Here is a 144179-nt window from a genome sequence, read left to right as displayed (position 1 = left end):
GGAGGGGGTGGCACGAGCTGGTCTGGAAGACAGAGGACAGAGGTTATCTAGAGAGGATGTAGGTGTTGAGCATAAGGTGTCGGTGGCAGTGTCAACATCTCGAGATGCAAAGTTGAAGGGAAGAGAGGATGTCACTTTGGAAAAGAGGGTGCTAGGGGAGTGAGAGCGAAGGTTACGTCTGAAATAAACTGGTGGTGGCATAGTTGTAGCGCATGTAGGAAGGAACATTTTGAAAGAGTTGAAGAAGTGGTTAGAAATGTGAAGAGGTGTGACTTTAATGTTGTCTGTGGTGCAGTTATGGGTGTGGATGAGATCAAGTTGGTTTCCTGATGCAAAGGTGAATTTTACATACCCATTAAGCCAGTCTTCAGCGACACATGATGCTGATTTCATAAATTTTGTGCTGCCTAATATTTTGTATGTGTTATAATTTTTTCTTTGAATAACAAAAGTACTATTTGTATTTTTAAACAATAAAATGCAGGCTTGAATGATGATCAATTAAAATTGTAATGTATTCAAACTTTTGACCAGTATTGTATATACTAGGTCAGGGGTCCCCAAACTTTTTTCTGCAAGGGCCACATAATTCTCCCTGTCTTCAACACTCCCTTTCTGCTGGTGGCGCTAAATGCACCAGACGCTGGTTTGCCACCTGTCACCAAATACTACCAGAAGATCGCGATCGGGACGTGTGCAGAGCCTGCACAGTATGGCTAATATCATTAAAAATGACGTTCAGTTTTATGAAAATGTCGAACGATTCCCTTGGTTAAGTAAATAAACAGCAAATCAGAGTTAAAAAAGCAGCAACTTATAGACGATAGCATATTCCTCTGTGTGTAAATAAGACCCAAATAACCTCTGAATATTGTAATAATTCTGCATGGTTATTACAACAACAACAATTAATACTTTTCTCTTTTTAAATAAAAGCAACCGTTTGCTTTTCATTTCCTCCCCATTCTCTGGACATGGATGAGTTAACGCAAGGGCCCCCCCTGCGCACATGCAGCGTCTCTCACATAAGTGCAATGGTTTTAATACGCTCTGTCAAGTTGAAATAATAAAAGAAAATTCGCAGCTCATCAATATCAGTAACACAGCAGTTGACCAATCAGAGGACCCCGAAGGCGGGACAAGTGTTTTAAGCTTTTTTGTTAACAATAGCAACATGGCATATGCAAATTCCTTTTTTTTCTGTGCGAACCACACCTAGATCCTGTGTATTTGGGCATAGGTGCAACACTGTTCTCGTAAAATATGTGATGCCAGGGGCCTTTGAAACGTCTGTGCCCAGGGCACATTAAAGTCATAATCCATCCCTGCCTATGTAGAGGCATCTGTGGGCCCTTCCTCTCTTGTGATGAATCTAATAAAAGCCTCATTAACAGATCCAGAAGAAGAATGTCTTAAGGGGGATGGCTGACCTGCTGTCACTCAAAAGGTCTCTTCACTTTCAATGCACTGACGGACCCCTGTGGGAGGGCCACACACAGTTCATATGAAGAGTGAGCTGACTGTCTAATTACAAGCCGCCTCTGCTTGACTGCAATCTTGGGAAGAAACAAAGCATGGAAAGCAAATCAACACAAATGGGAGAAAATATGAAACACTTTTATAGATGCTTGAGTGACTTTGACCCCCTGCTGAACATGAGTGTTTTTTAGAGAGAAAATACAATTTCTTTGGTTGTGGATAACACAATCTTTATTTTTATATTTCCTTTTAAATTTTTTCAAGTGTTTCTCAAATGGCTAAATATTGGCAGAAACATTAAGTTAACATTAACGGTCAGATCAAGTAGAAATACAGTTGGTTGCTAATGCAGTGTTACTGCTAGTATAACAATACACCTAACTTATAGTTCCATAAAATGCATGTTACAGGGTTCAAATAACAATTTTTTTTGAAAAAGGGTTCTACACACTGCACAACTTAAATTGACAACATTTGTTTGAACTTTCTGTATTTTAAATAAAAAAACATAAAGATGTAACTGAATATGAACATAAAATTAAGACAAGAATTATGAAAGAGAGAGCATTTTATATTGGTAAAAGCTCCCCTCAAAAAATCATATTCTCATTATCCTTCTGAAACCTCGGATGTCAAAATTTGCACAGACTGCTGATCCCAGAAAGTGCAACGCAAATGCATCCTGGATTGATCCGAAAAATGATTCATAACATTAACAGGATCAGTCCAGGAAAGCGCCCTTTGTGAACAATAGGCAGAAATGAGGCCGTAAAAGCTGTGAAGTGATGACACACATCTATAATAAATCGTAAATAATTTGGCTATAAGAACAAATATAGGTAAGCGAGTAATTTGTATTCGTTAGTAAATCGAATAGGCCTACAATTTGTCTTTAGCTAAATCATGAATGAATGTAGGGCTAAAACAATTCCTAGAGTAATTCAAATACAAAAAATAATCCGGCCTCAAAGCTTTGTTTAATCCATTTGACTACAGTACACACGGAGCACTGTGTTTACCCGCGGACCATTATTACTAATGCACAGCCCGCTAAACTCTGTAATTTTGATAAATAAGTGATAGCTTTTTGAAATGGAGAACTGCTATTTTACTTTATTTCTATTTTATGATTGAAACTTCCGGTTGCATTGAGTCCATAAAACTAGATGCGGACAAGTGGATGCCGAATCCTGTTATTTATACATGCCATCTGGCTGTTCTGTGTGAATGAACTGCACAGTTTAACGTGCTACACGCGTGATGCTCATGAATTTGTCTGCGTCTGTGCTGTATGAGGACATGAACACGTGAACTTCACGTTTAAACATGTTCAATTGGCGAGAGAGGAATGAACAAAACAATGGAGGATTGCATCGCAGTCAGGGAGGTAGATGACCACTTAAAGTAGGGAAAACAAAAGGTTGTATTTTCGTAAGTTGTTTACGGACTGTATTTGCGGTGGAATATGTGCCGAGTGGGTCGAGTCAGGTCCAGCCGGGTTAGGGTCCAGTTTTCAAATAATATTCGGGTCAGCGTCTGGTACTGATAGTACATTTATGATTCTTCTCGGTTCTGCAAGGGTCCGGGTCCAACTTTAAAATTATTAGACGGGTCCAGGTCGGACCTGTGTTGCACATTCACAGGTCTTTTTGGGTTCGGGTCCACATTTTTGATCTCTATAAATGATGGAAGAACTTCTGTATACCCTGAACCAGTAGGATTAAACAAATGCACGGAAAAAAAACACACAAGTTTTCTTTCTGTGTGTAGCTCACAGGGACCGAAGCTCAAGTGACCGTTCTCTGTTTAGACTCTCAAATGGTTTGCAGCATTCAGATAAAAGGTCCCAGAAGTTACACACACTGTCTGTTCCGGTAAATGTTGCCTGACGTTAGCGCAGTGTCATATGGAGCGCGTGACCACTGACACTGAAAAATCAAGTCTGTCCTCTGAAATGAAATCTTTTCTCAAGCTCATCTGCAGCGTGCTGGAGGTTTGAAATATGATATGAAGGTCATCAGAACATCGTCCACTTCGGGTGTGTGTGACTCGAGCTGCAAGGTCGAACTCTTAACTGCCATACTTCACTGTCAACACTGCGCATTATACCCCGAGACTGCCACCTATCCCCAAGAGAGAAAGAGAAGGGGAAGGTAAGAAAATAGAAATGTCTAATCGAAGAAGGTCAGAGCTGTCAGCAAATGGGAGCTCTGCTAGCTGTCATGTCTGCTGCATTTTGTTTGGGAGATGAATGGGAATGATGGGCACTGTCCCCCACAGCTCGCCTGTCTGTATGATATATATATATATATATATATATATTATATTACAATAAAGCACAGCCTCTGGGGATATAAGCAATAGGGTACGAATGTATTTATAGTGAAGCTGCTATGCAACAATGCAAAATGATCAAATTATATTGTTGCACGTTCAGCTATAACCCAAGGCCAGTCACCACTGGTAAGCCAGTGTCTATGAACGTCCTGACCCATGTGAGGAAATTTACAACTGTATTGTGCCTTCGTAATGAGTCTTCTTTCTTCGAACAGATTTAAACCGCAAAGTAAGAATTGCGACATGATAAAACGCTCAACATCCAAATCCAAGAATTTGACTGGTTGGGTGAAATATTGAGGTGACATCATCATTAGCAACAAGTCACAGATATAGTAGACATCGGGGGCCATGTATCCTCCTTTAGACATCTTGTGAGAAGCTGTGCCTCGGCAGAGCAGATGTTTGTCTTTTGGCCTCTTCTTTAAATCTCTTTTACGATCGTTTTAGCACATCAGGATATGTGGGAGAGCTCTGTGAATCATCCCACCACAGCACAATGATAGTCACCCACATACTCCCAGTAGGAGAGTTTGTGTGCATTCTGTGTTTGTGTGTCAGTGAAAGGGAATAAGCGAGAAAGGCAGAGAGACAGAGTGAAAACCTCATTCATCTTAGGCCATGAGAGCTGACAGCTGTGAGGAACAGCATGAGAACACCTGCAGATGGAAGAGAGAAAGAGGCAGGGATTCTGAGGATGGGGGCGCTGATGAATTATTATACATTTATGATGGCTGTCATAGACTAGTATTCAGTTTCATTTGTCTCCTGTAGTCTGACTCTTTAGTGGCACAATCTGATATAGTCTTTACTATTTTTAGTTGGTTGATATTGAAAAGTAACACCATTAGACACCATTACACCATTTTTTTGCATCAGGTCTGAACAAAAAATAAAAAATATATTTCTTTAATTATTAGTACCATTGCAGATATGCTTTGTTATCCGTCAGACAGGATTTATTTAATTGGTAATTGAAAGTGTCAGAATATTGAAGGGTTATCGAAAATTAAGTGTCTAGCTGCTCGTGTGATCTCAACATGGCAGCCCAAATGAGCAGCCCAATTTAATGTAAAATAAATCGACTTGTATTACACTACTGATTTGACTGGATTGTTAATCCCATGTGTGTGTGTTCTTGTTTTTGAAAAGTACAATTCATATCTTTGGGGGCAAAACCTTTTTAATGAGGCAAAATTATTGAGTGCCCTTCTAAACTTTTAAAATATTTCATTAAATATGAAATATAAAGGCCGTCAGAAGGGATTAGCACCTAACATCAGAAAACCAGGTTCTGTCAGTACGATTACTGTAAACAGATCATATCAGTCTGACTTTCTGAAGACTTTCAACGCACGGAGTCTTAATTATTTCACCCCTGGGGTTCTGACCGTCGAGACCGTGCCTCTCCATACGTTTATCGTAATAGAAAGCTCAGGCTATGTTGTGTTTGTGGTTAACTTATTTGGCGTTTGCGGTATTGCACACCAGTCTCGGTGGATCTTGAAACATTGCCCCATTTGTCAGGGCTGTCACCATTGGCCCACCTCAGCAAACAGGAGGAAAATGCAGTCTTTCCACGTTCACAAACATTAGCAGGTCTGACTCCACTCATAGAGGTTAGCTGAAGGTTAATAACCAGAAAAAAGATTAAACATGCCGTTGACGTTCTAACTAGTTTTAGTTTACCCCATACTAGGTATGCAATTAATAGAACAAGAGAGAAGCAATAAAGTCATACTCACTGTTTATAGACGTACTTTGTAGTTCCTGGATTAAAATGGTTACATTTCTCTGCTGTTATGCCATTAAGTATTGATGATTAAAACGTTCTCTTAAGCTGACTGTACGATTATGTCATTCAGAATGGATTTTCAACACATATTCATCTCCAGAGCTCATCTATTATGATCCCTTTAAAATGCTTTCTTCTGAGCATTAAAGGGACAGTACATGAAACTTGTGTCATCATTTGTTCCCTTATGTCATTCAGAACCTCTACTGTATGTGACTCTTTCATATGTGAGTCACAAAAGGAAATATTTTGGAAATGTCTCGGTGATATTGTGTATACACAATGGAAGTCAATGGAGCCCCAACGGAATGGGAATCTGCTGGCTTTAAGAAATGAAACCTCACAACTCTCTGCATATTTTTAGAGACACTAGAGGGACTGAAAATCTTACTCCACTTATCATTTCATTAATGATTCTTTTAGTACTTTTTAAGCACCGTTCGTCTGTTGTTATTTCGTGATGTCTGATATTTCTCTCTAATTACATTAATTTCCATACAGTATATAGGCCTATGTTTGTAATTACATGCATGTATTCAAGGTGTACAGTTTTTGTTCAAGCAAGTTCACTCAAGCTCAAACATATTTGAAGAGTTTGCTTGCAAAATGAGATAACTACGTTTTTAATGTTTCCAAAATCATGTTTTTTATTATGTTATTATGTTTTTATTGTGTTTTATCTTCAGAGTTCTTCACAATACAGACAGATTCACTTAAAAAATTTGGTTTGAGCAAGAACATGTTTTTGATTCCTGTAAACTGAGATACGAAATTTTCCTTGTGATCCTGCTTAATGTTTCCCTCAGAGCGGTTACCTTGATGTATTGTCCATTTATTACAGAGCAAAAGCTTAAGTATTACTGTGCAAATACTTCTATTTCAAGTCAGGCTAAAATGTTCAAAAGCGTATTTTCTCTCTCAAAAATGTGTCTGCGGTGCTTTGTTCTGGACTCTTGTGGCTGTGTTCACAGTCTCTGTGAAAGATGGAGGGCACATGTTTGAGTCAGGCTTTTGATCAAAGTTAGACAGCAGATCTATGGTTGAGAACGGCTTCTGCCCTGGGCATGGCCTTCATTCTTTTTACCCTCTACGTGCTCCACAGAACCAGTTCTCTCCATTACACACTGATTTATCCGTGTGAAAACTGACACCTGGCTCAGAGGGCCAGCTTCACACAGCTGGTGATGTGTGCGTGAACCCCTGACAATGCTACTCGGCCTATCAGGTTTCTTTTTAATTGGCTGAAACCCTGATGACCAAGTGAACGTGTGCATCTGTGTGTGATGGGGATGGTATGTGCCTTTCGATGGGGGTTGTTTGGCTTACCGCTCTTTCAGAAATCAAGCAGTATCACAGCATCCATCAACACTCGGGCCATCTCAACCCCCCCCTCCCCCTTAGAAGAGATGTGCTCGCTTTACAATCTTTTGTTGTGTGTAGCTGACCTTAATGCAGAGAGAGTGATGTCAATGCTGAGTAATGTGATGGAACCGATGATGTCATCGTATATGTCATTGTGTTGACACTGGGTCAACAAAAACAGCCTCAACACCACGAAACCTGTGGCACATGACACATACGCATGTCAGCGGAAAATGTTTAGAATGTGAATGACATATAACATTGCTTTTCCTGCCACAGCAGCAGATTTATATGGCAGTTTGAGTTGATAACTTATGTCCTTTATGTGTTTTACAATGTAGTTATGTTTCACGTCAACCTAACCATGAAACAATCTCGTTTTTACCAAAGGTTTTTGCTGTACTAACCGATATCAAGATTTGGTTGTCTAAATACAATGTGATGTCTCTAAAAATAAAACAAATGCTTTTAAAACTTGGTCAGGTAAATGCCATTTTCAGGGTTGTCACATCCATAACGCTACATATTACTCATAAATGGGCACACGGAAATTTAAATAAATGTAACTGTTATAAAAAATAAACTACATGGAAAATAGTATGTCTTATTAGCCACAGATATAATGCTTGATGTAAGTAGATCTCATTTGTAAGTCACTTTGTATAAAAGTGTCTGCTAAATCAATAAATGTAAGTATACCACACAGAAATGTTCCTTATGACCTCATCATCTAATTTATGTTTAATGTTATATGTTAATGGTATGCTTGATTTTACTCTAAAAATATAATTGTGCCAAATTTCTTTCATATTTTTTTCATGAAAACCTTGTAATGATGGAAAACCAGCCAATAAGAGCCCACGTGGAAATTGCTTCAGTATCGTTTGAATCAAAAGTGTCTGATAAAATGCCAAGAGTACAATTTTGCAAAACTTCTGCAAAGGGTTGTTGAAATGCTACAATATAGCAGATTGGATTTATGTTGTATGTTTTTAGTCACAACACAATCCTAAATGTAGTATTGTGTCATTCATAAGTTTAATTGAGTTTACTACAATGTAAAATCTGGAAAATTATAAATAAGTTTCAGAACCTTTAAGTGGTAGTGTATACTGTATGACTAAACAATGTTTTAGACAGCCTCAGTCACCATTCCCTGGCAATGAATGAAAAACAAATGCAAGTGAATGGTGAGTGAGGCTGTTAGTGAAGTCACATAAGTGGCTACACGACCTATTATGGTCATGGTCATTTTATACATCTTTTAGGAAGATAACGAATATAGTAAGTAACAAGGATTTTATTTGTATATATATTTAATGAAAAAGCTCAAAATTTCTCCTTACTCTCATTTATCATCTATCTAGCGTTACTAATTTAATTACAATGTAAACCTGTATAAACAAACACTGCAAACACAGTGATTGCTTTTCTGCAGTCTGATTCAGCTTGTCTAAATGATAAGCCAATTTCTAAACCAGCAATCCACTCAAAAGCTCAGCTGCAAACCAGATCTGATCAGTTTCTTGGCCTCGTTCACACATGGCTTTGGTGAATGTGTGTTTCTGAACCAGACATCATATTGTGTGCATCTTTGCATTGTACATTTTACATCCAAGTTGCAGATGTGGCCATTTGTTAATCAGCTGTATCAGTCCTTAGCACGTGTCATGGACTGGTAAGTATTTAATAAAATATATTAGTGAAAGGTCATGCTGAATATGATTTGGCGTTGAAATAAATTGGCTCTGATTGCACCAGTAATCCCCATCTGTGAACGCCCCCCCGACTCCCTCTGATCTCCTTTTAGATGTCTGTCACTTTTGCTTTTGTGTGTCTTTGTCTTTCGGTCTCTCTCTTTTCTATGGTTGGTTTTAAATGCAACTACATTGGTTATTGGTCAACGTTTGTAATTATTAAATGATGTGTATGTCAGTACTATGTGATTTAATAAGTAAAATTCCTACATTTAGTGTTTTTCCCTACGCGATATGAAACGCGCTAAATGAACATTTAATCATAGTCGATGTAAATTTACATAATCCCAACATGGAAGATCCTCACAAGGTTTGTCTCTGTGTTCTCCTGCTGTCTTTGTACACAGGCGAGATACAGCGGTCTCGCTTTACCTCTTGGGAGGAGGAGGGAGATCATTTTTCCGGGCTTCAGAAGGCTTATCCTGGCGGAGGTTTTGAATGAGCACAGATTTCTGTCACAGGGACAACAGAGGCACCGAAACACTCGCTGCCAGCTTCTGCTCTGCTGTCAAAGTCTTGAGCACTAAATGATACATTAGATGTGCAATTAAACAATGCTCTCATTATAGATGATATTAGCTGAATACGCCTTTCCAAATGGCTCTCATTAGGAGAAAGGGAGACGATTGGGCTCATTATTATTTAATGGCGATGCATGCGGTTGCATGCTTTTTTGTCTCTTTATTGTAAAGATTTTGATTGTTGGGGGGATTTTAAGTTATGTAGTTTTATTATTCACTACCTCAGATTTTTGTTTCTCCGATATTGCTTTTTCTCCGTGCTTTGCACAAGCTTCTGTCAGTCAAACTCTTATTCTGACAGGAAATGGTGTTCTGGGTGTACGTTTAATTAAATACTTGGCTCACTTCCTCCTAATCAGCCTCATAAGCTTTCCTTACTTCTCCATATCTGAGTGGAGGCTCGACCGGTAGAAATTCTCGCAACGGGGCTAATATCCTGTCAACCCTCCCCCCAGAGCTCTTCCAAGGGCTTTGGGAACCAATCAAGCTGGTCGTGCATGCCACCTCAATTTGGGCACTTGCTTTTTAGTGTAGTGTCAACGGAAGTCCCGTGAGAGCTATGAGGATTATGCATCAAAATTCATTTGCATCTCTCTAAATTCTCAGTGCGCAGACCATTTTAATATCAGCTCTGTCTGGAAAAACGTTACGTGTGTTCTGGTGCGCTAATGCGGAAAGCTGCATGTGAATAATTGCACCCTTTATCTGTGTTATAAGTCACATGCTTTTGGTGTGATAAGCAGTACAGGATGCCGGGGCAACCTTGTTTTGTTTATTTTTGTTAGTTTTTTACAGGCAGGTAGATTAGATTTGATCAAAGTCTTATTTGTGTAAACTATATTTTATATTGCACAGTTGCACAGTAATATTGGTTAACTACCATTGAATCAATCATAAAATTTAATAAATGCTGACAATGACAAACTATATTGTTCATTACTAACAGTAACACAGTCAAATCTGTCAAATCTCTCAGTGTCAATTTTTGTATAGATTATATAATAAAGATCATTGAGATGATTAAATAAAGCCACAAAGAAAATTAAGAGACCATTTCAATTTTTTTTCTGAATTTACTATTTATAGGTATGTGTTTAGGTAAAATTGTCATTTTTGTTTCATTCTGTGAACTGACAAAAATTATCTCAAAAAAGCGAGAGAGACAGGTCACAATAACAGAAAGATGCTGTGTATTTTGTTCAGATCTCAAATACTGCAAAGAAAACAATTGCATATCCAGATTTTATGTGATAACCTAGATTTGTATCACAGATTTCATGTCTTGCTGTCATGTCTTTCACATGGCTGCTGGATGACTTTACCACTCCTGCGGTTAAAATGTGTTTTTAAATGTATCAGACACTGACCAGAATGGCCATAATACACCTAGAAATACTGACAGACTAACAGTAAAGAGAGGAGGTACTGGTGCTACCAAGTCATGCAGTTGGTGGCACAAGGCCTCAATTTGGTATCACTAAAGTCTAGAGCCCTGACTGATTTAATATAAATATGGAATGGTTTCTTAATTTTGTTTATATATTGACTGCAATGTGTTTTTTGTTCAATGTGGATGGGGACCTGGGTTTCAATCCTGGTCTGATATATCATTTTTAGAATACTAAACCATGCAAAATGATAACTTGCACAAGGGCAATGACAGCCAGTGATCATCGTGCATTTTTGTTATATGGAAACGAGCGGTTGTGACATTTTGATAATAGCTCCTTTTGTGTTCCGCAGGAAATAAAACAGATTTGAGGTGGAACAATGGAAAGCTTAATGACACTGTAAATTGAAGCAGAACAGTGGCCATAACTAAGATCAATGAGGGAGACATGCGAGTGGGCTCGAAGCTGTTATTCAGCTGTAATGGCTGATTGATTGAGGTCTAACATAGGCCTATGCGGTGTGTCATTTGTTTTATCAACAATGTTTGCCTCAACACATGTGAGAATAATAGAACTGGTTGTCTATCTTACAGCACCACTACATCAATCAGCGCCGTTGACGCGGAATCTGTGGTGTTCAATATAACCCCTTCACCAAAGTCATTCGCAATATCCGCCCGTATTTCTCAGATAACTGGATAAATATGGACCTTATCACTGGTTTCACAAATGTCCCTATAGAGCACTTGACAAGCGTGTCAATCAAACCCCAAAAACTCTAGTAAACCTCTAACCAATGGGATGCAAGGTCAATTGGGGGCGGGGTTTATCACTATACCTGCATTGCAGCTTTGTTATGCTATAAGGCTGTGTTGGGTAAGAATATTTTGCTGAGGACAGCTTTACCGCAGCCTTGCTCTCTTTGACCTGATGTGCACACTGTTTGATTTGGCGTCATCACCGCTGTCCACAGATGTGCCCACACAGAGAACAGCAATGTCACATTTCTGCAAAGTCACATTTAGTTTAGAAAGTGTATTAACAGTGGGTGCCATAATGGCATTTTCTTCCTATAATGTCTGTCTGTCATTTAGAGACCAGAAAGCAGTTCTGTCTGTAAATGAATCCATTGGTATTGCATAATGAGAAATTTTATACAATACGATACAATTTGAAATCAGTCTACGGAGGGCTGTATTTAAAATGTATAGCAAATTGAGTATAGAATTAAGATAAAAAGGTAAAGAAAATGTCAATGTCAGTCTGACTCGTTTAGAATTTAATTATTGTAGATGAGAAGCAGAACATTGAATCGAGCATGTTAACTAACTTCCTAAGTGAATTTAGATCTTTGGTAACGAAACGGGTGTCAAAAAGGCACAGTCTCAGTGGAGTGGTTTGTTTTGAATCCAGACTGCTTGTCATCCAGTTTTATTCTGGGATAGGTAGGAAGACATCTGGTTGAAAACTGCCCTTTAAAGACGTTTCGCAATAAATGGGAGGAGAGAGACAGGTCTGTAACTGTCGGTAGTAGGGGGGTACAATGTGGGTTTCTCAAGTAGGGGCATGACCTGGGCCTGTACGAATGTGGATGGAAAAGTGCCGTTGAGCAGGGATGATCTATGTGAGTGCAAGTGTAAGTGTGCTGGACATGGCTTTCAATAACATCCGCCCAAAGGAATACAGCAAAAAAGGGGCTAGGCCTTCCTTAGAAAAGAGGAAGAGCCGCTGGAATAGTGTTTGGTTATCAGAGATTGTAAACATTTGACTGATCTACGCGCTAAACTACTTTCACTTTCATCACAGTCAGCTGGTAATAAGAATTCAGCTAAACACATTCGGATAACCAACGGTCAAATAACAGCTTCCATGACTTTAATGAGTGTCCTGTTCCTTTAATTCAGCTGATTTCTTGTTATTGTTCTTATTCTTATTGTGACAAGAGCGGTCACACTTCAAGTGTTTGACCAGGTCCAGTGATCCCTTCACCTCAAACCCGTTTGGGGAATTATCAGATAATCAAAAGTGCAGGCTTATATGGATACAGTTACCCCAATGTGATGTGATGCATTCAAGCGTGGCTTAGCCTTTCCCCTCTTCTATCGACAGCGCTGTGCCTTGCCTGATTTTAAAGGGCTTTTGGGGGTGAAAAAAAACATGTGCGTTCAGTCAGGCTTTGGCAAATCTGTTTGACTGAGGTTATGTAACAGCAGAGCCGAGATATGCCCGAAAGAGAGGTAAATCGGGCACGATGCATTTACGCTCGCATTGCCTTTCAATGCAAATGCTTGAAGAAAGGTGCATCAGTGATACACATGGATGCTTTGAGAGCAAAACGCTGAGGTTTGCCTATGTGTGTGTGTGTGTGTGTGTGTGTGTGTGTGTGTGTTGGGGTGGGAGCTTTTACCATGAGGTTTTACAGTAGAGCCTGTTGAAATCTTTCATGTAAATTCTCTTTGACACTACGGATCTGAATCAGCAGGGTCCAAGCCAGATTATATTATACAAATAAAATATAGTGATTGTTTAATGTGTAGTTTATCTGTGGTGTATCATTTCTTGCTTGTTTTTCATTCATATGCATTTCATTCAAACCTCAGTGCAACTTGGGTTGATATGAATTTGGATTCTGGACGAATAGAAATACTGAGTGCATTGACACCATGCTACAGTATATTTAGCCTTTCCACAAAGTAGCTCAAAATATGGATCAATCCTTTTACCGAAAAATGTAAAATGTCAATATATTGATGCTTGTCAACAGAATATCATATTTCAAAAGCCTATATGGCGCCATCTCAGTTTGAAACAGAAATTGCAGGTTACTTCATGTACCTATCTTTGTGTGTTGAAGTCAAATTAAGTCAATCAGACTAATATCTTTTTTGCCACCATAAGAAAGAATATTTACACAGTCTACAATACAAAAAGAAACAAGATAGAGGATATAAATTGTTTTTAGATTCTACTATATACTACACAATATTCACAGCACACCGCTAGACTTCCTTTTCAGAGGTCAAATCTGCGGTAAGCGTTATAAAAGGTACTGTACAGTGTAACACGTTTTCTCAACTTCACACGCCAGTGCTTTTGAAGGACAGATTGAACGGTGGGGGATTTCAGAGCTACCGGGCAGCCCATCAGGACCCACACCTAATTACATCGCTTGTCTCGGGCAAATACTCTTGTATGACATGTTGAATCTCAAGCAGGAAGACAATATGTGTTTGTCCACCGCTGTTCTTGTTGAGCTTAAGGGAGAGCTCAGCAGAGCGGGTTGATCAATTCAAGACACCCTGCTTTGACATGATGCAGAAATAGGGGTTTCCGTTGCCGCAGGCTGCGGTCTGTGCGTCATAGGTTGTGTATATCGTAAGGTAGTGCAATGCACTGATAAATAACTGCAGCCTGACCGGCACTGTGATGTATGCATTTAATAACTCAATCTTGACATAGTGTTTCCTCTGTCTGGGTTATTTACGAGAGGGTGTCGTGCAGAGAGAAACGCATAGCCAGCGAGCCAAGTGTGCCAACATTGTTCTTGATGTGTTTGTGTATTTGTGTAAGATACACTCAGTTCTGTTTTGACCCTACATCTAGACAGACGCACAGACAGTCAGTGAGACAGACAGATAGCCCAGTCCAGCCCACTCATCTTTGACAGACTCATAAATATGGGCTCGGGGAGATGGCAGCAAACTCAATTTGTTTTCAGAGCAAAAACCTTCAAACCACCTCTCATGTCAGAGAAGGATTATGAGTTTTCTTCCTCATTCCCTCCCCTAAAGCCCGGCTCTGTCTTTCTGCTGCCTGCATCCACTCATAAGTGATCAGGGTAGTTTAGCTGGCATTGCTGCCTAAAGCCCCATTTTCCTGTTTCAGTTTGCATTATTTATTTGAATTTATTATACAAAACAAATGCAATGGATGGTGCATTTGAATGTTTAATAACATTTATAAATGAAGTGTTTGGTCAAAAGTTGTTAAATGTGCACGTTTGTGCATGCATGTAAAGGAACAATATATAATTATTTTTGCGTTTAAAAATCCAAAAACCATTGACCACTGTCTTAAATTTTGATCACTTGTTTATATACAATATCATTTACATTTACATTTAGTCATTTAGCAGACGCTTTTATCCAAAGCGACTTACAGATGAGGAAACATTCTATAATAAATATTTTGAGAGAAATTGGCAGTTTTAACCAGTCCCATAGTTCCACGGTCCTTCACGGCATCTATTGTTTTGTGACCTCTATCTTTTTTAAGGAATATTTCACCCAAATTCTCCCATAATGTACTCATGTACCCATATGCCATCCCAGCTATATATCACTTTGATTCTTCACATGAACACACATGATGATACGTTGTATAGCCATTTAAAGTGAAACTTCAGCTTGCAGTGCATACGGATTAGGCCAGAGAGAGTTCATAATGTGCAGGTTTTGAGTTTTCCATGCACGAGAGAACTTGGGATGCGTGCGGCTCGAGGTTTTTCTTCGATCCACAGGCTGGCGATAGAACAATCTGATTATAGCGAATATCACCCAACACCTGCCCCCATTCACTTGCATTGGTTTTGTGTCCATACAATAGAAGTGAATGGGGTCCAGTGCTGTTCGGTAACCAACTTTCGTCAACCTCACAATATCATCTTTTGTGTTCAGCAGTAAAAAGAAAGTCATAAAGGTTTAAAATGACAAGAGGGGGAGTAAATGATGAAAATTTTCTTTTTTTGGGTGAACTATCACTTTAAGCATAAAATGGATCATAAATATGGTGGCACGATAACATCAAATCTCTTATTGGTTCTTGTCTTTAACTAGGAACAAGACACGAAGGATCCAATGAAATTATATTTGTGTTCAACTAAGAAAAGCCAATCATATACTGTACACCCAGGATGGCAAGGGGGTGAGTAACTTAAAACTATTACAATAATGGATATATTTAAAACACTCTTTTAATTCTATTCTGTGAGATTGCTCAAAATGTACAGAACAGGATATTAATCTTGTGAGACAATTGAAACCCTATAGACCAGAACATACACACAGAATTAAGTTTTTGTATAGTGTTGGGGGGTTTTATGATATATGGTCTATGATAAAGACCATATAAAGACTTGACAGGTTAGTCTGTATCGGTTGTCATATGCCAATCGTGACATTGGTCTATTTTATACTCTTTAGTATGTACGGAGATCTGAAAGTGTGTGTAATCTGGATCACGTAACAAGGGGCAAGTGAGATCACAAGACTTAGGTCATTTCTGCGCTCAAGAATGTTTTTCAGCCTTTTCATCCTACAGTTACGCAATCCTTCTGCGAGGAGACAAAAGAAGTTTTTCCCTGGCAGTTAAGTTAAATGTGCTATGAAGTCACAGGGCTGGTTGTTCTTGAAGATGAGGATAGCTGGACATACAGTATATTCATGTTCCTTTTATATTCACTTTCTAATGCCTTCCATCATTTTTGTTCTTAAGTAAATCTATCATGTTTTTAGAATAAAACAAATATATATATGATTAAAAAAATTGCATCATTGGATCTGCTGTAGGCCAAGTGCAGTATTGCATTACAACACACTGTACTCTATCTCATTCTCAACAGAGGGTCCGTCGGACGAAAGTTATTCGCTGATTGAACACACGCTTCAGGCTATTCACCTGTACCGCGATAGCCAGAGTGAATACATAATACCACATAATATCAAACCGCTGTCCATCCACAGAACATCACCTGCAGTCACCGTGGCTTTAGAATAAATGCAAGACAATAAAGAGAGAAATAAAAGGAGGTAACAGGTGCTGGCTTCAAAGCATCCCCCATGGGCTTCTCTAGGGAAATCAGAGTCTAAGTCCCGCAGTGGCCAAAAAAACAGACTGCACGATGTCTGTGCTAAAGATGGATACAGTGTTTCTTGGCAGCGTATGTTTTTTAATGAGGTGCCACAGGGATGACTTCACCCGTGCCCACAGTAAGGAGGGGTCTTCATCACTAAGGTTAAGCACTACCTAGTTAGAAGTCCATTTCTGTGTTAACCTCCTCTCACAGGCGGCTCTTTGATTTGACACCCAGAGGCAAAGAATCACGCGGAGCAGTGCTCAATGGCATGCATGGCATTGCTTTGCGGGCACACTCGGCTCCCGGGGAGTATAAAGTTTGCTTGCAGAGGTGTCGCTTCAGAAGGATGCTAATATAGATGCTAATGTAGGACAGATTCTCCTCACGGGCGTTGAAATAAACTCTTCCTTTGTTGTCTGTTATGGTTGTAATGAAGAGGATATTGCCCTGAAATAAAATGATAAATTATGCAGTGACTGAAAAAGATGTTAATTTGAATGAGTCTCAGTTTTAATGAAGGTCCAATTAAAAAAATTTAAGCAATTGAGAATACAGGATTGTATTGGTCTGTCTTGGACCCCTCAAGTTCTGTTGGACCTTAAGACGTTTGTTTCTCTCAGTACTACTTAACAGAAATCTCCTTATTTCTCTTCTCCAAAAGGTATTGCCTTTAAAATTAGTTGAAGCTGTATAGGGCAGTAGCTATCGATTATTTTAGTAATCAAGTATTCTACCAATTATTCCAGCGATTAATCGAGTATTCGGATAATAAGTACTTTTTCTTTAATAAAGAGCAATAGTAAATATACAAGCGAAAATAAGACCGGTCTCTTAAAGTGAACAATTCATTTATTTCGTTTTAACAAAAATTTAAGTTTCTATTGCCGAAATTGCATACTGTACAATAATATCTGTGAGAACTAAACCCATTTAGTAAATTACATTGCCATATTACATTCAAAATGCAATATAATACAAATATATAAATAAGAAGGATAAATAAAAATAGAAAGAAAACAACTAACTTCAGCTTATGCATAACGCATTTAGTTTATAAATTAGTTTACATTTTTCAAAGTTCTGTTTATAATTTTTGACTATTAAATAGTAATATATTTGTTTTTTCTACTTTTATTTTGGCAGGTCGTTTTAGTGTGTTTTTAATAGCTTCATTGCATATAGCTTCACACAAAATGTTCTGAAATGAACTGTGAGAGCTACTCTGGAGATCAAGCTCATGTGTTCATGTCCTGAATGTTCACGGTGTCGCCATGTATACATATTTTTAAGATCTTCGCATTTGTTGTTTAGTCTTTTCTTAGCTGCAGATACATTATATAGATAATAAAGTGAACAGTTGCGCAGGGTGGTTTTTTGCATTATTAAATGTGTCGATTTGTAGGTTTATTTTGGGCATGTCATTTTTTGCTGTTCTTTTCAACAGATCTGGCAACAGAGTCATTTTACGGCAGGGCTGGTGAGGCTTTCCAAAACGCTTGAAATTGCAAGGATATTTTCATGTGACTATCTTGCACCGCGCTTACAGAAGAGAGAGACATATGATGCATGTTTAAATATGTCATTAAAACAGAAGTTGTTCATTTCGGTTCCATACACATGCGGTGCAGACACATTAGTCTACAAAACGGGATTAAACACATAAAATAAAGCATTACGCACCAATTTCGTTTTGACTTTGACTAAACTGTCCAAACTTCTTATTGGTTACCAATGCAACAAGGGTACAAGCATTATTTAAACAAATATTATTTATACCTCTACATCCTTGCACATAAGGATTTTTATAAGATGCTAGTTTGCACAGCGTCCATAATCGTGCTCATCATTCACTGGAGTATTTATAATTATTCACACAAATCATAAAATTACAGATTTTAAAAGTACAAGTACACAAAAACCTACTCAATACAGTAACGCGGGTAAATGTAATTCGTTACTTTCCATCTCTGCTGTAGTTAAATGGATTAAACGAAGCTTTGTTGCAATATACGTATTGGCCTCAATGATCTTTTGTATTCGAATAACGTCTCGGTTACGTCTGTAACCTCGGTTCCCTGATGGAGGGAACGAGACGTTGTGAGAGACTGACTGGGGTTTGATCTTGAGAACCTACCTTCTCCGAGATAATTAATTATAAAACGCCAATGGGCTTGGCGAATGGCACGCGCACGCCAGTCTCCGCCCCGTGCATACGGGTATAAAGGAAGATGGCAGCGGTCATTCACTCACCCTTTGTACTGAGGAACCTGAGAGGGCACTCCCGTTCACTGCAGTGATTCGGTGCAGCGTTGTGGCATGAAGTCACAACGTCTCGTTCCCTCCATCAGGGAACCGAGGTTACAGACGTAACCGAGACGTTCCCCTTCAGTCGGTCTCTCGACGTTGTGAGAGACTGACTGGGGATCAATCTTAAACGCCACAGCGCTTGCACCGATATCACGACCTCTAGCGGAGCGACCCTGACTGGGCTAGCGAGTCACAAGAGTGCTACCGCGAGACGTAATCTTCCAGTCATATAGTATTGGTCATACTGAGAAGCCTCTACTGACGGCCTCACGGACAGTGGCGTACGCCTCTAGTAGCGAGGAGCTGTCCGGAGCCGAACACTGGGGAAACACTGCTCTCCTCTTAGAAGAGTGTGTTACGGAGGCCACATCCTACCCGGAGGGGAGGTACATGTGGAGACATGACATGGTCTCCCCGGCGGGGAGAACAACATGCGGAAAGGTGTTAGCCCGAATAGGGGACAATCCAGGTGGGATTACCACCGGCGGGGAGGTCACAGATTCACCAATCGGGAAATCCTGAGTGAGGAATTCAACACACGGGACGACCCAGTGGGGAGTCACTACGTATGGGGCACTAGTCCTAATACAGGGGTCTGCCTGAGCAGGGATGACTCTACCTATAACGGACCTGGTTCTAACAGACGGCTCCGCTCAGTCTGTTACCAAGTGCAATGCTTAGTGATGGATGGAATGCCTATACTTCGCCCGAGAGGGGAAAGTAGGTAGGCTACAATAGCGCACTAGTCTCACCTGGTGAGGGGAGAAGGCGCTTTCGCAGGCGTACGCCCAAACCAGGAGCCCACCCTAAACGTTGGCGGCGTTTAAGGGCATGTGCTGCAACTGGTTCCACGTGGATATTGTAAAACCTCGTGAAGGTACTGGGCGTAGCCCAACCCGCAGTTCTACAATGTCTGCCAGAGAGGCGCCCTGACAGTGCCCACGAGTGGAGTGGGCTCTCACTGCCAGCGAGCACGGCGATCCTGGGATTGGTACCCAGTGCGCCACCTCTGTTTGGAGACAGCCCCCCCCGGGTGCTGTCTCCCAGAACAGACAAAGAGCTGCTCAGAGCTTCTGCGGCTCTGTGTGCGGTCCAGACCGAGGCGCAGCGCGCGTACTGGACACAACACTTAAAAAGGTTGGGTCTTCCTCTCCGGAGGGGAGCGCCTGCAGGTTCACCACCTGGTCCCGGAAGGGAGTAGTGGGAAGCTTGGGCACGTCGTCGGGACAGGATCTCAGGACCACGTGAGAATACCGATCCCGAGTTCCAGGCACCTTTGGGACACAGAGAATGCCTGTAGGTCCCCCACCCTCTTGAAGGAGGTGAGCGCCACAAAGAGTGCATCTTTCATCCAACTGAGGAAGATTGGCAATTCTAAGGGGCTCACCAGGGCCGTACCAAGGCCCTGTAGGACCACATTAGGGTCCCAAGAGGGTACGGAGCGCGACCAAGGTGGATCCACCCTTCTCGCGCTCCTGAGGAACCTGGTGACCAGGATGTGCTGACGGGGATACTTACCTGCAGGTCAGCACTGATCCGATCAGGCAACTCCGCGGGTTCTCCTCCCGGGGAGAACACCAGGACAATTTGGCGCCACTAAGCGTATAACCGCCTAGAGGCGGGGCTCTAGCCTGTAAGACAGTCTCCCGGACCGCTAACGGGCAAGCCCTCGTCCCGTCCAGGGGCCAGGCATGGAGGTTCCAGAGGCCTGCATTGGGGTGCCACAACGTGCCCTTCCCCTGCAACGGAAGGTCCTTCGTCAGGGGAATGGGCCAGGGGGGGCCGTCGTCAGATCTACCAGATCCGAGAGCCAGGTCTGGTTGGGGCAGTATGGCGCCACTCACCAGAACCTGATGCCCCTTTTCCCTGACCTTGCACAGGACCTGTGCAAGGAGGCTCACTGGGGGGAAGGCGTACTTCCGCTTGTCCCGCGGCCAGCTGTGTGCTAGGGCATCCGTGCCGAGGGGACCCTCGGTCTGGGAATACCATAGCGGGTAATGGGTGGAGTCCGGGGAGGCAACAGGTCCCCCTGTGCCTGCCGAACCGCTTCCCACATGAGCCGGGCTGCACGGGGATGGAGTCGCCACTCTCCGCGGGGAGTACACTGTCGAGAGAGCGTATCGGCTGTCTGGCTCAGGTTGCCCGGAAGAAACGTGGCCCACAGGGATTTCACCTGCTGACTCCAAAGGAGGAGGCGTCGGGCGAGTTGTGATAACTGCGGTGAGCGTAGGCCGCCTTGCGATTGATGTACGCCACGGCAGTCGTGCTGTCCACCAGGACTAGCACGTGTTTGTCCTGCACGAGGGGCTGGAGCCTCCTCAGTGCCAGAAGGACTGCCAGCAACTCTAGGCAGTTGATATGCCAACGCAGTCGGGGACCCGTCCACCGACCCTATACTGCGTGCCCACTTGCACACCGCACCCCACCCTTGCAGGGAGGCGTCTGCCGTTACCACGGCACGCCTCGAAACCTGTCCGAGCGGAACCCCCGCTCGGAGAAAGGTCAAGTCTGACCAGGGTAAGAGAGTGCGAAGGCACTGAGGCGTTACCGTAATCCGCCTGGTGCAGGCGTGCCACGCTGTCCATGGAACCCGACTCTGTAGCCAGTGCTGAAGCGGCCGCATGTGCATCAACCCGAGAGGGATTACCCCCGTCGAGGACACCATGTGCCCCAGGAGCCTCTGAAAATTATTCAGCGGCGTCAAGGGATTCTGACTGATCAACCTCAGACAGCACTGACTGTACACGCTCGTTGGTGAGACGTGCTGTCATACGGACAGAGTCTAGTTCCATACCGAGGTAAGAGGTGCTCTGCGCGGGGGAGAGCTTGCTCTTCTCCTGGTTGACCCGGAGGCCTAGACGGTCTAGGTGCCGAAGCACAAGGTCCCTGTGCGTGCACAACACATCTCGCGAGTGTGCCAAGATAAGCCAGTCGTCGAGATAGTTTAGCACTCGCACGCCTTGCTCCCTGACAGGAGCTAAGGCAGCCTCCACTAGTTTGGAAAAAACCCGTGGAGACAGGGCCAGACCGAATGGCAGGACCCTGTACTGATTCGCCCTTCCCTCGAACGCGAACCGTAGGAACGGCCGGTGTCGGGGGAGAATAGAGACGTGAAAGTACGCGTCCTTCAGGTCGATTGCCACGAACCAATCCTGGTGACGTACCAAGCCCAGGATGCGTCTCTGCGTCAGCATTCTGAACGGCAGCCTGTGCAGGTGCTTGTTCAGGCGACGCAGATCCAAAATGGGCGCAGCCCCCCGCCCTTTTTGGGCACGATGAAGTACGGGCTGTAAAACCCAGACGACATCTCGGTTATAGGGACGGGTTCGACCGCAACCCTTCGCCAGAAGGGCGGCGACCTCCTGCCGAAGCACGGAAGCATTCTCTCCTCGCACCGAGGTGTACAGAATGCCCCGAAACTTGGGGGGGCGCTTGGCGAATTGGATCGAGTAACCGAGACGGACTGTCCTCTCTATCCAGTGTGACGGGCTGGTGCGCTACCAAGCGCCCAAGAACCGCGACAACGGGACCAGAGGGACAATCTGCTTCACCGTGCCGGGGAAGGCTGGTTCGGTGGCTGACAGTACGGTCATCTCGCACAGGGGGGACCCCCCGGGAGGTTGACGGCTCTGTATGTTTACCTGCTTCAGGCGGCCTGACGCAATGTCCAGGGGAGATTGCGGTCGGCGGCCCGATTCATCCAATACACCGTCTGGACGAGAGTGTTGTGGAGGAAAACCCAGGGGAGATTTGTCTCTTTGAGAGTATGTGGGCGCCGGACCCTGAAAAGGGCCCAGACTCGATGGAACGTGGCAGGCAGCATCCCTCTCCGATCCGGCGTTGGAAAGGCCGGGATTCGGGCCCAGTAAAATCTCCCCCTGGTTCGTCCCGTCAGGGCCGCTTAAAGGACCTCTTGGCGGGCTGCTAACGGGGAACAGATGCCCTCTACCGCGGGGGTCTCTCTGGTGGGTCGTCCTCTGGGAGGTTCCTCAACCGGAGGGCCGCCGCGGGAGGGCAGGGCTGCTGGGAACCAGGCTGTGCCCGAGACCATGCCGACCTGTTGGCGGGCGCGTTGCGGCGTGGCAGGATCTGTTCGATCGCCTCAGTCTGCTTCCAGACCGCGGAGAACTGCCGTCCTCCACGGTATCACCAAGCAGCCCTGCTTGCGAGATGGGCGCATCCAGAACGGGCGTTCTGGGCGCCGCTCACCTGCGCAAGACTAAGCCACAGATGCCTCTCTTGGACCACCATTGTGGACATCGACCGACCCAGGGCACGTGCCGTGGCCTTCGTCGCTCTTAGCGCGAGGTCTGTGGCAGTATGCAGCTCACTCATACGAGTTGGGTCGGACTTCCCGCCGTCCAAATCCTTCAGGACTTTCGCCTGAAAAACCCGGAGGACCGCCATGGCGTGGAGAGCGGAGGCGGTTCGTCCAGCAGCACTGCAAGCCTTCGACACGTGTCGAAGAGAGCTTACATGCTCTGGACGGGAGTCTAGGTCGAGCCCCCCCAAGTGGCAGCTGTCTGCGGGCACAAGTGGCCCGCGACTGTACGCTCCACGCGGGGGACGTGAACATAGCCTCTAGCCGCCCCACCAACCAGGGAAGTCACAGCCACCGAGCCCTCCGGCCTGAAACGCGCCGAAAGGGGCGCATTCCAGGACTTGGCGAGCTCGTCATGCACCTCCGGGAAGAATGGTAACGGAGCGGGGCGTGGCTTTTGACCACGCCCCCGAAACCGCGCATCTAGCCGCGAGCGTTCCGAGGAGGATGTTGTTACACCCTGCAACCCGATGCACGCGGCTGCCCGGGAAAGCATGGCCGACATCTCAGCGTCAGTCTCCTCCGGAGCTCGACTGCCTGACGACAGGAGATCAGAGGAGTCTTCCGTATCCGATGCCAGCAGGCAGCTGTCCGACGTAGCGACAGAGATAGCGTCATCATCCGTATGCGAAATCTTACCACTATGAGACGGCCGTCTGCCGCTCGTAGGGGACGAACCAGGTGAGCGTGAAGGGGTATAGATGGTCCGCGAGCGTGAAACTGACGGAGCAACATCTATCGGCGTCCCTAAATCACCCCCGCCGCTCGCCAAAGCGGTCAACCTCGCCGAAACGGCAGCTGAACACGCCTGGGAAACAGACGGGGTGGTGGCAGCGCTCAAAAGCACGTAGCCACCGTGACCGCAACACCCTGATTGCTATGTCCGCACACACGGGACATACCGCATCAGTGAAACCTGCCTCAGCATGCTTGAGCCCCAAGCAAGTGACACAGGAATCATGGCCGTCAGACTCCGGGATGAGTCTGTCGCACCCAAGGATACAGCTACGAGACATGCTCGTAGCCGGAGGGACTTACCTCTTAAGGTCTGTAGCCTTCTGCCGAAACGCCCAGGGGAAGTCCACCGAAAGGAGAAGTCCGCTGCTCCGCGTCATAAATCCAGCAGGTTAAAAGTTTTCTCGAAGTCGAGTATCGCGTGTAGCATCAGCAAACACACAGGTTCCGAAGAACAAAGGATGAGTGAATGACCACCGCCATCTTCCTTTATACCCGTATGCACGGGGCGGAGACTGGCGTGCGCGTGCCATTCGCCAAGCCCATTGGCGTTTTATAATTAATTATCTCGGAGAAGGTAGGTTCTCAAGATCAAACCCCAGTCAGTCTCTCACAACGTCGAGAGACCGACTGAAGGGGAACTCTAGTTACATATTACTTTGCATTGCACTTCTCATAATATTCCTTCCATCTTAAATTTTTAGTGAATTTTAAGTGTCTGCTAAATGCCTTAACGTAAATCTAAGCTCATTCACACACCACATTCCCACACAGTAGGAAATTGTTCCCACTAGTTAGGTGGGGACACATACAGTATGTCCCATACTCATTTTGATCCAACATCATGGTAGGTCTGTAATTTGACTGGGGAATTTGTTGATGTGGTCTAAAGCATAACCGTCTAATCCCCTCTACAGACTCTGTGATGGTTCCTGCACACCAGCGTTGTTGTCTGATCTAGACCACATTTAAAGGGACAGTTTCTCATGTTTTTTGCCCTGGTCTTTTTCATTGTCATATTTCGAATACCATGACACCTAGTGGAAAGCTTACATCCAAGATGTGCTCACTCAGATGTGTTGTTTTGTTGGACAGGAATACTCTAGCAGGCATACTGAAATGGTGATACTGGTCTTACTGTGTAAGCATGTGAGGATGTGGAATTTGGCGTATATTAATAGTTCTTTGAGTAGTACAAACATAGTCCTGTATTGCTCCATTGATGATTTGGACATGTAATATGCATGTGCATGATATATATAATTTTCACCAATGTGTTTTGTGGCGGTCAGATAGCAAAACAGACACAGTTGGTTGTGTTTCGATCCCGGGAGGGTGATTTATTAGTGAAAACAAGCCGTGCACGGTGAGAGCTGTGGGGGAATTAGCTCGGTGTCTGGCGTGCTTGCCAGTCGTGGGTAATCCCGGGGTGCATGGATGTGTCTTGTGGTGTCCGTTGGCCGCCGGCCTCCGGTCTCCGTAAACAAGCAACAAAATAGCATGGAGTTAGTCGTAGAGAGACTAGGAGAACAAGCTCACCCTTTCCACTTCCCCCGCCACTTTCTATTAAAACACCAAACCATTAGTATGATAATCCATCAATAATCCAATAAAATCCATCACATGCTTGAAACCATTGTAGTTTCCATTAAAGTCAACACAATTCCCATTATAACCATTATATCCATAAAATCATCAATTACTTCCCTTGGTTTCTATTGGTAGCAGGGTTGTCCTTTTCAGACGCTCAAATCCCAAATCCTTCAAAATGTCTCTGTATTTTCAACTGGTCTGTTTAAAAAGCACATATGTGACCCGGTCTGTGAAAACCAGGCTAAAGTCTCAAAATCTAATTCTGAGATAACAAGCATGACAGTTTGATTTAACCATTAATTTCATGATTTCAATCTTGACAATAATAAACACATCAAGATGATGTTCTCACAGAAATGCTCTTTACATGATGTAGGACAATTTTATGCAAAACAGTAAATCATCAAAAAAAAGGACAGATTTTCATTTTCTTTGATATTCTTTTTCTTTTTTTTCTCAACCCTATTTTATCATCCATCCACATGGCTCCATTTGTCTCTCTCCTCTCCCACTGATGATTACTTTTAATCTTCCCCCTTTTCCATCGTGTTTGTTTTTCCTCTCATGCCCTCTTTGTTTTGTCCGTGCTTCTGTGTGTTAAATATCCCCCATGGATTACACTGCCCAGCATGTGCATGTATGCGTCTGCCTGGATGTGTATGGGTGTGTGGCATAGGCCTTTATAGATGGCTCTCTTGGGACTGTTTAAACCCTACCAGCGGGGTGTAGTGGGAGGTTTGTGGCCGATCACTGTGCTGTGTGGTCTGGTGAAATAGGGGTTTCAGTAACGGTTGAGTCATTGTTACAGCATTATTCCAGTTTCTATACGATCCATGACTATTCAAGGCACCCAGGAGCCACAGTCCCGATACCTAAGTCACAGCAATGAAAAAAGAAAGATGGAGAGTGAGTGGAAACAGCTAGAAATATGTATTGTGTGGGAGTGACTGTTGCACCACATTACTGTGCATTCACACTGCCAGGGACTCTGTCGCTAGGTGTCGCTAGTCTCTTGCTACGAGGTCCTTAGAAGGCTTTCCTAGCTTTGGTTGCTTTAGTAACTTTAGTAAACATACTTTGCAGTAACCGCCGAGAGACGGATGACGTGAGCTCCGCTGCTTTATTACCATTGGTAGCCGCTACCGAAAGTCGCTCATCATTTGCATAAAATTGAGCAAATCTCAACTTTGTTGTGTCACTAGACACCCCCACTTCCTGTCTCCAACGGTCACTGTCGCTTGTGTCGCCGGAAGTCGCCCGGCTCTCCATTGAAATAAATGACATCGCCTCGCTTCGCTGCTGGCGGTGTGAAAGCACAGTTACAGCTGCAATGCAAAAAAGCTTCTTTAAAGATAAATGTTTTTCAGTAAAAATGTGCTTTATGATGCCATAGAAAACCATTATTGGCTGACTGATTCCATCAACGTTTCTGTTGCACAAAGGGTTCTTTGAAGTGAAAGAAGGTTCTAAAAAATTAAGAAATTTATGTTTTTCTGGGAACCAAAAACGCTTCTTTTATGGAATCTTTTGTAGCACCCTTTCTAAGTGTAAAACATTAAGTCTTGTTTTTTTAAAAAGGGGTAACAAAAATAAACTAAATAAAGCACAGGCTTTAGAAAACATAATAGCGAACATATAGGGCAATAAATGCTATTTAGTTTTATATTGCAGTCCTAGCACTCATAATATCATGACTCATAATAAACACTGTGTATACGTTGTTCCTTTGATGTAAGAGTCCAAGTGATGAACATAGAGACAGAGCCCGAGACAAGTGCTTTTATACACCAGACAGAGCGAATGTCTGTGATGTGCGGTAGCTGCACTGGACCATTGATCTTCTACGGTGAAGTCTTAAAAGCAGCTTGAAGACCTTTTAGGATCCTCGCAAACACATTCACAGTCACACTCTTCTTTATTATTTCCAGGCACGTCTGCCGGGAGCCTTTATGTGTGGAGGGCTGTTACTGGGGTCAGGGATACTTGATCTGCTACAGGGGTCACAGAAGCCCATTGTGGTATTGCACCAAGTCTCAACAGATACTCAAACACACCGCCTCTGTTCCACACATGGAAACTCAGAAAATTCTTAAAAAACATGTCCTTCAGCTCTAATATTGGTGCCAAAAACGTATAATTGTATGAAGTTTTTGGTTGGAAATGTACCATGGTACATGGATATGGTAAGCAGTCTTATTAAACTGTATACAGTATATACTTTATGGTATTAATTGGATATGATTATTTGTCAAAAATCTAACTCCATCATATCAGAATATACTGTAGTATATAGGTTTTATTCAAAAACTAAAATCTTATATGCTATTTGTTAATCTTCTCTTGTACTTGCCAACATGTCCCTTGTTAAGTTTAAAAATAAAAGCATCCAAATGATGCATTGAATTAAACCAAAAGCCACAATTATATATGCACATACAAGATCCTGTGCCCTTTGACCTCTTCAAGTCAAGTTCAGACGTCCTAGGGATGCACACGCTGTAATTATTTCCAAGCCTGCAGGGTACATCAAAACACACCTGTTTTCCACAGCGCAATATAGACTGTGTCACCTTTTCCCTCTTCCTGTTTAGTGACAGTGGGAGGCGAGTGAACTGTTTTTCTGTGCCCAACTACTCCCTTAATCCACCTTTTCCCAGCTTCCCTGAGAGGCCACCGATGATTGTGTCATGTGGAATAAGCGAGTCAGTTGCCAGGTTTCCATCACCCTTCAATAAAGTGGATTGAAATAGCGCATTGAAAATACGGCCAATGGAAGCACGCAATTTCGCAACAATTCTCAAGTATCGCAAAAAATATTTTTTCAGGCATATTCTCAAAACTGCAACGGAAACACAAAATTCACTCATTCATCACATTAGGTGGCACTATGTACTTAAGTTTGTTTGCAACCTGACAAACATTTAAAGAAGAAGTACGGCCAGAAAGACTTATCGCGAGAATAATCTAAATACACTTTAATCGCATAACATCGTTTCGTGATATTGTTTAATTTAGAAAACATTGCTAAAATTTTGCGCAAATCTGAAAATGTAAACCTTGCTACTGCACACATGTACTGTAGGTGCGTAATGTCATTTACTCTTGAGGGGTCGGTCGGATCAATGAAGTTATTTCAGTAATGTCTTTTTTTAGTTTTAGTCTGTTTTAGAAGGGCAATATTTCTCTGTTTTGTATGGTATGTCGCTGTGTATGTAGATTTCATTGCAGAGCAGTTTGTAAGGAATGGGTCGCATATTTCGGTGCAGTTCACCCATTGACTACCATAGTAAGAATAATTACAATGGTAGAACTGTTTGCTCTCCTACATTGTACAAAAAATCCTCTTCCGTGTTCAACAGAACAAAGACATTTATAAAGCAATTTTTCCTACGATGGTAGTCAATGGTGTCCAAGAACTGTTTGGTTGCAAGCGTTCTTCCAGATGTCCTTCTCTGTGTTTATCAGAACAAAGTAATTCAAACAGATTCGGGGTTGAGTAATTCATGACAGAATTTTCAATTTGGGGTGAGCTGTCCCTTTAACGGCTGTAGAATTCTCTCTCTTTTTAATTAAATTCTGTATATTTATTACAGTAGGTACTTTGGCTAATGAAATTATACTTGCAGCTGCCCATTATAATGTACTGTTGAGTTTAGTTCAGAGCTTTATGAATCTCTTTAGAGCAGTTAGTTATGACTACGGTGATCTAAAAAGAGCTATTTATAGTATTTTCTTCTTTGTTTATTCTACTGTACCTTACTATACGTTGTACATGTCATCCATTGATGTGTATGTGCTTTTTTTAAATAACGTTTGTTAGATTTTATCAGTAATAATATCTTATTACTGATATTAACAATGATACTTTAATATAGACAACTTTTATTATACTTTTGTATAGACAATGCGCTATTCTTAATTATTAACCGGAATTAGGTGCCAAGACCTTTCTAATTTAAATAATCCCAGTTTACCCTAGTTTGCAGTCCTGTGGAAATTATTAAAATTGTGTCTTTTTTGTGTTTTGATGGCACAATGACTGGCAACACAGTAAAAATATGGCTATGGTTAAAAAACTATACAGTGAACACATTGCAATATACACTACTTGTAATAACTGTAACCATAATAACTGTAATAACTCTCGCCACAGCTTCATATCTTTCTAGCTTTTTATCCTTTTAACTATACGTATATATTTTTCCATGTATATATTGAAGGTCTTGTACACTAGGTCCCGTAACCACAACAAATTCCTTGTGTGTATGTGCACACTTGATGAATAGTGGTGTAATAGTCTAAGCTAATAAAGTGTTACTATGTTAAAGAGCCGGTTCCTTGCATAATGTGTAGTTGCGGGTTCTGTGCTCTCGTAGGTCCTTCCCTGGGTCTGTTTATTTGCTGGTTCCGTGAATACACCAGAGCAGGAAGCCTTGACACTTATACGAGAATAATTTGCCCAGTCAGGGGTTTTTGTGCATCTGTGGGCAAACCATATAGAGTCACATTGTGCAATATGCAGGAAATATAATGTTTTGATTGACAGGAAATCATTTTATTCCCTTCTGGGAGAGCAGTCATTGTGGCTTAAAATAGGCATTTAATTGCTGAGAAGAATGAATTGTATTGTTGAAGCTGTCTTCTGCGCTTCATTGTTAACGTTAGCATCTGCCTGGTTTACTACCTTTATTTCGTAATATTTATTGTCAATTGTGACGTTGATTGACACGGACAACATGATACATTTCTATTTTAATGAACATTCTCGTGATTTCGGAGCGAAATATAAAAATGTGTATGTATGAGGGTTTGGGGAAGCTCATCAATCTCTCTTTGTCAGAGTGAGTCGAGATCTGCCGAGCGCCCGTTTAGCAAGACTCACGAAAGAAGAGTCTGTCTTTGAAGAATGCAGGGGATTTGGAGCTTTTAGATGACTGTGATGGCAGGGAAATATCAAAAACAAGGATAGCGAGAGGGAAGAGAACAAGTGAGGTTACATGACAGTAGGGTGAAGGGAAGCGGGCCTGATCAAGAGCAGCCGCCGCTTTGAGAAATCACTCATGTGACATTGAAAAATTGTGTGCTTTGCATTGCTTAATGCAATAAATCTGGGACCGGAAAGCCTTTCTGTTTCTTTCAAAATTGGGATTGACTTTCATAAGCTTCTCAGGGTGTCTAACTTACATTGATTCAATAAACATTGTCAGTTGTAGCCAACCCTTATCACTTTCCATTTGGTCGGTCTCCTTGTCTTTAGCTTGATATCATCACATTTCACTTAAGACATTAGATAAAGCATCTCACAGGCTTGTTGCTGTTTGTTTATGGACAGCTGAGCATAGTAGGTCCGTCTGCTCTATAAATGCTAATGTAAAGTTGATTACATCTTAAATTTTACATCTTAAAAATGTTTAGAAATCAAGGGCCAGATTTACTTTCAGCGCAACTACCTCTTTTGGCGTACAAAACTACTGTCGGTATTCACTAAAGACACGCAGTGAATATTAGCACTGAAAGGGCGTGGACACAGCTGTTTTTGCGACTGACTTTGTTGCATATGCATTTGAAGGAGTTTCTTCTTCAGACCCAAACTTTGTAGGAGGATAGTATTTAATCTTGCACCGCAATTTACTAAGGTTTGCACTGATCATTGATATTTGCAGCTTAATTTAACGGCCAAAATGGTGGCGTTAATTTGCGCAGCTCTTGGTAGATTGCATTTAATGTGCACGTTGTTATTTAATTACACGCAGGAACTGCCACCCACCGGTGCTTTTCTAAATTGGGCTGTTGCGCTATTTTGACCTGTTAGCCTGTCAATAAAAGCTGTTTTGCTTGATATGCAGAAGGCCGCCTATTGCGTTGGCCATGTTGATAACACATGACTGAATTGGTTATGTTATCTCACGTACACCTCTTAAGTGTCTTCGGAAACTAGTTCATTCTGCAATAGTTCATTTCTGATTTTATTAACCACACAATTTGATTGATTTTCTGTCCAAAACAAATCCATGACATCTGCAACATAAAGTGCACAGGGCTCTACACTGCAACCATTTAAGTCGCATTTCAGTTGTAGATTCAGCAGACTGTCGATAAGAATGCTTTTGTCACATAAACTGTCTATAAACATAAAAAGGGGATCTATTTGTAACCCAATGTCTGCATGCGCTTGTGTTTCCTTGCTGCAGTGCCCAGCCATGCACCTCCTATTTGTGCGTCGTAACATCTCGTCCTGTTTACACATTTCAAGTCACATAATGAGCTGTTTGTGAACGGCTTGACTTCCCAATGAGTTCATTTTAATCAAATTCAAGCATTTAAAGCGATTTGTTCATGGTGTGTGCAGCAGCAACGATGCACAAGTTAATAGGTAATCTCAATCATTGTGAATGATGTATGAAGTTTTGACAGAAAAGTACTGGAAATACACGGATCATACATACACTTCTGTGGACATTAATAAATGGTAATAAAATGTAAAGGGCACAGGTCTATAAGGAATATAACTTTATAAACTGCTGGCATCTAGAAGGATTTTGAATAATAGAGAATTTTTGAATAATCAGAATTGTATTTGTTATAGCAGAGGGCTCTCTCAACTTATATTTTACAGATTGTCAATTAATAAAACAATTATATTTTAATATAAATTTAAAAATATTTAAATATAAAAAAATCCCAATTTAAGGCCTGTTCATATATGTGCTGCATACACAAACTGCCACAATATAGCTATGTTTATCTGTAGAAAAAAGTTACTATTCAGCTTATAATGGTGCTTTTGTTGTCTAATCTTTATTATTACCCATTACAATATGAAAAAGAATGCTGTTGAGAACTAATCTGTCAATTTGTAATTTGTTTTAAACACACTAAGCATATACAGTATGTATGGGTAGTTCTGCAATGAGCTGAATCTGATTCACTCTTTGTACAGTTTTTATCACCAGTCTCATATTTTTATCTTTCCACATGACACTAAATATTCACACTCGTAATGCAACACAGTCATCTGGAATATGAAGCTTCTCTAAAAGCTGGACAGAACAATTGTCACACGTGCCAAGTAAACAAATATTCTGTCAAATAGGGCTGGGCAAAAATATTTTAAAAAACGATGAATTGTTTTTTAAAAGGCGGTCGATTCAATATCGTTTCATTTTCTTATTCACTGTTGTATTGTGATATTTTCTGATCTCAATCCATAGTATTTGTATTAAATCTATAACCATTGAATCGAATAGAATCTAACGCTTTTGAATCGACCATGGTACAGCTTGTCGTGTTGGATTAGCTGTATACTAACCTCGGTTTCTGTCCAGTGTGTGCTCATCCGAGCTGGTGATCGCGGGCAAGATCTCCTTGGACTGTTTCTTTGGGTTTAACACCTGCCTGTTTTCGAGTTGTTTCGCCCCTCTGTGAATAAGTTCGACACCCCGGTTGACCATCGCCTGTCCTATTCCTGAACTGACGCTGCCCCTCTGGACTCTGTTCGCGCATCGACCGACCCCAGCCCGTCCGACTACCCCCATATTTACTATTTCCGAGCTTTGCTCGAGTGTGACTCTTGTTCGACTTTTTTAATAAACGTCTAAGTTCCACCTGCTCTTGGGTCTCTCTCTCAGGTCGTGACAACCCAGCCCTAAAGTCCATTTCCTAGGTTTAATTGCAATTCATTGTAATAGCTGTACATTCATTAATAATCCGCATTATACCAGACATCATTTTTTTCATTCATCTCTCAATGTCAATATTTATGTATCTACATTTGTGGATGTCTGTAGTCTGCAATTTTTGAGTTTTCACACCCTCATCACGGGAAAACCCAGTGTAGAATAGAATATGTCCAGTATTCATCAAAGCTTCCCCTGCACTACTGGTTTGTTGTAACTGAATGACCCCCTGCTGTGTGTGAATGACATGAACATTACTGGAAATAAATGGAGATATGTGAACTGTGAAATAATCTGGACACTTACATGCATTTTTTCAATTCCTTTCCATTTTTCTGTTGATCCACTCCACTAAATCAAACATAATGTCTGTTCTCATGGGTGTCATTGCGACAAGTCAGTCTGGTTCAGATGCAGTCTGCGTATTGGCATTCCACATTTTGGAACGAAACGGTTGAAAGGTTAGGACGAGCCTGCCTGTGTATACTTGGGAACCTGATCAGAGCAGTGATGAATACTAACAAGCAAAAGCGTGGACTATAATTAGTGTCATTGCAATGAAGGGAAATCCATAAGGTTTAAATTAGACCTCGGGGTTGTGACATGCAAAACTACAGCCCATGACAAATGTTTACGCATTCTGGTCCAAGTGTGTCCTCACGCTTTGGCGAGCTGAATAAATGTGGTCTCTTTGAAGTGGCCGAGCAGGTCTCAGTGACTGTTATTTGCTTTGAGTAGAGTCTTATTACAGAGCTAATGCTGGTGCTCAAAACCCTCTCATCTGCTGCTGAGGATTTAGGCCTGCTGGCGAACGCATGCAAATGACACAACACAACCACACGAGCACATCTGAGGAAGGAAAGCTTGGGTTGTCGCAGTAGTCAGGAGAAAGTTCAATAAAACCTTTTTTTAGTTTATTTAATGTACGAACATTCTTTGTGTTTAAAGGGTAAGCTCACTTCAAAAGATTCTGTCATTATTTACTATGTCTCTGTAATTTTTACCCAGCATGCTTGAACTAGCCGAAGCCATATAAAAGTTTGAGTGATGAACGAACAAAATATAATGTACATTTAATCATTTGAATTACTTTTTCAAGATTGTGACAAATTTAATAGTGTGTTGTTTACAAACCTGTGGAGATCTATGTGATGCTTCTATAGACCACTTTAGAAAATGTAAACAGTGCTGTTGCAGATGACGGGAGTTTCAACACCAAAGGTCAACTGCTATAACAAGTGCTGCAATTGTGATACAATGGATCAAGAGAATTGGTGTTAAAGAATGAATCAACAGAGATCATCACCAGCATCTACTTGCATCATGATGCAGGTTTGTAAAGTGATGCAGGAGATTGTGAGGGAGTGCAATAAGACAGCTGCTCTTTTAAGTGCTGGATCCTCAAATAGGAAAGCACTGCAGGAGAGAGGCCAGGGGTGAGCAAAAGCACCGTTCTCTCCATCTGCGTGACTCTCAACAACCTCTTTTTACTCCATTCATGATAACTTGACTGAAATCAGTTCTGTGAAGGGAGCAGCAGGGAACATTAATGCTTTCAGATTGTGTGTGAAGTCACGTTTGTGCTGATTGAAACGTAAAGGATAAAAATCTTGACGTTTGACATTTTGTTCATTTTTGTGAGAAAGTGTTAAGGAAATTATTAATTTCAAATTATTATCCATGTGAATTCTGCATGAGAAGCACAGTCTAAACAACCCCATCCTGCATTTCCTTCAACTTTCTCCACTCCGCTGTCTGAATTTTCATCTAAAAGGCTCAGAATAGCAGACACGTGCCAACCGCATTGCGCACCAACTCTCATACGCAGCCAGATTCTAGTGGTTACTATTGACCATGGCAAGATTGAGTTTTGCTTTAATATCAATGTTTGAGAATTGTTAATGTGATAATGGCGGTTCACACAGTAACTTATCAAAATAATACTTTGGCAAGATAGATAAGCATTACAGAGCACATTAAAAAGACTCTTGACTTCCAGCAATCTCCACCCATGACTAAGTGATGTCAGTTGTGATTGATCAGCTTTCATATAGTTTCACAGTGCGATAAAACACATAAAAGCCAGAGAAAGTCTTTCACATCCCACTCGGCGCATTGTTTATTTCATTGTGCATGAGTGAGCTCAAATACAATTAGATTAGAGTCTAGACTGATAGACATATTAAGTGCTTTGATGGTCAACTGACTGTGTCGGCTCCAAACAAAACCTATTTAGCATAACTAATTCAATTTGATGGAGCCTTTGCTCGACCGAGTGTGTTTGATTAGAGCAGGTGCCTTGTTGAAATAATGAAGGCATTTCTCCATCAAAACTTTGTCCGGAATGCTGACAATAGAACAGAGTTGAAAATCATGGACACATTTACATTTAGGCATTTGGTAGACGCTTTTATCCAAAGCGACTTACATTGCAACACCAGATGTTGGAGCTCCTTCGTCTTTCTCTGTGAATCCAATGTTTTGTTCCTTTGTTGAATAAAATTTAATAATAGCTTTATTCATGAAACAAAAACTGGGACAAACAGCAGAATTGACCTATTTTTGACATATTTAGGCCACATGGGCCCTGGGCTGCGTTTCCCGAAACCTTCTTAACGCTACGTCGTACTTAAGTTATACATTAAACTGTACCTTATCGTTCATACGTGTTTCCCGAAACCTTCTTAGTTAAGTATACCTTCTGTAAGTCATACTTTCGTAAGGTTGGTCTGGAGCGCTCTTAGCCAAACCTTATCGCCTTTGATGGTTCATACCGCTATGCAATAAGCTTTTCTCCATCGCTGTTTAATTTCACATATACAATTTTGTATAAAATTTCTATTTACATTTTTGATTTAACTTAGTTTTAATTTTACAAAGAAATACTTGGGTTTTAATACACTCAGTGTAGGTTATTGAAGTGTTTTCATGAATACAATTGTCATACAATGATGGTGTTAGCGTTTTTAATTACAGCCTATTATCCCAAGGCACACCTGCTGGCAAACCATTTGACAGAAAAGTCGTAGTCTATTTAAAGGGAATGAATGTTAAGGGGAGTTTGGTCAAACTATGGCAGCGTGAATAGTTGTCTTTAATAAAAGACGGAGCCAGTTAATTAGTGTATTTGCACAATTTCATTAGAGAACATGTTAGTCCCCTGGCTACCATGTCAAGAGAGAAAATTCTGCACAAATTTAGCCTGCCACGGGAGCAAATTCTGCAGCTCTTGCATCTTGTTGGCCCAACTTTGTCGAGACAAACTCGAGGGAGCTACCCCCTCAGCCCTGAAAATCAGCTGCTGCATGACGGCTCCTCGTTTTAATGCCATGGGGAGTTTACTGGAGTTGTTTGAGGATGAATATTGGCTGAGAAAGACCCCGGTGTGAAGGTGCGTTCACACAGTGACAAACATCCTGCTCTGTCATGCCACCGATTACATACGTATGCCTTTCTCCAGGCATGACGTGATGGAGGCAATGTGAGTGATTGGCATTCTCGATGAGACCCTTATCCCTATACAGTGTTATATATGTATATATATATAACACTGATTTTTCTATAACTAATTGTTACTTTCTTTAAATGTCAGTATGATGTTACCTAATGGTTAGTTAATCTTTCTTCCTTATTAGTTATCAGTAATGACTACAGTGTTAATGCAGCACTTACCATTTGTTCTGCATTAGTTCTTGCATAAGTACCTTTTAAGTATGAAATAGTATTATAACGTGTTACAAAATAATCATTCACATTTTTGGAATGATATTTGAAATGATATTTTCTGTTTATATTCATTTTAGTTATTTTGTTATTTAATGCTTTTGTCACTATGTTATTTATTAGTTTATTTTTTATATTACTCTATATGTTTAATTTAGTTTTATTTAGTTTTCAGTATTAGTTGTATTATTAATCATTATTATTCAGTTTATTTGTTATTTGTTTTTAGGTAATGCATTTATAATTGAATCTTATTTATCAGTTTATTGCTGAGACAAAATTTCATATTTTTGTTTAGTTTAAGGTTTTCAAATAATATCCATGCCAATATTTTATTTTATTTATGGCACAGTTCTGTGGGATTTTCACGAGAGCGACCTGACTACTGTTTTTATAAAACTCGATTGCGATTAGTGCTTACACTGTAAAAGTGGAAACGGAAGGTAACCTGGACATGACGCCATTGACATGCAATGATGCAACGCAATAAGTAAGGCCGTAACCTTGGTTTAAATAATAAATTTCACTGCATTCAAACATTGTTGGAAACATTTGGGATGATGTAAGTACACAAGAGAAAAATTCATCACTGTGCTTGCGGATGCATGGCATTTAAATGCAGTAGTCTTACCTATTGTGCCTTTAACAAAACCTTTATTAATTTAGTAGCTTGTTACATTGCTTTATTTACAAAAGACGGCATATAAACAATAGGACATTAACCTGATTTATGCAGAAATTATTTAGAGAAGAAACAGTGAGAAGTATTAGAAAAAAGGGATTTTGGCAGTTTTAGACAGGAAGGAATTGGTATTTAGAGTGTGGAATATTGGTTGCTTGGGACATCAGTCATGCGGACATTATACAAAAAACAGGGCGTCATTTCCACCGGGGACAGGAAAAGTGCGATGCACTGACTTTTGGACAATTGGTGCAACCGGGAGATATGAAAGATCATGAAAGGTAAGCATACGCTAAGCAAGTAAAGTAAGTACGCCTGCCTGCCCATTAAGCTACTGCTGCTTCAGGTGACGCTGCAGCAAGTGTCACAGAAAATGAGCCCGACAACAACGATAGTGTTCCAGTGTATATAGTTTCTGCTGATATCACTCAACTTTTTAAACCCCTAGGCATTCTTTAATAAATTGAGCATATGCTGTAAAACTGTATAATGCTGTATAATAACTGTAAACTGAATGTTGCCATATTAATAAAAAAATTCTAACATAAAACAAACATGTTCCCCGTTTGGGGCCCCCCACCTCTCAAAAAGGACAATGGGGGGGGGGGGGGGGGGCTGGTGATAGTGGCAAGCTAGCAAAGCCCTGGTCTGCAAGCACACTCTGTAAACATTCATTCTAATAAGCCCCTCAAAGACGGATTATCACGGCAGGCGGGAGCGATGTCAACGAGGCTAATTATCCAAAGATGGACATGCAAGGCATTCACAGTCTTCCTGGAGACATAGTGTACATACAGCACACCATCACTACTAATGATTACACCCACAGGCAGATAATGCAGATTACACCCATATGCAACCACATGTAGACGGGGCTGATAATACAATCTAACAATTTTTCATTCATTCATCATTTACTCACCCTTTTGCCATACCAAACCAATATGACTTTCTTTCTTCTGTAGAACACAAAAGAAGATATTGTGAAGAATGTTGGTAACCAAACAACACTAGTCCCTATCGACTTGTACCATTGTTTAGACACAAAACCACTGAGACATTTCTCACAATATCTGCTTTTGTAGAGTTTTATACAGGTTTCGAAGGTAGAATCAGTTATGATTCTTTAAACAATTCTTTTTTTACAATCATTTTGTTGCTGTTAAATTTTGACACGTTCGTGAATTTACAGCGGTCTGTTACTGCAGGGAGATTTTCACGCCTCTAAACATTTACTCTAAGTGCTTTACTTGTCTGTTACATGTGGTCTAGTGAGCTGGCCTTGGCCAAAGAAGGCGACAATATGTTCCCGTAGGAGAACTTTCGCAAGAGTAAAAGTAGGAATGTTTAAGTTTAGGCGCAAATCTCTGGTTGTCCTGCAGGTGACCTCACAAATCTGTTTTCTTACGATGCACTTAGGGAATTACGATTACTCCAGACAACCCGTAGATCTATGACGATTTTCAAGTGCTATTTAAGCTATGAAGCTTTTGGGAAACGGTACGTTAGTCTAAGAGGATTCGAAGGATTGGTTTTACAATGCACTTTCAATACTTTTGGGAAACGCAACCTAGTTTCTAAATTATTGTTTATTTGTTCATTGCACTTCAAAGGTTCCATCCTCATTTCACATTTACGTCCTTTAAAGGGGGTTCCAAGATTTGATAAACATTTTACAGTATTTTGCAGATGAACTAAATTCTCTCAAATGACTATGGCTTTACAATTGCCTTCATTGCTGACGTATAACTTATAGGCTACTTCATTCATATTTTTCCAGCAAGACAATAAGAATGTCTAAAATCACAAATCTAATATTTTAGATTAATATTTTATAATCGCATTCATAGTTCAAAATGCACAGGACCATGTTACTGTGAAGTATAATTTCTAAATCCATCATGCTGGCTGTGGCTGTCTGCTTTTGCTTCTGAATTATTAATTTGTTGAGATGAATTTTTTTACGGGCCTCTTAGCAGGAATCTTAGGCCCCAGATCCACCGAGGCACTTTTACGCAGCTGAAAACGCTGGTTGCGGGCAATTGAACAGTGTTTTTTTTTTCAAGCGGAAGCCTGTTGGTTACTATGATACACTGAGCCTGCGGAAAAGAACAGGCCATATCGCCGGCTGAAATGTCTCGGTGGACACAGCACCTTGGGCAACTAGGGTGGAGCCTTAAACACGTGTCACCAGATGTCTCATATTTGATTAAAGTGGTCAGTTTAAACACTTTTGTACAATTGGCTTATAGAATTCAGGTAAGGTAATAAGATTACATGTACACATGTATTTAAAAGCATCGGTCAAATTATCAAAAATAAATGGCATATTCAAAGAAAAACTATGATGAGAAATGTCATATGCTGTGAATGTAGGTATAGTTATGTTCAAAATAATAGCAGTCCAACATCACTAACCAGATCAGTCACTGCTTTTGTAATTATATTTCTTTATGGCAAATATTTTACTAGCAGGTGTAGTAGAGCAATAGAAAACCAACAGAACCGACATTCATGACATGTCTGCTGCTAATTCTGTGTAATTGAATCATTAATTGAAAATGGCTTGTTGAAAATAATAGAAGTGAGGAGTTCAAATTATTCTGTGAAAAAACTGGTGTCAAACAAGTGGCCCTTTTACTGGGAGAAGGCAGTAAATGTTGTACTGTGCCTTTCTCTCTAACAATCTAAGTAAAATGGGTCTTTCCAGACAATGATCAGAAGAACAGCGTACTTTGATTAAGGGAAAAACACATGAAGAAGTGCAGAGGAGTACTGTTACAATTAGAAGATGCATATGTGAAGCCAAGCTATCGGCAAGAAGCCCCCGCAAAGTCCCATTGTTGAAAAAACAACATGTGCTGAAGAGGTTACAATTTGCCAAAGAACAAATTGACTGGCCTAAAGAAAAATGGCGCAATATTTTGTGGACTGATGAAAGCAAGATTGTTTTTTTTGAGTCTAGGGGTCGCAGACAGTTTGTCAGACGACCCCCAAACACTGAATTCAAGCCACAGTACACTGTGAAGACATTAACCCATGGCGCTCATGGTGACCCTTGATGTGGGGATGTTACTCTACTATGGTGTTGGGCCTATTTATCAGATTCCGGAGATCATGGATCAGTTTGAGTACTTATATACTTATGCCGAAGAGGAAATGCCATTGAAATGGGTGTTTCAACAAGACAACGACCCCAAACACACCGGTAAGCGAGCAGAATCTTGGTTCCAGACCAACAAGATTGGCTTTATGAAGTGGCCAGCCCAATCTCCAGACCTTAGTCCAATAGAAAACTTGTGGGGTGACATCAAAAACACTGTTTCTGAGGCAAAACCAAGAAATACAGAGGAATTGTGTTCTGCAATCTTCCTGGTCTGGAATACCCGTTCATAGGTGCAAGAAGTTGGTTGACTCCATGTAACACAGATGTGAAGCAGTTCTCAGAAACCGTAGCTATACAACTAAATATTAGTTCAGTGATTCACAAGAACGATAAATCTCTAAATGCAGACACTGCTATTCATTGGAACAGCCAAATATTCTTTTTTCTTCACTTTCTTTAGAGAAATGAAACATTTGATAAATATTTATTCATGTTTTGATTTAGAGTAGAATGTGCAATGTCCCAATGCATTTGTGTATTGAAATAAAAGTTGTTATTATAAGAATTTGGAGCTTTTCTCCCTTTTTTTAAACACACTGCTATATGTTAGGACTCTGTCCTTCCTGTCTCGAGCTTTCTAGCTCCCTGGGCAGAGTCATGACATTGCCACGTCTTTTGGGTTTCTGTTGTGTTATGTGTGGAGACATGTGGCTTTATGTTGTTACTTGATGCCACGTGTCTTCCTGTTATGTCTCTCAGCCCCACCCTCCTATCTCCTGTAATTTCTTAAGGGTTTCATTCCCATCGGCTGTTTGGTGTTTCACTTTAATTAGGGTTTTATTCCCATCAGTTGTCACCACTCTCCCCATGTAATCACTCCTCGTTAGTGTCTCCCTTTATATAGTCTTAGTTTCCCTCTGTTCAGTGTTGGTGCATTGTCTACTGTTCATGCATAACACGGATGTCTTGTCTTTGGATAACATGTTGTTCCTGTTCCAGTTTGTGGACTTATATTTCTCTTTTATATAGACCTTGTTTTTTCCCCTCGTGGAGAGTGTTTGTTTCTAGTGTTTGTTGGCTAGTGTGTTTTTGTTCTTGTTTTTCCCCATTGCGGGTGTTTGATTTAATAAAGTTTTTTGTTATACCTTCGTCTGCCTGCATCTGGGTTCTGTCCGAAACCATTTCGTGACAGCTATCATTTTGAACACAACTGTATGCCTTGACCAGAATTAATTGCACTCTTCCAGACCAGACGCTGACCAAACCCACCAACCACATTATTTCCCACAAACAGGTTTTGAAACCCCTTGTCATCAAGTGGTTGACAAGCAAACCCACATCAAATGCAATCAGACTGATGCCAATAGCTCTTTTTCTGCCATTGCAATGTAATGATTTCATTGTTTAATCAAGCACACCATTAAATCTTCAGACTTGATGTTGTTAAAGTTAATTAAAAGGTCAGCAGGTGCAGTCAGAACATATTTTTCTATATTTCTGAAAACGTCCCATGCTGGTTTCCTCAGATCGCATCACATTTACTCCGATCTTTGCTTAGAAGGGAAGAAATGTTTTCTTTAGCTCTAATAATATGGGGATTTGGTTTGTTTAAAGCAGATGATCGGTTCCCTCATTTGATAAATAGTGCTTGTTAATATATTTATACATTTAAAGACAATATTTTGAGAGCCATGAAATCTAGGTAAAAATTGTCAAAAATGCTTGTGCTGGCTGGCAACTGTATTAAAAAATTCTGCTGGCGAAAGAGTTTCAATTCACTTTGTTGGATTCTGAATCCATGTTTGTAGAAATGTGTGCACACTCTGAAAACACAGGACTGATGCTGTCACAGTTCGGCTGTGTACAGTAGGAGGCAGTAAACAGAATCCTGTATTTTTATATAGGACATTGCAGATAGCGGTTGGGGAGGTACAGCACAGTAACTGTGTTGAAGGCAGAGCTGTTTTTCTGGATCTCAGCTGGAGAGAACTCCCACTACTGATCGCTGAAGGAGGGCTGAGAGGCTTCCAGCAGCCACACGGTATGGAACCGTCTCACTGTGCAACATTCAGCAACAAGTGCTTCCAGTGTCTAATGCCTTTAAAAGCACACCATAGAGGATGTTGTCGTGTTTTAAAGGATGTAAGTTTATAAGTGTTTTGAAGTATCACTCCACCCACACACTTATTTTGTAACTCATTTTGTGACTTTCGTAACTTTTTGCAAACAGACATGCTTGGTGACAACTGATGGCTTTGTTATCAAGAATTGACTAACATGGAAACACTAAACAGGAAAAAATTTAATTGTTGTCAAAAGTGCCCCAGAACGGTTTTCTGTCCTACATTCTTCAAAATGTCTTCTTTTGTGTTCAACAGACACTTTTTGATGCTATGGGAGTCAATGGGGGGCAAGATCTGTTTGGTTATAAGCATTCTTCCAAATATCTTAAAATGGTGAGTAAATGATGACAGAATTTTCATTTGTTGGGTGAAGTATCCCTTTAATAAGCAGTGCTTTTTGCTCAGGCAAGCCGTTTTTTAACTCTACAAATGGATGAGTGCTGCAAATTCAGTTACATTATTTAGGGTGATGAGCGGTAAGGATATAAGATATTAGCAAACGGTTGCATGCTCAAATACCTCAAACATACTGCATGGCACCTCGGGTTACTTCAGAGAGTTTTGTAACATGCACAATAAGTTCCTAACCTCCTTTAGATAAGAAAATCCACTGACTGGCAAATTAGTGAATAAAATAGTCACAAAAATAGGAAGACCTTAGTTTTGTCTTTAATCAGCTTTTCGGCATCATATTGTGCATCATATTCCAGTGTCTATTTAATTTGAACACCCAACAAAAATGTGAAAGACTGAGAGAATGCAGAGACATTAAAATTGATGGGGAATGTGAAAAAACAGGCTTATTCCATCATATTCATTTTTTAACTGATCCTAATATATGTTAAAGACCCCCTTTTCTAAATTGGTGACTAATTTACATATTCAAAGATTTCTTTTTTATATTTTCAATGTGCAATGTGTACAGTTGATTGACTACGCTGAGCGACCGAGGACATGCCATTTCCCTTCTTTCAATTCCTCCGTCCTCGCTTTCCTTTCTCCCTTCCCTCGCATCCTGAAGGGGTGGAGCTAAGACGCGAGAAAAGGAATCGAGGATGCACAAATACGAATTTAGAAGCACCCCTTATACTAAATGAAGCAAGGGTGTTGAGTTACAGTCAAGTCATTTTAAGGCATAAAAACATTATTATTACGTAAAAAAACGTTTACATCCGCCATTTTATCGCTTAAAGATACGTTTTAGGTGATAAAATTATCGAAAGCAGTTGGACTTTAAACATAAGTATATGCATTTAAATGTTCTGTAAATAAATGCAAATAACAATGTGGGTGAAATGTTTTTATGATTCTGCAGTGGAAAAAAAGATGTTAGCAGAGTAGGGGATTTCCTAGCCACTGACCCAGACCATTTTATCTGAGGACGTTCATGCTTACCCACCACGAGGAGTATGCAAGCTTCACTCTAGGGAACAGCACCACCCTGTGGACACTGTTCATTTGCGCCCTATACAAAAAGTAAAAGGTTTTGATGACATGCAGTTTAGTGGCAAGTATAGTGATACAAAATGCAAATGAAATAACAGCAGTCTTGGAATGAGACTTTTCTAGTTAAAATACCAGAATAAAACTACTTAGGTTTATACTTACATACACTTTGGTCCGTAAATATTTGAAAAGAGGCACATGTTTTGTTATTTAACCTGTTTACCAAATGTATTTGTACGTTACAGTTTTATAATGAATGTTATGTTAGCTTTATTTATTTTGTATTTACTTGGTTTAGGAATTGATAACATTGATAACAACACCCTGATGTGCTAATTACCCACTTGTTTTTAGCCTTACTTCTATACAAAACAATATGACTTAAAATCCCGTTGACTTAAGTAACTAGCTGATATTTTGTCACAGGAGACACAAGAACTAATGAAATTTTAAGAGCCCGTTTACATGAGACAGTTTTCAACTGAAAATTTACCCTTTGGCTGGTTTTAAACAGAAACGGCGTTTAAAAACGCAAACTTTTGAATACGGGTCTCATAGTACAACTTTTTGAAAACAACGCCGTTTCCGTTGCAATTTAAACGGCATGACGAAATTTCTGAAAACTATGACGTCACATGCATGCGTATTACGAGCGCAGTCATAGCTAAAACAATGTGGCGGCTTCCTGTACTGTGAGATTTCGCTGCTCGACTATGTATTAACGTTTCCCCAGCAAAACGTGGATTTTCTGCTCCAAATTACACATTTTTCATCGTGCAAACATGGTATAAATTTCTAACGTGCCACAATATTTTTATTTAGCTTGTGTTTGTTGTCATAAGCTTAAAAAATTGTCATAAATATAATTTTCTCTAATAAACCTTACATCCTTTGGATTACTTTAAAGGTTTATGTACAGTATTTGCCATTTTAAGTCTTATAAGAACGTAACATGATGCACTGTATTATAAATTGCTTGCTTTTAACCGAATAAAAGAGAGTATACATCTGGGCATCCTTCACCCGGGATAATGGATGTGATGAAAATGGGACACAACTCATGAGATGTCTGTCTGATAATAGCAAGGAAAGGTAAGAATGCTATGTATTTCTATAATAATTTGCCTCCAAATTATAATAATTTGCCTCCAGAGGATGCCTAACCGACTTGCCCAGTAAAACCTCAGACCTCCTTTCCATATTCTTGACTGCTTCCCTTTGTCGTGCATAGTGGGGAATGTCCTATCAGGCAATACATTTTTGAGAAATTTTTATTTTTGGATCAACCATATGATGAAGTATTAATAACCAAGTAATAAACTTAAGAGAGAAATTCTGAAATCAAATCCAGTCCTTCAGGGAAAGTCCTCTGAGTACTTTGGGGAAATTGTAATGTGTTAGGGAATCACAATTTGGACAAAATATTATAAAATGAAGGCGTTCAAGGTTACTTTTATTTGTGACACAAAATGAATTCTTGGTTGGAAATCCATGATGTTAATTTAAATAGATCAGCATGTTAATGAGCAATCAATTATGCCCCTTGTAGTGTGCATGTGCGTTTGGGGGATGGGCTCGATGTGCATGAAGTCAGCATGATGGAGGATTAAAGCATTTCAATTTAATGCCTCCCACTAGGGTGCCAATGCGAAGGCAGTAAGGATAAATGTCAGTGAATGCTGCAGAATTCACAGATTTCTTACATCTGTTAAAATATGCTTTGTTGAGCTAACCTCATACAGCAAATGTCCTCTCCTGTAAGTCAAATACTGTATATTTATAGATCTGCTTGAGGGTTTTTACAGTAGATCATTTTTTAGTCGAGTCAAGTATTATTTACAGTATAGCGCTTTTTACAATTTTCATTGTAACAAAGCAGCTGTACAAGAAAACATTGACTATTTCAAAACATATAAGGTTATGCAAGTCAAAACACATGTCAAATATCAGACAGACTATAAATTCCTATATGCTGCGTTAATTAAATAACACTATAAAATTCTAGCAGCCCCCCGGCCAGGCTTTTTAGCATGTATACCACACTGACTGGTTAGTTTTTGAACTTCAGCAATTTTTAACTCTTTTGTTATAAACGTGTTTCTTTCTTCTTGTTGTCATAAAGCTATTTTTCGGTTATAGAAAGAGTACAGACATATCTTGTCTAGATTAGGTAGTTGTAGATTTTTTGATCCTCTTTTGTTTAGATTAAATGACCTATCGCTAAGCCCCGCCCCCTTGGATTCTGTCACTAACTAGGACTATCAAGTCCAAGTTCATTAATGTCTTACAATGAGAGATGTCAGTATGAAAGCCTTGTCCCAAGAGTTTTTCACACATTTGGCACACATTCTCGTTTGGGACTTAAATAAATCATGGAAGGATAATTAGAATCATTTACAATAACTATGTTTAATAATAAGATTAATAAGCAAGGCCTTATAGATCACAATGCAAGTGGGGGAAGGCGATCGTCATGATCGCAAATGTACTGCAGTGAAAGATTCAAATCATTTACATATAACCAGTTTAACATGGAGAGGCATTGACATGTTGACTTTCGTTTGTGTGTTTTGGCATGACGTGAGAGCAGTTAGCTATTTAGGTTAGTATGTTAGCATGGACTTGCTAACTTTTCCGTTTTAGCCATTGATACCTTGCTGAATATTGATAGGAATGAGTGACAAATGTTTTCTTTGGGATTTTGCGTTTTCTATGTTACTGCGCCCTCATTTTGCTCTGTTTTGTTTAGGTTTTGCTAATGGAATAAAATCATTTCTATTTCCAATCCTCTCCGGATACCTGGAATCAGTGTTACAAGCTCCCCAGGCACACCATATTACCTTTTTGTAGCACAAACAAAACCGCTGAGACATTTCTCAAAATATCTTCTTTTTGGTTCCACAGAAGAAAGTCATTTACAGGTTTTTAATGTAATCTGAGTAAGAAAATAAGACAGAAATGTTCACGGCTTACTTACAAGATTTAGTCTCTTTTGTCGGATTAAAAAAAAAAAAACTTTTGCTCATTTGAAAGCATTTTTGTGTGCCATATCCAACTACACTTTTGTCTTTCATCTCAACAATCAAAGCAACACTCCTATTTCACAAAGTAGCAAGCTGCATTTCTAAGAATGTCTTTTTCTATTTTACAATTTTCTAAGCATCTACAAAAGAGAGAGAGAGGGAAGATTCAGAAGGATCAAAAAGAACTTGAGTGTGGTGTAAAATTTCACTTCTGACACTTCACATGAATGCAGATGGTGGCTGGGTAAAATTACAGTAGCCAACAACAAAGTGTGGGTGTTTCTTACTCTTATGTCAGTGACTTCTGTGTGGACAAGAAGTGTAACAATGAGCCTGCTCGTCCTTAGATTCCCTTGCATTTTTCCACTGAAGCCTTTCTTGCGAATCTCGCACATTTATACAGCATTTGTCAGTCTTTGTTAATGTTGGTTAATACAATTACAATCATTCAATCTAACTATTTTTAACACATGTTTGATTGTAAATATTTATTAGAAATGTTAAAATTTGTATGTTCAAGGATTATTATATGTTGTAGGAAAAGTACTGTTTACTGTTTTATTGTCCCTATTATAAAACCAGATTAAATTTGGTGTTTCCGAATGTAGCAATATTTAAATAAATCAATACATTGCTAAAAACAAACCCACTTGAGTGATTAGCATAATGAGAAAGCTGAACACGATTTAAGCAAACAAAGATGTTTTTACGTTTTTCTGTTTTTGTTTTTACTACATCACTTCAAGCTTAATTTCCATGTGGAAAACTTGGTGCACCTGTCTCTTGCACTTGAGCACCAAACCGACACAAAAACATGTACCGCTGCTCCGATTATCAGCTTGCACGGCAAACAGCGTAACTTTACGAGTGCCTAAAATCACTCATAAGAGCATGTCCTTAAAATACTGTGCTTTTTGCAGCCGTGTTGGTGTACATAAAACACCTGCACACTTCTGTGTAGTAACAGTCTCAGGGGATGCTGGGAGATATAGTAGAGGAAGATGGGTGTGACTGAAATCCCACGATTCTATTCATTCTGATGAGTGCACATTCAAGTGCCTGAGGCGTCAGATGCATTCGTGAGCTGGTATACAGCCTCGGATTCCTAAAAGAAGTGTGGTCCATATCTTGATATCTCTTGCTTGAAATAAAATGATGTTCAACTAACATATACTTGAGGCGCAGCAACCTTTATGAGACTAAAAGTAGTGAAAAACATTGCTGTTTAATACTGTTTACAGATGGCAAGTGCAAAGGGCAAAAACCAGTGGGTGATGACCTACTGGCAAAAGTTCAGCTTTGTAAACTATATACAGTATGCTTCATTACTCAGTGACCATTTAGCAGTAGTTCGTAGTTTCTCAGAAAACACCCAGCGGGAGTTTTGATTGGCCGAGCGGGTCACAGCAGGAGACTGATTGGACGTTTTGATCTCCATTGGGAGCCTGATTGGCTACTGAGGATGTGTAATTACATCTTTAAGTCACTGTCCCCTACACTCCGTTCTTTCCGTACCAACTAAAGCAGAATAAGAATGTCACAGAAGAGTAATGCTTCGTTTTTTGTTTAAAAAGGCAAAGTTTTACACGTGACACGTGTGTGTGTTATCTTCACTTCCTTCTCAAACAACTCTGTGCTGAGGCACGTATTTGAAATACAATCGATCTAGTACATTAGTTTAAGAAGAAACGCATTCTCGGATCATGTGTAGCAGTTGGCGCAACTAATATGAATGCTGTCTCTCACTTCCGATGCAGGTCTTTTTTTTCCATTCAAGTTTTTAACCCTATTTCCATTTTAGTCAAAGAAATCCGGTTTGCTCGGACAGACATGCTTCTTCAGTCGGAAAACTCAGATGTGGAGACTGGATGATGCTTACACTGGATGGATAATCTCTGTGTTTAATGCACAATGGTCACACATAAATTGCTGATTGACAGCTTATTATATATAACAGTTAGGTCATATGTGTTATTCACATATGAAGTATTGGGCAAGCACTATCTTTGCTCCAAATCATAAATATGACACCTTAGTGTAGGCAAACATTCCTTTGGATTCCTGTAAGCATATGAGAAACCAACACAAAGCCTTTTTGTTTAATCTCTTCATCTATTAGTGCTCCACTGGTCCAGGATGCGTTTGCGACATATTCGTTCTGTCATTGTTTAATATGTCTGAATGTGTTGTATACTGTTGTCTGAATGTGTTGTATGTACTGTATAATATAGACTGATTTCACACTGCTGCCATTTTGAAATCGAAAACGAGGCGAGGTGGGAAGAAAACCAGAAGGACAGATCGACTGCGATGGTTTGGACTACCATCGGGTGTCTTTGACGTGAAAAACAAAGGATGCGTTTGAAAACAACGTTAGTTTGGCTCTTTCCACGTGAATGAAACCCGTTTATGGCAGTTTAAACGGTCACTAATATGTGATGGTATGGCTTAAGTGGTCTAGGAAACAGCTCTTGTGACATGCATCCTTTGCTTATATTATCACGTTTAAGATCATAAATCGTTTTAATAACTCCAGGTTGGTTGTCCAAACCATTGCAGTCTATCCGGACTTCCGGTTTTCTTCCCACATCTGCAGTCTGCTCTGCTTTCGATTTCAACATGGCGGCAGCGTGAAATCCCAGCTCTATTGTTTAGCATATGTTTGATTCATTTCATTTGGTCTCATTAAAGGTCAAATTGCCATGTGACATACAGTAATGTTTCTTTCCATTGCCGGGTGTCATTTCTTAAATGATCCCATAAAGTAGAATCTAATTGGAGCTACAGCCATATTTGATAAAAATGAAAAAACGGAAGTGACTTTTTTTAGCAGATTTATAAACACCACAGGCAGATGGCGCTATTGCCAAACCAAAGAAATGCTTTCTACTCGCTTCTTCAACAGGAACAGTGTTCACTTGTGTATGATCTGTGCTCTCAAAACATTTCTTTAATAGGATGAACCTGCAGTGGCGTGTTATCAAACAATTGAAAAATAGGCCAATTCTGTAGCAACCCTTACGAAAATGAACCATGGCTGTTTGGTTTTCACTATAGTACAATGGTTAGTTTTTGTAAGGGCGTATGATATGTATCTTATATCAACAGGTTGGTTTAAGTTATCTTCTGTTATCTGTGCGGGTGTTGCAAGACATAGATTGTATATCATATGTGATGATCTGCACAGCAAAACTGAGCCATTATACTACAGCAATGGTTCATAGAGACAGACAAAAACGTGCTTTTTTTAATGGCTGCTCTGCTGCTGCAGTCCCTCTGCATGCATACAGTTTTGCAACTAGTGTTGTAAATTATAGCAGAGCACGTCATTACCGCACCACTGCCGTGACAAAAGCAATAATTTTAGGAAATAGTGTTTAGTCTCCATTATATGTAATGTCAATCAATATAAAAGTTAACTTTATTCTATTGTAATTTCACTGTATTTTTATGCCCATATACAGTTCAGATGAACTTAAAATAACCTTTTACACTTGTTTGTACTGATAAAAGTAAGCTGTTTCTTTCTGCTGATTCACTTATTAGTGTGCATGACATAAATCTGATAGGATACAATTTATCAAATTATGATAAAAGGATTAGCAAAGTAACAATGTACATTTCTTAATACTTGTATCAAGTCAAAGCCTGGGAATCTTTTAGGGGTCGCTACTGTTTCATATTGGAATTGAACATAATTTTCCATTCAGCCTGTGAAAGCGTCCAGTATATCCGTATTTCTCTCCTAAACTCGCCTGTATACAAATAATTTATTAACCCACATGTGGGATTTTTATTTGGCATCTTTTCATTATTCCACCTTTATGCATCGCCGTGATCCATATGAGATTGTTAATGATTATTCAGTGTTTCCATTTGCATCCCTTTGCCAGGTAACAACACTTATGGTTCTCGCACCACAGTGGCCTATATACCGCAGCCTGTTTGCTTCCTTAAGCTAATCCGTTCTGAAAAGAGTTCCGCTCTAAAGCAAACTGTTCGCCTGGCGCCCTCCTTCCCTCTCTCGTGGCAGGACCGACATGAGGGAACACATCCCATTAGCCGCCTACGCTCGCTCCTCTCGTCATGGATAAACCAGCTGCACCTCCAGCGCACCCCCCAACAATGGTACTCAGAATGCAAATTCTTCTCTATTCATGTATTCTGTAGCCTCATAACCAACTGTACATGTCTCCATTCTCTCCATAATCACTGGGGGGAAATCATTATTCATCCGGGAGGCTTCCCATTCTTGGATTCTGGATAGTTGAGCTTCCTCTGGACCGCTCGGGCAAACTCTGAACAAGTCCTGTCATATGACAGCTTAGGTCTTTTTTTCCTGCTTATCATACGACTGTCATGGTTGGTAGAGCTGAGGTTGGAGCCACACACACCGTTACGGGTAAAGCCGGCAGATCTTGGAGCGAGTAGGAGGACGTTATAAATGAGCTGCAGTAAGGCTGAGCAGAAATATGATCTGTTCTGTAACACAATCTCTCCAAAGTACAATGCGGCGATATAAGAGATTGTTGTCATCGGGGAGGCAATTAAACATAAAGAGAGAAGAAATGAAAGGAGAGAAAGGGGTGAAATGAACTGAGGTATATACGCAAATTTAATGTCAGTCGGGGGGGAATCGGTGGAATCAAAGCTCCCATGGGAGGAAGCTGACTCCACTTCAAATGCTGGTGTCGGCTGGTACTGTATATGGGACTGGCATTAGGTTCCTCTTAAAGAAAGCTGCGACCAAAATCTCAAAAACGCAGGCAGAATTGTGTCAATAGGCGATGGCAACTGACCTTTGGAGAACAAACCCTGTCTTTGAAATAGCCAGCTTGTCCATGGAACGTTGTGTTCTCATGTTTAAAAACACTGTTATTATGTCAAGTTAATGTGATCGGAGCTTTTAAGTAGAGGCACATGTGAAACAAGTCCACATGGAAACCGAAGGTGGGAGTGTTTTGATTCAGGCAGGTTCCCTCCTTTGCGAAGTCATTTTCTTCAGGATTTCTAAAGCCGTGGCCTGATTGAGAGAAGAATGCTGGCATGTATGGGCAGGCAGTCTGACCCCTCACTGATTTCTGGGCACACACAGGTGCTGTGATACAGGAAACAATCCGAGGGCAAACAAAAGCTCAGAATTCAACCGCAAGACTCAAATACATCAGCATTCGGCAAACAAAGTAAAGACAGATTTTGTTGGGTGCACTGTCCGTGGCTGACGAACCATGTAATAAAATAAACATTTCACTGTTAACACACTTTTAACTTGGAAAAGTACCCATGTGATGTATAATTCACAATTTCTTAATAACTTCTTTATACGTAGCTCACCGTTCCCTGGAGACCTTCAATCCAGCAACGTCGCGAACAATGCAACAATGAAAGGAACGTACATGTCGAACAGGATGATGACGGCACCCGTATTCTATTAAGTACCCTACAATTAAGTTTTTTCGTGATGGGAAACAATCAAACTTCTCGAGAGCTTGTTCTTTGTGGACGCTTCCTGCTGGTCCCTGTGCTGGAGCTTGTTTGCTCGGAGCGCCACCCTTATCAGGGCCCATATATACGAGAACCGGCTGAGCCCGGTTGGTGACAGCAGGATCACATACAGTTGGGGGGAGATAAAAGCAGTGCTGTTTAAATAAAGAACGGCGGCAGTAAAGTGGGCTCGGAGGAAGGCCGCATTCTACCTCCAGCACAATGGAGTCATTCTTCAGACCCGGGGACAGAATAATATTGCCCTTCTGAAGCGGGTGGCACAGGAAAAGAGAGAGCCTCGAGGGAGTTTTCCAAAACTCTCTGGGTTTATTTACAGCCGTACGATCACTGACGTACTGCAGGCACCCATGGGAGGGACGCGGAATCAAAAGACCTGCTCGGGCTTTGGATAATAGATCTTGACTTTGGAAATCTTTTCTCAAGGCCTTGCGAATGTGACTGCGATATTATTGTTTGATGGATTTATGAATACAGGAAATGGGTTTTGTTTGAACAAATGATTTAGAGAATCATTGAGATCTGCAGATAAATAAGTATTAGTATGCGTATTTCTTCTGACCTGATTTTAGTTCAATAAATTCAGGAGTGCAGTACATCACTCTGAACAAAGGGTGGCGCTTGTCCCTTGTACAGTAAGCAACAATGGCATCCCATCACTTCAATGAAAAAAGGCATATTTACTAAAATGTTAATAGGGAATAACTATTCTCTGTTGTGCACTGACATAGGTTAGAATTAGGGAGTCTCATGTATGTCTGTATGAGTGGGTGCTTCTGATCAACAGTTTACAGTAAAACCATCGGTGACTAGTCAACTTACAAGAATAGTTGACACACGATATACAGGAAAACATGTCAGTCAAACAAACAAAAAGCATCCGTGTAAAACACTATCAGCATTCATTGAATAGAAAAATAGAAAGACTAGTTGTATTCTTCACTTTTCCTCATGTCACCTTTTGGAATATGGAGATTGTTTTGTCACTGCAGGTGTCTTGCTCTCTTTGAGACCGAGGTGAAAATGAATGCTGATAGTTCAATGAGGGTGTGAATCTGTTTCTTCACACTGATAATGAATTCTGCCCCGTAGTGATTAACCGAGGCTCTGAATAACCCAGATGATCTCTACATGGGTTTTACATTCAGTTTTGATAATGAATGTGATGATCTAAAGTTGTCTCGATTTCTCCCAGAATAGGAGTCATGCGATGTTATGCAAGCACAGAGCGAAGAGGGATGCTCTATTGCGTTCTGTGTTCTTCAGCATTACACTGACCTGTGATTCAACCTGTTTTACAGTATTTTGTTCTGTTTTAACCTTGTATTAGGACTGTGACTAATCCTTTTTTTTACTTTACAGTTATCTTGGTCAAAGGACTCGTGGTGATGATATTATCATGATACCTGATTTATTAATGTTATCAGTCAATCTTTATATTATTTTGTGTTTCTCCTTTTTTGCCCAACAAATCGCATTTATAGTCTGAGTGTAAGCATTAGAGAGAAGGTTTATAACCATTGTGGCTCCTAAGGCAAAACTTTAAACAGGCGCTGAATTATTTACGATATCGAATTGCTGATAATCTAAGACGTAAAAAATCACGGTTATTGCCAACACCGATATACCCCACCTAATATTGTATATTAATTCTTTATTAATCCAAGTTGCCACATTGCTTGGCAGTTGTAAACAACCTAGATCATGTATTACTTGGTGGAACTATTTATTATGATATTATTTATAATAAATGTAAAGCACTGCCTTGCGTTGCTTATTACTTTAAAAAACAATATAATTGTAATGCAAGGTCAAAAGCCTATTCAAACCAAGAACCATAAGTATATTGATAACTGTAAAATAGGAAAGTGGGAGAATAGTAGGTCCCATACCGCAGCTAGAGGAACACTATCAAGAAATGTCACTGTAGAAATGCTTTGCTGCCTTAAATTACGAGTCATTTCAGTTTGAATTTTTCATTCTTACGAATGGTGAGTTGATTTAGCTTATAAAGGTAAGTGAACTTGCTTATTTCTTTTTTATCAAACTTATCTTTACAAGTTGAAGCAATACAAATAATTGTACTTAAAAATTGAAGGCAACAAAAATGTTTTATGTAGTTTTTTCAGCTGATGAATGAACAAACTGAGAGCCAAAATCCATTTCATTTCAAAGGGCTCATATTTAAAATGCTGCAGAGTGCAAGCTTAGGGGTGATTCACATTTCGCATCTTTTGTGCACGCAAGTTCGCTATTTAAAATACATGCGGCAGGCGTGAGCAAACGGGTGCATACGGTGCAGTGCACACATTTTCGCGGCGCCTTATCGAGATGGAAATAGTTCTACTTTTCAGAGTCACTTGACTAGAGAAAGCAATGCCGTTTGAGACGCGAAATGTGAATTGCCCCTTAAGTAACATTTTGTTGATGTGGATGCTTATGGTTTATTATAGCTGAATTATTTTCTGTTATTATAGAACAATGATTTATATATGAGGGTGAGTAAATGATGACATAGTTCTCATGACCAAAAAGCATGTTAATTACTGTAGGTATGCTGTGGAAACCAGCAGACTATCTCCGGTAGTACCCAGGCTCTAGTTTTGTTTAGGGGCCCTGAATTACCCCTGTCTTGTGTTTTTTTAAGCTTGCTTCCTCATTAGATGCAACATCACGTATTGTTGATTTTAATGGCTGCTCTGCTGCTGCAGTCCCTCTGCATGCATACAGTTTTGCAACTAGTGTGGTAAATTATAGCAGAGCACATCATTACCGCACCACTGCCGTGACAAAAGCAGTAATTGTTATTCTTAGGCTGCCATTATTCACAGCTGCAACTGAAGGGCCCTGTGCCATAGTGTCTAATCCTCCGTCGCAATCACATAAGTTTATCCACCACAACTATGACCAGCAACTTCCCCCACATATGATGGACAGGACGACAGGACACATCATGGCCAGTGAAATTAGTGACGGAGATGACATGCCTGTGCGTTTGCACAGTTGCTTTACTGTGTCACACGTTGCTTTTGTATGTTTCTCTATGGTCACCCTTTCCACTATGTCCCCCATCACCACCCTCCACAACCCCTCGCTCCGTATATACAGGCTGCGCCTTCTGCGGAGCGTCTCAGGTTTTTCAGATCAGGTTACGTGTCATTAACAGTGTCTCTGTGGGCCAATTCATGCAAGTAATTAGCAGGGGAACGTGCATTCCCATGGTGATGCGAGGCACAAGCCATATCACAAACACACACAGAGCCTCCCATCTCGGGCCGAACTGCCCCACCGCCTCCAGTGTGCAAAGCCTCATATATAAACAATAGGATTTGAGTTTCGCGGCATTTAAAATAGACTTTCCCGGGAGATGAGGGGGTGGTCAGCTGTCCCTTAGTAAATTGAGAGAGATCAAGGTTCAGTTGGCTTGTCAGGCCTGTTGCCCTGTAATTCACAATGACGGCTGCCACTTTTGTCTGCTGCCCTTTTACTCCACTTCTAAAAATACCTTTCAGCCAGTCACACCACTTTATTGCTTTTCCACCACCTAAGCAAACATCCTACAGTCATACAGTCGAGTTTATGTCTCTTTAATATAAATAGAATTTAGTATTGTGATCAAGATGCGGTCTGAATAAAGCAACAATTCTTCCACCAACTGAAAAGCAGGACACGGGAATTCTGCCTCCGTCTGGGCAACACATCCAGGGCCACAAAAACAATAATAGCTCTGCCTGAAAATACAAGGGGCAAAATAACAGCGGAGGATTCCATTACAAAGGCCTTGGAAGGAAGAGATGCCTGTTGCTTTGAAGGACTATTCACGAGAGGCGAGTTCCACACGGATCGAGTTGCCTTAATTTAGGTCCTACCTGGAAAGGGTGGAGGGACGAGGTTTCGTTTGATGTGACTGGGAATGGCCATTCTTCTCCCGCCCAAAGCCGTGCACCTCACACCTGCCCGCATGGCATCGCACACGCAACCGCACACGCACGTTTTTTTCTAGGGTTTGCATTTTCACATTACAAAAATGATCTGTCACCATACAATTCAATGTAACAGTATTTTTTTTTGTTTTAGGTCCTTTAAATTTTATGTTACTTCGACTGATCATTGTCATCAAAATAAATTCAACATATTTTTAGACGTAACCGCAACCACTGGACACATTTTTGAATAGTAACCTCAAATGATTTGTGAAGCCAATTTTATTGGTCTTAAAAGTAAAAAAAATTAAATAAGTGACAGTGAAGGCTTTATTTATATTTAATAAAATAAAATATAAAAATGCAACATACTTAAAAAAAGTAATCTCAAATGATTTGTGAAGCCAATTGTATTGTTATAATTACATTTATGGCAGCAAGAGAAAACATTTACAGTGGAGGTGTAATGCCTTACACATTAACAATTTAGCATTAACAATTTAGTTGTGGATGCTGCATATGACTTCATGTGACACCATGTGAATGCTAACAGAAAGGTAGCAGGCACCTCAGCTAAGTGCATTCCCAGAAGCCTGACCTTTTCCAGTGCCGGCAACAACAAATCCATGCTTGACCCTTCCTGATAAACTTATTGTAACCAGACATTAGAGGAGACATGGAGAAAGAAAGTTATAAGTAAAGGGGAGTGCGAGGCTCCATGACCATGCCATGCTGTTGAGCCATCAGTGGCCTGGCTTGTGTTGTAGCAGCAGAGAATGTAATTCAGAGTGAAGGATGATCCAGACCACAGTGATGCCCTGCGATGCACATATGGGTGCAGGATTAGCACTCTTTCGGGACTCCCGAGCCAAAAAGATGGTCTGATAAGATACAGGGGGTCCAACAGTGGGCCTCGCGTTGGCTGAAAGAAAGAATGGGTGATCTGGTATCTATTTTCCATTCTCCTTTAAGAGATAGAAGTGGGTAATGAGCCATGTCTCATGTTGAGTTATCTTGTGTACTCAGTTTTGCCCACACACTTCTTCAGCTACTTATTTGTAGAGATACTGTACACAGTATAAATAAAGGGCTGTTTCATCCATTGGTGCGAAGCATTTGAAGGGGTAGTTCACCCAAAAATGTAAAGTTTTGAATTATTTACTCATCCTCATGTCATTACAAACCTGTACGACTTTCTTCAGCAAAACACAAAAGAAGATATTTTGAAGAATGCCGGTAACCAAACAATATTGGACACCATTGGACTTCCACTGTATGGACACAAAACCATAATAGGTTTTAATCGACATGAGTGTAAATCAATGACAAAATTTGTATTTTTGGGTGAATGAACAGCTTGGAAAGCAATACTTGAATGAAGGATATTCCTATGTCTGTGCTTGCATATTTGTACAGTTATAACTTTTATAACTATTGTGCAGGCCATTTAAACTATCTTTGAAACGTTTTCTTCAATTCTTAAAGCCACCAGTACCACTGCGTGTCCAGATGTATCCACCCTCACGGCTCATGTTCCCCGCCCAAACGCTTATCATAAAATGCAGCCTTGTTCGATCAACCCATGAATTGGCCGGCTGAAGAAAAAGGGCTGTTTCTCCATTCCAGTCGGACATTGTTTTGTCTGGCAAAAGTGTTATATCCTGCCAGTGTATGGAGGGTGGGATTCCTGGCCCTTTTAGGAGGAAACTGGCTTGAAGAGATTGGGACCCACAGAATGTCTGAGACGGAGTGCAATGTTCAGGTTTTGGCAAATTGCATCACTCTCTCTACACAAGTTTAGCATCATAGTGGGCCATTCTGGGAGTTACACGTTCTCCACCCCTTTCAACACCTTCTGGCTTGGTCCTGTATATGGTACATTTGTGATAGCACTGATTATTGTATTATTGTGCACAGTATTACGTCTAAAGATGTTGGAAAAGGTTCACACCCCAGCCTCCATAAGCAACATACTACATTTCCTTGGTACCTTATCAGCCCACTTCCACAAAGGCTTCACCAAAAGATCTTATTCAGATCAAATGAGAACTTGTACTTTTCCAGACAAACTCACAGAAGATTGTAAGGGCGGGAACCAAGGGGCGGAAACTGTTCGTGTGGGAGAGTTCAGAGTACTATGATTAGAGGTATGAGAAATATGAGTTCGCTGTGATTGAAAAAACAGGGTGTGGAGAATATTGTGCATTCAATTTCCATCATATTAATCACTGGAGTTATACAGAGAAACCAGAACCACACCCGAACACATCTTTTAAACCAAGACTATACTGTAGTTATTGATGTTGTTTATCTGTTTTATTGCTACCGTGAAGGCCCAGATAAACTGCTGTATAAAGGGACTAAATATGTTTAAGCTGCTCAATTCAATCAATACAGAATAGTAGGCATGTTTTTGTTTGTAAAAAAGAATTTCAACCAGAAATTAAATTAGTTAGTTAAAAATTGCTTTTTTCATAATATTTTAAATTATTATCAAATTATTATCAATAATGCCTATTAATATGATATTATGTAAATATAATACCTTGAGTGGAATAAATAACATTTAATTTGATTTAGATTTTAAGTTAAAAAAATTTTTTACTTAATGTGCTTTTTAAACTTTTAACTTAAATGCATTTTTATTAATTAATTTTTTGTTGTATCAATTTATTTGACCTTTCTAATAGTTGCATATTATTCCCTGTAAATTTTGGGATGAACAATGGTTTTTAATATAGTGATTGCACAAACCCAATAAAAGCAAAAATAACGGATATAATTCCTTTCATTCTAGAGACTGCAAGTCATTTTCATGCTCTCTGTATCTGTAACCTTGACCTGACAGTCACAAAGGTCCCTGAGTAATTAGCAAATCGCTTCATTTATGTTCTCTGAAATCATGTCAGGCCATCGATACAAATATTCTTTCCCTCTCCAGCTAGATGTGTGTTCACAGACGAGCAGATAAATTGTCACACTGCACTGAGGTGACCGTTTTGTACTTCACATTATCACAAGACAATGCGTCTTTCATTTTATTTTTGACTTCACATTGAGAATTCCAGTAAAAAACTGTGACATTTTTGCTTATTTTCAGCTCTCTTTCATACAGTCGGAAGATATTTTTCTGAGTCATCTTAGCGGTATTACATTATTGAACAAAAATGAGACAGTACGCCCAAGTCAACGTTTTCTATCACAAATATCCAGCCATTGAAGAATGAGGCTAGAAGTAAATATATTTTTCAAGGAAGAGTTCATGAGCTCCTTCAGCTGTTTTTCATGAGAGGGGCATATGGTATGATAAGAAACCTGCACCCATCGTGACACACGGCTTTGCAATTCTTAAAACTTCAAATGCAACATTCTGTTTCTTCAAAACTTCATTCAAACCACATGTTTAGACTTACGGGTATACAGATGCTATTAGGCTATCCGATAAACAGACATTTTAAGCAAGAGTGACTTTTTTTGTGAGGTGAAAAAGATCAAATGTATGTCATTACTATTTTCAAACGGTAACATCCTTAGTTTGTGAAACAAAACATTAGTGTGCTACACTGTTAACAATTTGCTGGTATTTTTACAGTACGTTACTGGCAGCACGGTTGCCAGTAAGTTACTGTATTTTGATTTGATTTACAGTGCTGTAAAAAATATTGCTGTATAGATACAACACAGTAATTTACTGTATTTTTACTATATTTTTACTGCAATTTACTGTAATACCTATATTGACAAATTACTATTTAATTCGTATTGGCAATAATTACAAATATTATTATATATTTTAGCTAAATTGGATATAAATCTGTAGTTATTAATATTATAAAACTGCTATACTTGACATTATGAATCAAAAGGCAATCCAGGCAAATTTTTTATTGAATCATTTCATTGAAACAAAAAGTATTAAAACATTTAAAACAGTATTGAAGAATGATGTATTCCATTAACAAAATATAATGACTATGTACAGTAGTCAACATTTAAAGTGGATCAAAAAGGCGAGAACAATACCTATTCTTGTAACTTTTTTGACCCACTTCAAATGTTGACTACTATATATATTACAACATTTAAGTGAGCAAAAATATTCATACATTACATATCAAAACAAACAATAGCAACAAAGTGACAGGTGTCATCTAACACTGGCAAAGAAAACACTGGTCTGTAGTTAAAATGTTCCATTCAAACTGAGTGTCGTGTGTAAGAGTGTTGTGTGTGGCTGTGTGAGAGTGTTCTGTGTGAGAGTGTTGTGTGTGGCTGTGTGAGAGGGTTGTGTGTGTGTATGAGAGTGTTGTGTGCGGGTGTGTGAGAGTGTTGTGTGGGGCTGTGTGAGAGTGTTGTGTGTGGCTGTGTGAGAGTGTTCTGTGTGAGAGTGTTGTGTGTGGCTGTGTGAGAGGGTTGTGTGTGTGTATGAGAGTGTTGTGTGCGGGTGTGTGAGAGTGTTGTGTGTGTATGAGAGTGTTGTGTGCGGGTGTGTGAGAGTGTTGTGTGGTGCTGTGTGAGAGTGTTGTGTGGGTGTGGGTATTTTTGTCGAGAAACTACATGACTTGCAGTTGTAACTGGACATCCTGGGATGACTTGCTTGGTTTAAAAATGACCAAATCCAGCCAAAATATCAATGGTGAGACTGTAACACAAAAAGCCAAAAATAACAAAATCTGTTAGCCATTGAAATAAGTACAAATTGTGAAGTAAATGGTGAAAGAAAATTCAGTAACACTTTACTATAAGGTTTTATTCCATAACATTTATTAATGGTTTAGATAATATGAACTAACAATGAACAATATATTTTTCAACATTAATAATATTTGAGAATTCATTATGAATTAGTGAACAGAGATAAATTGATTGATTTAAAAATGTATTGCCAAATGTTAAAATGTATTAACATCCTATGTTAACAAATAGAACCTTATTGTAAGTGTTACTAAAAAGTCAGAAGTAGAAACAAATTTGAATAAAAGTTGTATTATATATACATGGTCAATACTTACAGAAACTCATAAGCCCAGGGTGCAAAAGTGGAGCAAACTGTGACGTTAGAGCTGTAAGAAGAAATATATAATGATATGTCACTTGCTGAAATTTAGAAACCATTCTGTTTATTATATACGCTTAAGATAGTCAATCAAAAATGTACTAAAATGATCATTTAAATGTTTTCCCCTGTATACATTAACATTAAGAGTTCAAATATTTGGGATTGCATTTTCTATACCGTTGGTGTAGCAAAAGTCAATGTGTTTTTGGAAATGCATTTAAAGCTGATCGCGCTCCTCTTTCCGTACAGCGTCATTACGTAAAGGCGGAGTCGGCAGCGCTCTTTAGCAAAGTACGTGCATTGATTTGAGGTGTTGGAAGCAATGTCACTACAAATATATTGTCATACAAAACTTTTTGGCCAACTGAATGTAAAACACTCTAAAGAACATCATATCTGCTTCTGCGGATATACCGTAAATACAGAAATAAGCGCCGCAAACACATTTATAAATCTGTTAGTAATGAAATCTGTATGGATCACACTCATCACAGTTAAATATGACGTTTCATTTTGTGTGAAGCAGTTTGGTAGCTGTGTGGGCTACTTTACAGTGACTTTGTTATTTCGTATGAGATTTATTTAGGAGGAATCTTAGTTGAATTGGTCAAAGATTATTTTATTTGAACACAAACGCGAGTTTATCTATTACCAAATAAGTCGGTTTACCTAGCTTGCCATTATAAACGAACTTCAACTATTCGACAGAAAATAAACTCACCAAAACCCTCATAAATGGTTGAAATAATCCTATATTCATTAAGTGAGATGTGTAAAACGGGTTTAAGGGCTGACTTAGTTTAATTTCTGAGGTAGAAGCAACGTTTGTTGGCGACCATATCTCTCTCATTCCACGTTTAAAACAACATTGTGACAAACTGTTGTGCAAAATACAAAAACAAAATAATTTTTTTGTATGAAACACATAAAATAAACCAAACTAAAAACTTACCAAACTGCCAGAAATCGATTATCCTCCTCCAGCTGCAGCCAGGATGGGCTCTGTGTGATTTGACGTGATGACGTTGTGGCACACTTTCGTTACACGTTACAGCAAAGCTACAGCGAGGTTACAGCGAGACCAAAATTTACTGTAAAAGTTTCCCGCTCAATGAAAATTACTCAGAATGCATTATGAGCTGCAGTATTTTACTGTAATATACAGATGCAGTATTGTACTGTGGATTTTTACAGTAATGTGCTGCTAATCTACAGCGACATCTAACAGTGTACCTTTTGGTTTGACATGACGACACAATGTAACACGTTCATTTTAGAAGGTTCTGTATATTCATCTAAAAAAGAAATACCGTGGCCGAGAAGTGCAAAACAAAACAACAATTAAAAAGAAATCTAGAAGCAAAATCCTGAATCAAAATGAATCTGAAAACGCGATAGCAAATCTAAAAACAGAATAGCAATCTTAAAACACAGCAGCAAGTCAGAAATAAGTTTTGGTTCCATCCAATCAGCAGTAGTAATCTCGTTCCAACAAAATACCTACCTTTTCCGGTTTGACTGATTTGTCGATGTGTTTTCTGACTTGTCGTTTTGCTTTCTGACTCGTCGATGTGTTTTCTGACTTGTCGTTTTGCTTTCTGACTTGTCGATGTGGCTTCTGACTTGTTATTTTGTTCCCGAATTGTTGTTGTGTTTTCAGATTTGTCATTTTGATTGTGGTTTTTATTTTGCTTTTAGTTTTGCGATTTGTTTTGTTTTGCACTATCCGGCCACCGTAAAAATGAGCAATTTATCAAACGTTTAACACTTGTGTATGTGATGTTTGGGTTTGACTAAATAATGTAGCCTACATATTGTATGTAATGTATTAAATGTAGAATTATTCCCAGCAAGATAACCGGATTCAACTTTTATTCAGCGCCTCGAGAGCTGCTCACATCCATGCGATTATGCAATACCCGCACGAGCCAAACACACCTGCATTCGCGCGTCAGGCGCGCGCGCGCGGAAAAGGTGGAGAGGAGGAGTGTGTCGGATGTGATTTAACCTGAAAAGGTAAATGGATGACATCATATACCCATCGTTACCATTCACCAGCGAAGACGTTGATGCTCCCTATATGGTCCTCTATATCGAGCTATCGCTACAACAACGCAAAGACGTTTTTATTCTGCCCTTCGCAGGCTTCCGTAGACGTTTCCCCTCATTCTCCCGTAGTCTGCCGCTGTGCCATCTGCTGTGAGAAGTACCCGTGGGCAGCTAAATCAAAGTCATGGAGCAGATCAATAATATTCAGGTCGTTCCTTGCACCAACTCGAATTATCTGAGACCGTTTAGGGTGCATTATAACCAGGTGAGTCGCTATAGTTTACTTGTTATCTGTCAATGATGCGGTCACACACACCTCATCATTTCGCTGTCAGCAGCCCAACCCCCATTCATTCTGTCATTGCTTTCACCGACCGATATTGCGTCTCATGTATCAAAATGAGCTCAGTAAGTATGCATACAGTAGCACCAAACGACGTGTTTCAAAGACAGCTGTGCTGAAATCGTGTATTTTGATTTTAGCTTTAAAGCGCTAATAAGCTACATACCGGAATGCAGCCACTTCGCCTCAAGCACATGCGTTATAAACAGCACAGCTGGCTCAGAATTAACAGCAGGGTGATCTCAATAATTTGCGGAGTAATACATCGCATTCTTGTCTAATACTACGAGGAAAGGGACTGAACATGTACATATTGTGCATTGAAGGTCAGATTGCCTACAGGTATGATTCACATTTTGACCTGCTGGTTATCGTCTTGGCATTTCCCCCCTCATTTCAATGTAGCTGCAAATATGTCAACACATCCATTTTCCTCCCGAGTTTACGTCATTTTTCCTCCTGTTGTGCTGGCAAGATTGAAATCCCTTTGTTTTCTTCCAGGGCACCTGTAGGTGTTTCCTCTTTGATTGTTTTCCTCAAGCTGTTCATTGCACTTAGCATTTTTCAGAATGTAGTAATACTTCCTTTTGCTTTAGTTTACAAGCAATCCCCCTGTCTATCTTACTGAGGCGCAGGGGCGGTTTTAAGGTTAGTGGATGTCCGGGGCTTTGCCCAGAGACCCCACATATTTGTTCGAATACAGTTGCGTAGCAAATCGGGTCCCCGGGCCCATCTGCAAAAATGTTTTACAGGGCACCGTCTGTTCGCTACTGTGTTAGGTGTTATGGACATCGGTTGTTTACTCGGGTTTGTTATTTAAATGTCAATGCGCGTCAATCGCCCTGAAATAATAACGGCAGACCATAAGGAAGGGCAAACTCCAAAGCACCAAGAAGAGTGTGAAATCGTCAGCATCAATAGCCCTGTGGTTAGTGAGCCGGCATATAATGTGAGTGCACTTGCTGTCCAATTCGAGTTTGATTCCCGTCTTAAGCATCTTTTGCCGGTCCCACTCCCCTGTCTCTAAACCAAAGCTTTCCTGTCTTTTCTCCACCTTCCAATCAATTAAAGTCAAAAAGACCCTTTTATATCAAAAATAGAAAGCGGGATAAAGCGACACAACCAGCGTTTTGCACGTTTGTTTACACGCAACATTTGACTGGCCCTAACATTTCTGATAAAACGGTTATCAAACAAAAGCGCTGGATCTTTCACAGTTAAAGCTGACCTTAAATCCCGCCGCCCTTCATTTGTTTGGCCACCTCAAATAGATTTAATTCCGTTTCGACACAGCTAGGTAAACAAGTAATGTTGTACAATATATATATCATACAATAATAATAAGAGTGTAAAGATTATATGTATTAAAATGATTAAATAGATGACAACTAATTAGGCCTCTCTACTACCATTATCCTCACCATACACTTTATTATAAACACCTGTTGGCCAATTTAGTTTAAAATAAATGCCTATATAAACGCTGATATGATTTGATATGTGAGATGATATGTGAATATAATTCGGCAAAAGGTGGATTTCATCTTGCACTCATATGTAGCCTCAGTTCTACTTGTTTACTCACTACGCCATAAAGCTGTTGAGAGAGTGATTAAAACTTTACTTGCACTTTTTTTCCAAGAAGAGGGACCCAGTCACATTTGCCCATGGGGGTAAATGTAAACGGCCCCTTAAGGGATTCGTACAAGGCATGGTAATAAAACCTTCCGGGCTTTACTTAAAACGTTCGGGGCTTAGGCCCCCGTAGCCCATCCCTAGCGCCACCACTGCCGAGGCGTCTTACTTAGTCATCCACATCTGCTGCTCTGTGCGGGCATGATGGATGGAATGCACTGAGCATTCTGCCCAGATGCTCATGGGATTCTCACTAAGTACCTTATTGTACGGGTAAGGGATTTCATGGTGTGTCACATTTCACAACACCCTAGATAAAACACAACCTCAATCATGTTGCCTCATTATTTACTCAGGCAAATGGGGAAAAATATATAAAAATTGAACACGAGACCTAAATTGGAATTACGTCTACAGGGATTTTGTGGTGTTTCCCAGGCTCATTTCAATATGTTTTTTGTTAGGAATATGACACAGATCCATTAGACTAAAATGGTTTAAACTAGCTTTCCGATATATATAAATCATGATAATAATTACAAATAGTTGGTAGTTCTGTTCAGGCTAGTAGAAAATAATAATTTGGCCCCACTTTTACATTATGAATGATAATAAGAGGTCTTAAATGCTTAAAAGTGGCGCTGTTAAGTGCAGGTAAAGAACCACCAGACACTTTTCCAGGTAAACAGAAGATAAGTGGAATTTTTGCACCCACACCTTCAAGCTCTGCTTCCCTGAAAGAAATCAGATTTTTCAGCCACAGCCGCATCACTGAGTCACAGCACTTTGCCACCCACACAGTCATGCCGGGACTGTGGAGGATTAGATGGCTACTGCCAATCCATTCTGTAATCAAATACTGCAATACACCTCTAACCTGGACACCACCCCATTTGTGGCTTCACCACCAGACTGGTCCTTTTTCACACATTATTTCAATATTTCCCTGCCTGATAAAACAAAACATGGCACATGCCAAGACTTTAAGACATTTGTTCACCCTCATGTTGTTCCAAACTTGTATATGACATTTTCTTCCGTCAAACTAAAAAATATATTTTGAGAAATGTCTTGTGGCTTTGTGTCCATACAATGGAAGTCAGTAAGGTCCAATGTTGTTTGGACACCAACATTCTTCAATTCAATATCATGCAGGTTTAATTGGAATGATGCTGAGGCTGAACTAACCCTATAATTTATTGTAAATCTCCATTCCAAGAAACCATTGTCCCAAGTTGACGGTTTCCTCCACATTTGCATTAAATGTTGGATTAAATGTTAGATTTGTTGCACCAAAAATGTTAAGATACTAAAACCTATTTCCAGTGCCTTTAAGGTTTACAATCTGTCATGGTAGGTCACAGGTACAGTAATTGTCAAATGCTGTCTCATTGGGGGTCTCCCGTGGATTAAGTCTTAATTAATTAGTAGAGTTGTCGGATAATGAAAATTAGCCTGAGCTTGCTCCCGGTGTTGTTCTCTAATCACTCGGGTCTCGTGAACCAGCAGCTGATCCAACATGGTCAACTGCTCCAGCTGCCAAGCTACTGCTTTAGCAGCAGGGATCTTGGCTATGAAAAGAGAGTGTATTGGGGAGAGGAGGGGTGTTGGATTAAAGCAGGGGTTGGTGGGCAGACAACAGTGTGCACTGGGTGGGGAAGAACAGATGAGGAACAATAAGGGCAGGGACGCTAGAGTGAGCAGAATGGTGAGGAGGCCATGGGAAACGTGTGGCAAACATCGCCCCAGCACCAGACCACTGGGCGCGCTCAAAAGACACAGGAAATGGGATTTACGTGAGGCAGATGTGCGCGAGAGAGAAGAGAGGTAATGAATGCATTGGAGTCCAATGAGCAAGAAAAGGTGAGAGTCGCCAATGCGTTCCCACGAAAGCCGCTAACCCTCGTTGTAGACCCTCCCTTGAGAAAGCTTTACAGAGACACCCATAAACAATGAGAACACATGGAGATGAGAATGAAAGGCTCTTGAGCCTAAAGTATTCTTTGTCAGCCTGGCCTGTCATCTTGGTAAGTGTGCCACCGCATAACCTTTTACTTAGCGACTGTTCCAATCCCACAAAACAAATGATGAGAATACTGTCACTTTCCCAAGAAGATTGTGTGGCCCTTCATAACCACTGACATCCTTTCTTACAGATGTTGGTTTTGTATGGTGAGAATCTGGAAGGGACTGCTCAAAAATATTTTCTCACTGCACAGCATAGCCTCAATATTGCGGCAGGAGGTTTTCAGCCGCCATACACGGCATTGTATTTGTGTCCTTGCGATAATTTTCCTGTGAGATTGTGGATTGTTTGTTGGAACAATGATGTGTGGTACTTTCATAACTTCATAAATCATTAACACTCTAAAGATGATTAAGAACAGTGCTGTCGTGTTTTAACTGTTAACGTTTTCTGATGTGTGATTTTTTTTCCCCTCCAATGAAAGCAGAGTTGTTAGAAATAGATTGCCATTCAAATAGAGCTGCTTGGAAAGGCCTGTTATATATTACACCATTTCACAAGCTTGTTGTACCATCCATCAACTGACTGTGTAATTGAGGACCTTTGTTTGGCTCTAGAACAGTAGGAAGTTTCTGTAAAGGCAGCAGGAACTTGTAGCCTGAGGCTCACTGGCACTACTTAAGCCCAGCATGAGACCCAAGGGGGGTGAGGGGGGGTGAGGGGCAATATGGGGAGGTAAACTCACACCTGTGGGTTGCAGGAGCAGAAGGAGAGTGGGGTCGATCTGGGAGTGGAGAAAGCAGATGGAGACACAGAGGTTGAGCTCCCCTTGTTCTCCAACTCTTTCATCCCCTACCCCTGTGCTCTGGACCGCATGAGCAGGAATGAGAAACAGCACAAAGACTTTTCAATCTGCTCAAAGTTGTTGACATGTCTGCCCGGTCCTTACATGTTGAAATTTTAAAAGGTAAAAGATGATAGATGAGAAAAGAATGGCGGTAGAAAGGTACACGTACAGAGGTACACAAATACACGTACAAGACGACAAATAATTTTGACAGAACGTTTGAAGTTATTGAAAACTACCCATATATTTATGATACACTTGTATTGACACTTGTTTTGCCTGGAAGTCCCCATGAGTTGTTTAGGAATCAGCATGTGTTCTTTTAAAAGGTTGGGAACAATGTTTACCCAGAAATGTTGTTTTGGTGGCTGGTGGGCTCAGTAACTGTGGTTACTTTTCAATGTTACATCGTTTTAGTGTTTATCTTTGAGATCTGGATTGTTATTGCATGGGTATGGTTGAGGACTCAATTAACCTTTGTAAGTCAAGATGGGGTAACGGTGCTATTTTGAACACTGACAGTAAAAATCATATCAAAATATGCGCATTGATATTCAATGTTAATCTCATCCAAATTAAATGATGTGCTTACATTATATATGTCTCTGCTTTTTTAAAAATGTATTTAGTATTTATTAACACATTCACTTACAAAAACATCTATATATTTACAAAATACTTTCATGTATATATTATTTATATATAATTTAAGTAATAAATAAACATTTATTAATTTTGATAATTTTCTGAAATATATACTTGTTTGTGTATTTTTATAAATACAAAAAGTCAAAAATACAAAAGTCATAGAGTGCCCACTATAAATATCAGTAGGACCTGGCACATGATAGCCTGGTGGGAATGGTGTGTGATTAGGGTTTTAAATCTTGGGAAGTCGAACAGCACATAGTGGAATTAAAGGCCTTGATTGTAAATGGCAGCGTGACTGCGATTAAATTCTCAGCAGCTGTCAGGGTCATGGCAATATAAACTGAAAGCTGATGATAATTAGACTTTAAGCATGCAAAAGAACAAGGCCTGTCGCCCCATCCCTTTTCATTCATAAACCTTTATTGTAAGTACGACCAAGTGGGCATAATCATTTCAAGGCCTTGCATCTTCTTGCACTCCCTGTAATCTGTGTTGTAATCCATGTCGCACGTGATTCCCAGGGTCCCAAAAGGCTTTTTTTGTTGACCTAGAGAGTGGCCCCATCTGTGTGCCAGGGACCCAGCACACAATCAACAGCAGTGAATAGTCCTGTAGGGGGCAAACCACTCAGGGCCATAAAAGCAGCTAGAACCCCATAAGGCTTTCTGGAGGTGATAGAACATGGTCTAAAATGAGTTTGGGTTAAACGTTATACATTTATATGTGTTTATTTTGTTTTTTTTAGTCTTTTAAAGTTTAGTCTGTAACATATTTTTAATTTACTTTTTAACCAAAAAGGTTACAGACTTTAAAGCAAAGTTTTTGGTGATTTGGAGTGTTTCTCATACTTATTATTGTTCTTATCCTAGCAAAACAAATACAGATACAGCTTTAAGCATGTATATAGTGAAATAATGAGACTTGTAATGGGAAGTTTAATGAGTTCGGGCTCTACACTTGGAACCAGCAATGATTGTTGATTTTAATTCTGGCCACAACCCAAAGGGATGTTGACTTGGCATTGGAGACAGTACGTTACAATGTACTTCCCTGTACTATGACCAAAGATAACAAGATCCATAACTATGATAACCAAGAGGTGCAACAAAATATGTAACCGTTCTCCTATGAGGCAAATCCTGAATGGTTAATTCAACCAGAATTTCTTGAAACTTTCAATTCATTTAACCAGCAAGCAGTCTTTAGACCCCTCACAATGGGTTCTACAGAATACACTGTGCATGTTCAGAGACCATTTTTTTCTTTAATAACCCGGATTGTAGTCCAGGATAATGCATGGCTAGGATATCTTTGTTGATATCTTTGTTTTGCTCAAATGTGGGCCTGTGAGTAGCAAAAGGATGTGCATTGTAATCGTTTTTAATGTGGTTTGGTAAGGATCAGAGAGGGAATTGTTATTTTGAAAAATAATAGCTTTTTTTCAGTAGACCAGCATCTTTTAATAAAAAGCACCTCCTTCATAAAAGTTGGTTAAATCAAATTGTTTTTGTGCAGTCAGCATTTTTTTTGGTACAGCTCAGTCTGGTTCTACAGGATTCATACCTCATCTCTGACTTTACTTTTTCCAATTACATAAGATGGTTTTCAAAATCTCAGAAATTAATTGACAATATTTTTAAGTAAGAATTGCAGAACAGTAACCATGGCTAATTTAAGAGACCGTTTCAAATATATTTATCATTCTAGCATCAATTAAGTCAAATAAAGATTCCAACTGCCATAGTTATTTAACCAATCAGAAATTTAATTGTAATTTTCAAAATGGAAAAGATTCCTTCTAATGTGTTTAAATGTCGTCTCTGGTGTGGACATGGTGTTACTCTGCACACGCACAAGTTTTAGGCACTACATTAAAGGACCTGCATACTAAGCCTATGCCTATTCTTCATTTATATATATATATATATATATATATATATATATATATATATATATATACACACTCACCTAAAGGATTATTAGGAACACCATACTAATACTGTGTTTGACCCCCTTTCGCCTCCAGAACTGCCTTAATTCTATGTGGCATTGATTCAAGAAGGTGCTGAAAGCATTCTTTAGAAATGTTGGCCCATATTGATAGGATAGCATCTTGCAGTTGATGGAGATTAGTGGGATGCACATGCAGGGCACGAAGCTCCCGTTCCACCACATCCCAAAGATGCTCTATTGGGTTGGGATCTGGTGACTGTGGGGGCCATTTTAGTACAGTGAACTCATTGTCATGTTCAAGAAACCAATTTGAAATGATTCGAGCTTTGTGACATGGTGCATTATCCTGCTGGAAGTAGCCATCAGAGGATGGGTACATGGGGGTCATAAAGGAATGGACATGGTCAGAAACAATGCTCAGGTAGGCTTTGGCATTTAAACGATGCCCAATTGGTACCAAGGGGCCAAAAGTGTGCCAAGAAAACATCACCCACACCATTACACCACCACCAGCCTGCACAGTGGTAACAAGGCATGATGGATCCAGGTTCTCATTCTGATTACGCCAAATTCTGACTCAACCATCTGAATGTCTCAACAGAAATCGAGACTCATCAGACCAGGCAAATTTTTTCCAGTCTTCAACTATCCAATTTTGGTGAGCTTGTGCAAATTGTAGCCTCTTTTTCCTATTTGTAGTGGAGATGAGTGGTACCCGGTGGGGCCTTCTGCTGTTGTAGCCCATCCGCCTCAAGCTTTTGCGTTTTGTGGCTTCACAAATGCTTTGCTGCATACCTCGGTTGTAACGTGGATATTTCAGTCAAAGTTGCTCTTCTATCAGCTTAAATCAGTCGGTCCATTCTCCTCTGACCTCTAGCATCAACAAGGCATTTTCGCCCACAGGACTGCTACATACTGGATGTTTTTCCCATTTCACACCATTCTTTGTAAACCCTAGAAACGGTTGTGTGTGAATATCCTAATAACTGAGCAGATTGTGAAATACTCAACTATGCCACGCTCAAAATTGCTTAAATCACCTTTCTTTCCCATTGTGACATTCAGTTTGGAGTTCAGGAGATTGTCTTGACCAGGACCACACCCCTAAATGCATTGAAGCAACTGCCATGTGATTGGTTGATTAGATAATTGCATTAATGAGAAATTGAACAGGTGTTCCTAATAGTCCTTTAGGTGAGTGTGTGTATATATATATATATATAAACACACGAAATTTTCTCGTTATTCATCTTTATATGTAAGCATGCTTCTAATGGTGTGTTTACTGAAGTGTAAGCTTGCTCTTAGGTTAACTTAACTATTAAGGCTTTGCAATATATCGCAAATGGTAATATCACAATATGCAAATCGTAATAGTTTGCTATTACTTCTAAAAGTAAAAATAAAAACATTCTAAAAGTTATGTATGGACCTCTTTGTCTGTCAGGGTATTCACAGAAGAGATGGGTTTTAGTATTTTCTTTAATGTTGTGAGAGATGTGGTTGACCGGACTGAGTTAGGAAGAATGTTCCACCTGGTAGGAGTTTTGAAGGAGAAGGAGCGGGAAAGAAATGTACTGCCCTTTTGAGAAGGCAATACAAGAAGCTGCGCGCTTACTGAACGCAGGGTTCTTGATGGAGTGTAAGAGGGTATGAAAGTATGCCGGTGCAGATGCAGTGATAGTCCTGTAGGAGAGCATTAGTGAATCTGATACGGCTTCAACTGGTAGCCAGTGGAGAGAGATGAAAAGTGGTGTCACATGAGCCCTTTTGTATTGTTGGAAAACGAGGCGTCCTGCTGCATTCTGAACCAGCTGGAGTAGTTTGATGGCAGTATAACCATCAAGGAGAGCATTGCAGTAGTTGAGATTACAAATTGTGCTGCATGCTCAGTGAGATAGGGTCTAACCTTTCTAATGTTAAATAAGGAATATAGGCATGACCGTGTTGTATTTGCAATCTGATCATTAAAGGACAGCTGTTCATCAAATATGACTCAGAGATTCCTGGCGGTTTTGGCAGGAGTGATTGTGGTGTTGCCAAGTTGGATGGTGAGATTGTGTTGCACTGTGGGGTGTGCCGGAAATACGAGTAGTTCTGTCTTGGCAGGGTTCAGCTGGAGGTGATGCTCTTTCATCCAAGCTGAGATGTCTTCCAGGCAGGCTGTAATGCGAGCTGCCACAGTGGTATCGTCTGAGCAAAGTGAGATGTAAATCTGCGCGTCGTCAGCATAACAGTGATGGGAGAAGCTGTGTGCCCCTATGATGGGTCCCAAGGATGTCGTGTAGATGGAGAAAAGGAGCGATCCAAGCACCGTTCCCTTAGGGACCCCAATGATCATGTGGTAAGCAGTAAACACCGAGCCCATCCATGACACACACTGAAGGATCTGCTGAAGAGGTAGGATATAAACCGCCGGAGAGGAGTGCCTGAGATTCATAGAGATGACAAGGTTGCTAGCAGTATATTGCGATTGACAGTGTCTAGCAGAATCAGGACTGAGGATTTAGATTCTGCCTTTGCTAGCCGCAGTGCTTCTATGACCAATAGCAGTGCAGTCTCAGTGGAGTGGTTTGTTTTGAAGCCGGACTGCTTATCATCCAGTAGCTTATTCTGAGATAGGTAGGCAGATTTCACACTGAACTTTCAAATGTTTTTACAATAAATGGGAGGAGATAGACAGGTCTGTAACTGTCGGTAGAAGTAGAGGGGTCCAATGTGGGTTTCTTAAGTAGGGTTGTGACCTGTGCCTCTTTGAATGTGGATGGAAAAGTGCCGGTTAGCCAATTCAAAGTCAATTCAAATTCATGAAATGTCAAGGTGGTGTAACCATCCTTTGAGGGGCAATTTTGTTAATATTATTCAAGAAGACTTGACAGGATAAAAAATCTGAAAAACGCTTGGTGACACTAACTCCTGCATGAAAAGGTTAGAAACTCAGGTGTCAGGTATTATGTATGCATGTCAAATGGTATGACCCGAAAAATACATTGATAATTCATCATTATTGGAAAAGGAGTATTGAAATATTCCCATCAAGGCCATATGTGTTTCCATTGGTTTCCTTTTATGCTTGTCAAATTTGATTTTAAATTGAAAAGTCAAACAGTGAATCTGGTTACAGCATTAGACTTCTATAACAAACCTGTATGTTCGGGGCCAATTTACTCAAATATCGATAGTTTATGATGCTAATTAAAGATGTAACATAAACAAAACTACTATTTGGAACTATTATCAAGTGTTCAGTGTTATATTTTTTGTGGTGCAATCCACAACGTCGGAATAAAAGCTCTGAAAGTCCAATACAAATTACGATCAATTAGAGAATTACCGGATACAGGCGGCTGAAATGAGCTTCCTCCGAAGGGTGGCTGGGCGATCCCTTAGAGCAGTGTTTCTCAAACTTTTCCTGCCATTCCCCACTTGGGAGGTAAGGAAGGGGTGCGAGCCCCACCTGTCCCCAATAGCCAAAAACAAAATGGTAAACGCTTTGGTTAAAAAAGCGTCTGTTAAAAAAATTACTAAATTAAATAAGGTCCACTGTCTGCTTGGTTTTGCGGGTGCCGAAACTCCAGTTTTCTTTTCTTTGCGATCTGATGTTGTTTTAAGTAATTTTAAGTTTTGAGTGTATGGTCAATAATAAAGTAAATTATCCACCCATCTGTCGCGCCCCACTTGTCATGTCTCTATTCCCCACCAGTGGGGCCCGCCCCACACTTTGTGAAACACTGCCTTAGAGATAGGGTGAGAAGCTCGGCCACCCGGGAGGAGCTCGGAGTAGAGCCGCTGCTCCTCCACATCGAGAGGGGTCAGCTGAGGTGGCTTGGGCATCTGTTACGGATGCCTACTGGACGCCTTCCCCGGGGTCTCCTCCCGGTCGGACGGGCCCGGAGCACCTCCGGGGAAGACCTAGGACACGCTGGTGGGACTATGTCTCCCGGCTGGCCTGGGAACGCCTCGGTGTCCCCCTGGAAGAGCTGGAGGAAGTGTCTAGGGTGAGGGATGTCTGGACATCTCTGCTTAGACTGCTGCCCCCGCGACCCGGCCCCGGATAAGTGGTAGAAAATAAATGAATGAATAGAGAATTATTTTCCTTAACATTAACTATAATGGTTATTTCTATTCCATTCATTTATAATTTAATTTTATATATTAACATGATTTAATAATGTAGTATAATGAATTGGGTATCTACATTTGAATATAAATTCAGTGCTAATTGAAATGATTACATTTCTGATTGATAATTAATACGATATAAGACATGCGCCTGCATGCGCAGGGTCCTCTCTTGTGTACGGGCGTTGGAGACTAGCACAGAAGTCAGGAATAAAGTTGTTGCTTTTGTTTTATTAGTCACCACAAATATTCTCCATGAGGTGTGCCCGGTGGCGTGAGTGATAGTTGGAATCAGCTGTGCACACACCGGTCCCGCATATCTCACGGAGGAGACCGGGAGCTTAAGAGGTCGAGCGGCAGGACTGTTGACGAAAGAGGACCGGGCCCGGACATATGCTAAGTTTGTGTTTGTTTTGTGGCCGGCAGTCTACCGTGAGGTGACTGCCAGTCCTTTACTTCCGTGTTACTTTTGATTTGATTTCAAGTTTGTTGAAAGTCACTTTATAGCCAATCGCTCTAACACTACTTTTAACATGGATAAAGAAGTGCTATTATACGCATGTTTAAATTTGTATTTGTCCAAGAGTGTAAAAGTAACATGGCGGCTAAAAATGAGGAATATGCAATCCCACATTTCCCAGACGCTGCATTCTTCCGCCATCTGTGCGCCTCTAAAGGTAGCCACATCGGCTTCATTGTGTGCGGGACACAGAGCTCAGATTTCCGGTGGTGTGGACAAACTTGGGTTCCTGCGCCATTCCAAAAAGCTAAACGTGGCTTAATCCATTACATTAAATAAAGTGTTTTATGTAAAGAAATGCAGAAAAACCAGAACATGAACGGAAAGGGCAACAATAAAGGATCACAGGACAAAGTGTAATCGCTCATTCATGTTCAAGGCTTCTGCTTTTCTTTACATAGTCTGCTTTATTATATGGTGTGTACAGAACTTTGTTTTGGAATGTCGCAGGAACATAAGTTTGGCCGCAGAGCCAAACTGTACTTGCCGTGTCGCTACTGGGACATAGAACCTCACACATGCAGTGGGAATGCTATGACCTGTTAATATGGGCACTGAAATAAACACATGACATGTGAAACATATTAATGTCCAGCTTGTCGTGATAACACACAATTATAACATTTGGGCAGATTGTGTTTTTTATTTATTTATTATCATAACCTCTAAATAATTTTTCTCTTGCGCTTAGTTTTAAGTACTTTCACTTTGTCTGTCTTGCACGACCGCTGTGTATGAACTTGCACAGCCTCTCCCTTTCTGCGCTCCCGTTAGTTGCTAAGGCAGGGATGGTGCGGAGTTAATGCCTTCGTTTAGATTAGGAACTTTTGGTCTGCATGCATGGAATGTAAAATTTCACGCCTCCTAGAAAACTGTGGGTCTTTAATCATCTTCTTGGCATCATTGACGAATGATTCCTGAGAATTGCTAAAATAATTCCTGGTTATATTGGCATATATATTGTATATACAGTCATTTTTACAATGACCTACTTTTGCACTTAAGGGTTTGATGAAAGTTTCCATCCGGAAGTGTCCATTTTAACATGTTATACTGCCCGCTTTGGTTAACACTTTTGTTTTCACAAGAATGCACTCAAGTATACACTTGCCATGAAAAGGCACTTTTTATCCCCACTCTCCTTGCCCTGCGGGGAAAAATAAAGAATTTTACGCCTACACAAATATGTTTGTATCACTGTTTGATCTAGTGCTTGAAAAGATTAAATGAGGAGCCAGCACACACCTCTTCCGTGACCCAACTATTGCATCTCCTCTGCATTTATGAAGAGACAAAAAGAGTTTTGCACATTTTCATTTAATAATTTCTTTAAATGCCCCTTATTCTCTTTGCTGAAAGTGCTTTATAAAAGTGCTTTATAAATAAACTTTAAGTTGAATTGAGTTGAGTTGCTGACAAATCCTTGTTCTTCGACCAAACTCCTTCAATTTTGTTCGCTTTAAAAGAATTAAAACCTTGTCCTTTTCTTAGCACCTACTACATTTAGTCATTTAGCAGACGCTTTTATCCAAAGCGACTTACAGATGAGGAAACATTGGAAGCAATTATAACAACATAGGCAACAAAATACATAAGTGCATCAAACTAGTCCATTAATAAGTGCATCAAACTAGTCCTACTGTTTTCCAAACATTGGCATTTCTTTCATAGAATGTAGAAGGGCACCGCATGAAGATTATAAGGATCCACTCAAGCATTTAATAGCTCCTTTGGGTTTAATGGAACAACTCTGACACCATACACAGCAATGAGACTGAAGTTTGTTCCGCTTTCTTAGTCTTCCCTCCAAAACACTCACATTTTGGAGCCAACAGACACAGGTCATTAGCACGAAAAGCGGCATTGCCCAAAGCAAACATGACCTGTCGGATCCGCTGACCATGCTTGGTATGCAGGTTCACTTTCCACACTCTCGTTTTACACCGGTGCCTCAGGTAACCGATGACTGTTTCCATTAATGGAGCCTTGCTTCTTATTAACCGATCAGACCTGCAACTATGATTAGGTTGGTCACGCTTAAACTGTTCAGCTGGAAAACGGCATTATTTTGAAGTGACTCAATGGCTGTTAAGAGGTATTATGAAACCTTTGATTATTTAATAGTCTGCACTTAAAATATAGGCGAGATGTTTATCCTTTAACTTTCTTTTCTTTCTTTTTTTAGTTTTCATTCTATACTCTGTAACTATATTTTATTTATTCTTTTATAATATCACACATATTATTTAACATTATATATGGTTATAATGATGATATCAATATTAATATTCATAATATTAAAATATAATTAATAATATTATATTATATAGTATTTTGGGCTGTTCAACAATATAAGCATTCAGAATAATAGTTATATGTAATATGCTATAGGCTATGTCTGTACACATTCTTTTTTTTATAAACACATACACATGCTTATATATAATTGTCAAAATATTAATACAAAATTTATGTTAAGTATTTATTTAATTTAAATTATATTTCAATAATAAGTTATATATTCATGCATATATCTTAAATATATACATGCATGTCGCACGTGCTACGAAAAAATCGGTCTGTGCTACTAATACATTTAATAGGATAGCACGCGTGCGATGTGAAAAATATTCATCAGAGCGTTTTTAAAGGTTTTTTGAGCGTGCTCCCGTGACACCACTTCCATTGTCTTTCACCAGCCGGCTAATAAAACAGAAGTGTGTCTTGAGACAAAAAGGAAGTATGTCACATCGTTTACTTCCGCTTTCAAAAATAAGTTGATATGCTTACCATCACAATTAACATGGATGAACAGTCTTTGGCTAATTGCATTTCGTTGCAATTTGGATTGATGGGATGTATGGTTGCCTAGCAACTAGCATTTTTAAAACTGAATTACCCATTTATGGTGGAAAACTGTATAAATTGTATGGTTTGTCATTAAAGCTTTGTTACATGTAACATCTGAAAACAAAATCTGAAACTTTTGAATTTTATTTTGCAATCGAATTGCTTTAGTGGTTAACAAAATCTTCCATTTCACTCTGCCTTTTACAGTAGCTTTAAACAGCCTCTATATTTTCTTGTGGCTGTATTCGTACGCTTTACGATTCGTGAAAAGTGCAAGGTCATTTGTTTTATACCTATGTTTTTTTATTCTCTTGACCTTGTTAGACGAGTTATTTGATGTTATTTCATATACCGTGTATCATACAATTTAAGGGAAATTTTGTTTTTGCTTTCCACAGAATGGAACAAAGAAGTCGTGGGACTTTATGCAAACCCATGATAGGTAAGCCTGTCTTTATTCTTTATTAAGATATATTTTAATTCATGAACATTATTAATATAGTATATTTATAGCTTACAAGATACTCAATGTACATGTACATATAGCCCTCTCAAACATATTTTGAATGTATAGCTATTGTCTTGCTACTTCCTCTTGTTTTTACTGTAATCTTATTTTTATACACCTGCTTTTTGAATAGATCCAGGTATTTATTAAAGCCTTGATCGGAGATGTTACTGAAGAGAGAGTTGTCTCGTTCATATTGAGTAAACCAGTGTGACTATAAACCTCAGAGGAATAAAAGCCTGTAATATCACACTATGGTGGGACAAAAGGATATTGCTTGAACATCTTGATCTCCTCTCACTTCTTTAGCATTCACAGATATGCATAGACCTTTGTTATTTCTTTCTCAGTTTTATCTTCTCTCTCACTGGCTGATTTCCTTATTTCTTTAAATTGATACAGTCCTATTTTTAAGTGTTTGAAAATACCTCACAAAATTATTTTGCAGCCATCCAAATGTTAAGTTACTTAAACCTGATGTTGGAAGCAGTGAAACTTCACTCCCGTTTCCCACCACTACCCAACGGTCCTTGGGGCATTACTCCTGAGCAGCCTCTTTGTACCTCTAGTGTCTTCTACTGCTACCCTGAGATCTGCACTGACCTTTCATACAGGGTTCAGTAAAGCTATTTGTCTGAATCTGTGTGGATCAAGTACCTATGTGGTCGATGTGTCACTATTTCCAGACACTTGACATTTTCTGAAGAAGCTGTCTGGAAATTCTCGTCTTCTCAACGAGAAAATCTGGTGAAACCAAAATGAAGTGCCATTGAAGTGTTCTGACTTATTCTATAAAAGAATTGAACCATGTTGAAAAATGTTCCACAAAACAAAACCTACGTCCTGTTTACTTCCAACTAACATTGTTCTAAACATGCACAACATAAAAAGTTTGCAGCATCAAGTCATTTCACTGAAACAAATGAAAGCTATTGATGGAAATAAAAACCTGCTTGCTGTTATCATGACTGGTTAGGGGAAAAATGGTTTGACGAGGACAAGGAAGAACACTAAACCCATTTTTGAAGACGGTATAATGTATGGCCTGGTTTAAGTACACACGTTACAATTTTTGACATCATAATTTGCCTATGACTCATTGTTGGTGGGGGTTAAAAGTTGAAAGGTAAAGTCACTGAGAGGAGCATCTGCTGAACTCATTTCTTTGTGAGCTCTCCTAGTCTTTATAGGTAAAATGTAAGGTGTCTTTGTGAGGACTTGAGAGAGTTGATGAGGGTTGTGTCTTTGTCCACTTTGTATCTTCAGTAGTAGCAAAAAGTGATGTAGGGATTATTTGCTTTTAATGCCTATAAATATATATCTATATATATATATATAAATAATATATTTTTAGTTCATTATTGTATCATGTTTCATTTGTTATTTTGTCATGTGTTTTGGCATTTTATTATTTATTTATTGTTTATGTTGCTATATAAGATACATTTATTTTATTTAAGTTTTAGTTTATTTTTTATATTCAGTTTAGCTTAAACGTATTACAATTTATTCCCAAGGCAACATTTCAAACTAATATTAAGGCCAAGTCAAAAAATGTTGAATAGTTTTAGTAAACTTTAATAACCATTGATTTGTCACCCTTTAAAAGCACAAACGTTCATTTAAATGTGTGTGGCTGTAGCAGCGGTATTTTAAAGAGCCAACTTTTCACAATTTCATGCAAGGCCTTTAGTCCCCTACATTGCATTGCATCTTGCAACAAGAACCAAACAGGCTTAATGCCATGTGACAGATTCTGCATGACTGGTGGTATTTTCAGGGTGGAGAATTGAAGAGATCTAACATGCCTAGGCTCGCTGAGGCACTGACCCATCAGACATTTCCAAAGCTTGACCCAATCTATTCTCTGTTAGTGATAGCCCGTAGTCCACAGCTCATCAACAGTGAAGAAAGAGGAAAGAGTAGACAATGACAGACAACACGTATGACACTCGAAAGCATCTTTCTACTGATGAAAGGGTGGAGAGGACAGGAGGAGAGTGAGCTGAGGGTCCTCAGATAGGTACGAGGGGCTCTTAAACTGAAGCAGGACCCTCTTAATCAGAATTCAGTTTAATCAGAATCCTGTTGGACTTTTCTACCCAACGTTTGTGTATGTTTGAAATCATATCAGGAATGGGGTTTTCTGTTGTTTTGGGAAAGACTCTTAATCCCACAGTTGTGGGTTTGAGCCCCACGTTGGGCGCCCGAGCTGCCTTCATCAAATCTCGTTGTTTCTATAAACACATTTTTGACAAGCAAGACTGGATCCCCATCCCTGACCTTGCTCACCATCGCAAAACAAATCGTACCAAAACATGCAATTAAGATCATACAAATGCATATGAATCCGCTTGTACAATTGGTACAGATTGTTGTGAAATTGTTAGAATTTGAGCTATCTTAGAAGGCAGTATGATTAACTGACAGCCTTCAACATCCTAAAATGATACCTCTGTAGGTAGCTCACTAGTTTTATTGGAATCAAATGTCTGTGTGTGTATTGAATGGCCGGGCTTGGTGAAAATCCGTAGCACGCTTTCACCATGGGAAAGAAGGAGCAGGGCTTCCTGACATACAGACATATCCGCTTTCCCCACTCGAAGACGTATGGTAATGCCAGTTGAAAAAGCGATCAGTCCTGCCCGGCAACTTCTCTTTGGATCACTTGACACAGATGTTAATACCAGTTGTAAACGGAACGTGCATGCTTATGAGGGTGGGAAAATGATGTTACTTGTGGGAGTGTAAAAGTGCCTGACAGACACACTCTGTCCTTGGACCTCCTGCAACACAGAGCGATTAACTTGCCTTCAGTCTACTGATGTCCAACTCTCCCGGTGCGCTCCAGTTGATAAATCCTATTATATAGAGATCTTTAAGACACAGGGATTTATTCCCCATTTCTTAAAGCTTTAGGTTCAGTCTCGAACCAAGACAAAGTGAAAAGCAAATACAACAGCCAAGGTGTTAATCCAGGGTGATTGTTGGGTCTTCATAGGGTGAGGGTGTCCATGCGCTTTCTGAATCTCTCTCTCTCTCTCTCTCTCTCTCTCTCTCTCTCTCTCTCTCTCTCTCTCTCTCACTCTCTCTTACATGCATACTAACACAGAGACACATGTTCACGTTCACTTTTCAAGAAAAGCCGGTGAGAGAAGTTGTAGGTTCAGTTTTATTTGTTGTTACTCTCGCAGGACTGGTTAACATGAGAATATGACTCCTTTTTAGTACTGATCAAACTGGAACTGTCTCTTAAGTGTCAATTCAACGTCTAATTCACTGCTTTTCTGTCCTCTCTCCAGTGTCTCTATACTGATTTTCAACACCACCTCACACTGTTTCATCCTGGTCAAGCAGTTCCGCCCAGGTAACTTCTTGTTCTATTATCCTGGAGTTTATTGTCATAAACAGTCGATTTCTAATTACGATGACATTCTTATGCTGCAAATTCTCCAGCAACCACAAACCTTGATAATGGGGAAGAATAAAGTTAAGAAAAAGAGCACACACATGCATACAGATGTCACTGGGTTTTGCAAACAACTAACAAATAAAAAGTAGAAAGTGACTTTGCAGAACACAAAAGAAGATTGTAACAAAGTTCCATAAAAGGGAAGCAAGCAGGCGGGAACCGGCGAACATTTAACAAAACTTTAATCAAATCAAATAATCAATAAACACGGAAGTAAAAGACCGGCAGCCACCTCACGGTAGATTGCCAGCCATAAAACATGAACACAAACTTAACACATGTCCGGGCCCGGTCCGCTCTCGTCATACACTCCTGTCGTTCCTCTCTTATGCTTCCTGAGCTCTTCTGTGAGAGATGCGAGACTGGTGCACGCACAGCTGACGCTCATTATCACTCACATGACCGGCCTCGCGCCTATCCCTCACGCCTCTCGTCCTGCCCTGCTCTTCATCAAAGATATTTTGAAGAAAGTTGGGAACCAAACAGCACCGGCACCCATTCACTTCTATATATGGACACAAACCAATGCAAGTAAATGGTTGCCAGTAACAACATTATTCAAAATATCTTCTTTTGTGTTCTATGAAAAAAAGAAAGTCATAGATGGTTGAAATGACAAGAGGGTGAGTAATCGAGACAGAATTTAAATTTTTGGGTGAACTACCAGTTTAAGTATCTTGGGTTTGTCCAAATCTCTCTTCTGCCTAAAAGAGAGACGGATTTCCGTTCTTTATTTTGCTGCTGATATTTGTTTCTTGGTTAAAGAGCAGGCTTTAAAAACAGTGTCCTCTGACCACCACCTGATACCCAAAAGATATCAGTTACCACTTTATGACTGCCAGAAGGAGGGTGTTACCATGTCAAAATGTTTGTTTGAGAAACTTCATACACTTGTAAGGTCTTAAAAGTAAGCATGACCAGAATATTAAATACAAATTTTAAATGTACATTCGGAAACCACAGAATTCACAGAATGGTGGACTGTGTTCGCACTTACTGACACTCTACAGTAAGCTTCGAATATAGTATATAGTCCTTTAATTATAATACAAGTATCCAATGTTAACATCTAGACTTCATGAGCTATTCAAAAATACTTTTTTTGTCATCTCAGAGCAACTCCACCCATTTCGCATTTGTGAAGTGGTCAGTGTTTAGATAACATGGCATGAAAAAACACAAGGAAATAATGCATATTGTGACCCAAGTGTAGATCCGTCGCTACATTGTGCACAGCACTTAAAAACAATCATTTTCTCATAATAGAGCATTTTTCATGTTGATGGTCAGCGTGCAAGCAGAACATTTTCAGCACTCACTGAAGCTTCGACTACACTGTTACACTATTGTTCTATAGATGCTCGCCAGGGACGACAGCCTGCCTCTCAGAATGCAAGGAAAACCTTGCATTGAAAAAGAGACGCCTTACTCTTTTCCACAGTTTCCTTCAGTAGTATTCGAACAATGCTTGAATAAAGGCAGACCTTGTGCAGGGAAACATCAGAATCAAGTCCTTTCACAAATGACTGTTCTTTGAGTTAATGCTCTATATGCACAGTATGATCACGGTACGGTGTAGTGTAGTAGTTATAGTTCTCGGAACGCAAATGAAAGGTTGATTCAGCGTACATAAGCTGATGCCCGGGTTGTCCTTTGAGAATTATGCATGTTGTGTTTGTACCGTATTCTGTGACATCAACACATTTATTAATCGACAACTTGCTTATTTAAGTGCATTGGGGCATATTGATCTGCTCTCATAAAGGCATTTTTCCAGGTATCATATCATTTAAAATGCCAAATGGGATTGGAAATGGAAAAATAGCTGAGGACAAATCAACGCATGAAAATAGACTAACATGAGAGGATAAAAATTTGAGAATTTAGGGATAGAAATGAGATGTAGTGGAATAATTCACAAGGTCTTATGCATTAAGTCAAGGGACCATATCGTAAACCTTCTTTTTTATTCACACTGCAAGAGCTTTCCTGTGGCTCAGTGGTTAGAGCATGGCGCTAGCAACTCTAAGGTCTTGGCTTCAATCCCAGGGGATTCCGCATAGTCAGAAAGAAAATGTATTGTACAATGCAATGAAAGTCGCTTTGGATGAAAGGTTCTGGCAAATGCATAAATGTAAATGTAAAAAGCTGAATACGAAAATACATTTTTTACATTTTTGTCACGGTTTTTAATGTTTTTGCGATTCTGTGCCGGGTAGACCAACCAACACCAACTCAATGGGCAATCTCGTGTATATTAAACATTAAACATCGTCAAGGAAGAGATGGAAGTTCTGAATCAAATATATTCCTTCAAGTTCCACAAGGCAAGCTTTAACAATTTTTGAAAACATGAAATGTGTTCTTGTTATGCCCTTTAGCTAAGCAATGCATTGTGGGTGCAATTGTGTTCAAAGGAAGAGATCCTGCATACACCAATTATTGTCTGTCCCCATTTTTGCATTAAGTGAATGTAAAGAAATTGCTTGTCACTTTTAGTTACGGCGGTCTGTAATTTACGTGATTTCACTGATGGATTCAATTAGAGCATGCAAGAAATGTATATAACACTGTCTGTCAAAAATGAAGGATAATTATTATTTGTAGCGCAACCACTGTCTGCACTATAATAACAAAATAAACTGATTCAAGTAAAGTATGATTCATTGCCAAGTCCAATTCAAAACCCTACAACTTGTTCTAACACCACGTACCTACAAGACTCCCAGTGCATTATGAAGCTCTCAATATGTTTACACTATGTTTAAGACCTTATCTATCAAAATAGCTCCAGGTGTGTGCTCAAATGTTTCCTCACATTTCTTATTTTGACTGACATTTGTTACCCCTCCACAGCTGTGTACATGAGTGAATGGGAGCGGAGCAAACCAAAGCCCCTGCAGCCAGCAGAAGAAGGGGCCGAAGACGCCACACCAACAGAACCCAAAGTCCCAGAGGAGGGCCAAGCAGAGGATGCAAGCGAAGACACGTCAAGACATCCTGACCAGCCTCCGGCATTAGCAGGCGTCACCTACGAGCTGTGTGCGGGCTTGGTGGACAAACCTGACCTCTCTTTGGAGGAGATTGCCCGGCAGGAGATACTGGAAGAGTGCGGCTTTGACGTGCCCGTCACCAAGTTGAGAAAGATCACGTCGTACAGGTGGGTGGCCAGCCAGCTAAACGTACAAACACATTTTAGATCTTGTTGTCTTAGTTAGTGGGCGACCGATATGGGCTGTCTTTAATAGCTTATAAAAAATCATGTAAAAAGACTGTAATTTTTTTAATATAGACAAAAAACGTAAAATTGCAATAGCAAATATGGAAACAATTCATTTCTGACGCCCCAGCTGCCAGAATTTTTCCAGTGTATGCCCATACAAATATAAAAAAACACTGTCCCTGATTGGCCGATAAGAGGCTCATATTACACAAATACAATTAAAGTTATCCTAAAAATGTGGCTAAAAATATTACATATTACCGTATATTCCAAATATCGACCCCGATAAATCGGTCCACCACTAATCTAAGTATGGACTATACAGTAAGTAAAAAGGTGTTAGATCTTGTGGTAAGTCTGCACTGTTGAGTATTGAACATTTTTACATGTGTTGAAATCCCAGCATATAAATGACAAAAAAAGAGTTTGAAGTCCTGCTTGGTTGTATGTGTGAATAACAGTGGATAACATGAAAGCATTTAACAGGTTTTATGTGTGAAAATAGCTTATAATAACACAAGCGTTTTTGTCACTAATAAGAAACTGATAATGAGATTTATAACCGTTTATTTATGTTATATTTCTGGTCCACAACCACAAATTTCAATCGATCTTTTAATATTTAGAGACATTTACATCTGTATCTTGTATTATGCACTTTGTCCGGACTGGCATACATTTTTATCTCAACCGTTGCTGTAACAGATTCTCTCATTTTAATATTTAACCCCTCCAGTAATCCCCCATCATTACCTGCCCCAAAGCCTCAGATAAAGTATTCAAGGTGTAAATTCTGTCCCAATCTCGTCCGTTAAGAATGAAACAGTGCTGCATTATGCTCTTATCAGTCTGAGGTGAGGAGGCTGTCGTAAAACCCTGCCATCTAACACCTGCCAGAGTCTCTGTAACATCTGCTTAGTGTTCTTGGTTGTGACCTAGATCACACCCATCCCTGATTTACTATAAAGTCGCAACCCACCTTCCTCCCATATCCACACAGACTATTACAGTTTTATTACAAAATTTGCTTTTATTTTTTTAATGTGAGTTTTTATGTTACTTTAAGAATTAATTAATTTAACATTTTTAGCAATTTTGTTATATGCTTTTGTCATTTTATCATTTATTTATTTATGTTGCTATATAGAATACATTTTATATTATATTATATTTTACATATAGCAGCTAGGATTGATTATTTTAGTAATCAAGTATTCTACCAATTATTCCATCGATTAATCGAGTATTTGGATAAAAAAATCATTTTTTTATTATTATTCTTAAAATGAACAACTAATTTGTTTCCTTTTTAGAAAAATTAAGATTATTGCCAAAATTGCATACTGTACATTAATATCTGTGAAAACTAAACCCATTTAGTATATTCCATTGCCATATTACATTCTAAATGCAATATAATACAAATATATAAATAAGAAACAATAGAAAGAATAATTTCAAAGGTAAACAACGAACTTCAGCTTTTGCATGATGCATTTAGTTTACTTAAATTAGTTAACATTTTTCAAAGATCTGTTTAAAATGTTTTACTATTAAAGAGTAATATATTTGTACACATAAAACTAAACTAAAACTACTGTAGTTAACTGGACGCTTATTTTTTAGTGTGTGTTTAATAGCTGCACTTCACAAAGCTTCACTCAGTAAAATGTTCTGGAATAAACTCTCTGAGAAACTCCGGAGGTGAAGTTCATGTTGTTATGTCCTCATACAGTGCAGACGCAGACAAATGCATGAGAATCATGCGTGGAGCACGTTACACCGTACAGTTCATTCTCTCAGACACGCAGAACAGCCAGATGGCATGTTTAAACAATCGGCTCTGTTTAATGCATTTAAGTGTCGGTTTAATGTCTGCTACACTGTTAAATACATACAGTATCTCACAGAAGTGAGTACACCCCTCACTTTTTTGGTAAATATTTTATTATATCTTTATTATAACTATCTGATGAAATGACACTTTGATACAATGTGAAGTAATGAGTGCACAGCTTGTATAACAGTGTACATTTGCTGTCCCCTCAAAATAACTCGACACACAGCAATTAATGTCTAAACCGCTGGGAAACAAAACTGAGTACACCCCTTAGTGAACATTTTCCAAATTTGGCCCAAAGTGTCTATTTTGTGTGGCCATCATTTTTTTCCAGCACTGCCTTAACCCTCTTGGGCATGGAGTTCACCAGAGCTTCACAGGTTGCCACTGGAGTCCTCCATGACGACATCACGCAGCTCGTGGATGTAAGAGACCTTGCGCTCCTCTACCTTCGGTTTGAGGTTGCCCCACATATGCTCAATAGGGTTTAGGTCTGGAGACATGCTTGGCCAGTCCATCACCTGTACCCTCAGTTTCTTAACCAAGGCAGTGGTCGTCTCGGAGGTGTGCTTGGGGTCGGAATCTTGTTGGAATACTGCCCTGCGGCCCAGTCTCCAAAGGGAGGGGATCATGCTCTGCTTCAGTGTGTCACAGTAAATGTTGACATTCATGGTTCCCTCGATGAACTGTAGCTCCCCACTCATGCAGCCCAGACCATGACACTCCACCACCATGCTTGATTGTAGGCAAGACACATTTATCTTTGTACTCCTCACCTGGTCGCCGCCACACACGCTTGACACCATCTGAACCAAATAGGTTCATCTTGGTCTCATCAGACCACAGGACATGGTTCCAGTAATCCATGTCCTTAGTCTGCTTGTCTTCAGCAAACTGTTTGAGGCTGTCTTGTGCATCATCTTTAGAAGAGGCTTCCTTCTGGGACGACAGCCATGCAGACCGGTTTAATGCAGTGTGTGGCGTATGGTCTGTGCACTGACAGGCTGACCCCCCAACCCTTCAACAGCAGCAATGCTGGCAGCACTGAAACGTCTCCTAAAAACGACCTCTGGATATGACGCTGAGCACATGCACTCAACTTCTTTGGTCGACCATGGCGAGGCCTGTTCTGAGTGGAACCTGTCCTGTTAAACCGCTGTATGGTCAACTTGCTGCAGCTCAGTTAGCAATCTTCTTCTAGCCTACCCCATCCTTATGTAGAGCAACATTTCTTTTTTTTCCAATCCTCAGAGAGTTCTTTGCCATGAGGTACCATGTTGAACTTCCAGTGACCAGTATGGGAGAGTGAGAGCGACAACACCAAATTTAACACACCTGCTCCCCATTCACACCTAAGACCTTGTAACACTAACGAATCACATGACACCGGGGAGGGAAAATGGCTAATAGGGCCAAATTTGGACATTTTCACTTGGTGTACTCACTTTTGTTGCCATCTGTTTAGACATGAATTGCTGTGTGTTGAGTTATTTTGAGGGGACAGCAAATTTACACTGTTATACAAGCTGTACACTCACTACTTCACACTGTAGCAAAGTGTCATTTCTTCAGTGTTGTCACATGAAAAGATATAATAAAATATTTACAAAAATGTGAGGGGTGTACTCACTTCTGTGAGATACTTTATATGCCGCACTGTACAGCCCTGTTAGCCGCGCATGTGTTTAAACAGCCACAAGGACTGCTTTCAGCATTAGGACATACGGAACATACAGGGCACAATGTTCTCTCACCATTCTCACATAAGCGCACACAAACAGTTTGTCGCAGTTGTCAGAGCAGAAATAAAAACCTCTGCCCTCAGTATATTTTTCTGTCTTTTTTTCTTAAGCGTCTTCTGTGTTTACATAATATTGTCTAGATATTATGCGTCATTAATAATGATCCGTTGGGAAACGCAGTGCTCCCTGTGTACTGTAGTTGAATGGATTAAGAGAAGATTTTTGTATCCGAATTACTCGAGGAATCTTTCCAAGCTCTAATGACAAAAAGAATGACAAAACAGATTTGTTCTAAAACGTTTTTTCTTTTCAAACCAAATCTTATTTATACTCTAGCTTGCTTTATTCAAATCATGAATATGAAAATAACTTTAGCATACTCATTTCTGCTCAGCACTCAGCTTAGTGTTGATTTGCTATGTGCTTGGGTTCATGCAGTGCATTCTGGGATCGAAGGTAAAGGATTGCATTCCAAGTAATATCAAGCAAACTGTTGTTGGGTTGTTCAGATTAAGTAATCATAACTAAAAAAAAATATAAAAATAACTAACAACATTAATCATGATAAAAGCATGATTCACAAACATGAAACATGATGTTTAAAAATAGAGTTATCTGTTTTTGCAAATAAACTCTTCAATAAAAAAAGTTAGCTTTTCTAAGTAAATACAACAAAACTTAATAAAGTTTCTTTTTTGCTAAATTGACAATGAATATCTCCCTTAAGAAAACGCAATAATTGACCTTTCATTGTTGAAAAACACTCGTCCAATTCTTATTAAAGTGCCTCCAGAGGACATTCATTGTTCTTCCTATGCCATCCATCTTGTCTTCTCTCTCATGAGTGAGTGGCAGTATAGATCTCATTCTTCATTTGGGACAGATACAGGAGAAACCAAGAGATTTTCTTGAAAATTCATCTCCGATGTAGAGCAATGTTTTCCATCGTGGTTAGTTTACACTCATTCTAGAAACTGATTGTCGTGGCTTGTTTTATTTTTGCCTCCTCGGGCCATCATCCATCACTTTGATGTTGTGCGTGCACTAGGGCCTTGTAATTTTCTTCCGTATTTTATGAGCTCAGAAATCAGCTTCAGAATAGTTCGATTGCAACATACTAGAAAGACATCTGTAAAGCATTCTGAGTGTCAGGGAGATCTCCATGGTGATATCTCCATGACGGTGTCTCAGGTGAGGTGGCGCCTCAGTCACAGTGGTACCTAGCAGATGCTGCTATGTTTTTTAAAGTACGAGATGTCTCTCGCCATACCTTTAGGCTTCATGCATTTGAAATGTGTCTTCTCATGTTTCTGCATTCTCTTATCTATATGTCATGGCCTTAAACACTTCTGTGTCCCTCCTCCACAGGTCAGGCGTTGGTGTGACCGGATCCAAGCAGACGATGTTTTACGCTGAGGTTTCTGATGAGAATCGTGTTGGAGAGGGAGGAGGTAAACCCCAGGAAGGAGAATTGATCGAGGTGGTCAAAGTCCCGCTGCACGAAGCGATGACCTTCGCCTTCGACGAGAGCATCCCCAAAACAATGGGTGTCATTTTTAGCTTCATCTGGTTCCACAACAACATGTCACCGAAGTACAAGATCTCCACTAATGTCTAATAACAGTTTAAAGCCATTGTCGTACATTTTTTATATATTGTGTTCACTAACAGTGTTTATTTTTTCAGTTCAGGTTTCTTAAACTGTTTGTTTTGGTTCTGGCTGTTGTCTTCTTTTAAATTCTGATATAAGCCACATTTCTACGCTCTCCACTTTTCATGGGAGCTAACACATCGCGACAGGTTACCATAGAACTGAAGAGGCTCATTGTGAGCTTGTTTTGTGTAACCGAATGCTTTGTTTTTAACACGTCAGGAATTCCAACCAACCATTTGATGCATCTTTTTGAATTCACACCATGGCCCTTAAAGACTTTGTAATGGTGAGATAGTGTGCTTTAACATGATAGGGGCTAGATTTGAAAGACCATGTTGATACAATCTCACTTTGAGAGGATTAGGGAGAAGATCTCCGTCCCGGATCATTTACGAACAAAGCCGTGCGTGGTGGCCAGAAAGTCAGACCACTCGACATTTTCCCACCAATTTCGCAGAAAGATAGTATACAGTCTATTGTGATTATATGTGGACAACACACAGGCAGCTACCCAACTGAGAGAGCTTGACAGCCACAACTTAACACTAGTAAACAATCATTTGCTGAAGATCTAGAAATGAAGCTCTTGCGTACAGTGCATCTCAGGTCCAGAGCTACCTTGTTTTGTGACATTCAGGGTTAGGGACAATGCTGAAAAATATTGTTAGTGACAATAATTCTTTTAATGCTGCTTAAAGTTGATATTGTACATGTTTTGCACAGTTTATGAAATGCGTATAGATGTAGGAGTGACATTCTAGTCCTACAAGTTTAAAGCTGCTGCACCATAATCGACTTTCAGAACACATTATCAAATATAATGTTAGGACTGCATGTGTTTGCCTGCTGAAAAACAGTATGCTATGATATAGTTTCAGAAAGAATTACTGGTATCTCCTGACATGAAGTCATAAAAACAAACAATGGTCGCATTCTAAAATCTTGAATTTCTTACTTGAAGATCATTTGTAATATTTATCCAGTTTAGATAATAATTGTTGACTATAATTACATCTCACACAATTATAAGTGATATACTCTCAGTATTTTCCAAGATACCTTCAAGAAGTTGCTTCATTTACAAAAGATGATTCAATTTAGCATGAGTCGCCTTCAATTGTATACAAAAATGATACTGATGAATAAATATTTTTTGTAGAAAAAGCCTGAGGACGCAAAAGCCATCTATTGTAGTTCAATTCAGATTCTGTTGCACAGAACACTTATCTACACTGGGTACCAATTCATTTTATCTTTCATATTTCTTTAATATGTCGTGAAGGATATTGAAGTACGCAAAACACACTGTAAAAAATCCTATAAAAAATGGGAATTTTCTGGCACCAGAAACAAACCGTAAAATAACAGTTTTTCCTTGTAAGCTTACAAGTTTTCCCCCCTTGTAAATTTGCGGTCTTTTCTGTAATTTTAAGTTTTTTGACTGTATTCTAAAAATACTTCTAAAATCTGTAAAAAAAAACATAAAATTCTGTACAGTTACAGTTTTTTTGACATTACACGTGGAAATATTGTAAAAACAAAAATAACAGAAATTTTCCGTAAAATTACGTTTTTTACAGTGCATTTTCAGTATTTTTTTAAGCTATTTCGTTCTCGAACTTTATCACCACCACTTTAAATAAAATCTGTATTCTAAGATGATCTTATTGTAAAACATTCCCTTTCACTGTACTCTAGTCTATATTTTATTGTGATTGAGTGTTATGGCTTTGTCATCAATGCATATAGTCAATATACTAATTCACAATGGTCATATCTATAATCATAGATAAAATACAGTAAGTGTTGTGGAGAAGGAGAGCAGGTTCAATCTGAGACTTTTTGGTAACAAGTAATTTATAAACTTTTTCATTGTGGTTGGTGGGTTTAGGAGAACTTTTCTTGTTCTTGTTTCATTTCTATTTGAAGTATGCAAAATTAAATGATGCATTGGTTTTGTTATAGTCAATTTTATCGTTTTTTAGATCATATCAAAATGCTCTTGTCGTCTTAAGAATCTCTTCTTATAAAATCACGTTTCTGAACTTGTTGGAGTGTTTTGTACATTAATCTCAGGATAGGGCTTTGTTTCTTTTGATATAATGAATTCTTGTTGATTTATTGTCACGTGCCACTGTTACTAATGCTTGGTTTTTCGACTCAGTATTATTACAGAGATGTTTGTTTCAATCACTTCAGTCTTTATATCTCTTATTTTTGATCTCACAACCTTTGTTTACTGATTTTTAATGGCACCTCAAGCAAATATATATTTCAGATATGTTATATATATATGCAAAAACGTATCCTTTGAAATTTGAAAATATATTTATTTCAAAAGTGAAATATTGCATGTGCATCTGTACTACATTAATCTGCATTCAGTTTAAATGAATAAAAAGGTTAGAAGCCGTCTCGGTCTTTATTGTTCGGCCAGAAATCAACATTAAACGCATTGTGATGTAATGATATTGATAAAAGTCTGTTTTATTGAGATCCTCTTGCCCTCTCTTTCCTCTACCCCACACATGTCAACACCTTTTGTTTACAGCCTTGCATTCGTGAACAACCGTGATGTTTTTATGCGAGATGAGAGACGATTCATCCTGGCTTTCTCCAGGGGTCGAGCTCTCCGTTGTAAGCGTCTCTGGAAGAGCTTTGAAAGGAGTTGAGTTGTCAAGGTAATGTTTGTTTTTCTCTCTGCACTTTTGGGCCACATTGGTAATCATTAGACAGCCTTACTGACGGATGTTCAGCCAGTGGATTGTGGAGGAGGGACAGGTGGTTGGGTGAGGGGGTCACAAATAATAGAATTAAGTAACTAAGTGCAACTACCACGACTTTGCTATAGCAACAGCACGCCTCACAACAAGGCACACAATAAGCGTGATCTGTCGGGCAGAGTCAAGGAGAAGATGCAGCGAGTTCGCTTTAGCTTGATTTACTCTGAGCTTTGTTCAGATGACCTAGAAAAGCTTTGTGAATTGTACGTACACTGAATTCATAATCGATACAAAACAATTGCTCAATTGTCGGCTGTTCCGACTGAGTACGGAGTCTGCTTGGGGCCTTTCTTGTAGTTTGGTGTAATAGACTGAAGCAAACGTATCTTCTAAAGATGCTACGGTTGTTTCATAGTGAGTCAAAGAAGTTAATATGGTGCTGGCGGGACCAGAATAGTAGATCTGTATTCATTGGCTTGAGTATTCCAGATGTTTGTTTTTTGGGGGGCCTGGCATCGGTTTTGTTTCCAGAGAGAGACCACTGTAAAATAAAGACAGTGGGAGACACTGTTGCTTCGTGTTTTGCGCCAACCCGTAATTTGCTCTGGTTTTGTCAGGCGCAGAATGCTGTTTTGGGTTTTGTTTTGCGCAAACGTTTCCGATGGGTAGCTATCTTGAGGCTGGCAGTTTAAATCTGTGTCAGTATGTATTGTGTAGTTTTGTGCAATTTTGACAAAATGATGTGGGAGTTGGGAACTGGAATTTGGAAAAGCTCAGTATATGTGTGGACTTGCACTTTAAAACTGACACAACGTTGTCATTATAATATAAAATATAGACTTCGAATAACTGCTGTGTATTGAATGTTATGACATTAATGATGTTTTTATAGCTGCACGTAGTTCATCCAAGAGTCAAAATGATCCAATGCTTTACTCACCCTCTTGTCCTTTCAAACCTGTATGATTTTTTTCACATGCAGAACACAAAAAATATATTTTGAAGAACGCTGGTAACCAAACAACATTGTACCCCATTAACCTCAATTGAGACATTTCTCAAAATATCTTCTTTTGTGTACCAGAAGAAAGAGTCATGTACAGTTTTTGAATGATATGAGTGTGAATAGAAGATGACAGAATTTGTATTTGGATCTCATTATCAAATTAGAAAACTTACCTTTATTTGTCACTAGGATTGTGTCTTTGCATTGAGGTCCACATTTGGGAATGAACATAGAAGTTAGCAGTTTGCGTTAAAAACTGAAAATAACCTTTTAATTCCAATTCTGATATAATAATGTGTATTTAATAAGCATAGCTGATAGACACAAATGCTAATTTAACAAGTTGCAAATAAATGTTACCTCTGTTAAATTGACACTGCTTTTTTCTTAACACTTTAAAGTTGCATTTGTTAACATTATAACATTCAATCAGGAATGAACAATACTGTGGCTACAGCATTTATTAATCTTATGTTCACTTCAACATTTACTAATCTCAAATCAAATAAACAAATCATAAACAACTGTGTGTATTTACACCATAGATAATTATATAAATATATATTTAGGTGATAATGCATTTACTAATTTAAATGAATGAAACCTTATTGTAAACTGTTACAGCTTTTATTTTAAATCTGACGCATTATTTTCCAGTTTTCGTGCACCATGATTCCCACTTTTCATTACGAAACCGTTAGAAACCTATATTTCCTCACATAAACCTACTTTTATTTCCCAATATACGGGGTGCCTTAAAGTTATCTCATCTCTTATTGTTATTCCTAACTGTCAATGGTCCATAAATCAAAATGTAACAACAAAATGTACTTGATGAGGAGGAGATGAAGTTAGCGTTTCACCTCATGCTGAGCGGCAGTTTCTTCATTTCGTGCAGGTTTCCGATCTTTCCCTCTGAAGGAAAGGGCATTTCCATTTCCCTGAAGTCAAGATCTGTCATCACTCCCCCATCCTGCTCCGCACACCAAGCACGGCCGATAAGATTCACTTTAGATAATATGAGCTTTATGCATTAATGGTTGTTGTACATGTTTATGTGAACTTGTCCCATCTTGATGTGAACTACCAACTCCCTTTAATGTGCATTCTGACTGCTAGCCAGCAAAATGATAAAAGCTAGAAGCCAAGCAGCAAGCAGGCTGATTTGGAGTGTGGTTTGACAAAGCTGTACCTCCGTGGGGAATACCCAGACATCCACTGGGAGCTTTGTCACGCCAGGCAGAAAGGTGAATAATTAAGACCTGTTGTTTTCTGTTTTGGGTTCGAGGGCGGGTAACGCCTCGTAGACACTTTATATCACATATGCAATATGTCCTTTTAACTTCTTTACAGTGCTTAAGAAATGGTCAGTTGCTATCACACGTGTCACAGTAACGCATGCATCACCTTTGAAATTCACTGTGGAACATTTAATGTCAAATAATGTGAGCTGAAACATTTTTGTTGCACTGTAGAAAAATCCTGTACAAAAGGTGAGGTTAACAATTTTGTCATCGTGTAAAATTACAGGTTTTCAATGTTATTTTACGCATGTCTTGTAATTTCTTTACTGTTAATCTGTAAATTAAAATGACAGTTTTACAGTGTACAATATTATATCAGTTGTTCTCAACAGGGGGGGCCAGCTTACTTTCATGGGGGCCTCGGGATGATAAGATTAGAAAACATGCGCATTGAAATACAAAATAATATATATTTCTTATTATTCGTCCATTTGAATATTAACTTTTCTAGTTAATTTTTAAAAGAAAATGTTTTTGCGAGCAGGAGGGGGGCCTTCCAATATTGTCGAAAACGCCTTGGAGTCAAAAAGGTTGACAATTATTGTATTTTAAAAATGATTATATTTAATACGATATTTCATAGTTAAAAAACAAAAAGAAACACCCAAATAAATTTGTCATCATTTATTCACCCTCAAGTCGCTCAACCTGAATATGACAAAACAAGATATTGAGAATAATGAGAAACTGGCTTTTGTACGGGGACCAATGTTGTTCAGTTACCAACAGTCTTTAAATTATCTTTTGTTCTGAAGATAAAAGATAGTCATAAAAAACTATTAAAGAATCTTCATTTTTGGGAGAACAATCCCTTTGTGTTTTATAATTTTGACAATGTATTTCTTTGTATCTTTTCATTAAGTGTGATATTTCATGCTCGATCATGAGTAAAAAGATGGCTGATTGTTACAAATGCACACAGAAGTTGAAAAGTATGCAGTTTGTTGAAGAATGCGCAGATGATTGCATTTTACCATTTAAGTCGGCGTGAGCCGTCAAACCCAAATGTTTTGAATCTATGTACCGCCAGACTATAGGTCTCAGGGGATTGCTCTTAAACATGTAGCCTGTAGCGTGAATTCTGAATATTGACTCTCCTTGCACGATCCATCATTTTTCAAGCAGACTGTCATTATAATTTCTGTGCATATGTGAATCAGACTGCTCTTTTAATTCTGTTTTTGAAGCCATGTAGTTATTGTCCAAATTGTCCTGCTGAGACCAGATTCTTGCTTTCACTTTCTAGTGAATTGCATTTATACCCTCGGGGCAGGGTTCTCAGAATTTTACATATGTGCATAATTCGAAAGAAACTGTGTGTTTTCTTTCTCTCGGGCTACACCAACTTCTCATGATCATCTTGTGGGTTTGTGTTACAGATAAGGGCTTCCATTTTCACCACCTCTGGCTACAGATCCCCCACACTGGGGTGCTTGTGTATCCCTCAAGTATTTTAAATGTTTCCCTGTAAGTACAAGTATATAACATTTATATGAGTATGCGTAATGCTCTCAACATGCTGAACAGGGGTGCGTGCAAGATGTTATCGTTCCACACCTGAAGACGTTGTTTCTTGAAAGGGGCGGGTTTTTATGAATCGTGACTTGATTTCCAACCCACCTACAGCATTCTACGGAAATTCTGTCCTGTTCTAGAAGAATTTGTTGCCAGGGAACGAGATGGCAACAGGTCATGAAACACCCCCTCAGGGTTTTGTTCAATGAGTCCTCCTCTCCGGCACTTTTGGAGCATCTGCCAAGCTTCATTGCATCTTCTATTCAGTCTTCCAAACTTTTACTCATTGCGTTTGTCTCGATCCAGAGAAAAGCAAATAAAAAATGTGCCATGTATGTACATACACAGCCGGTCATCTCTAAATGCGCGTATGTGTGCAGGGCACCTCTACTGCATCTTGCACAATGTAATGTTTCCACTACAGTATGTCATTGCTGGTAATGAAATAGTAATGACTTCTTCTCAAGCGTCACAGCTTCCAAATCCGTTCAGGAGTTTTGCCGAGCACTTCTACGTGTAATCCGACACACAGACCTCATGCAGTTCGGCCATTGTGCTTTGTCGCGAGAGGCCATCTGTGCGGCTGGCTATGGGTACCTACTCCCTTTCTCAGAACACTCCCAGGTGTGACCAGTCCTTTGAAGAGCAGCGAGCATTGTGCCCACCTCTGGAGTTATGACTGGCAAACAAAGGAGAGGGGGATACACAATATGATTCCAGCACACTGTCCATCTGTATGCTAATGAGGACTGGTGTGCACACAGGGGCAGAGAAACTGGATAGGGCTGACCACTCAATGTCCTGGGATCCTTTGCCCTGGAATTGATGGTCAAAAAAATTTGCGTGGTCAACAGGTGTCGTCGTCTTGGTTCATCGGTGGTGCAGTACTAGAGATCTCCGAGCCGATCTCTGTGAAAGAATCTCTCGGATGGGGACGTTATACATTTATGGCATGAGTTTCTTTATCTTTTAGGTTAAGTAAGCTTTGTACATTTGTACTGACCAGCCATGTTTCATATAAAAAATGATCATAATCAATGTCACAAATTTTCCAAAATCTAATATTAATCTGAAGAGCAATTATGTTTCAATCTCATTGCAGCCATGTGATGGCTAATTCGTATGAATCTCAGTTTGTATGTTTCTACTTGTGTGCCATTGGTGGTAAGGTTTAGGGAGTGCTTATTGATGCTTTTTTCTTAAATTGATTTTGTACTATTGACATCTCGAATTTGCCACCTCGTAAAATAGTCCTATTTAAAAATAAAAACATCTGTCTTGTGTTTCCTACCTTACACCGGCGGACGCGGCGAGACAAAAGACAATATAACGCATTAGCATCCATCATCATTTAAAATTGTGTCCACACTGGATGCACTTGTAGCGGCCGATGTACACATGGTGTTACAATTTTCCTTGCAATCACACAGTTTAGCGACATCATGACGTAACGACATCTCAACATCATTTAACCCCTTTTGGCAGTAGATCCCCTTGTTATTCTCCTGAAAATACAAAATGTCTAGTAGAAACAAATAACTGAATTAGCTTTTTTGTTTAGATTTTTAACTGGAATTCCCTTTATTGTCACTAGTCTTTGCAAATACCTTTGCCAATAAAATATATTAAAAACTGCTTGTCAACAGCACAGTATTTAATCGTTTAAAAACTACAGTTTTTCACATTTCCTGAAAAAGAGCAAATTTGGACTTGGAAGATCAGCGGCGATATGAGCATACGTCATTATAGTAAGTTACTACATGCGGCCATCTATCCATCTCATTTTCTATCATTATTTCAGAGCCCAACATCAGTCACATCCTGAACATTGCAGTTCGTGACAAGATCCCTTTCAGGTGCCTTTTGGGTGACAGGAATGAACCAACGGTTTTATTAAGAGTGATGCAAAGAACTGGCTGTGAGAACACAAGGTCCTCGCTGCTTATCAGCAGACATTGTAGATATTTATGAGGCTTCATTGACTCGACTCCCCTGCTGTGCTAACTCCTTCAAAGTTTCCTTCTTCTTTTTCTGTGGAGATAGTAAAACAGAGCAAAGGAGTTTTGAATCCCCAGGATTCGCAATGTACCCTATGAACCCTCTGTGAACCAGTGGAAGGATGTGCAGTTGGAATGAACCAGAATAAAAACAAGCAAACAGGGGAGTCACCATTCCCACTCTGTTGTAGGATATCCTGGATGAGTCAATGTAGCTGTTTTTGGGCAGTCGAAGCATGTGGAGTTTGATATGGTCAGCCCTCATGAGGTTCCTGAGCCACTTCAGACCAGTTTGTGATGTCATAAACAGGACGGACATCCTGGTCCTCTCTGGCCCAAATATAACCAAAATACGTTTTCAAGTGGAGGGTGACGCTGGATTTCATTTTTCTTGTATAAAATCGACAAGACTGAAAATGCTTTTTTGCATGATTATGTGGCTTTGAAGAGTCATTATATAATTTCATCCGCACTGTCTCACAAACGTGTTGTTTACAACTGTACAAAAACACACATAAAATATGATCAATAAAAATGAATAGACTGGAGGACAGAGGATGGCTTGTTCAACATTTTAAAAGGATGCAAATAAGGGGCATGCTTGCCCACTTCAATGAATGTGTCCATAAAAGAATCCTCACTCAACTCACAGCTCAGATGTATTGTGTCTTTGACACGAATGGCAAAAGCATGTCCCTGCACGTTGCCCTCTTCAGAGAGCTGTAAGAATTGAGGGTGAAGAGTCTCTTCATAATGCACATTTTCAAGTGGAGTGTAATATTTTTAACATAAGTGATCAATAATCACTGCTGTATTTTATGAAACCCGCCCAGCGTGAATTAAATGTGCAACTACATCATGTCCATTAGTATGTACAGAAGGAACACGAAACCGGTCACACCATTTTTATATAGAATGTTACACACACAATTATATAATCTGTCTGTCTGTCCATCATTTGGTTAGTCTCTCTCAATTCAATTTTAATGGGTGGGCGTATTAAAGTTTGACATGTTTGACAAGTTAAGGCTGGAATGCACTACATATCTTTAAAAAATGACACTTGGCGACTTGGTAAAGAGAGACAGAGATAAACTGGGAATCTACAGTACAGTACACTAAAAGTGACTGAATATCACACACCGTACCAGATCTTTCTGATCACAACCAACTCGCAGAGAAAGACAAATCTCTGATGAAAGAAATATGGATGTGCAGGTTGTTTTTGGAATGGACTCTCTAGTTGTTGTTGTGGAATGGACTGTCGTGACCTGTCATAGTTGTGCTATGTTTTCAAAATCGACTCAAAATGTCAAACATGTTTTGATATCCTCTGACAAAATCTGCACACAGGTGCAGACTTTCTGCAACTATTGCGATCTCATCAAAGAATCTGAGCCAAAGGTGTGTGGTTTATTTTAGTTCGGTCTCAATTCAATCGAAGCGTTAGATCAACATTAATTGGTTCCAGTCTAATTAAAGATTACCGAATCGGCTAGAGGTGTGCCATGCATTCTTAAAGCCAACCACAAGAAGTTTGTACACTTGACATGCTTATTCTTTGAAAACTAACAACAACCTATTGTTCTGATAATCCATTTGTTATTGTGAGTCATCTCTGAAGCATTGTTTTCTTGGCGCATCAAAAATCTTCGCTTCACCTAATTTTTGCATATATTTTTACATCAGAGTTCACACACACACACACACACTGACGGAAGATGAGCAAAGACAGAAAATGTATCCATTGCTCTCGTATAGAGGAGGAAGTCATGTTTCCTGAGATAAGAAGATTGATCTGAGATCAGTGATCAGGGTTTAGGGAGTCACAGCACTCTCAGGTGTCGGATGCCCTCATGTTCTGCATCACTGCAAATATGCACACAACCTTTACCATGCAAGAGGTCGCAGGGTGCTTGACAGGGGTGTGACCTCATAGATAAACAATTTACACGCGTACAGTAAATCCAATACATGTTATATATTTCTTGCACTATAATTAGTAACTTAATGTTGTCACAAATGAGGACACGTTTTGTAATCGCATAACAAAGAGCCATTCTTATTATGTAATGTGACACGTTACACGACTAAAGTTGTCCATCACGTCTACATGAATGAGGCCAACGGCTTCACTATTAGCATCGTTTTTTTAAAACATGAAGAGTGAGATTCCATTCAACACAACCAATGCCCCCTCATTCTCGCTTTCATTCGGCAAAAAATATAGGAGGATTTAAAGTGGCTGTTTTAGATAAATGGATGTTGTTATAGATGTTGTTATCAATCTCATTTTTGACATGTGAATTTGTCTTGGCCGCCATTCCACTGTAATGTCCCGTCGAAGCCCATTTGTTCTTGATGGTGACATTATTTGGACAACAGTGTTTGTTTGACATGGGTTAAAACAAACACATAAAATCTTCATGGTCAGTTTAAACATCTGTGAAAACGTTTTTTAAGAAATTATGCTTTGTATATGTTATTTTTGAGTGAGTAAATGCTTCAGGTTATCAGACCGGTAGGAGCAAATTTGTAGGAAACCTGTACTTTCCTGCATTTCTTGCTTAAACGCTTAAAGCTGTTTTAGAACTGCTCCAGGCATCCATAAAATATTTTACAAATGCAGTCACTGTTAAATGTACGTATTTTAATAGACTGCAACATTTTCCGCTTCAAAAAGAACAATTATCATTCTCTAACTGTAATGTATTCTGTAACTGCAATGCAAATTTTATGGAAATATTTGAGATATCAAATGCCTTCATTTAAAAAAGGTGCTTGATGAACCATCTTCTTAAAGAAAATAAAAAGCTTTTCCTTAAAGAAACTTTCTGTTTACAAAAAGGTTGTTTGAAATGGAAAATAGTTCTTTAGACTATAGTAAAAAAGAAAAAAGATATGGTTCTTTTGATGAACCTTTTTTTTCACTGCAAAAGAAACATCTGGTCCATAATGTACAGTATTAAAGCGATAAACTCTAACTAATCCAATGGATTATCCATACCCGTAAAAGAAGAGTAAAGATGCTGTTCTGACACAGAAAACAGCATCCAGCAGACATATGTCTGTGTGACGTATGATTTTTCCATCAATTATTTCTCACCTTTGGGAAATCTCTTTATATCACATTTAATTTCCTCTGCTTGCTTTACAGTAAAATCGAAAGCCTATCGCTATGGAAACAAGCTTCTGCAATAAGGTCATGCATCAAATATAGGGCCGAGAGAACCGAGCGTAGTAATACAAAAAGCAACATCACAATTGATTTATAACCTGTCAGCATGTGAAGAAGTTGTTTGTTTTATGTCCTAATATTCTGTCTCCACTTGGCTGAATCATGCTGTCACTAAGCATAAGCTTTTATCTTGTTAGCAGGGGATTCGTTATTTTGCCCAAGGTGATGGGAGGAAGCGAGCAACTAACAAATCGTGGAAAGACATTAAAGTGGGTCAAGGCCATGATTCGTGATTACAGAGAATCAATGTGTCGGCTATAGGTTTATATGCGAGGCCTCCAAGGAAAACTAATGAAATATGAATGAGGGAGGCAACCAAGGCACGCCTACAGCTGTCACCAGCACTACCAAACCAGCGCTGCCAGCATCCCTGTCCGTCAGTACACCACTCCCCCTTCCCCCATCCTCTTCACCACAAATCCATTATTTCCCACCCACACTTTCTTCTTCTACCTTCACCGAGTTCTCCCAGCCATTTGCACCCAGCTGTTACAAAGTGCCAAATATTCCATTTGCCGCCTATATTATCATTGCATCATGTTTATGTTGTGACTAGCGACAAGGTGAGAGGGTGTCGGGTATTGTAGGTAAATCAGAGACCATAGACATTTCTCCTTTAACACCAAACAGCTTTAAAACTCACATATACAGGAATACAAATGCAGCCAGAAACATCTCCGAAGAAAATGCACATAAACAGGTACCTAAGGTTACATAACCAAGCGAATTTTCCAATTGAATTTAAAATCAGTAAAATTATACTCCACATAATTATTTTTGTACGTGTGTCCACCGTTTATACAGGTTAATGCACAACTGTACAGTAGAGGGCGCTCTCACCTGCGCAAATCACAATCGCAAGCCGAGCACGCACCAGCACGTTAGACCGCAGTGTAGATAGACAGCTCATCCTACTTCATTACATTAGTCGTCCACATATCAACCAAACATTCAGCATATTTGTATCGTTTTCTCTCTTTATTTTGTACGCACCCGGTCTATTGTTCAACTATTCACGGGATAATATCTCACATTGTGTGCTATCTACGCGTAGCCTACAAAATTGGTCTGTTTTCGATTACACAAGAGCACCCGCTCCTATAAAACGCATTTTCTTTATCAAGCAATTCTTAAAAGGCAATTAAAGAACGTGTCTTAATATTGATGGTGAAACATTGCACCTTTCGCAGGGTGTCAGCGTAAGTTTGGCAGAATCCGCCCCGGAGCGGCGTTGGTCACAAATCTGAACGCGCGCTTCGCGATTGGTCCGTTCGACCGTCAATCACGAGATCTCCTCAGGCGTGCGTCGCCGTGAAACATATCATTCGCCGTGAAGTGATCTGACGGAGGGAGTGAGAGTATAAGCACAGACCATCACCACGCTAGTGAATTTTTGCATGTCAGGAGCGCAGGATCCTGTCGCCGGTCAACGGCCGTTTTCCACCTCTCGTCTCTTTTATTCATAACGATTAAATCAGAGGCATGTGGACTTGTATCGGGATTAGGAATTTGCTCCGGATAGCGTGCCTGCTGTTAACGACATGGACGAAGGTGAGAGCGCCGATTGTTTCTAGTATCGCGGGCTGATTTCATTGTCATCGGAGTGACCGGCGGTGAAAAGTTGACGGGCGCGGGGAGGCGATTTGAGAAGTGTTTACGGCGAGAGCGCAAATCTGCTCCAAGTGATCGATATTTGAATTGTTACGCAGCCGTCAGCTGTAAGACACATGTGCTCGTGCAATTGGACTGTCAGGAGATGTGCCAGATTTTAACTTAAAACGCGATCTCGTGACATTTGCGTTTGATAAAAACGTTTTAATACGCACGATTCTGATGTTCTTAAGCATTACAGGTAGTAGGCAAACGTGCACCGTTACCTGACTGATATTAAATTGCACGAAAATGTGAGCCCGGCTTGTTCAACGCGCAATCTGAAATAACGTTGCGTCTTACCTTGCGTTCGGGGTCGGTCTGCAACGCATTTTTTGTGTTAACCAGCACTATGGGCTCCCTGTTTATTTTTTATTCTAATGTTATTTTTAGGTGTCCCAGTCCTCTGGCTATTTTGAGCTGCAGCTGATTGCTGTCGAAAATGTGAACGGCGAGTTGTGGGACGGGGAATGTTGCGACGGCACTCGGAACTCTCAAGACCAGCGCTGCGTGCGGGACGAATGCGATACTTACTTTAAAGTATGTCTGAAGGAGTACCAATCCGAAGTCACCACAACCGGGCAGTGCACCTTTGGTTCTGGATCTACCGACGTTCTCGGTGGAAATATATTTTCGTTTAGAAATGCCAAGAACCCCAACAAGATCAGCGACGCGGGAAAGATCGTCATCCCCTTTCAGTTCGCCTGGACGGTAAGTGCGCGTCTTCTTTTCTGAGCCGTTGCGTTGAGCTGTCAGTGTGTAGTGTTACGGTGATGACATGGTTTTACGCGCGGGTCGTGTCTCAACGAAGTGTTCTTTTTGGGGCCATGCGATGAGTTGAAGTGATAAAAACCCGTATGCTACCCGTTGACTCGCGGGAGATGCGCGTGTAGACGATCTTTTTGACTCCTGTGAAGGTGCATTTGAGGTGACGCACATACACATCCCAGTTTGCGCTGCAGCTTTCTGGCTGTATCTCCAAACATAGTGACTGATCGATTGCTGCCTTCGTAGAGTGCTGTCTGGGTAGGAAGCTCACTAGGCAGGGAAACGCAGCACGTGTTTTATAGGTTGTTACTGATTTGTATGAATTTGCTCCCTACCAGTAGATTCTTGTTATTGAAAAATAGATCATTTCTGGCAGCCATCGATTAGTTTTAGCTTTTTATTTCAGTTGTTATTGTTTTATAGTATTATAATAAAAGGACTGCCTTTAGTATAAGTAAATTTCGAATGCCTTAGTATTACAGCAAGTAATGGTTATTGTAATGGTAATGACTAGTAGATTTGTGGTTACTATGATCTAAAAACATGTTAGTTTAGTTAAACCATGGTCAATTTTCAAATGGGTAAACTAGTGCCGCACCGCATACTAGTTGTTTTAGTGTCTGAAACTATTATCAAGTGTCTCAACACACACCTGCACGTTACCGAAGCTCCTATCAGGTTGCGCATCTCTGCAATGTTTCATGCACTTCAGTGTTACACGTGCAAAAAAAAGAAAGATTTGGCATAGCATTGACTGTCTGTTTTGGACTGCAGCCCAGTGTCAGCTGCGGCTCGCTCACCTGTGTTAAACGGCACACCCCATAAACAGCCCTCCTATAGCAATTAAACACCTTTCCTTTAAACCCCCCCGGCACCCACACAAACACACGTACGACAACACACAACCGTTTAAGTTAATGTGCAACCTGCTATCACACTGACCCTCTTGGGTCGGTTTTATCAAAGTCAGCTTAAACGGTCCACCTGCTCTCTCTTCTGCCCCACTGCCTCAAATCCCACTTGGACGTGTCCATATATAACTTACTCATGTGATTTGTGGCTTTAGACCTGAGGGATCGGCATGCCCTCTGTAAGCCTCGGATTGAGTTTGAATTTCGAATGCGTGCTGTGTTTGCAGTAGTCGAGCGTCCCGTGGAAGCTAATGAAATTGCCGGAGGAATCTCTTCCTGCATCCGGTCATGTTTGATCTTTGTCCAGTGAAACCTCATCTGGGGATTATTGTAAAAAGATATCTAGCACCTCACCCAGTCTTGCGAATGGAGTCCGCCACCTGTCGGAGGGGTTATTTATTTACTTCTTGTCTGATTTGTTTCTTGAATTCAGAGTTTCCTCTGAAGTTTACAACTGGAATGGATTCCGTTTTTGCCATAAGGATGCCCAAGCTCAATTCTTCAAACTGGCTAACAGAGCCAGTGGGTTAAGATTCTCACCTGTTCCCAGCAGTTGTGTAATGGAGCTTTGCGTTACAGTTTAATGTCTGTCAATGGCCAGCTCCACTGCACAAGCGGGTGACAGAAAGTAACCACACGAGAGAGCCCACCGGTGAGCAGAGAATGTCGACGATGGAGACGGCAGCTGTAACCGTCTGTCAGAGTGGAGGACCACTACACTTCAAGGCTAAACGGCAACGTCAGCCACACCTGATTGGGAGCTTGCCGGGTAGTTGCTAGGAGACGGTTACATGGGCCTTTAGTAAACAATTATCTATTGCCCTCCGAGTTCCCCTCCCCCTTGACTGGTCTTTCAGTGGAGCCACTCGTTCCCGTCTCACCTGGGAAAGAAGTGCTAGAGCCTCACGACTGATTACACTATTGACTGTGTAATTAGCCAGTCACAGCTGGCTACATCTCCGGTCAACAGAAAGCAGTAATTGTCCGGTTCAGCATCAGAGCAGGTGGCTGCTGATTGGGGCTGATTATAGATCGCTGCTCCCCCAAGGCCTATGTTCACGTAAGCGCTGTCCATCTTTTGTTGTTGACGCCGGCTTTTATGGGGTAGCGAGAAAGCCACAAAGTTGTAGGTGGGACTGTATTAGTTGTGTAATTTGGAGCTGAAAGAACCCAAACTGATATCACAGGAAAGGCTAACTATTTTACGAGGTGGTACTTCCGAATGAATTCATTCGATGACGATTGCACAAAATCGTATGGTTAATAGTAAAAAGAAGGAAAGAAGTTCCACCCCAAACCTATGGAACCGTCACGTAATTTTCCACCTCCTAAAATTGAGCAGCAGTTTGTTAGGAATTGCTGTAAAATCGTGTTGAAAGAATCATAGCAAATCCACGAAGCAGGGTTGTGTGAAACTACATATTTTACAATTGGCAAGTCTGTTGTTTGTCTGACTAACTAGATGCCATTTGCATGCAAAACGGAGAATGCAAATAGCAGCTATAACATCGCAACTGAATCGAACAGAATGCACGAGACATGTTTTTGAAAATCACAAGTTTTTTTTTTACCTTAAATTTCCTTGTAGTGGTGTTTTGAGGGTGAGAAATAGATTTAAATGCAAGCATTTGGTGCAAACTATATAAATACAAATATAATTTATCAGGGCTGCATGATTTATCGTATTTTATTTGCGATAATCGCTGTGATGTTAATGTTAATTTTGAAAGCACAAAACGTCATATTTAGGTGAAGTTTTTTTTTTGAGCCGGAGTGTACTCAAAAAACAGCATGCTTAGTAATAGCATGCTTTAAAATACAGTGTTGCAGATGTTTAGCATCAGAAGATTATAACATGTGTTAATTGAATTTAAGCGACAGAAAAAGTTACAAATATGAAAATAAATATATAGTCAACTACACTGTCAAAACGGATAAGGTACTGGCAGAAAATGACCAGTACATTTTTCCTTTATTCTACAGACATTCCCATTAATGCTAAAATGTAATTTATTGCAGGGCAAAATGTTTTTGGAGTTTAGTTAGTTGTTAAACGGTTAATCAATCTTCCTGGCCCATTACTATCAAAAGGGAACAATAGATACAAATAACCAATCAACTTAGTGTACTATTACATGCAATTTGCAGTGATGTTTCCGGAAGAGCTTGTATTCATTTTTCCCTCTCAGTAGAGACCTGCTGTGGTGATTCAACAGGAAGTTGGGGAAAAGGAATCTCTAGTTTGATGCGAGACTCTGTCTCTTCCTGACCCTAAAATACCTTTTGCCATCACAATAAACATTTTCTTTCTTGTGACTTTGGGCAAAGCACAGCTTTTTGTTCCACTTCCCTTTATTTCACAGGAAAAGACCCTTAAACAGCATAATTTTACCTCTTCTCAATGCTGCAGTCAGAATTTCTAGGAGAAGAGAGGATGGAGCAAATTGGGGAACCGATGTGCCAGAGGAAACAACCTCCTACTGCTGTATGATGTGATTTTAAGATACTTTCTTCATCTCCATCCTAAATCTTCACAATTTTGATCACACATTTGATTGTGAAAAGGAAGTATTCCTTGAGACGTTATATGATAAAAGAGATTATGCTTGGACCTTAGTGAAGTGTGCAGACCAGGCACCTCCTACTCCATCACTCCCACGTGGTGCACAGTTTTTTTGTTTGGTGCTTCAACGGAGTACCCAAGACAGCATGGCCCAGTATTGTAGTGCTTCTAGATGTGCCTGTCTATATTGAAATGTTGAGAAAATAAGGCATCGCCATCAAAAAGGAAAATATAGATGAATGCTTGGGTGCCCAATGGGAGAGCTTCCATTAGGTTAAATGTACCAGCCATGGACATAAATGCCAATATAATTGCACCGCCTAATACAATTATGTCTCCCCTGGGAAGGGTCAGAAAACATGGGTCCTTTCAGTGAAAAGAAGTGGGAGTTAGCGAGCTTAACCCCAATGGTCCCTTTCCAATAACACTAGAAACTTGTGTGTGTGTGTGAGAGAGAGGATTTTCTTTTGTTATTTTATAGTGTTCAACTAATTGTTTTCAAGAACACAACCCATGATGCTCTACCTCCCTGGCACCGGGTTCCTCCATTGCCTCGACAATAATTCACAAATGACCGTGAACAGCACTTTAAAGAACTCTGAGGGTGTGTGTGCAAGTCTTTCACCCGTGAATCTGTGGCCCTTATTACATGCCCCTGTTGTTTTTTTCCTTCTTAGCGGTTGATTTAGAATTTGCTCAGTGGGAGCCTGATTGTTTTGCCATGTTGGCATACGTGGATGTGTCGCGTGTGTGATTGTATTTAACTAATGCATGTTCATCGTCCTGAACGAGCTGGCGGGCTAATGAATTGTGAGCAGGTGTGCTGCAGTAATTAAAGTGCATTAGCGCTCAGCAAGTTTAATTCCCGTTTGACCTCTGACCTTGTTCAAAATGATAATGATTATAATGGAGTTGTAGTGCATGCTGTCATTGTGGCAATAACTTAACATCACGGGTTGGCTGGAGATTAGGGATGAATATAATTAACATCTTAACTGTTAACCGATGGTGATAATTTGGATTAATACTAACAGTTAAACGGTTGGAAAAATGATTTCAATAATACGTTTAAATTAAGGTTTGCTACTCACCATACATCACTTTTGTTAACTGAAGCACAACGTCATGCGGAAGAGATACTTTGCATAATGTGATGTTCTATTGTTTTCTGTTGTTTTTATGCTTCTGTTTTACAAATAGATGTATTTATGATGTATGTTATATAATTTTAATGTGTTGTTTAACTTGGCCGTTCTAACTTAATTCAGCATTCTTATAATGTTCAATAAACATTGGTTATTGGTTAAGAAAGAACAAATCAAAATGTGCTACATGCATTTTCTATGTGGTGGATTCTTGGCTAGTTTAAAAATTGCAGACACACAAGAGTGATTATACCACTACTAGGACTATTCAGTGAGACCTAGCTGAGAGGCTGTTTACACAAGAAAACTTGTAATGCGTTTTGGCTGTTCATTTACACGACAACAGTGTTTTTGGAAACTACGGCATTATCGCTAAGCTCTAAAGGCGGCGTTTTCCAAAAACTATGATGGCATATGCATGCGTATTGCGTCTTTAGGCATGCGTGAGTATTCCCCAAACAGTAATGGCAGCCTCCCTCCATGCTGCATGTTTGTACTGTGTGACATACTTATCATTTCTCCAGCAAACAGTTGATTGACTGCACCACTACTACCTGGTCATGGTATCTATATGCACAAACTGTAAACATACACACCGACAAAGTCTGTTAAAAGAGCTTTTATCTAAAACCGGGTATGTGGGCAGGCACATAGTGTTTCTTTATAATGCAACAGCGCCATCCACTGGCCTGACATGCATTATAAAGCGTATTTATTCGTTTTCCCAGATCCGACTAATTCCAGATCGTTTTGATAACGCTGTCATGTGTACGTGAAACTTTTCAAAAACGCAAAGGAAAACTTTTTTCATCATGTGAACGTACTTTGAATCTACAATGTCTCTGTCATTTAGCTAGATACTGACACTGGAATCATCATAGTGCTGTAACTGGACAAGACAGACATATAGACAAATGGCTTGTCAGATGGTTTGATGATGAGCTAGCAGTCTAGGGTGTCAAATGGACGATTCACTGTAGCAATCGGGGGGCCGTTTGCCAAATGGATGCCCGCCAACCGTTTATGGAATATTGTCATTCCATGTTGGGGTCATAACGCTAGTGTAATAGTATGAGATACTTTCACAGATAAGGTTAATGTGTTACACATTCATTTTGGAAGCCTTGTTATTAAGCATGAGCAGACCACCATGTAATACATTGGTTGGAAGGAGCTACGAGAATTGATTCAGGCCAACGTCTTTGGTAGATCTGTTGTGCCCATTGGGATATGGCAGCTTCCAGCCACACAGCCTGTTTCTGTTGCTGCCAAGCAGCCATGCTAGTTTCAGTTTCTACAAACGCCGCAGTTTAACAGTCTCTAAAATTTTGACGGTATGAATAATCAAAGCTCTTTATAGTAGTTATCGATGTGTTTTGCCTTATTTGTATTAAGAGTGCTTCTCATAGAATTAAAATTAGAAGTTTGAAAGAGTTTTGTTATAAAATACAAATAATTTTTATTAAAACTATATACAGTTATTTGTAATTAAGCCTTTATCTTATATGTATGTGTTTTCAGCGACCATAAGATTACAAATGCTTCAAAGTCCCCGTGAACTGGAAGTTGCGATCGTTTTTCCTACCGTACTTTGACGCAGTGAAATCGAATATTGAATGGGAAACATAGTGGGCATGGCTTGCATCTTTCTCCGCGATAAGATTGGATGTTAAAACCGTCGTTGCGTTTTGAAATGGAACTGGCAGCAGACTGACAGTTGAAGGGGAGGAGTTAACGGATGCTCTGCCCAAGCCGTCTAACATACGTCATCTAAGATGGATAGTCACTACAGGACGGAAGTGCATTTTTAGATTTTACCTAAAGATTACGAGGGCATATGATTTTTAGAAAGAGAATGACCCACATTGATAAAGTATTTACGATAAACGGCGCAATAAATCATGAAAAATAGGCATTGGATTTATTTGATAAAAATACTAAATCAATTAATCTGGTCCCAGAAATCGCAAATACATTGTATTGTAATCAAATTCTTTTGCCGGTGAAGCATTTAATACATTAATATTTCTCAACCTGATTCATTTTCATTGCGTTTGAATGATTCCTTTGTGTTAACAAATCCCTAAACTAGGAAGACTAAACAAAAATGACTTTTATTTTAAAACCACTCTTGAGAGGTTTATTAGATTAGTTTCATTGTAAAATAAAAAGTTTGCTTATTCTAACATCTATAATCTAATTTAAGTGTTTAGCTGTAATGTCTGGCATTCATTCTTTGTTTTTATATTTTAAGGATATGACATTTCTTTATCTCGCCATGAATTTGTTGCTGGTTATCTGAATCCAAGCATACTTTTTGTGAACAAGTTATCTTTTCGGTACCCTTTACATCTCCTTAAATCTAGTATGTATCTTGGAGACCTTGTTATCAGCATGATTGAGAGCTTGTAGACACCTTTGCTTGCATTTCTGAATGTACGGTGTGCGTGCGTGCCCACTAGCCGTCCCTTCCAGTTTAATTAGCACATAGAGGGAAGGGGTTTGTTGTATCGTCATTGCTAATGATCTTGTTGGCATAGCAGCCGAATGCTAAATAGTCTGTGTATGTACACACTCACCCTGAGCGTGCCATACACTGGCCAAGTTTGCAGCGATAAGCATAAATACGCATCTTACACCTGCAAGCCGATACCCTTTCAGTCTCACTGACATAAACAAACTCCTGTCCGTCTTGCTTTATTGATGATGGTGTCTCATGGATTTGCAAGCTTAACTAGAAGCATTGTAGTCAGTGATGCAGCTTTAGTATTGTGTCTGTAAGAACTCAACACTAGTGTGAGAATATGCTGAAAGAGGGGAGGTGACTGAGCACAGAATATCGTTTACTGGCTCCAGGGCCCAGAATGTACGTCAGGCTTCATCTTCCTGTCTTCCCAGGGCCATAATGCAGCTTAAACAAAGCTATTGTCTGCTTTTGTGGTCTGGAAGTCTGGCGGAAAAACACAATTGAATTGAGTCGAAACAAGTCATGTCATATAGACTTGTGTGGAGAGGACACTGGCTTTGTCTGTAGAAACATGGTAGATGATGCATTTCTGATTCTAGTGGGGAAAAGGCAGGTGTGATCTGAGGTAGAGTTCTTGACTTAAGTTTATGGGAGTGACTTTACACATTCCAGAAAATGTCAATTTCTCATTTACTTATATTATTGACAATATCAATTACACGAATGAGCTGAACCATCATCTCGGATAGTAAAAACAATACATGTCATAATTCTGTAAATACCTTTGTCTTTTCATGTAAGCCAATGCTTTTTTACATATTTCATGTCCTGAACAAGAATCAAAGAATTATCCTTTTGTACGGGCTGGGCTAGGGTGGGACCTAAAGGTAAATGTCACCACTTCTCCAGATTCTCATAGTGTCGCAAAGCTATTTTGCTAGCCATGTTCTTTGAAGTGCCCCGTCCCCTTCCCACTCCGGTCCACTGTCATTACCCTGGTCTGAGGGGCAATCTTTAATTGGACTGCAAGGTCATTGTCTTCAGGGAGCTGTTGTTTTTGTGAGAAAGCAGACACTTGCTACAAAAAATGGATTTGTGGATTGTGTAGAATTTAAGATAGATGCAGGGCTGACAGTTAAAGAAAGAGACAAAGAGCAGAGATGAAATGACCTGGTCACCCCCTGTCGGCAAGATGGTCAGACCTCTATGTATTGATAATAGGACACCTTTCTCTTGTGAGTGATTGATTACAGAGCTGCCTTTTCTTCCCACCACCGAGGGTGTGATACGAAGTGACTGGACGTGGCAAACGCCCCCTACAATCCACAGCCTATGTCGACTAAGTCTAGACTCGGTTGACACAAACATGACCTTGTCATGTTGGGTTGGGTGGTTGACATCTAACTGCACCGGTGAGAACAAAGTGCTCTCATTTGTGATCAGACCTATGCTAAGGGACCCTGAGGGAGAACACAGCGGCTGCATTTGTACTGTGGTTCGATTGTCATATGTAGAAGTACACTATGGAATAACATGTGTTCCATTATTGGGGAAATTTCAGTGTTAAGGATGTGACATTTTGCATCATGGATGTGATACATACACTCTCGGAGAACGTATTTGTTATCCGTGGTTTGAACCATATGTTTATATTTGACAAAATCCTGTTGATAGACTGATATTCTTCTCATATTCAGACTCTATGCATACGTTTTTTTATTCCAAATGAGATATAAACATGTGTTATGGATGTGACAAAAACAGACATAGTTTCTGAGAGATGACATACTTTGTGGGATTTCTGTGAATTAAAATGCATAAACCAGAAGCATTAATACCAACAAATGGAGAAGGGATTGCTCGTTCATAGAACATAAAACCGTTATTATATTTCATGTGCCCATTTTTGAGGAATATGTACAGTTATGGGTGTGACAATGTTGAAAGCAGGGATTATCTGACTATGCAAAATGAAATTAAAACTATTTAAAATAAAAAATGATATGAAAATTGTTAAGCGTCTCCTCACTTGGTTGACAATTGCACGGAATTGCCCATTTACTTTATAATTTATCATTATAATTTTCATAATTTATCGTCATCATATTTATCATTTCTGGCAGTAAAAAGCTGGATGCGTTTGTTGCAATTTGACTTCCATCTAGTTAATTGTGGAATGAATATTATGATTTGAATTTCATTTCAACATCTAACATTTATTTTGTGTTGCAAATTTTTGTAGACACTTGGCTCTTTAACTCACAGGAATGAACAGGAACCGTCCCATATTCCAGACGGTTTGTAATTGACCTGGGGGTGTCTCCCATTTTGTGGTAATTGAAGGTTGTGGTCAGTGATGTTCACAGCCTCTCCATCCCCATCTAAGCATAAATCTCTGTCAGTCAAAGGTTCGGATTGTCGCGTGAGATTAATAAAGATTATATGTTGCCTCTGCTTGCTGGGAAATGAATAAATGAGCTGCAGGTCCCCTGACGACAATCAATCAAAGTCTGTGGCAGAACTTGTGGGACGTGTGTCGATTCTTTGAGAGCTGAGTTTTGCATGCGTTTGAATGCAGTGTTTCATTATGATGCAAATTATTTGGAATTTAACTGTTCCCGAACATCTTTTTCACAAACATGTTTTTGTACATTTGCCTCCAAGCACAACTGCAGACACGAACTCCTGGTTATATGTCGGTTGGCAGAGATGGTGTGGAGAGGACCTTCATGGCAGGTGTCTCTTCACAGTTCCTTTCTCAAAAGCAATGAGGACGCAATGAACTACCCTCACCAAAGTCACAGGGGAACAGAGACCTATTTTTCTATATTCTCCTTTCCATAAACCAGGTTCAGTTTGCCATGTCTTTGCCGTCTCATTGCCTCACTGTCCTTGAGGAAGGGCAACTGCTTTAGATAAGGCGTGTGAAAACTCTATGAGTGCTTCACCTCACACTTAACAGTCACAGGGACCTTTATAGTCCGTCATGGTGAGGCGTCCTTAACTGGACATCACTAGTTCATGACATCTACAACAATAGCGCCACTTTGCCCTCTGAGCAAGGAGATTGTGATATTGTCCTGTCATGTGATCGCTTGATTAAAGTTAACATTGTTACAACCGTTGAAAACTAAAAACAATCACATTGACTGTGTGAATGTGTCAGAGCGTTGCAGTAGATTGCGTGTATGCAGTTAAACCTGCAGCGTGGGAGCCTTTTGAAGCTGATGAGAAGCCTGATGAAAGGTCTCGAGGGTCATTCTCAGCCTCTCTCACTACAGCCCCCTTTAATTTCAGTCCTGCCCCTCTTTAAACTGCCACATCCACTGACTGTGGGAACCTGCACCTGTGACTCACTCCACCACCCAGCGAGGCAACAACCCAATTGTACAAACGCACACACGCAGATTGTTTACAGGCTTAGTGCGATAGTTTCACTAAAAATGAAAGTTTTTTTCCATTATTTACTCGCCTTCATATCATTTTAAACCTGTATGACTTTGTCTTCTGCAGAACACAAAAGAGAAAAGTTTGAAGAACGTTGTTTACCAAACTACATTGGCCCCCATTGACTTCCATTGTATGGAGACAAAACCACTGAGACATTTCTCAAAATATCTGAAAAGAGTCATATACAGGTTTCGAATAACATGAGAGTAAATTTATGACTTCATTTTAATTTTGGGTGAACTTACTCTATAATACCCAAATACGGGATCACTTAAAGATTTGCTTTAGTTTAGTGTTAAATGCCATTGCTTTGGTGGGTGTGAAAGAGGTTCACTTTAACTGGTAGCATGTGACGTGTGACCACCAGTAAAGATGTTGGTGCCAGGCGGCCTGCATGACCTTGTTCACAGCCCCCTTTAAAAATAATCCCCATTATCAGCAAAAGTAGTCCGTGATAAGGAGCGCAGAGTTATACTTTGCTATTACAGCAAAGGGCATCTCCATGAGAGCTGGTGTGTGCAATTGTTGCAGTTTTTGGGGGGGGTTATAGAGTCTGCACTGAATGGGACGATGTGTGTGGCTGGAGGAATGTCCTTGGAGCATCACGAGACTCAGGTTAATGGTGACTCTCTGTGACGGGGTTTAGATGGAGGTCTTTGTTCACTGGTCACCTCCCCCACTGGTCCTGATCCGCATCTAGCCCTATGGGCAGCTGTCATATAATCCACCTAATCAGAGACCGAGTGTGTGGGAACAGGACCGTCCCCGTACTACTGTGTTGCTGTCTTTCACACACACCGTGACATTCTGACCTCTCTGTTTGGTTACATGCCTTGTCTCTGATACACAAGAGCGTCGCCAACCGGATCAATCCGGCATTCATTTAGAGATGGAGCATTGGACCAAATCTACATGTACAGATAAGCGTGCAGTGCACACACCCACTTTAAGTAGATACGTGCGAACATCCACACAGATGCCACGAGACCCCACTAATACTCTCGTGCACACACAAACACAGTGTTGGGGGATGGGAGGAGAGGTCAGAAGCCTTGCAGCATGTCGTGGGATGAGCCACGGTCATGTCAAATAATCCATCTTTTTAAGACGCATCTGTTGTATGTCTGCATGGATATGTGGCTGCAGCAGAACAGGAACGGCCCCCACACCCACCCCAGTGCATCCAGACAGACCTGGTGCTGATTCTTATCCCTGACTGCATCCAGCAGACAAGCCTGGCCCGGTACCACCCCCGAACGGTGTTCACTTTGTCTGGCTCCGCCCTCTGGAGATTGTGTGTATGGAAATGGGGGTTCTGTCTAACGTGTTTTGTTAACTGTACTAGTGTTGTCAAAAATATAGATGTTTCAATACGTATCGATATTTAAAAATATGAAACCGTTCCAATACACATGTCCCACGTATCGATACCACCTGACTGGTATCCGCCGCGTTTACCATACTGCTTTATGTATGTGCGCTGATGAGGGACTTCATCCACTCGTCTCATTCGCACTTCGTTTTAAACATTGTTTATGTTAGAAAGATAGCCATTGTGGACCCGGAGTCTCCGTAAAAGTACTTGCGTTTAAAGTAGGGATGCACGATAAATTATCGGCCGATAAATGGTCATTTTAATGTTATCGGTCGATAATAAAATTTAGGCCCATAAATTATGAATCATTTCCTCTGATTGAACCACTTCAGATGCACGCTGCTCAAGGTTAAAATACAGTACAGTTCTGTGTTTCTGTTGTGATCATTCACTTAATGCTATTATCAAAACATTGTTGATGTAGGTACAGTATGTAGATTGTAGAGTATTTATGAATGTGTAAATTATAGGAACAACAGCACATTGTTTGCTGTCTGAATGCTTTGTCTTGAGAGACCTGTAAGACTTGTGGCTATTGATAAGACCTTTCTGGGTTGCTCTGGTAGAACATCTATAATTTGTTTATTAAATAAACATTACACCAATTCAAGATTCTTTAACTTTTAAACTTTTCTTGTATAACGAAAGCTTGGTACATGATTTTCAGTGGAAAAATACATTTAAGTCTCAGAAAATGTTATATTAATATTTAGGTACTGCATATCGGCCAATTCATCTTTAACGGCTTCCAGTGTTCAAGAATGATCGGTTATCGTTAGCAGTGATGTATATCCCTACTTTAAAGTTTGTGTTTCTGTCTCTATGTGCGCTGATCAATGATTATATGTAAATAAAAGCCTGATAAAATAGTTGTTACTCATATAAATGTATTAACTAACATTAAGGAACAAAGAACGTGCAATACATTTGTTCAAGTATAGTTAAAAAAACGACTATTTCTAAACTCTGGTCCACTAATACTGACAACTTTAATTTTGTAATAGTAAATATATTCGTAAAATTAACATTAGATTAACAATTAATAAATAATGTAAAAATGTACCTCATTGTATAGTCTTGTTCAATTTAACTTTTAATAAAACAGAAAAAAATTAGGGCCTTATTGTTATGGCAGGTTTTTCCCTGTGGTATCGAAAATGTCGAATCGAAGTTAGAGATTCCAGTATCGTGTCAACACTAAACTGTACAATAATACGCAATATAAAATGTTAAGCATTGATGTGATGAAATATCAAATTCAGCTTGTGTCAACTCCAAATCATTTTATCTTATTTAATTTTTAACATTAGAAGTAACCATGCTTCACTGGCCTATTTATTGATTTGATCAAAGATGGTAATGAGCTGGTCAGGTAGGAACTGTAAGTGAAATTTAGTAGATCACGTCTCTGATGTCAGAGGAGTACTAAGAATGTTTCCAAATTTAGGGTGATCATCTAAGGTGTGGCTGAAAATCTCATGTTGTTACAACTCAGCTCTTGTAAACCCCGCTGTCTTGTGAGAGGACTCTAAAACCTTTTTGCCATTTTACATTAATTTATTTTTAATTAAAGCGGCAGTAACTCGGACAGTTTCTGCATATCTCATGTTAATCTCGAGTACTTACAGAATAGTATCGTACCCTTCAAATATCAGTAGAATCTTTAGTTTGATCACTTTTGTGAAGGATCTATAGAGCTGTACGATTATTTCCGAAAACATACGACGCATGTGGGGGAAGGGCGGCACTTAAGCACGTGCCCACCCATTACCAACAAAATACAGACATATGACTCTGTTTCACTTACCGCATGCGGTTCATGTCCGCCATCTTTTAGCGCTGGGACTGCTCCATCTATCAGTTTCAAACAATCTGCAAATCCACAATACATCCACCGTTTATGTAACATCTATCACTGAAATGCTGTGGAAAACAAACACACCTCAACTTATCTCACTATCGCAACAGTAACAAGCTGCAGGTGTAGGCCCACACCGCAGCCAATCTGTGTTCAGCATTGTTTGTGTTTACGACATAAATGATACCTAAAATTTAGCAGCTTTTGTAAAGTGAATGTACATAGACTGTATTGGATCATAAAGGACTTGGGATGTGGTCAAATTCGGACATTAAGCAACAACCCAAAACCTCCTCGCAACAGCAATCGCCCAAAAGTCCTTACCAGATCATGATATCAGATTTTCATTACACGGTTATCACTAATACACAATAAAAATCACAATATATTTTGAAATGTATAGCAAATAACGTAATTGGTCAAATTTCTAAATCTTAAATTTAGCTTATTGTGTTTTATATTCTTTATTTGAGGTCTGGTCACTGTGTAACACTTACAATGGGAATGTAGGGAAGCAGAGAGAGAGCGAGAGTTTGTAAAATTAACACAATATTTATCATCATAGTTTTTGATAACCGGTTAGTGCAAATACAGTTAAAATGTGAGATCCCTAATATGTCATGTTTTTGCTCTCTGTTTTCTGTATAGTTCTACAAAATATGATCTCTTTTTTTCTCCCCTGCAGCGTTCATACACACTCATCTTGGAGGCCTGGGACTGGGACAACACCACCAATCAGAACGGTGAGTATATCTCACAGACGATTCATCGCTGTAGGCTGCTGTCTCTGGGATGGGTTTAATGCTCATGATGGGCCCTGAGCACTGTAGTTTTCGTTTAAGAGCCACCGGGGATGACTTCACGGTACGGCGTCTGAGCTGAAAGTGTTAATGTTAGCATGTTGACGTGTCATACTTATAGCGGGGGTAGAGGGTTGGGGGAATTAATCAGGGTGTGTCAGGAGTATTCTGCTCTGTGGGTTTTATTGGGCATGGATGGGGTTATTTTGGGACATCGATGTGGGCATTGAAAGTCATCGTTGTCAGTTCTTATTTGCCTGCTGATCCGAAGTGTTGGAGGCGTGATTGTCAGTGGATATTTGTCACCAAACTGAACGGTAGATAATTCATGTCTGATAGATATATTAGTTGTTGCTATCCCACACAGGAATTCGTACCTGTGCTTCCAGAGAATTCTTAAGAGTGCTGTTAAGGAACTTCACACAAACATGTTATTTAAGGCTCAACGCTAAAACAAGTACACTCTTGTGTCTTTTGCTTTAGTGTGCGTGCTTATGCATGTGTGTGCAAGATTTCTTAATAAGCCCTCATCTGAAACCTCAAAGTAATACATGCAATAACAGAAAATGCCACAGTGTCGGCGAAATGGTCAGTGTTTCATTTTATGAAACCTTACTTTGGGGTGTTAGTCTTGTTTAGCTCTTTAAGCAATCAGAACTTCAATTATTGTTGGTTCATTCTGTTCCTGTGGTTGAGATGCAATGTATTTATTTTTCACTGTTCAAACTGAGTGAAGCCTCTTAAACGGAAGAGCTCAAACTGTAATTCACCATCTTCTGGTTTTAAGGGGAGCTTCCTTTGAGGTTTCAGTACATTGGGATCTTAGGGAATCAACATGGGCACCATAATTCCGCAGCTGTATCCTGTTTTCCCCCGGCGCCTTTGTCTGGTTTTAAGAATTGTCGGTATAAAGGGGTCAGGCGGAGGAATTTTACGTATGCGAAAGAAAGGTGAACGCTGGCAAACTATTAGAGACCTACACCTTTTGATCTGCGGATGTGATTGGTGGATAACTGTACATCCCAGCGTCTGTAAAACTCCTAATGCAACACACCGCTCTCGTTCCGCTTGAAGTCATTACGTCCTGTTTTTCGTTTTCACTATAGCGTACACTTGAGCTTGAAACAATGGCCAAGGGGATGCTTGCTCGACTGACCGCAGTAAGCAAAGTGCCTTGTAAAGCTCTTGTCTATAGAGGTTGCCTGTCAAGAGTGCTTTTTCAGCGACTTGAGTTCTGTTTTACCTTGTTAGATATGACGTTGTCGCGACAACATCTTTTTTTCTTCAAGACTTGTTACGGCATGAGGGTTAGACTTTATTGACTGTTTAACGGTCAGCCAGTTCCAGCATTTCCAATAGTTCAATCAATTCCAAAATGAAGTAATAGTCGTACCCTATGTTTTTTCCAATTCCAAATGCTGTTCCAGATCATCAAATCTTTAGCTTAATGGCAACAGTTGCTTGATCTATATTAGTTTAAAATGACTAGATTATATATATTTTCAGATAAAAAAAATGACAATAGAAATGGTCATTGACAAAAGTCACAATTGATTTGCTTTCAGTGGTTTGGCAAGGCTCTGTTCGAAACACTGGCTTCATTTATCACTCAGTTCCATAGTAAAGAGGTGTGCCAGACATTAATGATCTTGTCATAGAGAGAGAACGCTGCCAAGGTCTGTCTGATGTGACTATCTGCAGTCTGTACTGCTGCTACGCTTGGCAAAGAACACAATTAAAAAATCAGCCGGTTCCTCTTTCTAGTTCTATTTGATACTTTTCATTTAGTATGCAGTGTGTGCATCAAAGCTGCTGCACCTCTTTTCTTAAACCGGACACGTCTCCACGCCGCCTCTGCTGTCTGTCAGACACCCAAGAGCAAAATATATGTCTCCAACTATATGTCTCTAACTGTTTGCTTTTCACTGGGATGATTTAAGTTTATTCTGCACTGCGCATGTCTCTCTCTTGTTGAACTTCTTGTTCCAAGCTTTGGGCCGCGTTTGCGACTCATAAAGAGAACAGACTGACCAAACATTATCAATAACCATGCATTCTTTATCGATTGTATGTGTACGTGTGCATTGTGGGACCCGCAATCCCCAGGAAAGGTCCTGTAGCATTGTGTTTACTCTGCAGGAAGGGCTCTGGACTGCCTGGTGTTTAGACATTGGGCAGAACGGCCCGGCAAAGCTTGCTCCATTGTTCTTTATCTGGAAGCGCAAGGGCTATTTCTGTTTTTGTTGCTTAATTCGGTCCACATTGTCAGAGGATGGAGAGGAAGGCGTGTGTGTGCTCTGCTTGTGTGAAAGACGTGGATGCTCGACGCGTCAGGACAGAGGAAATCGCAGGCCCCCCGTTTCCACTGTGATTGTTTGCCGTCTCCGATCCCATTGCGATAGAGATTGCTTTCTTTGCAGAGGGCTGGGAAAGCTTGGGAAAATGGAGCCGTTAACGGGGGCGCGAACCGCTCTTGCTAGTAGGAGGGACATTTGTAGGAGGGTTTGTGGCCTGGTAATCTGGGATAGGAAGGGATCCAAGTGCAAGCTGAAATTTGTTAGATACAACTTCTTGTTGCCTAAATCTCCCTAGTAACAGCAGTGAAACTTAACATTTTCTCTCCGGACTGAAATTGATACTGTAAGAACTAGATTTAGTAAGAAAATGTAAGTGTTGCTAGCTCACCTCAAGAAGCCTTTGATATATCATTTTTTCACCGCTAACAATCTGGACCAAGTTTTAAAAATTCACCCATTAATTTAACATTTATTCACCCTCTTCTCATTTCAAACCATTGCGGAACATGAAGATATTTTGAAGAATGCTGGTAACCGAACAATGGCATTGCCCATGGATTTGCATTGGTTTTGTGTCCATACAATAGAAGTGAGGGGCACCGCCGTTGTTCAGTTATCGACCTGTCTGAGAATTTTCACTTGACGTCATGTTTGATTTTTCCAAGCAGGTGAGGAGAATTTGATCGAGCGGCACATACATGCCAGCATGGTGAACCCTGGAGACCAGTGGCAGTCCATCCGGCACCCCGGTATCACAGCCCTCATCGAATACCGCATCCGGGTCAAGTGTGACGAGAATTACTACGGCAGTCGGTGCAACCAGCTTTGCCGGCCACGTGACGATTACTTCGGCCACTTCCGCTGTGATCCATCCGGGAATGTTGTGTGTCTTGAAGGCTGGATGGGAGAGCATTGCAGGACGGGTATGTGATGTTGCACATCAATGCTGATATGCTGTCCTTGCTAATATAATTTAAATCACTTTAGAATAAAATTCGCCAATGGGCTAATGCCTAAAAGCGTTTTTCGTTCTCTCCAGCTTAGTAGAGCATTGTGCTAAAAACACCAGGCATTGATTCCCAAGGAACTGCCTGAAATGCACTTGGATAAAAAATTCAGATAGAGAGCGGAATCCTGTTCATTCTTGCCCTCTACCACCTTGTAAAGGGACCTGCTGCTATCAGTGTTTTCACAGTCCCGTGATCTTTGGTGCTTTGCGTAGAGGTGAGATTGGGTTGTAAACAACACCTCTAGCCTCCTGGAGTGACACTTTCCATTAGCTCAATTAATTTAGGTGATGGTGAGGTTTTGGTGTCTTAAACTGCTGCGGACGTGCGTTATAAACAACCTGGAGACCTCTGTGCCAACATTGTGTGTGTGTGTGTGTATATATCTCCTAAAAGGCACTAAATCACCAGCTGCTATTCTACAGAGGAAGGGTATGAGTAAGTGGGTGGAACTGGGGGTGGATACCAGGGGCAAATGTCTGTGTGTGGGTTTGGGCCATAAAGTTGTCTTCTGTCACAGTGAGAAGCGTGGATTTATCTTGTCACACTTGTAAGGCAACACAAACAAACAAGACTGACCTCTGTCTCTCTCTCTCTCTCTCTTGCTCTATGCCCTCCCTCAGCAATCTGCAAGCAGGGCTGTAATCTCATTCACGGAGGCTGTTTGGTGCCTGGAGAATGCAAGTAAGTGCTCGAGCATCATTTCATGCTCTGTTGGTCATGCTAATCTGGCTCCTTAGTTTCAGCTGGGCCATATGTGTTCATGCTGATTAGGTCTTTTCATTTGTTTACCTCAAAATTAATTAATTAGTACACCGAAGTCATTGTTTGTGCAAGCTGTCAAGTTATGTGTTTATCCTTTATCACGCTATGTTTTCTCAGGAGGGTTTTGAAGTTGTGAATAATATAACAAATTAGAGTTTAGTATTTGACAGGATGCAGAACTCTGTATTTAGCGGTAACTACAAAGGCAAGAATACTTGTGACAACAAACCTATAGTAATCTCTGAAATTGTACAGTTAGTGGAGTTTGGTTTTATTACTAGCCAGAAAATATCATGGAGACATGAGACCTATCAAGGGACCACATTTTAGAGACTTTGGTGCCCAACCACTTAGAAAACCGTAGCAACCAGGTAGCAATTGCCTAGAAACGCCATAGCAACTGCATGTAAATGCATAAGCAAACACCCCTATAATATCGTAATGAAGAACCCAAATCTAATTGTCCAAATATAAAAATCTAGTTAGAAACTATGAGCGTACAGGATGTAACCTTAAACTATTTGTATGGTTACCAGAGTATTCCCTACCATAAGCTTTTGGGCTGTCCCAGCATGCCATGGGTTTCAAATGCAGCCTCTCTGAGTTATCGTCAGATGATCATTAAAGCGAATGGAATGTTTGGATTTTCCTACAACTGTCTCAGGAAGCATTGACACTTCCTGTGCTGGACCTCAGCTGGGAATCCACCTTACCGTCCTACATCACGTTTCCCCATTCAGTCTCTTCCTGCAGCTTAACACGGCCTCCTTTGACGCAGGAAAAGATCTTGGCATTAGGCACGAAAAAAGCCTTGTTGCCTGAAACCCTCACTGTTTCATGCCAAATTATACAAATGCCTATTTTAATGGCAGGGAAAGAATGAATCATGAGGTGTTAACCAGGAAGTCACTGTAGATGTTGATGAGTGGCTGGAATCTTTTGACGACAATTCACTAAGGATCCGCCTCCAAAGAATTCTTAACTGTTAAACACTGTTTTTAAAGTGCAGATACTTCAATTGAATTCACCTGCTGTGAAACCTGATGGGTTTAGTCATCAGGAAAGACAAATTATCCAAGACTGCTAAAACAGGCCAATAAGTAAATGTGATGTTGGAGAATTTGTAAACACCTGAGACCGTCACACTTCTGCAGGATGCAGTGTTTCGTTTCACTGACGTCACTCTCTCGATGGTACCGGGAAGGAAGAGTGTTGCATCATATTTAACCAATACTGGCATTAGTGGGTCCCAAATAGTTCAACTTCAAAATGAAAATTCTGTCATAATGACTTTTCCAAAACCGTTGGTCCCCATTGACTTGCATTGCTATGTTCTTTTTGTTCCTTTTGTGTTTTGCTACATTACACCGGTGTAAAATGGTTGACTAAATGATGACGGATTTTTAATTCTTCATACTTTTAAGAAAAACTAGAACATCATATGTTTTCAGATTCAATTCTACTTGATAAGTGGCTTAAGAGGCACTTTTTTGTGGCCTCTTTAAACAATTGGAAACGAATGCAAAGCAGAAGTAACAGAACTTTTCTAATGCTTGAGGTTTAAGGTGTTTTCTATAGCTGTAGTGGACATGTCCTAACACACATAGTAAATGCATCCTACGTGACTTTCTCTTTGCAGAGAGTGAGCAAGCTTATGTTTGGCAGTGCTCCACAGAGCTGAACGCCCCCATGCACAGGCAGGGTTCAGACTCTCCCCACACACTCTACTGCCTACATGCTCTTTCATACAGTACTAGTAAAGGTTGTTTCTGGGCAGCACGAGGCTGTGTAAGCTCTGGTGTAAATATTACAGCCTCTGAAATAGCCTCTAGATTTGTGCCCAAAGGGGCTGGCCCTGAGTTCTCATTTGAGAAGTGTAGTTGAATAGATGCCTCCATGCAAGGAATTTATGAGGCGTGTAAGCTATAGCTAGATCAAATAAGCAAAATTGTTTGCTTAAACATGTTTTTACTCAAATTTTCTTTCATTTTAGCTCCTAAGCTAAAACATTGTGGTGTTTCTTGGTTATTAATGCATTGTTTGAGTTTGCATTTTCAAATTCTATTAAATACAATGTAACATTATTAGACAAGTGCTATGGTATTCCTTGAAGTACCTTGTAAAACCCATGATATATGAGTAAGCTTCACAAGGTCATGGTAAATTGCACAGAATATAATTTTTATCTTATACCATGGTACCACCACAAAAAAAGAGACGTACAGGTTTGTGGAGCGGACCTTCTGGGTGAGTTCTGCGCTGTTTTGCTTTCTCTTTCTCTCCTCAAGACACCGAGATAAAGATATGCAGACAGCGTCTCCGCTCGGCAGCTGGAGTCAGCCCATACCTCTTCTGCAGGAAAGCTGTCTTAAAATAGCCTGCTCAGAAATGACAAGACAGCTGGGTGGGGGTGTGGCGGAGTGAACACCACTGTCCTTGGAATAGCGGAGCGCTGCTGTAAAGCAATGATTAGTTAACCCATCACCAGCCTTTCTCTGTGCGCCCACCAAACCACCCGTGGGGGAAGTGCGCGCACGGTTGTGAAAGTGTTCTTAACCTTTGTCGCCCTGGAATGCCAACCCGTCCTAAGATTAGGTGTCGGCTCGGCGATGTGCAGCTATATGTTTGTTGCTGTCTGTCATTAAGATGTCATGGCCTTGTTGCTTCAGCCGTTAAAGTTATAGCATGCATGTGTTATTTTTCAGGTGCCACTTCGGATGGCAGGGCCAGTTCTGCGACGAGTGCGTGCCACACCCCGGCTGCGTACACGGGACATGCGTCATCCCGTGGAAGTGCGACTGCAAGAAAAACTGGGGTGGCATTCACTGCGATAAAGGTAAGGGTCACGCAGCATCACTCCGCATTTATTTTGTAGAAATTGAGGTCGGCCTGAAATTGACCCATAAAGTGGGCGGCACCAGATCTGGATAAACGATGGTTGTGTTTTTCCAGTATCGCAAACGTTCAGCTATAGAGGTGCCAGAGCGGCGTATTCATATCATCGTGTTAAACAGAATTACAGCATCTTATGCTGGGCTGATTTGTTGGCTACGATGTCAGCACAGTGTGTCATGTGACATAGTGTTACGCGCAAACATGCACTCACTGCATATCGCGGTTGTGATTGGAGTGGAGCTCAGATATCCGATCTGTCGGTCGGCTTGCATCCTGGAAGGTTGTTAAGAATGAGAAGCAGCCGAGAGGTGCCTACGGCCCTCTTTATTTATTCACCAGTTTTTATGTGCACGGCTTCGCCTTACAAGGCATGCTGGGAGCCCTCAGTGGTTTGTCACCTGTTTGCACCTGAAGTGCAAATGACAACAGCTGTAAAAATTTGATTCTTGGATGATTACTTGGGGTCATTGTTCCAAGAAATGGCCCATAAGCACAATTCACTTTGTTTGAAATGGAGTCATGGTAGTTTTTGTGTACTTGTAGATCTGAACTACTGTGGTACACACCACCCTTGTGTCAATGGAGGGACCTGCATGAACTCCGAGCCGGGTAAATATAACTGTACCTGTCCTGAAGGCTACTCCGGCAAGAACTGCGAAATGGGTAAGAGAATGAGGATGGATTGAAACCACTACATAATTATTTGATTTGACATTAATGGAAATGTCTAGGTTATCTCATTAGGAGATATTTCTATATAATTCACCCAACAATGAAATTGTTGTCATAATTTTCTAACTCTCATGTCATTTCAAACCTGTATGACTTTCTTTCTTCTGAATAACACCGGAGGAGATGTGTTGATGAAAGTTTGTAACCAAACCATTGGCCCCCATTGACTTCCATTGAATGGACACAAAACCATTTTCTATTGTGTTTAAAATAGCAAGTCATAAACATGAGGATAAATTGCATGAGGGTAGAAAAATGATGGCAGAATTGTAAATGTTCTCTTGCAAGAATCGTGTCTGTATTTGACATGCAATTGTGTTTTGCAGCTGAGCATGCCTGTGCATCCAACCCCTGTGCAAACGGAGGCACGTGTCATGAAGTCTCCTCAGGATTTAAGTGTCAGTGTCCACCGGGTTGGGAAGGACCCACCTGTGCTAAAGGTTTGAAAACATATATTCTTCCCTCCATTGCTTTTAACCAGTCCACATGGCCTGAAAACCTAGTTACTAGACCACACAGACCCCCCTCGCCCCCTTCCACCAATGTTTGTCCAGATGCAGTGGCCGGCGGGCCCCTCGACCGGTTTTCATGCTGAGATGTGTCAGGTATAAGGAAAGCCAATCCTGGATTTTGGCAACGCAGCGGGGTCCCTTTGGATGGCACAGAGCTGAACTCTTAGAGGGGCCAGGATTATACCCTGGTGATACCGATCATGGAGACGGGGGATTTGCATAATCTGGCTTCACTTTAACCCAGCATTTGGCTTCACAAATCGAGAACACTGTGTGTTTTGGACTACTCCTCTCTGTACACAACCCGTTCCGCTTTGGCACAGCAAAGCTAAATATTAGTCTCCTACAAATTTGCCTGTATTTCTCACTTTCTCACTCAATTTCTAATTTCTCAGTGTTTTTAATTTGGATATTTGAGACACTACTCTTTAATCCCTCCACATTGCGTCTCCCTCGTCCTCCACCACACATATGGGGCTGTGTTTCCATCGTCATAGCAACAACAGGGTCCCCTGCTGGAATTTGGATAGCCGCACACCCCTTTCCCAACCCATTTTGCCTATAAAGGTCCTCCCCCACCTCTTTCTTCATCACCTCCCTGTCTGACCCTTTACACACCCCACTCATCTGTAACAACACAATATGTGTAAGACTATAGGAGGGAGGAATATCACTTGTTTCTCTTTCACTGTTTCTCCCGAATTTTTGATGCTGCTCAGTTTTTGTGCCTGTTTGAAAGCTGTAGAGATATACACTTTAATAGCAGCTAATCTGTCTTTACTCCAGTAACACGATTAGAGTTTGATATAATCCAGGTCGCCAAAGACTGCTCTCTCTTTTAAACACCCCGACACACTCTTGTTTTTCCCCTCCAGTAATATAATCGGCTTTACCATTGTTTTGGCTGTTTTAATACTGGGTTTACAGATTTACAGCATTGCCCCCAAAACAACTGAACTGACATAGTTGAAGACAAATTATGGAAAGTCTCATATTTCATAATGAAAAGTTTAAAGTGAAGTGTCTTAGAAAGGAAGTGACGCATCATAAACAAGTGATGGACTAGGCCACAACTGTGAAGAAATATTCTGCAAAGAAGAGTTAATGCGAATAATGGCAGATGGAAACAAATTTGACGAATAAATTCTGACGTAGTGAACAACAAAATATGTTGTTACTTGGTCTTGTTTTACTTGCTGTTGGTTGCTAGGTTACCAACACCACTGTCATGCGCTAGGCAAACTGGATGTAGATGCTCCTATTTCGCATTTGTGCGAACGTTGAAAAGATTCACTACATGTTTGCAAGGAAACACGCTAATGATGTAATAGTTGAGCTGTTCGGTAGAATTTAGCAGAAAATCCCAGTTTGATGTTATAAGACTAGAAAGCCATGTAAAATGAATACATTAAGTTCAACAATCAATAATCTTAATATTCCAGTTAAAATAAGCAATATTGTATTATCAGTTTCTGTCTACCACAGATTCTTTATTTTTCTCTTTTCTTGCCTCTTTGCCTTTTTAATCATTTTAACAAGGTGTTGAAGATCTGATTTGCTATCTAGTATTTGTGGTGGGTGGTGAACAGCTCCCACACCAAGGCTGGGTGTAAACTTGTCCAGTTTGAATGTTATGTAGATGTAACTGAAATCCATTCTTGTAAAGCTCTTTCGTTTTGAGAATAGTCCAGTGCTTTTCCACAAAATTATACTTTTAAACTGCGTAACATGATTTTTTGTGTTCTGTTTATTTTATTGTAGACATGGATGAATGCGCCTCCAGCCCGTGTGCACAAGGTGGAACGTGTATCGACTTATCCAATGGCTTCGAGTGCGTCTGTCCTCCTCAGTGGGTCGGGAAAACGTGTCAAATCGGTAAGATTTAGATTCTCACTGTATTAATGTTCCATCCACTCATATTCATTTTTGTATTGCCATTTATTGAAGAATGCTTAAGTGTGCATCCAAATGGTTAATATGTTGTGTGTTTGATATAAATACGGCATGTGTCTTGAAACAAGTCAACACTGCATATTTAGGCTTCTACTATATAGTATAAATGAATAAATGTATATGCATATGAAACATGTCGGGATTACCTTGGACCTGGATATACAACTAGATCAGATAGCCCATTGCAGGCGCCAAAGTATCAGTGTGTTGTTTTTCCATCGCCCTTCTGCTCGCAATAGTGCTCGGCTCTCGTCAGGGGAAGTGATGAATGTGAAAGGAAGTGGATTGTGACCTGTAAACAAGCATGGGGTGGGAACAGGAGTCGGCTGCTCGTCTTACGTTTCGAACCTTAGCCTCCAGCTTGGGTTTCATCCACCAGAGCCAGGCCTGAGCTATCGGGTGTAATGTTTCCCAGAGGACAGGTGTGCTGGAGAGCGGAGCGTACCTCACTAGGGGCCTCTGATGAATTTTTAAACGCCTAATAAGCACCAGTTTTTGTTATGGCAAGTCGTAAGGGACGTTGCCCCTTGAAGTGTCTTGGCACCTGCTTTGGTCAGCCAATGGGGGTGGAATTCAGCAGTGACTTATAAATATACATTTTGGGGTATTGGTATGAGAATACCAAAGCAGTGTTGTGAGGTCCTCAATATTTATCCCCCATCAGCTAATAAAGGTGAGATGTGCAGGTCCAGGGTTAAGCTGTAATTGATCAGCACATGGAAGTGAAGCAAACTGGCAACGACTGTTGGAACTGTCTGTTAGAATTTCAAGCCAACGCTCTTTTCAACGGGCTTAATGGTGGTGGGGTTACAAAACAAGATCTCTGATTCCTCTGCCCCTCTCTTGCTTTCTTTCTTTGGTCTCCCATCCCGAAAATCAACCGAATCTACCCAAAACTCTCTCTCCCTGACTTTCACAGATGCAAATGAGTGTGAAGGGAAGCCTTGTGTTAATGCTCACTCTTGCAAAAACATGATTGGTGGATATCACTGTGACTGCTTTCAAGGATGGGCCGGACCGAACTGTGACATCAGTCAGTATCTTCTCATGCTTCTCTCAGTTTCCCTACTCCATCTTTCAGCACAACCAGTTTTCCTCCTCGGCCACTTGATACGCTGTGGGATTCTGTACACTGTCTTAGGCTACTGTTGCATGCTGGGTCTTTGTCCTCGATGTGTTTATAAAACTAACCTTTCCACCTTCAGCACACTTTCCGAGTTCATATAATTCCAGTTAATTGCATCTTTAGCTGTTCTTGACTGCTGTTCTTCCACTTAGCCATTGATTAATTGTCTGCTTTACTTTGCCTGTAACTGCAGATTTAAACAGCTGCCATGGACAGTGCCAGAACGGAGCCACATGCAAGGTACACGGTCTCAAGCTCTTATTTTTCTTTAGCATTGATTATTGATTGTGTTAGGAACAGTAAACTGAACAAAGGAACCGTTTACCCCAAAATAACAATTCTGTCGTCATGTACTCATCCTCGAGTTGTTCCAAATCTGTTAACATTTCTTTGGTTCCATAAACACAAAGATATTTGAAAGTATGCTTGTAACCAAACAGTTCTTGGCCACCATTGACTACCATATTTGGAAAGTTACAATGGTAGTCAAAAGTGCCCCAGAACTGTTACAAACATTATTTTCCTTCTATGGTAGTCAATGGTGGCCAAGAAGTGAGCGGTTCCTTTAAATACATTTGGTTTTGCAGGAGCTGGTACACGGAGGTTACCACTGTCAGTGTCCTCCTGGTTTTGTGGGCTTACACTGTGAAGTCTCGAGGAACAAATGTAGCAGCGGGCCATGCCAGAACGGTGGCCGTTGCCATGTGCTTTTGGACAGCTTTGTATGCGAATGCCTGGCAAATTTCCAAGGGATGCTCTGTGAGGTAAGAAACTTTACTGTTTACTTTTTTTTTCTCAGAATAAGGGCATGTTTTGGACCTGGATTTGTTGATGTTGACAGGCTTTTATTTATAGCATATATAAATATCTAGAAGTGTGCCTTTTAGGTATTGTGTATCTCTTCGTGACCACAAACCAGAGCTGTGCTCCCTTTTTATATCATATTTTGATAGATTAGAAAGGATCTAAATGCGTTTAATATTAAAAACAATTTATTTTTGTTTTCTTTGTGATTCAGAGAATTTTAAGTCGCAATCTTTGGAGTCAGAAATGTTATGTATTAAAGGGGTCATATGGCACAAATATGTGTTTTTCTATGTCTTTGGTGTGTTATAAGTTGCCCATGCATGTATTAGACACATAAAATTGCAAAAATTAAAGCGTCGGAACAAAAGATGCATTCTATCTAAAAGCGAACGCTCACCCAGACCTGCCTGAAACGCCTCTTGTAACTAAACCCCCACAAATCTACGTCAGTTTGTGGTATGATTTGACTAAGAGCACCCAATTGTTTAAGCAAGTAAGGTGGGCGTGCCTGTCAGTACAATTGCTTTGAAACCTGATGTTCTAAATACGGTGAGAGTCTTTACATTGCCTTCACACGCTTGCAGTCACTACACACTGGTTAACTGGCCAATCATAGCACACCTCGCTTTTTAGAGCGATGAGCTTTGTTAAAAATCTGCACGTTAAAGAGGAGATACAAACATGCACGGTATGTGGAAAACACAGCGTTTTTTATCCTTAAACACATCGCACTACATCTTAAACGATAATATTTGTTTTAGCAATATCATATGACCCCTCTAAACGGAAAGATCATATTTCTGTATCACCCTCTCTAAGTATCTTCTTCTTGGTGTAGGAAGTGGACTGTGGGTATGATCACGGTAGCTCAAATTTAGTACACGCCCTATTCAGAAGGCCATTTATAGTGTTTCCTAGAATTCAGCCGTTGGTTTACTACTGTGTCACTCCTCCATTCATGTTCTCCTTGCACCTCATTGCTCTTTGTCATGACTAAATTAGTCTTTAAACGAACCATTGCGTGCATGTGTGTTTAAAGCCCTGGTGTAAGGCAGATCAAGCCTGTTATTCGGTCACAGGTGCGCCACGGTAACTAGAGCAGGGCTTGGGTGGAGGGCAGGGGTATTTTTTTTTGTGGTCATTTTTGCTGTTATCGCTGGTCTGCAGCCAGTGTTAGTCCAGCGGCAAGCTAAAGATGGACTTCCATAGAGGTACTGGACACTGGTCTTGAGCCAGTCTCGGTTTACCATGCAGACTAAAAATAAGCTGTAGTGAATGAGGCAACACTTCTCTTGGCGTCCTGGCTGCTTGCCCGCAATTCAGCCCGGGAAAAGAAGGCCTTGATTTTTTTTTTATGTTATATTCATGCCTGGCATGCCACACGCTCTCACAACATGGTAACGTCTGCAGTCTTGGAGAATGTGGAGTATTCAAGGAAAAGGTTTTGATGTGTTTTGCCCTTTTACAGAGTAGTATTCAGTTGATATTGACAAAGAATCTTAGATACTGTAGTCTATAATCAGATTAATCTAGATGCTTTGGAATGCAAACAGTCATTCCAACATCTGCAGTCCAATGGTAATTTTTAGTTTTAAAGCCAAGAATCGCTTTTGTTAAAACAAGGTGTTTTTTTTTAATACCACTATTTGGAAAAACCTCCAACAAGTTTTTTTTCCCCCAGATTTAGTAGATCCACTAAATAATAATCATAGTCTGGTCTACACCTGCATCACTTCCTGCTGTAGGGTCTTTAGCTTCCAGTATATAGTGTCTTATGTATTTTAAATTATTGAGCAGACATGGCCAGCATAAAGCTAGAGATGGCGTATGGTTAGAACCTACACCTTACATGGCAGCTGCGATGATGTGTACTTTAGTGAGGTTGTTATAATCGCCAAAGGTTTGTTTAGCTAAAAGAGCCATATTTTGAGGAAAAAAAATTGAATTTGGGACAGTGAGGAGTTCATGGAAAGCTGCAGATGTTTGGAAACAGGGGGCGGATTTACAAAACATTCTTAAAAAGAAAATTCTTGTTCTAATTTAAGAAAACCGTTGGGAATGTTTTGTATTCTCGAAAAAACTTCTTAAGGCTTCTTGTATGTTTTTCTCAAGATTGATTTACAAAGCATATGTCGTTTTATTCTTATGCAAATGTGTTCTTTTAAAAAATGTTTGAGAAACATTCTCTGGAGCTTCCTAAAATGTATCTTAAGACAAATCTTATATTTTTTGTCTTAAGAAAATATAATCATTATTTCGTGAAATCAGGACTCGGGTGTTTTTATGTAAGAGCACATTGAAGCAACAGCAAAACATATTGTGTCTTTGCATTTTGTTTAATTTTATTGACCATTAAAATCACATAGTAATTGTAAGAATAAAACTTTTATGGTCAAATGAGTTTAGCTGACAGTTTTATTTAAATGGTTAAGCTGTCACAATTAATGCAATTTTTGAAAGTTTTACCGAAAGACACCAAAAATGTCTGTTATAACCACCACATTTTATATCATGGTATTACAAATTGTGAGAATATGCTAAATGTGTGGAAAGTATTACAAAATTTGAGTTCTAAATGTTGTTTCATTATGCATCATCAGCATTCGCACGCACTTGTCACTTTAGCTCAAGCACATGCTGTCAGTAGAAAAGTAGAAAAGTCTCTTGTTGAACTGTTTTACATGAATTTATTTATTACAATTTTATCAGCACAAAAATTTGACGCATTTTATCAAGCATCATTGCTAAATAATTAAACCATGTATGTCAATTAAAGTCAAATAGGCTAACATATTAGAAAAAAATGATGAGTGTTATAGGTTTCTGAGTGGGAATTTCAATTTTAAAACATTTAGAAGAACAAGGCCAAGGCAGAGGAAGAACTAGATGTGCAAAAGTGTTCCACGTCCCAGTTGACTATGTTCAGTAAGAGAGGAAGGATGAGCTAAATTTAGCTGTGCAGTTTGTTTTGATTGGTCTCTTGTGTGAGTATAATGGTGCTTCTGCTTTAGCTGTAGGCTTATGGGAGCCTTCTACAGCTTACCTGACTGTTTATCTTTCCAGTTTAAGGGGATTGGACTTAAAAACCAAAGACCTAACTCATTCACTCACCCAATCTCCCTCTCTTGATTTTTAAGTTGGAGACTCACCCAAGCCCCTGCGAGCCGAACCCGTGTCAGAATAAAGCATTATGCTACGGCCTGCCCGGCGATTTCTACTGCGCCTGTCCTGAAGATTACGAGGGCAAGACCTGTGAAAACCGCAAGGACCACTGCAAGACCGCCCCTTGCCAAGGTACAGCCTTTACTGTTTCTCATCAAGAAAGTCTGGCTTAGTTTTAGATGCAAGATATTTGTTTGATATGGGTGCTTTTGAATCTCAGTTTGTCATTGGTTGGCTGATTTATTTCCCGCTTGTAATCTCAGTGATTGACAGCTGTGCGATTGCCGTGGCGAGTAACAGCTCTGATGGGGGTGTGCAACAGATCAGTTCTAATGTTTGTGGTCCTCATGGCGGATGTATCAGCCAGCCCGGCGGCAACTTCACCTGCATGTGTGAGTCCGGCTTCACCGGAACCTACTGCCACGAGAGTGAGTCTTCCTTTCGTGATATTTAAAGAAAAATCTTGATGTTGTATAAAAGCTTATTCACATGTTATACGTCACGTACACAGATATCAATGACTGTGCGAACAGCCCATGTCAGAACGGAGGTACCTGCATCGACGGGATCAGTTCTTTCCAGTGCTTCTGTCCAGACGGCTGGGAAGGAGAACTCTGCGACCTTAGTGAGTGTCTCATCTTAATCCTCCTCTTTTCCTTCTCTTGCCCTTTCTTTACACCGTCTCTCTTACCTTTCTTACTTGCGCTTAGATGTGAACGAGTGCAGTCGGAGCCCCTGTAAGAACGGCGGCCGCTGTGTGGACCTAGTCAATGACTTTAACTGTGAATGCGCCAACGAATGGAAGGGCAAGACCTGCCATTCACGTAAGTTTATACCCTTCCTTTGATTTCTAGTACAGACTTGCAGCGAATGTGAACTAATGTTTGCGTGCAGGTGAAAGCCAATGTGATGCAAGCACATGCAGTAACGGAGGGACCTGTTATGACCACGGAGACAGTTTCCGCTGCTCCTGCCCACCCGGATGGGGTGGGAGCACATGCAACACAGGTGTGCAAACGTTTTCTACTTTAAACTGGATTACGGGTTTTTCGCTGACTCGCAGACCGTCTCACTTTCTGTAACACTTTCTCATCTCTCTCCTATAGCAAAGAACAGCACATGTGCATCCAGCCCTTGCCTGAACGGAGGAACGTGTGTGGGTGGCGGCGACACGTTCACCTGCATCTGTAAAGATGGCTGGGAAGGTCCCACCTGCACACAGAGTGAGTCATTTTGCCCATTCACACTTCCCGTCTGCACACCGCTGGAATGCAGACATCATCCACAAAAGTGTTAGTTATTTACAATCAAAACGCAGAGGTTTAATTCTGACTGACATGTTTCTCTTTTCTTTTTTTAATCTTTTTATTCCTCGCAGACACCAATGACTGCAACCCTCACCCCTGGTAAGAATAATTCTTTGGCTCCGCAGTGTTCCCTTTTCTTATTTACTCAATACCGCCCAGGGCTATTGGTAAATCTGTTGTCTCCTCTGTACCGACCCTCCCCTTCGCTGTACAACATAGACAGCTAGGAATGACCCTTCTAATGTGGCTTTCTGCCTGTTGTTTCACGCCGGCATCACCCCCATTCTCACTGAGGGGATACACTAGGGGGTAGGCGGCGTGGGGAGGGGTTCAAGGGGGATGCTGGTTGTAAAGAGAGGAGAAGATGTCCCTATATCACCCCTAAATCCGACAGCTCAGGAGACCCCGGGCTGGTTTTAATGGGGAGCACAATAGAGCTGATGGCCCTAGATGAGAACCCCCAGTGGTGCGGGGCGGCGGGGATGGGCAGGCTCTTTTTCTCCCAGCCTCCTTGGTCCCCTTGCCTTTCTTTATCGCTGACCTGAGAGCAAGGGATTTGGGAGGTTGGGCGGGAGCAGGGGGTGGGCATCCCAGCAAGGAGGCAGCAGCTGTATTTGCATCTGAAAGGTTTGGGTATTGATAAACGGAATGAGGCTTTTTAACCCTTTTACGTCCTTTTGCATCTTCCTTTCCGTGCCCTTCCCCCTTTTCCTCTTTTGAGCATGTTTATTGGACTCTGTGTCTCGTGTCCCAACTAACCCAATTGTTCTTTTATCTACCCGCAGCTACAACGGGGGAATTTGCGTGGACGGGGTGAACTGGTTCCGCTGCAAGTGCGCCCCTGGATTCGCCGGACCCGATTGTCGAATCAGTGAGTATCTCGTGGGGGATGGATGTGTGGAAAAAGGTGGTGGTGGATTACTGAGCATCCCGTGGCCTTTGACCTCCTCAGGGGTCAAAGGTTAGCCCTTACCAACCGACAGAAAGAGAAGATCAATTATTCAACCAAAGGAAAAATTCCTCTTGTTTTTTCTTTCCATTGATGGCTCTGACATAGAAAATGGTCTTTTAGGATTCCATGCATTTTCCCGGCCTCCTTTTTTGAGGTGCAGCCATGGGAACACGAATCAATCTTTGAGAAAAGACTCAAATGTTTATCGATTGTAACTTTACCGACAGTTTGCCGCAGGCAACAGCTGCATTGATGCAAATGTTCTCTTTCGCTTTACTAGACATAGACGAGTGCCAGTCATCGCCCTGTGCGTACGGCGCCACCTGCGTGGATCAAATCAATGCCTTTCGATGTGACTGTCCGCTTGCCCGTACCGGACCTCGATGCCAAGAGTGTAAGAAGCCAAAGAAGTTAATCCATTTAACATAATCGAAATACGTTTCTTGTTGATATTGAAGAGGTACCTAAATATGGCATATGTACCAGAAAGAGGTACCAGAAATGCCAGGCATGCAGCATCTGTGTAGGAGCCCTGACCTTTTGTCATGTGACTGAAATCATTCCAGACGGGATAGATTTCTGCTCTTAAATTAGAGCTGGCGCTGATCTTACGGTGTTTGTGTTGTGCCGCAGTCATTGGCATTGGGAAGACATGTCACTATGCTGGACTTCAGTTCCCACACGGCAGTCGTTGGGAGGAAGAATGCAACACATGTCAGTGTGTCAACGGCAAAGTGGACTGCACAAAGGTAAGCGTGTGTGTTCTTGTACGCAACCCTGTTCTTATCATCTTCAAAAGCTTTTGATTGGAGGGCATATAGTAATTTTGTAAAGAAAAAAATTGTGCCAACTTATTTGTTGTTTTCATTACAAAACTACATTTTAAAATGGATGATTTATACTGAATAATAAACATGGTACAATTATACCTAAAAAAAAATGGTTAATAATATGCCAAGAGTAAGTTTTTACAGATTCTAGGCAATGCATGACTACTTTAAACCAAAATAAATCAAAACCTTGTTACATTTCAGCATCTTTATAGTTACAACTAAATAAGTTATTCTGTAATTTCAAAGACTTACTTTAAGAAATTACAATAACAAAGAATGTTTTTATAACTGTGCATATATATTCTTATTCATGTATATGTGTTTGTGGGACCTTTGCTTCCCTCAGGTGATGTGTGGGCGCCGGCCGTGCCTCTTGCCAGGGCGAGAGCTTCACTCCTGTCCAGGAGGTCGTGAATGTCTGGAGCACAACTTCCTGACTTGTCTCTCTCCCCCCTGCAACCAATGGGGGTTCTGTTCCAGCCCTGAAGCCCCCCAAACCATTCAAACCAAATGTGAGCCCAATACAGCGTTTCTGGACAAAAGCTGTGCTCGCATCACCCTAATATTCAACCGGGACAAACTACCCACAGTGAGTATTCTACTTTGCAACTTCGGTCTATTTCCCATGAGAATTCATTATGTATGTGGCATGCATATGGCGTGTTCTTTTTAAAACATGGTGTTATGTGTAAGAAACTACATGGTACCAATAAATAAAAGCTGATGTTGTGGTACCAATCTTTGAAAAGCTGATGTTGTGTTTCGTCACATTACATCCTTCATGGTAACACTCTTCCTGAATATTTCTTTACTCTTGTGCTTTCTAGGGAACAACAGTGGAAAATGTCTGCGCAGAGCTGAGGTACATGCCCTCCACGCGTAGCCTTGCAAAAGATCACACCATGTTGGTCCTCTGCGACCGCTCCTACAAAAACCAGGACGCGGTAGAAGTTGCCATCGTAAGTACACGTTCTCCTTATGGTCCGACTCCTGCTTCGTGCATTTGTCCACACGGCTCATCTAGAGAGAGCTTTCCATTCCTCACATTTTATATTCATGAATCCTCCACGCATCTGTACCCTGCACACAGCGGTCTGCTTGCCTCCTAAAATAGGTAATCACTGGAAAAGAAAGTCAAAACCACAGGGGTCCCACATAGTCATTGCACAAATCTGTTAATGGATGCAAATTTGATTTCCTCATCGAGTTCCTTGAAATGCCGGACGCCTAGAGCAATGCCAACCGTCCCCCTCTTCAAACCAGCCCATTATGTTGTAATAAGATTCAGTTGACTGGCCAGCAGCGGGCCGTACTGCATTGCAGCATTCCCTCCACCCACACGCGCTGAGAGAGCGCTGAAACCTGCTCCAGCATGTCTTAGACGTAGCTTTAGGATACACTTTTGTCTTAAGAGTAATGAAAAAAGCTTTGACAATGAAATGAACCGCACCTTAAGAAAAATTATGAATCAAAGCTCTCACTGTTTACAAATAACAAACATAAACTTAACAATATTGTGATGCTTTCACTGAAGTTTTGAATTAAATCGTGTCAGATACAATATTGTGTGTTCAATACAAATAGTGACTTTACCACTCGGCCGGATTAGTAAAATCTCTGTCTTAACAAGTCACTGACTGAAGGTTTGGGTTTAACGCCAGTCCTGACTCATTCAAATGGAAGCTGTAGGCAGTGGCTTTATACAGCTACAGGTTTTTGTATGTTGGAAACTTGAGTACTCTTGCAATTATGGAGGTAGGAATTGAAGCAATGCATTAACAATCACTTTCTGATGAACGTTGCTTTCACTTTGCTTTTTATGATGTATAAATGCCATGTAAATACGACTTACGAGTACAGTTGTCAATGAAAAGATTTATTGTTTATTTACAAATAATTGGTTTAGTCCAAATGAAGTCCGAACAATAAACACGCCATGACGAACCATGACAAGTGAATTGAGCGTTTTTCATGAACCGTTCCATCCCTATCAACATATATATTATATGTTTGCCTTGCAGTCGTTTCAACAGGATGAGCAGCCGGACCACAGTCAGATCCAGGAGGCAGCCAGCGCCATAGTCGGCACACTGTCCAGACGGCACAACAGCACCGTCATGCTTGCCGTCATCGAGGTCAAAGTGGAGATGCCGGTCATGTCCCAGCCAGTGGGTGAGTAGAGCCTTCATCCCCTGACCGAGTGTCAGTTCCCCGTCTCCACCAATTGGGGCAGCTTAGATGTCTTTGTGAGTCACAGGAGGAAGGTTCTGACAGGCTCAGTGTACCCAGTGGTAGTGGGCAGGGGGCCATAAACCTGTGACGAAAAGAGATTTTACAAAAACTGCGCTTAATGATGCTTGAAACGATTGCAACTGCTGTATTTACAAAAGTATTTGTAATTGTAACAATTTAATTGTAACAAGAATTATTTTCAATATATATATAAATATAGTCTGGTCAGAATATTTTCTGCACCTCGGTTTTAGGAAAGTACTATTTGAGGAATGCATCGCTTATGAGAAAATAAAAATATCTAATGACAGATATAACTAATCACTAATATTGACTTGTATAATCCTGCCATGGAATGCATCCCTATTTCTACAAAAGCTAAAATCCACATCTGACTGTGGTTTCTTTTCACATAGACTACCTGGTGCCTGTCCTTTGCGTGATCTTATGCGTGCTCTGGGTGTTCTGTGTCATCGTCTGTGTGTGGTGGACCCGCAAAAGGCGAAAAGAGCGCGAGAGGCGCGAGCGAGGTCGCATTGAGGAGAGCGTCAACAACCAGTGGGAACCACTTCGGCCGGTGACGCGGCCGCAGCACAAAGACAACCGGGATGCGCAGTACGAGCGCGCCAAGCTCATGGGTTCTCCGGATCGGCCCTGCAACAGTGGGGAGGATGAGGAGGAGATTGAGGAGGAAGAGCTGGAGCTCATGGAGGAGTGGTGCAGAACGGAGGGGGGCAAGCCCATCCAAAAGTACTCTAAGGCTGCAGCGCGGACCAACAGCGAGCTTATCTGCACCATGCAGAGCAGCGCGGGCAGCCCATCACTCAAAGCCGCCTACTGGACAGGCTTCATCCCAAAGGACAAAAACTGTAAAAATGTCAATAACGCCACCGGCGCCGGCCAAGAGCACAGAGAGCACTGCGTATGAGCTCCTCCAGTGGACCGAGCAGAATGTAGAGACCAAGGCCATCTCAGAAACTAGACTTTTTCCCATTTGTTATTTTTATTTGAGATTTTGAGGCTAAAGTGGCAAATTTCCTTGGTGTTTTTTTATGTAAAGAAGTTCTATTTCTTTTTACGGAGGCCGAGACGAGCCTTGCTTTGTTTTTGAAAGTCACTGCTGGATTTAAGAGCAGGACTGAGAAACTCTGAGGAACTCCAGAGAGAAACCATATAAAGACGTTTTTGTTGTTTACAAACAGTTGTGCTTTTGTTTTGTTGTGAGTGGCCCATTTTTGGTGCAGATCCTGTATGGGGACACACCCATCGGTGAACAATGGCTTTGGGGGTCTCCGTTCTTGCGTCGCCCCATTCAAATGTCCATCTTCTCCTACGCCTGCCTTACTGAGCTCGTCGTCCATGAGGAGGGCCACAGTGCCTATAAAGTGGCCTTGTTTTTCTTTCATTTCTGTTGTCTGAGTGCTCTTTAAAAACAGTATTTTGAGTCGGTCGCAAGTGCCTTCAGACAAGCCCCTTGGTTTCAAGGTCTCACCGGCGCGGTGGACCTCATAAATCACTACAAAAGTGGAGAGGCTGGTCTTGAGAGCAGCTCCCATATCACCATCAAGGTATTTGTTTAAACAAAGACAATTTTTTTGTAAATATGTGTATATAATAAATCGCTGTGTATATTTGAATTTAATAACTTAAGTCACTTTTTTATTATTATTATTATTATAATTATGATTGAAATTATGATTATTACTGTTTTTGATTTTTTTTTACACCATTCCTTTTATTTATGCCAGTTGATATGGCCGGTTTTGTAAGATGTATACAGCGTCCCTCAGTCAGAACAGAAATATAATCAAAGATCATCCTATTATGTTCTTGGGTTTGTTTTTACTTTACAAGACACGTGTAAGATTGTGTGCTGTATTGTGGCGTGTGTGTTCGCCTCCTTGAGAATCCTGTTCCCTTTTCACGCCAGCCCTCTTTTGCCGATAAAAAAAAATCGTCACAATTTGTTGGAAAGTGCTGGTGGTTCATGCTGCTTGATGCTTGTAAAGATTCCGAAATGTCAAATGATGTCCATGTTTTCTGTTTTTTGGGTTGAAACATCATGAAGAGAACTATTTTGTCGCAATGATTTTATGCCTGAGGTACCAACTCAAAGAAAAAATTGATAACCTCAGAAATGGCTGCCTATGATTTGATTTCTTTCTATCTTAATGTCAAATGTTGCATTTGGACGGCTTTCGTTTTTATATGCAAAAACCTGTTCATAACAATTGGTTTAAAGTCAAGTACAAGTAGACAAGCAAGCAAAACTCAATGTCCGGAGGGGAGCTGGGGGTGGGGTTTGTTTTGTTTTGTTTTTTAAAAGAAAAAAAATTGTAATTTTTTTGTACAGAAGATTTGCTCTGAAAAAAGTTATTTGGTTCATTTAGTGGAATTTATGTTTGTTCTTAGAAATAAATCAAACTATTTATTAAAGCATTTTATAACAATGTGCTCCAGAAAACCACTGTGTGCTCGTGTTTAGTACTGAAGCGGATGCTTGTTTGAGCATAGTCTGAGTTCGTGGTAAGTCTTATTTCATCATATCGTTTTACCGATTAAAAAAAAATACCCTTCCCGCTGCCAGAGGTGAGGACAACTCCAGATCAATACAGGAAATCTTGATTCCAATGATGATGTCGTATTCAGAAAGCCAATGGTAACAGGTCTCCTGTTCTCGGCTGACTGCTTGCCGACCAATGGATGATGATTTTTTCATGGCTTCATCTGGTCTGAATGTTTTATGAGGACACTTATGATGATGCAGTGAGTTTGTTATGGTTTTGTCCGTAAGTAACCGAGTCTAATGGGATGGAGTACAGGAGTCATGTTTCACATCGCTGAGGATACGGTGTTGGATGTATACGGTAGTGTTGGGTGTAGGTGTTTCTGATGCTGTAATTGAACTCTGGTCATGGAAGTAAAGTGGGGGAATATAGCACTTGTAAGTTAAAGAACGAAATTGGAAAACCCAATAATTTCTCGTACTGAGAACAGTGAGTGCTTGGCGACAGTGCCATTGGGATCTATAACAAGATTGGTAAATGTTTCATGCTGTGAGCTCGATCTGAAAGCACATGAAATAAATGAACATCCTGTTTGCACATTCCATAATAATTATATTAGCAGTGCTTTGATATACCAAAGAACGTGCATGACCTGTTTGAAGATATTTTGAAGAATGTTGGTAACCAAACAACTGTGGCATCCATTGACTTATCATTGGTTTTGTGTCTATACAATAGAAGTCAATGGGTGGCAGTGTTTTGTGGTCAACAGCATTTTTGCTAAATATCTTGTGTGTTCCACAGAAATAATGAGATATTCAAACACAAGATGGGAAATAAATGATGACCGAATATTTTGGGGTGCACTGTCATCCCCTTTTGTTCTCCTGGGGTAATTCCTTGTGTATTAAAAAGGGGATCTATTTCATGTCGGTGAGAATTTCCACATACACGTGTGACCTACATGTGCAATGCACTCTATAAAGTATCCTGTACAAGACTACTGCGTGTGTCTGAAAGCTGATACCACATTCCTGTTAAGTTTCTTAGCAGTCAAGGACGTCTGACCCACACGCATTTATAAACATTTTGTGCCTGTCGTGACCCGAAATTAAAGGTACGCCCGTCTCCAAACGTCGGCCTGCTGTAAGGTCTTTTGTCTTCAAGAGAAACTCAACCAATCTTAAGAAGATCTAGAAATTGGCCATTTGTCTAATTACAGTGCATTTGCA

The 144179-nt window shown here is 40.4% G+C and overlaps 2 protein-coding genes across 4 annotated transcripts; both read left to right on the top strand.

The window, feature by feature from the left end:
- The first annotated feature begins 63668 nt into the window (after positions 1-63668).
- On the top strand, positions 63669-93502 carry nudt14 (nudix (nucleoside diphosphate linked moiety X)-type motif 14). 2 transcript variants are annotated; one of them, XM_079475672.1, is made up of 5 exons: positions 63863-64029; positions 79050-79093; positions 82462-82526; positions 85488-85791; positions 90805-93502. In XM_079475672.1, exons 1-5 carry the CDS (start codon positions 63949-63951, stop codon positions 91052-91054), a joined length of 744 nt encoding a protein of 247 aa, XP_079331798.1. In that variant the 5' UTR covers positions 63863-63948; the 3' UTR covers positions 91055-93502. The 2 variants fall into 2 exon arrangements, with proteins under 2 accessions (XP_079331799.1, XP_079331798.1); XM_079475673.1 differs by lacking the exon at positions 82462-82526 and having other exon boundaries at positions 63669-64029; positions 90805-91585.
- Positions 93503-104189: 10687 nt separating this feature from the next.
- jag2b (jagged canonical Notch ligand 2b) lies at positions 104190-142900 on the top strand. 2 transcript variants are annotated; one of them, XM_079474749.1, is made up of 26 exons: positions 104200-104424; positions 104917-105234; positions 119746-119803; positions 122826-123080; positions 123788-123848; positions 126635-126765; positions 127368-127487; positions 127883-127996; positions 129830-129943; positions 130941-131054; positions 131341-131387; positions 131735-131911; positions 135092-135248; positions 135380-135544; positions 135628-135741; positions 135827-135940; positions 136011-136124; positions 136223-136339; positions 136495-136522; positions 137209-137294; positions 137656-137769; positions 138009-138124; positions 138555-138797; positions 139036-139167; positions 140230-140380; positions 140857-142900. In XM_079474749.1, the coding sequence occupies exons 1-26, from the start codon at positions 104356-104358 to the stop codon at positions 141366-141368; spliced, it is 3741 nt and encodes a 1246-aa protein (XP_079330875.1). In that variant the 5' UTR covers positions 104200-104355; the 3' UTR covers positions 141369-142900. The 2 variants fall into 2 exon arrangements, with proteins under 2 accessions (XP_079330876.1, XP_079330875.1); XM_079474750.1 differs by lacking the exon at positions 130941-131054 and having other exon boundaries at positions 104190-104424; positions 140857-142894.
- Positions 142901-144179: the final 1279 nt, after the last annotated feature.

The sequence above is a fragment of the Barbatula barbatula genome (genome assembly GCF_947034865.1).
Source record: "Barbatula barbatula genome assembly, chromosome: 15".
Lineage (NCBI taxonomy): Eukaryota > Metazoa > Chordata > Actinopteri > Cypriniformes > Nemacheilidae > Barbatula > Barbatula barbatula.
The sequence above is the reverse complement of the archived record's forward strand: the minus strand, read 5'-3'. Positions and strand labels throughout refer to the sequence as shown.

Coding starts and splice junctions, on each gene's coding strand:
- nudt14 (XM_079475672.1), top strand. CDS start 63,949: ATGGAGCAGATCAATAATATTCAGGTCGTTCCTTGCACCAACTCGAAT. Junction 82,527..85,487: donor GGTCAAGCAGTTCCGCCCAG/GTAACTTCTTGT, acceptor ACCCCTCCACAG/CTGTGTACATGAGTGAATGG. Junction 85,792..90,804: donor AGAAAGATCACGTCGTACAG/GTGGGTGGCCAG, acceptor CCTCCTCCACAG/GTCAGGCGTTGGTGTGACCG.
- jag2b (XM_079474749.1), top strand. CDS start 104,356: ATGTGGACTTGTATCGGGATTAGGAATTTGCTCCGGATAGCGTGCCTG. Junction 123,081..123,787: donor GGGAGAGCATTGCAGGACGG/GTATGTGATGTT, acceptor GCCCTCCCTCAG/CAATCTGCAAGCAGGGCTGT. Junction 135,545..135,627: donor CGGAACCTACTGCCACGAGA/GTGAGTCTTCCT, acceptor TCACGTACACAG/ATATCAATGACTGTGCGAAC.